Source organism: Sinohyriopsis cumingii, chromosome 15, assembly GCF_028554795.1.
Source record: "Sinohyriopsis cumingii isolate HCF-2022 chromosome 15, ASM2855479v2, whole genome shotgun sequence".
Classification (NCBI taxonomy): domain Eukaryota; kingdom Metazoa; phylum Mollusca; class Bivalvia; order Unionida; family Unionidae; genus Sinohyriopsis; species Sinohyriopsis cumingii.
Genome location: NC_142975.1, coordinates 141,315,546 through 141,417,589, shown reverse-complemented (window position 1 = coordinate 141,417,589; position 102,044 = coordinate 141,315,546). Strand labels below are relative to the sequence as shown.

Here is a 102,044-nt window from a genome sequence, read left to right as displayed (position 1 = left end):
TTGTTCACAACATACCTGCTAGTGATGACCGATAAGACCGGTAAATATTGCATCCCTAAAGTATCAAATGCCAATGTCAAGCTACAGTGTGGAGAAAAAAAAAAGTGTGGTGGAAAGCTAAAATGTTGAGCTTGAAAATGTGTGTGTGTGTGTGTGTGTTTTGGGATTTTTAACGTAGCTTAACAATTCGAGTAATGTCGCTACGATGTCTACAGTTTAGCAGTTTATAATAATGTCTAGCACCGAAGCATCATGCCGCAGACATATGGCATCATATCCCACACAGTCACCTTATCCTAACACCAGGCTGACCAGTCCTACACTAAACTCGTAATGCTGAGCGAAAAGCGAGGCTGCCTTTTGCTAGTAACAATTTTATGTATTTGGTATGGCTCGAACCCGTGACCTCCTGCATCTGAGGCAAACAATATAACCACTTAGGCCACCGGAGCGGTGACCTTTGAAATAGAACCACTATATTAATAACTACACGATAAAATCCATACAAAATAAAAACCATTACGGCCGCCCATGAACATTTTCGATTTTGAGATTTCAGTTGACTGAGGTTTTTGCAGATGTGAAAAATGTCTTTTCTACGTGCTCTTGTGACGAGAGAGAGACAGAGAGAGAGAGAGTAATTATGTGAAGAGCGAACATCAGTGTCTGTGTGTGTTTTAAAAGTACACAAAATTAAGAAAGTTGTTTTTAAAATGTAATTGAAAAAGGCGTGCAATTAATAAAGAATTTGGCTGAACAATACACGTTGCTACCGAAAATCATATCCTGTCGCAAATAAATACAAATACAGCTGCTCCACAAAGAAATAGTCCTTGTCACAAGAAACATCAAGTGCCCTTGAGACCTTTTCCGGATCTTTGTCTCACAGATCAGTCCACTACAATAATTGCTACTTGTAATTAATCTCAATCTGATTAAAACAGATCTCCATGGTCCTACGTGAAGACAGTGGAGATCCGAGTATTTGAGTGCATGTGTGTGATTTGGATTTTTAACATAGCTTTCAAAGAATTTCAGTCAGATCGCTATGATGTCTGCAGTGTGGCAGTTTATGGTTATATCTAGTACTGGGGCATCATGAAGGAACGTATCATCATGTCCCACCCAGTCACATTATCCTGACACCATGTTGACCAATCCTACACTAACCTCTTAATGCTAAGCACCTACCAAGGCAGTTGGGGCCTCGAGTGTCCGAGTGGTTTAAAGCGCTCACCGTTCCGGATCACTGCCATCTCACCTCTGTCTGCGTGGGTTCGAGTCCAAGGCTTGGCTAGCGTGGGTACGTGGGAAAGCCTGCCAGTAGCTTCTCATGGGTCAGTGGTTCTTCCCTGGGTTTTCCAGGGTTCTTCCTCCACCAGTTATACTGGCCGCCATGTATAGCCTATCTTGTGCTGAAAAATGGCGTTAAACCCTAGAACAACCACCAAAGCAGTTGATAGTACCATTTTTATGTCTTTGGTATGGCTAGGCCGGGTTTTGAACCCATGACCTCTCGCATACGAGGCGGATGCTCTAACCACTTGTGTCACTGGAGCGGTCCAGGTCTGATTTTAATCTGATTGTACTTAATCTGTTCCAACGTGTGTCAGGATTTTAGAAGTTATTTCCAAGTCTGAACCGAGTTTTGGGTTTGTTTTTCGTTGTTTTTGTTTCTTTTAATTTGAGATCGATCTTTGTTTCAGTATTCAGAGTTAATGGGTGTTGGTTTACTGGAAAATACAGGATATTAAAGAAGGAGAAATTCGGCACTAAAAAAAAAGTTGGTCTTGAGGGGATTTTGGTATACTGAGGCTTTGGTTTTGATTAATTTATATACTGATATCTAGTGCAAACACCCACCCCCACCCAAGTATCATCCCTTAATCTTAAAAGACCATGAAATTAGTGTTGAATGGAGAGCAAGAGGGAACACTTGATTGAGGCATATCTTACTTCAAAACAGACCCCTCCCCCTTGCTATCAAATGACATGTAAATGGTGCCCCAAGTGGCTGAGTGGTCAAAAGCGCTCACCGTTCTGGATCACTGCCATCTCACATCTGTCTGCGTGGGTTCTCGACTCAGGCTCGGCTAACCTGGGTACGTGAGAAAGCTTGCCAGTAGCTTCTTGTGGGTCAGTGGTTCTTCCCGGGGTTTTCCAGGGTTCTTCCTCCACCAGTTATACTGGCCGCCATGTATAGCCTATCTTGTGCTGAAAATGGCGTAAAAAACAACAATAATAACAACAGCAAAACACATAAATCTCAAATGGTTCAAAAGTTACCAAGGGAAAGATGACTGAAAATGAAAATATTGAGCTGTCACTGTAGCCTTTAAGACATTAACCTTACTGTGGAACAAGATTTACGTTTCAGTGATGATTTACAAGTATACCCAATTTCATTCATGAATCACGAATAGCTATAAAGTTATGAATCAGATGAGAAAGTGCAATGAAAAATATAAAATAAATTTGACCTTGACCCTCAAGATAGTTTCCAACAGTGTAGTATACAGCACACCTTCTATTGATGGTGTATAGGCGTGCCAAGTTTCATTCCATTTTGCAAACAGCTTAAATAGTGGAGGAAAAGTGTGATCAATGGAAATGTGCATATCACCTGCATATCTTCACAAAGAGATCCCCAAAATAACTTGAATTGGAATCTGCACCAAGGCACAAATGTGTGGAGTATTCCCTTGCATAAGGAAATGTTCAATGCATATCTCTTTTTTTCCCCATTAAAATATTTAATGAAAAATGTAAATCAAAAGCTAAAGATGTAACAAATTTATTTTGGTATATTTTATTGTAAAATATAACTTCGTCAATACATTGAAACCATGTAATTGCATGTCATTAGTCTGTATAATGCTCATTAATTCCAGAGGAACTGCAAGACAAAAAATTCACGGTGACATTTAACTAGTATTTGCAGCATGACATTGAAATTTATCCTAATATTCTTTCAAATTTCAATCAAGAAAACTGCCAATTTGCATTACAGCATGACTTGAAGCTGGTGTCTATATGATGCAGTGCTTCTCATAATACATACTGCATATCAAGTCACATCACTCTGCAGTAAAACGGCAATAAACTGAGCTAATAGCATGTTTAGTACATATCACTGGAGTATGAAATAAAGGTCACAGTGACTTAGCAGTAGCAATAATGTCAGAGCAAATGACCTAAATGAAAACCTGAAACCTCAGTGTTGATGGAAAGATTTGAGGGCAGACATCATCAAACTATATTCTGGAATGTTTTACAGTCTTGTCAAAAAGAAATGTATATGCCAAAAGATATAAATAATTGCGTACCTCTGATGAGTTTGTTCAAATCAACATCAATCTCTCAAAGGGATTGATGATCTATTAACTGAAAAGAATTTCTAGGAATTCAAGATAAGACCCTAACTATTTCACTGCTGAGACTGTTTATAATATTTAAACAGTAGCAAGATTTTCAAATTAGCCATTATACCGGCCATACTGGATGGAAGATTGGTACTATTTTCATTAGTACCAACCAGGCAGCATTAGAACATTTTAGATGAAAACCCTGTGAATATAACCATCCATTCAGGTGTAGCAATAACAAGATTTTCAAGATGGTCATATTGGTGGCTATATTGGATATTAGACCAAAAGAATTTTTATTAAATTCCAATTAGACACCACAATAAGTTTTCTGGTGAAAAATGAATGTCGATATGACCATACATTTAGGACAGGTAGTGATAACAAGAACTTCAAGACGGCTGCCATGGTAGCCATACTGGATATCAGGTTGGCACCATTTTTATTTTGGACAAACTAGACACCATATGAAGTCTCCTCATGAAAATCCAATGTCATACTGACCATCCAAGAGGGACTGCAATGACAAGATGCCCACTGTGGTGGTCATATTGAGGCTAGATCAGCATCATTTTTCATTGTGGACACACTAAGACATTATTAAAAGTTTTTTTTTAGTGAAAACCCCTAGTCAATAAGATTTTCCATTCTTTTTGAGGAATAGCAATAAAAATGATTTTCAAGATGGCTGCCATGGCGGTCATACTGCATTCAAGACTGACACAGTTTTTATTTAGGTAGGACTAAGCAGACTTCAAAAGAAATGAAAGGACTTTCAATCCAAGAAGAAAAGCAATAGCAAGGTTTTTCAAGAGAGACACCATGGCAGTCACATTGGAGTTGTAAGTAGCACTACTTTCCTTTAAGACTAACTAGACATTATATTAAGTCTTTTTGTGAAAACCCCATGCTCATATGACATTCTAACGAGGAACAAAAGCAGTAACAAGATTTTCATAATGGCTGCCATAGTGGCCATATTAGACAACAGATCCAAACCAATTTCAATTAGGACCAATGATATATACTAAAATGTATTTTAGTGAAACCCTATGTTGACATGAATATAGATGCATAAGTAAAATAGCAACAACAAGATATTAAAGATGGCCAAAGTGACAACATACTGGATGTCCAAGCAGCCAGATTTTCATTAGTATCAACTAGAGTTCATAAGAAGCCTCCTGGTGAAAACCCAATGTTATGACTTTCTGTTCAGAAGAAGCAGAGATTTTCAAGATCACTGCAGTGGTGGCCATACTTGACATTGGATCAACACCATTTTCATTTAGGACCAACAAAAGGTTTTTTTAGTGAAAACCACATGATTGTACAACTCTGGATGTCCAAGCAGCACCGTTTTATTTAGGGCCAGCTAGACAATGGGATGAATGTGTGTGTTACGTTTCATTCCAATCCTACAAGTAGTTTAGGATGAATAACATAAAAACTTGTACAATGGACAACAGGCCATCCCATAGAATCCTCTAGTCTACGACCATTAGAGCCAAAAAAGGAATAATTTTTAATTTAAATCATGCAACTATGGATGTGTCAATAATCTGTACTGATGTTAACCAACTAATTAAGAACAATAGTTACAGGTGCAACTTCTTACTTTTGAGTCTCCAAAGTGCTCAAGTTTCATAAAAGTCAGCAATTAACTATATATGGTGAATAACAATTTTTTCACGTGCGCTGGATCCAGCAAGAGATCACATGTGTCAGGGATTGTTTAAGATAAATACAATAAACTGACAACGAACAACGCGAAACTAGTATCTAGCTAGCCTGAGCACTTTTGACTGTTTAATGAGTCTTTTTCAAAGGCAAATACAAACATAGACAAGACAAACAAATAAAACAGAAAAAATGGTTATGTGTTTTTCTGTTTTATTTGTTTGTCTTGTCCATGTTTTGTATCTGCCTTTGAAAAAGACTCATTAAGGAGTCAAAAGTGCTCAGGCTAGCTAGATACTAGTTTTGCACTGTTCGTTGTCAGTTTATTGCATATATATATATCCACTAATTATGACCATTCACCTGACTTGCAATTCCTCTCTTAAAGGAACAGTACATGAAAATAACCAAAGAAATTATAGACTGCACATTTTCTTGGAAATATATATCTTGGAAATATATAAATAAATGTTATAAATAGAAAGTAAATACAGCTGCACCTTTTCTTGTTGAGATATAACAAACTGAAAATAAAAGCAAATTTTTCATATCCATCTGCAGTTTTTTTTTTTTTTACATAAACCAGCATTGCAATTCTATTTACTTAAATAACTACTATATGCACAAGCTGATAATTGCTCCTTAAGGTCCGATTAGTAGCATCAGACAAACTTCAATACATTCAGAAAATTGTGATTAATGACAATAGACATGCAAGAGATTAGATGTCATATTGCATCTTCACTAGCTAAGGTAACCCTATCTACACCTTAGTGGACCAATCAGATATTTCTGTACTTCAGGTATGTGAATTTCACTGGATGCAGTTGTAGGCCACCACAACCAATCAAAATAAAGTTGTTCAAATTTAAACATACAAAGTATTCTTTTGAAGTCAATTGCTGCACCATTTTTGGTCGATGTTCAATGCACCACTGTTACATGCTATATTGCTATATCAGAATCTTGGTTAGCAAAGATAGTCATATTGATGCTGATGTATTTGTAATAATGATTCAGTTCTCCAACAGTAAGCCACTATTTACTCTTTCAAGTAGCTGTAATTAAGGATAATTAACAGTTATGAATGTAATTACAAATTTAGGTTTACTGTATGAAAAATATGAAAAAAAAGCTGCAAGAACACAAAAATTCACTCATCTTTTACCCTCCCATAATCAAGATACTACTATCTAAAACTTCTAAACTTAAAAGTGCATAGTTTTTAAAAAAAATTGTGATAAATGGAGGGAAAAAAACTGAACCATTCTAATTTTATAAAGTTTTCACTTCATATAAAACTACAACACTATCCATATCAGATACATCATGAAAACATGCAACAAATGTCTTTCTGCACGATTATTATGTATAAAATCTGTGGAACTGCAAACTTAGAAAAAGCATCACATGAAACCATGGTCACACCAAATTAATCCTTACTTCTGCAGAATTTAAAGAAACAAAATAGAGAAATGTTGCAAAAAAATGACAGTTATAAAAATTTAAACTTTTTGAGGTGCATGATTGGCCTGTATGCTAATTTTTTGTTTTAAGTTTGCAATTTTCCTGCTAAATTTGGAATGAGGGTAATAGTATTTTCAAAGTGGTATCAAAAACAAATTAGAAATGTCGTTATGACATCATAGTTAAATGCAAATCTTAACCAGCATAAAATGTTTTATGTCTTGCATATTTCAGAAACAGTATTTACTGCTGAATGATTAAATAACTGAAATTTATTTTCATTTTTCTTTTCTCCCAATCTTGCTTATTATAGCACTAGGATTTCAAAAGAACATCAATTTAATGAGATTTATAACTTGTTGGAATTTATTTTCCTTTAAATGTCCAATTAAAATTTTCCTATCATCAAGCTTCTGTAAAAGACAAGTTAATCGCACTGTAAAAATATCTTTATTTGCCATATATTACGTTTTATTTCACAGCAATAAGTGTGTCAAAGCCTGTAATATTTGTATCTGTTGTACCATATATTATAAGTCAAGTCCAAAATGAATACACCCAGATCAGCCAATGCATTAGGGGTCCATGCAACTTACTGGGAGTAATCAGTAGTAATAAGTAATACTGACCTTGATGGCCAGCATATTATGCAACTGCAGATCAGGGTCTATGTTGTGTGCAGTTACACTCAAGTTGTAAGCAAGTACATACAGTATATTTGTTTTCATATAACACAGAGGTTAAACTGAAACACTAATTGACAAAATGTAACTCTTACTGAACATAATGTGAAGCCATTCTCCAATTATAAGCATCTTTGAAAGTGGTTAATCAAAAGCAACATTAACTGCATCACTGTACCATATAGAATTCAAAGTGTTTCCTAATATTCCAAAGTATGTGGAAGAATTCAAACAGAAAACTAAAAAAAAAAATATATATATATATATATATATATATATATATATATATATATATATATATATATATATATATGCATAACAACAATTTAGTCATTTCTAAAGACATGCTAATTCACACATCTATGCAATAATTTTCTCCTTAAAAGTACTTTTAGACATCCTGATGTTGGCAATAATTATTTACAGTGTAATTTCCCTAAAGTGAACACTATTGGGACAAAAAAAGTGTCTGATTTATGGAGGTGTCCAGTATAAAGAATTTTTATTAGCATTAGAACAGTCACATCAGGATCAAAATATATAGTCAGTTAGTAGAGAACAGATTACAGAGTGGTTGGTCTATTAAGTTTCACCATCCTACCTACAGTCAACCTTGCTTTTAAAATATTTGGGAGCAAACAAGTTTTTGGCCTAGTTTCAAACATTTCTGAGGAGAAAAAAACCCTCAAGTCCCATAAATATTTCTTTCCTTTCTACGATAAAAATCACCCAGAAAATGTCACATAGACAAATTACCTTGTCAATAACTTATCTGAGCCAGACACCTAGGTCTGCTTATTTATGCATACCCCCATAATAGTGTTAGAGTTACGCCAGAGTCAAGTTGTAAACTCTACTACCTCATTGGTAATGCATGTATATGGCCAATAGGCTAATTATTATAATGTACATTTTATGTCAGTAGTCACCACTCACAGTGAACATTGCTTGATGTAATTTGTAATTTTTTGTAATTTTTATTTATCAGGATGTTTCTGATACAGTAAACTGTCACTGTGAATGACAGCAAGGAAGAATAAAACACTGAAAATCAGTGCAACATGTGAAACTTTTTATGTTGTTGAATATTAAATAAAATTTCAAACTTAACGGACAAAAAGGTATTAATAAAAGTCCTCAATAGTTCGTGATATGTAAAGTTGACTTTGCATGTGCGTGTGTGTGCATGCATATATATATATATATATATATATATATATATATATATATATATATATATATATAAAGCACGATTGCTTACTTTTTAACAAGCCATAATTACAAATAATGTGCATACCATAACAATTTCAAGAGGTGTATAGTATGCTAGCTGTGGAAAGCACCTCACATAACCATGTACTTTCTGTTCAAAGTGCAGTGGTTCATCTAAGTGAAAATTTGTCAGAAATTTATTTATAGCTGTATTAAAAGATACAATTTCAGCAAAATGTTAAATAAATTATGGAAATCACTTTAGACAAGTTTCTAATCAAGTAACTTAAACCATCAGTTGGCTTACAACTGTTTGAGAATTAAAAATCTAAGTAAAATTAATTTAATGGCCTGCCCAAAATCTCAAATTGATTATACCACATAAATCTAGTACTATCTAAATCTTTCAAGAGATACCTGTACAAATTTATTTCCCATTGATCAAAAATTAAAATGTAATGTCACACTCAAATTTCAACTTCATTTTTAAAAAATCTCTGATCTCTGATAGGCTTTCATTATATAACAGACTAATCAGATTTCAGCATTTCAAATATTGTCTGAAGGTATGAACCGGACCCTGGACTTGTACAAATAACTATGAAGGTTTTAAGATATAACAAATTTCATTAACATGTGCAAAGATTTTGTATTTAACACTGAAATAAAATTACAGTACAAACACAATTTACTTCTACTCCGGATACGCATTTATACAAATATGTACAAATTCATCCATTTGTAAAAAAAATCATTAACAAAAGGAAATATAATTTATATAGCTACTAAAGCAATAGGCACACATAAGAATATTAACTGGTCTATACCTGCTTCTTACAAAGCTGAATTTCCATTAACCTAAGCTGCTTTCATTCCATTTAATCATAAAAGCTACTTAAATCTGAGAAATTATTCCACTTATAGCACTGTTTAATTTTCTTTATCCAAATTCAGGTTCTCCACTAACTATATTTCAGATTAACAGACCCACACCCAACTATGAGATCTGTAAATCAAGATCTGCCCACACATTAGGTGATGGCAGATCAAAGTCTGTACTGTTCACATCTGGGTATGTATTATATGCAGCTAAATTACAGTAAATAATATATATGATATTATTATACCGTAATATCATTTAAAATTATTTTCATTTATCTGACATTAGGGCTGATCTATTTCAATGTAAATAGTTTTCACTGATTTAACAATAGATGTGTTGCTCGAGTTAAAATGAATTGTACAAGAAATTAATGAAGAGTTGGTGGGTATAAGTCTAGTACTGTATTTATTAATGTCTAACTGAGAATGGGATAGACCCATATCTGCTACTGCATAATACATTGGCATATTATGGTGCTGTAGCATGACCTAAATGCAGGTATGGGTCTATGCCATTTGCTATTGATTGACTGTATGCTCTGCACTGGATAACTATAAGTAAAGTAAATATATAAAACCACTTTTTTATTTCTTTAGCAACGTGAGAAGTTTTTGCACTAGGACATCAATACAACACAACACAACACAGAGAATAAGGAAAATATTAACCTTTATACTTTTAATTATACCTTCACATAAATTTCACCCGATTTCGGTGTTTTTTATACATATAAAAAACTAGCCCATTTTGGCATTAGAGCTAATATGTTGGCCACCCTCATCACTGGAACTTTGATGTCCAGTTTATTGCTTTCTTGCTGACCTTTTATACTGTGTCTGTGAGTTCAATAATCTGAGAAGGTTTTGCAAAATATTTGAGGCAGATTCTGTATACTGTGTAAGTTACTGGTGAGGACCATTCTGTGTATTTATTCTCATAACATATTCAAGCTTTGCTAACTCAAATATCAAATTCATTTAAAATACTATGAGTCACTCAACTGCAACTTAAAGCCTTCTTTTCTCAGCAACTTCAAAAATGAAGAAAGAAAAGAAACAAAAAGCTGAAACAAAATCTCTATGGCTAAAAAGTAATTTAAGTTCAAAGTTTATTATTTCCAGGAATGTAGTTTTAATGTGTTGGGGGAAAATTTATTTGTTTAGTGTAATTACCCACCACCTCAAACCCAAAGTAAAGTGAAGCTAATAGTCACTAAATTTAAGGAAATTAAGATTTTAAGCTTTTCTGGCACTGTAACACATGATGGTGGTTTGGTGCAGAAACAACTGGAGTAAAGTACCTACGGCAGATACATTATGGCAGCCAATCTGGTCTGATCTGATGATAGGATTCAAACCTGCACCCATTTGGTTGTGAGTCCAGCACACTAACCATTAAGCCACCAGTGCTTCTTTGTAATATAATGAAAACTTCTTTTTTTATATAAGCAGTTCAGTGACAGAAGATAATAAATGTCATTAATTTTATTCACACATACAGAGTAAAACACCAACCGACCCTACAGAAATGGAGAGATAGCTCTGCTTATTCTATTACATATCCATTTCTTTAGAACTCAATTTTAATTCTGAAAAAATGTCAATGAAATGAGAAAAAGATATTCTGAAGAAGAAGAAAAAACTGAAATATGGTGAAAGTTTAGATATTAAGCAGAAAATTATATCTGCTCTACTAAGCTGGGCAAGCTCTTACCCAGTCAAATGATCGTGTTTTAATTAACATACAGCTTGTGATCTAATTGGTTAGTGGTCCACTGGGCTCTGTTATGCATCAGATGATTGACAGATGCCACTCTTGGCTGAGAGGTGAATTATCCGGATTCATTGCGAGACAACAATGATTTTGTCCAATAAATTGGTTGTCTTCACGAACAATTTTTTTAGCTGGGGTTTTAAATGTGTTGGGGAAAATGTTGCAAGTCTTGGACAAGTAAACAACCTTGATAATTCAATATCTGCATATCCAGTATTTTATAGCAAACAAAATAAAAAACAGGTTAATAATGAATAATGTAAGCTTGAAATTTGTTTATGCACATAATGTTTAGGAGAATAAACACATTGTTAAAAATGCACACATAATAAAAATCTATCATGATATGAATGTACAAGTATGGACACTTCTTCCATGTCAACAGTATATTACATATTTTCCCTTCAGGAATACATATAGTGCATTCATTATATCAATGCACAACGATCTAAAATTTTCTAGACACGGTCTATTGCACCTTATTGAAAGAGCAGGTTTGGTCCTCTGAGTGAAAATCATGCACATGACCAACAATAAGACCCAGATGACTAGGCTGTGAAAACCTACTTGTTGACATTTATCAGCTACGTATTGGCATTGTGAACATTGGTATTGTGAATCACTACACCAATAAATATGAAGATATCCAATTTTTAAAAAAAATGGAAGTGATGTGAAACAATAGTTTTAAGAATATAAACTATTATTTGCAGAGTTCAGTGGGAGGAGGTGAAAGGGATACAGTGATAACTCCAATAATCCAGACATTTTTAATTCCAACCAATTTGACCACATTAATGAGGAATCTATATTGAAAATTTGTTCCAAGAACAATTAATGAAATCAGTTTCCTGACAGTTTCTTTTGAATGCTGACACATTTTGTTTAACATAATTCATACCCAATGGGGTTTTTTTAAGCAAGAAACTCAGGATTCATAACTTTCATTTTTAAACTTTAATTAGAATGTAGTCAGAATCATAAAACCTGCCAGATCTTTTTAATTAAGTCCATCTCACAGCACGCCAAATTTAAATTTCACAGGTTTACATCAAGTACCATATCCAAGTTTGTGATTTTCACTTCAAGTTTCTTGCTAAAAATGTTCCAAGTACATGGGGTATGAAACTAATTAGTTTTACACTTTTATTACTGTCTAAATGTTAATTAAAAATGAACTGTGCAAATATGTTAAGTATGAATGTCTCGCTAAACAGGCTACTGGTTTCTTGCTCTTTATTGTCTATCTCAAAAGTTTATTCTTAAATACGAGGGGATGTAAAAAAAAAAAAAAAATCCTAAAAGAGAGTAATGCTCTACTGGCCTGAAAGAATTCCCAGGAATTTTGTCTCTAAATTAAATACCAAGTAGTGAAACTATCACTGATAGTCCTGATAAACTAGTACATATATCATATTTGGTAGAAATGTTGACATCAGATTTTCCTTTACAACCAATTTAAATACTGCTGGACGTGTTTAAGTGAAAATGGCCACTAAAAAGCCATGCTGAAGTCAGATAGAGGTAAACATATTTTCCATCAAGAAGCCGTGACAAACTGCAATACTATTTCAGTTAAAACCTTATGTCAGTACTGTTCAGAAGTAGCCAACTAAAATTTTCAGTATTTTCAAAATAGGTTTTTTTGGGAGGTTGGATCAGCTTCCTCTGAATATTGGAACTGCACAAAAAGTAGTTTTTTTAAAATAATGTTTGTATTGCCATCCATTTAGAAGTAGCTGTAATGAAATTTTTCACATTCTGGGAGATCACAATGGCATCATTTTCATTAGGACCAAATACGTAAGTTTTGTGTTGGTTTTAGCAGCACTTACAACACATTACCGTCTATAGCAAATAGGAAATATTTCCCAACTATGTGCAGTGAGAAGTGTTTCAATCCCCCCCCCACTGAAATGACCATCCCCATAAGAGATGTATTGACAAGATTTTCCAGACGGCCACCGTGACAATGACCATCATGATGGAGGTCTGATCAGTGCCATTTTAATTTTTGAACATTTAGTAATCATAAGAAATATTTTAGCCAAAACTACAATATTTTAAAATGGCTAACATGGTAGCCACAATGGGGGTCTATCTGGCACCATTTTCATTTAATCCCACCTAAATATCATAAGAACTCTGTCAGTGAAATCCCCATATTAATATGACCATCAGTTCAGGAGAAGTAGCTACAGATGTTTAAGATGGCTGCCATGGTCATCGTGTTGAAGGTCAGACTGGCACTGTTTTCATTTAGTAACAAACAAACATCAAAATAACTCTTTTATTGAAATGCCATGTTGATACAACCTGCCATTTAGGATTAGTAATTATAAGATTTTTAAGACGGCAACCATAGAGCTCATACTGGATGTTAGATTGGCACCATTTTCATTTAGGATCAACAAATAATAAGTCTTTTAGTGAAACCCCACGTTGACAAGACTGGGACTAACTAAACCTTGGGATGACTGTCTATTTTAAGTCCTTACAGTACTTTGGGAGGAGTAGCATTAACAAAACTTGGGTTAATGGATGGGTGGCCATCATGAAAGCTCTTTTACTCTTCGACCAGTAGAGCAATGAAGGAAGCAAACACAATGTGTTCACTACATAGTTTATACATTCCTTTTATCATTTTTACCGAGAACTAAAATGTGCAGATCTAAACTTAAATATGTATAATACAAAGTGGAATGGAAAACTATGTCCTGGAACAAAAACTTGGAATAAGTAAACAACACAAAATTGACACATTACTGGTATCTCTGTATCAGAAAATCATTCACAATCAAAATGTTAATCACATTTTAGAAACAAAAAATCTAGGACTATATTTAAATAATTTCTGGCATCATGTCAACTACATACAAAGATAATCTGATTAAAAGTATACATGTACTGTTAAGTGGCCAATGAATTATGCAATGATAGACAGATGAATATTTATATCCATCAAGGCACATGCAGTGCCAAGGGAAGGCACTATTCATACAACTCAGAATTAGCACAAATTTCAACAAGTTAGAGGAAGCATGTACAGTCAGACTTCAATTGTCGAGAGAGTAACTGGTATGACTTTCCAATAATACACTGCTTGAAACTCCGATTATCTATCTTACTGAAACTTATTATGTACTCCTAGGGTAGAATCAGTTTAAGTGATACAGCCTAAATTCTGTGATTTAAACTGCAAAATAACATGGACAAATTATATACAGAACACAAGTTTAACAAACAAGACATTTCATCTATGAAATGTACAAAACAAATATCTATCTTTAGCAGAGCCAGTCTGCTTTTGTTATGAATCATGAATAAAAGCTTGACACCACTGAAAAGGTCATAGATACTAACATTGTTTTGTTTATGCATATGCCTTAATCATTATCTGAACAAGGATAAAAGAGCTAGTGTTTCATTGTCAACTGTCGAAATTACATATCCAGATTTTGCTGACATTTTGCTACGAAATAAACATGACACTCCACAAAAAAACTAATTAACAAATTTATTTTTAATAATAAGTACATCTTACTACTTTATGACACATCAAGAAAATATACATGTTTTCTTTGCCTTTCATATTCTAATGTGTACTGATTCCATACCCTTAATGGCAGGTCACAGTGACCTTATTTCACTTCAATATAATAAAAATGTTACACAAAGACGATCATAAAAGCATGACTGACCATGTTTTGTTATGTAAGGAGATGTGGAGATTAAGACAGGGTTAACCAGTAGCTGACTTACTATGAATTCCCCACCATATGAACTCATGTATATTGGATCTAAGTGCAAACTGCATAAACCTAGATGTGCCACTGCATAATATGTCAACAGATCTGGGTCTATGCAGTATGTATGGCCTAAGTCTTTTTCAAAATTTCATTCAGTGAGGTAAGATCATAGATCTATCAGCTTTCAGAAAGCTGAAAGGTAACATCATTTGATAATTTTTCTCCTTTGCCTGCACTGCAACTTTCGCTATCAATGATATACATATTTGTTAAAAATCTGCCCTTGACCATGAACTACTTGAAAGGGAAAATCCGGGCTAAGGTATTATGTATACTCAACCGATAAAGTTTATTTGATGTATTACATATGCAATAATTTAAACATGACCCACCAATTTGGGAGAAATCAGTCTATAATATTACACTTTTCTATATATTTGATGCTCGTCATTTTCTCATAGAGGAAGATATATTTGTTATAAGTTATCTGCATTTCTGCTTAATACCATGTTAGTACTGTCAAGTCCATTTAACTCAACCCAATCAATGTGTGCGTGAGAGAGAGAGAGCAAGCACATGCACATACTAGTACTGCAAGGGTGTTGCTTGCTGCATTTTCAGTTGCAAATTAATGGCTGTTTGGTTTTGTAACATAACAAACAGGCTATAGAGAATGAGAAACTTTTGCACCAAATTTCATATAATTCGAATACCTATATGCATTAAAAAATATAAAGTAAGTTCTATCCTTGATTAATTAATCTGCTGAGCAGGTTTGTAAAATGCAATTCAACATCTTTGCTTAGAGAGCTAACTCACACAAACTTGTAAAACATATTAAAAGAAACAGCATTAAAAGTATTTGTATATTTTTTATGTATACATTTTTTGATATTTTTTAAAATCAGTCTTTGATATTTAAAGCATTTTACTTGAGAAAGGAGGATCTTGTATTTAAGAAGAATTAATATAATACTCATAAAAGATAGGAATTCCATGCATCCCTATGTTCCGTGTTAATAATTATGGAGTGCAAAAATTAAATACAAAAATACAGAAGCATCTGAGGAATGTATACTTGCAGAAACATGTAAATACCAAACATTATCATCAGAGTGATGTGCTGGTACAAAATTACTAGAAGAGAAATGAATTAATTCAATTCCTCTTGGTGAACCTATATAGAGTCAAACAGTGCTGCACTGTGACGGATTTAATTCAATTCTTCTTGACATACCTAGAAACAGTCAAATAGTACTGGGATGTGACAAGTAAATTTGAGCTTATATCTGATTAGCCACAATTTCAAAAACTGGTACAATAGCTTACAATACAAAGTGGAATACTATAGTAATAAAAAGTTTGAAGGCCGTATTTTCCCTTTAATTTACAACACACTGAGGAATAATATAGTGATATGTTTGAAGGCCTGATTTTCCCTCTAATTTACAATATAATGAGGAATATTACAGTGATAACAAGTTTGAAGCCCAGATTTTCTTTTTAATTTACAATACAATGAGGAATACTACAGTGATAACAAGTTTGAAGCCCAGATTTTCCCTTTAACTTTTAATGAACTTGAGTAAGCTGTGAATACTTTTTTTAAATTCATTCTTCAGCAGTCATGGACTTTAGACTGAAGCATTATGTACACACTTTTCATAACGACACAATACCATTTAATGAAAGAAAACAACCTATGCATAGTAGAAATACTATTCTTTTGGGTAGCTCAAATTTTGACCACTTCTCAAAACCAAATATTAATGCTGTAAAAGCATGATTTATGACACAAATAAATCTGAAATCAAATTTAATGTAGTATAGATAACAGAGGAAATATGTATTATCACAGTGCTCTTAACTTCTGTTATACTTGTACCAACGTATGGATTGAACATTCTCCATCCTTTCTTATGTGGGCAATACTGAAATAACAAAGGGTTTGTCTTGCATGTAACTTCTTTAAGTACGTATGAACTCTAGCAAAAGCATTGTCTCCAACATGATTGGGATACTAAAAATTCTGACAATTTTTCACATGTAACAAACAAACAAAATAAACACAAAAAAACAAAATATGCACACAATACAAGAATTACTTGCATTGTTTATCACAATAATAGTTACAGTATTTGCACCTATTCTGCTGTTCAAGCCAATATATCTCACAGTCTCACAGCCAGATCAAACTCTTGTAATAAAGCAAGTTGATCTAATTCAGGCAATAAAACTTTTTCAAAGCACAGCCAATCAACACCTTTTGCACTTCCACACTTGTGATTTTTAAGTCACACGGCATTATTCCTGGCCAAATCCTTCTGTCTCTTCTATAGCAAGTGTCAGCTTTTCCACCAACTGTTCATAACTTTTATATGGTGGCAAGTCAAGTCTGTTGAAACATGTGTGACTTCTTGGCAACCATGTTTCTTTTCCAACTTTTTCTACACAGAATCTCTGTGGCCCATTGCTCCCTGAAATAATACATGAAGGTGAAGAAAGACCTAAAACAGACATTATGCTGTGAATTCAACTGTTTTTGTGGGTATTAATTTTCATGGTTTTGTGAAAAACAAATTTTTGGTCAGTAATTAATTTCATTGTTTGAAAAAGGCATCATAGACTTTTTCAATGAAAAATCACTCATTGTTGTGTTTTTAAATTTGTATTAGGAGCAACCACAAAATCCACAAAAAAATTAATTCACAGAAATTTGTTTTCTTATTCATTGAACCCTCCTGAATTAAATGGCTGCGGCAGGGTAAAAGAGAACAGTTGTATAAAACAAAATAATCTTAACAGTCCCACCATTTTTACAAATTCCTGTAAATGAAATTTATATTAGCATAACATAAGTTTATTCTAAACATGAACCCCAAAATAGCTGACCTATGTTTTTTGGCATAAAATCTGATCATTAACCTGACAGAACATGTGTATGACAAAATTTTCTCATGATGACTACAGCAAATTTATGAAGAAATGTTATTCAACAAAATGTAAAAAAGCTCTAGTCCAATAGAAATATTTGATACACCTCCAAAATACTTTTTTAATTTTTCACAACTTTTTTTATATTTTGTAGAACTCAAAGTCTGTATTACCAGTGTTTCTGATTTTCAACAACTTTAACACAAAACTTAAATACTGCTGATGATACTGCATCTATAACTGGTGGTATATATTCAAGCATTTTATGGCATCTGTAACTGGTGGTATGTATTTCAGTATTTTATGGCATCTATAACTGGTGGTATGTATTTAAGTATTTTATGGCATCTGTAACTGGTGGTATGTATTTCAGTATTTTATGGCATCTATAACTGGTGGTATATATTCAAGCATTTTATGGCATCTGTAACTGGTGGTATGTATTTAAGTATTTTATGGCATCTATAACTGGTGGTATGTATTCATGCATTTTATGGCATCTATAACTGGTGCTATATATGTATTCAAGCATTTTATGGCATCTATAACTGGTGGTATGTATTTAAGTATTTTATGGCATCTATAACTGGTGGTATGTATTCATGCATTTTATGGCATCTGTAACTGGTGGTATGTATTTAAGTATTTTATGGCATCTATAACTGGTGGTATGTATTCATGCATTTTATGGCATCTGTAACTGGTGCTATATATGTATTCAAGCATTTTATGGCATCTGTAACTGGTGGTATGTATTTCAGTATTTTATGGCATCTATAACTGGTGGTATGTATTCATGCATTTTATGGCATCTGTAACTGGTGCTATATATGTATTCAAGCATTTTATGGCATCTATAACTGGTGGTATGTTTTTAAGTATTTTATGGCATCTATAATTGGTGGTATGTATTCATGCATTTTATGGCATCTGTAACTGGTGCTATATATGTATTCAAGCATTTTATGGCATCTGTAACTGGTGGTATGTATTTCAGTATTTTATGGCATCTATAACTGGTGGTATGTATTCAAGCATTTTATGGCATCTGTAACTGGTGGTATGTATTGAAGTATTTTATGGCATCTGTAACTGGTGGTATGTATTTCAGTATTTTATGGCATCTATAACTGGTGGTATATATTCAAGCATTTTATGGCATCTGTAACTGGTGGTATGTATTTAAGTATTTTATGGCATCTATAACTGGTGGTATGTATTCATGCATTTTATGGCATCTATAACTGGTGCTATATATGTATTCAAGCATTTTATGGCATCTATAACTGGTGGTATGTATTTAAGTATTTTATGGCATCTATAACTGGTGGTATGTATTCATGCATTTTATGGCATCTGTAACTGGTGGTATGTATTTAAGTATTTTATGGCATCTATAACTGGTGGTATGTATTCATGCATTTTATGGCATCTGTAACTGGTGCTATATATGTATTCAAGCATTTTATGGCATCTATAACTGGTGGTATGTATTTAAGTATTTTATGGCATCTATAATTGGTGGTATGTATTCATGCATTTTATGGCATCTGTAACTGGTGCTATATATGTATTCAAGCATTTTATGGCATCTGTAACTGGTGCTATATATGTATTCAAGCATTTTATGGCATCTGTAACTGATGGTACATATTCAAGCATTTTATGGCATCGGTGACTGATGCTATTTATATATTCAAGCATTTTATGGCATCTGTAACTGATGGTATATATGTATTCAAGCATTTTATGGCATCTCTGTAACTGGTGGTATATATGTATTCAAGTATTTTATGGCATCTGTAACTGGTGGCATGTATTCAAGCATTTTATGGCATCTGTAACTGGTGGTATATAATCAAGCATTTTATGGCATCTGTAACTGGTGGTATATGTTTTCAAGCATTTTATGGCATCTTTAATTGATGCTATACATGTATTCAAGCATTTTATGGCATATGTAACTGGTGGTATGTATTCAAGCATTTTATGGCATCTCTGCACAATAGTGGCTATATGGTGCTGACAAAAGATAAAGTTTGAAAATGATGCTCTTAAAACCCCAATACTACAATTACTTGCAAAAAGCTGTATATGCCAAATCACCCGAATAATACTGAATCTTGAAAGATACTGGACCCAACATCATTTAGTGCCTTTAAAACTAGATAATATAAATGATTCAACACATTATGAGCCATGTAATTTCACATTCAAACTGAGAAACATGGCCATTTTTTATTTTCATACGAATTAATCTGATGTTGATTGGCAACATCCATGGGTCAACTTATTTGAGTCAAAAACTGGAACACAAGATCTGATAATATCACTGTTGTAAATGGAAGAAATCAAGACTAAAGGTAGCTGCACCTGCAATTGTAGAGTATAGCTTTCATTTGCATTGAAAGTATTAGGTCTAATACCTTTCCATAGACATGGAAAACCATCAATGCTACACCACTGCATAAAGCAGGAACAAAAGAATATGTAAATAACTACAGACCCATCTCTATCCTTCCTTGTCTCTCCAGATTACTAGAAAAACAAGTACATGATTCTTTTCTCAACTATTTGAACACTTATGATCTTATTCATGATAATCAGTCTGGCTTTTGACAAAATCATTCCTGTAAAACTGCACTTGTATCTTTGATTGATAAATGGCTGAAAGCACTAGATCAAGGAGAAATGGTAGGCACTATTATGGTTGATTTTCGTAAAGCTTTGATCTTGTAGACCATGAAAATTTGCTTGAAAAACTAAAAATCTATCAATGCAGTGAAAACTCCCTAACTGATTTACTTTTTACTTAACAGATAGAATACAAAAAGTATCTTTAAATGGTTGACTTTCTCAAAGTAAAAATATTAAATGTGGAGTACCACAGGGCTCTATCCTTGGACCTCTGTTATTCATTAAGATTTACCTCTTAAAATTGGAACTTCAATTTCTTCCACTAACCTCTATGCAGATAATACTACACTGTCTGAGATGGGTAAAACCAAAACGGTACTTGAAAATAGTTTACAAGATGCTCTCAAAAGACTTCATATATGGTGCAAGGAAAACAGTATGATCATAAATACAGCAAAAACGAAAGCCCTACTAGTTACAATGCAACAAACACGAACAAGGCTAGATAGCGACAAACTCCTGGTTCTATTTGACAATGTGAGCCTTAATGAGACCTCTCATGATAAAATTCTTGGTGTATTCGTAGAAAACAATCTTACTTGGTCGATTTACATTAAACATGTTTCAAAAAAGGTTAATTCTTATCTCTGGCTACTAAGGAAAATCAAATCATAAATTCCTCTTCTGTATAGGGTCATCTTTTATAAAAGTTATATTCAGTCATATCTGTACTATTGTAATGTAATTTGGGGTAATACCTCTAATTCAAATACAACACTTTTAAGACTCCAAAAGAGGGTTTGCCATTTAATTCTAGATCACTGTACAGACGATTTCCAGGATGCAATGAATAATATAAAGACTTTAACAATACATAAAGAATATTTCTTAGAAAGGCAAAATTGATGTATAAAGTATTCAGAAAAGCCATTCCTGTCTATCTAAGCTATATCTTTCACCAAAAAAATGCTGATGGTACTCCAAATATAAGGTATATAAGAAGTAAAAATTACATGATGCCAAGGTCAAAGAAGGAATTGTTTAAAATGTTTTTAAATATACTGGTTCACTGGTATGGAACAACATTCCTACTGACATAAGGCAGGCTCTTAGCATTTCTTCGTTTCATAATCAATGTCTCAAATGGATGAAATCTTAAGACAACTGAACAGTTCTAGTACAAAAAATACCGACTGTTTTTCTGTAATTTTGCATAATTTTCACAGTTGAATTTTTCATTGCAGGATGATATTTTATATTTTATATATGTTTATGTGTTCACAGATGCCCGTGCATATGTTCCAGGCTTGATACTTTGATTTTTAAAATCACTTAATTATTTAGTGTCAAGCCAGATTCTTCACATTATGTTGTATATACTATATATATTGTACATAACAGACAGAAGGCCTCAAGGTAGATTAGTTCTGTAATTAATTAAGTTACCTTTTCTAAATAAAGTCTTTATTATTATTAATTATTAACACCACACTATGTATGATACAGTAGGTAAGCTTTATGTGATATTATTAGATTTCTTTGTTCTAATTATAAATAAACTGTATATGAAAAATAAGGAAAAATGTCAAGCATACTGTTTTTGATACATGTACAAAATTACTTAATTTCAAACTTCTCAGATCTGCTCAAAAATACTGGGCCTTCCTCTCTTCTTTCCCTCTCATCAATTTTTCCGCCATGTGCAAATGTTGTTGTTCTTAGATTTGTCACTAGCATAAAGTATCAAATGCATGAATTCACTACTTTCGGAGCAGTCCAGAAAAAGAATGGAATACTGAGTGACTTTGGCCACTGAATTAAAAGGTGGCACTTCTTAATTCTAAACTGAATATCTTAATATAATTTAAATAATGGTTAATATCAGATTGTTTTTTTTTAACGAATCATTTCCTTCCTCCAATCTTTAGTTAGATTAGAAGAATGGTGAAATTTACCCAAAAAAAACGACAGCAATCAGGATTTAAAAAAAATGAAAACATAAGGACAACAATAAAAAATACAAAAGGTAAAGATGTTAAAATTCTGTAAATTGTATACAAAGCAAAGCACACCAAATCCTTTAAGCATTTGGTCAAGTGCATTCCAGTAAAGTGGCTCCTATACCTAACAAGATGTTGCTGAAGTCTCTACAGCAGTAACCATTTCAACAGTTACTACTAAATCGCACCAAGCTTATACAGGTGACACAAAAACTACTACTCCCAACAAGAAACAAAAGTTTGAAGCTACATTAGTATTGTACTTGCTAGATTATAACAAGCCCAAACTATGGACAATAGTGATTCTCATATAATGTTCCTACTTACAGGACTTCTAAAAAAAACTTAATCCCTTACACATAGCTGCCAACCTTCCAGGCTCACAATTAGTGAAAATAGGGATAAAAATCGTGAATTTGGACATGAATTCGTGAAAAATACCATAACTCCATCCACTCTGACCACTCTGACCGTCAATACTACACTATATCAAGTTTGCAAAATAAAAATAAAACACTACATATATGCAGAAATTTTTAATTATCAAGACATGATACTGTGGCAGACTTGAACTTCCTCAACTGCTTGATTGTAAATTTGTTTTCTAAAGAGTTCCGACTTATTGCCTGCTGGTTGATCTTGGGGACTAAAATTGCTGACAAATTTTCTGCAGCTAAGGAGGCCCTAAAGTCTGTCTTACTTTTCCTCACTGAAGAAAATACTCTTTCGCTGTCTCTGTTGCTGTGAGTAATGCACAGGAGCTGCATCATTTCTGGTTCTTCCACAGGAAAATTTGGAAGCGATTTTCGAGTCTGGGAACATTTGTCAGAACAAATGTTTAGCATGGTCTCCGGCTGATAAAGGTAGATTGTGTTCGACAAGAAAACTCACAAATAATGCTTCAGCATTGGTAGCCTGCAAGTCTTCCGCAAATGGTTTAAAATATTCCAGAGCTGAAATCTGCGAATTCTTAATTTTCCCAACTTCTACGTGTTTTTTGCAACCGACATTCTTCCTCACATCGTTTCTGCGATGACACACTGAGTGCAAAAAGCATGAATGAATATCAATGTTTAATGGCAGAATGCACGGCCAATTTTTGATATATTCCAAATTAAACTTTTTGAGTAATACATTTCTTTTTCCTTGGTGGTGAAGACATTTTCAAAATCTTACATCCGAGGCTGAACGGTAACTCAAATCAGTGTTTTGACGCATGCGCCGAGCAAATTTCCGGTTAGGCCCCAGTTTCTATCTAAAGCATTTGTAAAACTACTCTTATACATATAGATTAAAAGAGGCTAAAATGCTTGATACCAGGCCAACGGTACTAATCTGCTGTAGATCTACTAATATCGTGACCAACAGTACCGGACCGTGTCGGCAAATGTGAATATCACGACTAGCGCTTAACAGGAAATCGGTTATTTTATTAAAGATTTAAAATAATTGAGGATTGGAAAATTTGTGAACTTTTGGCTTACAGCGTGAATCCGTAAATCGCTGAAAAAGTCGTGAAATTCACACCAAATTTGTGAGGGTTGGCAGCTATGCTTACAGTATGCTCAGCCTTTAAGATTATTGTTCTAATAGTTTCTGATGCATATGATCTGACCCTAAAAAATAAACATTGCCTTGAGAAGGAAGCAACTGTTATTTACCTATCAACTCAGCAAATCCACCAACTGGTAGCCTACATGTGCCTGTCACGAACTGGAGAAGACGTGTGCGCTTTTCATTGTCAATTTCTCTTATAAACTGAAAGCAAAAACAAACATCAGATTGAAGTATTTAAAATTTTATATCAAATTTTTATATTAGCATATTTTTATTCTGATAAATAATAAATTTTAAACAAAGAATTCAACACACATCAGCTTCCAACTAGTATGAGAGAAGTATAATTAAGATACCCTGCCTATGTATGGCTTTCAATAGCTTTAACGTACCAAACGTGTGTGTGTGTGTTTACATATATATATATATATATATATATATATATATATATATATATATATATATATATATATATATATATATATATATATCAATCAGGCCTCGAATTTAACACAAATTTCTTTGTAGCCAGAAGGACTAGTATATTGAGGAATTTACTAGTCCTGCCAAATCTTTACTAGTCCTGTTCACAAAACAATGTCACACAGCTTTCATGTATGTTTACCGATTCAATTTTAAAGTTTGAACAACCCCCAACAAAACTGGATGTTTTCTGTTTGTTTTTGCGAATTTCATACACCAGTTACACCACATAACATTCCTTTCCTCGTCATAATTCAGCCATTCCCTGTCTCTTGTCCATTTCTTCTGAAACTTCCATTACGCTTTTCCCTATCATAAGAATTATTCCTCATCATTCTCATTCAACTTTTGCTTTTTTTTCCGGTGGCTGAACACCTTCTATCAAATGCCACATTTTGCCTGTCTTATAAGGAGGCAATTGTGCCTTGTTTTGAAATACGATATGTTATAGTATAGCTGACATGAATTATTTAAAGCAAGAAAAGGGATGGCACAGTGTCCTTTATATAAGAAAGACAGAGCAAGAAACACGTTTCAAAACACGTGTCTTTGCCCCCTCCCACAATTAAATGGACTCTCCTAACAAAGACTTAACTTCAGTGGATGTTCTGCATGATCAAAGCAGCGGCTATTGTAAACACTGCTATAAAATATTAGCATCAGAAGATAGTGTTAGTTTCAGTTTGAAAAAGGTGTGTTCCCATCAAACGAAGCCATCTGACACTCGACGCATTGTATTTAACAACTCCAATTATGGTATCATAAGTCGTAAGTTTGGTAATTGTTCCAAATTAATCGAACCTCAATGTATTGTTGAAATTAATAATAAGGCAGAAAATTTTCAAATTTTAGATGCCCATGCTTAGAGATTTTAATTCCCAACAAATGTACGGCATTCTGCTTGGATATATCCACGTGTATTCAATTATTTGTTCATTCTTGTAAGGGAAAAATATAAAAACTATTCTTATCATCATAGAAAAAGTAGTTGTATGGAAAGGATGTGTCAATAACATAATTGTAATAAACTGATCTAATTCTTATAATTATTTCGATGGAAATGTAAAATATGTAGTTTCCTGTTTGTGACTGTTGGAGTGTCTGGGTAGTGAGCACAAAAAAAAACCTTAAACAAAAAAAATGTGCAAACTAATTTCTTTGAATAGTTTTTGCCGTGTTTTTTTGTGTGTTATAGCGCTTTGTAGTTTGTTACTGTGGTCGACTGAATAAAGTGTGATACCATGTCATTTGTTCAATTAATTCGTTATCAGATTAATTAGGATCAATTACCAAACTTCTGTTGTTTATGATGGGACCATAATTTGCACAGTTAAGTGAAATGCACAAATTCAAATGGATTCTTGTTATAGAAACGCACCTTTCCGAGGCAGAAATTGACTTCATCTTCTCATGCTAATATGTTAGGACTGTGTTTACAATGGCCACTGCTTTGATTCTACAGAACATCTGCTAAGTCAAGTCTTTATTAGGGAATGGCATAAACAAATGCTAACTATTGATAACTGAAACTTACTAGCCCATCGGACTATTAACATTATGAGAGTTACTAGTCCGACGGGAAATCTGCTAGCCTCGGGCTAGTGGATTACTGCTAATTTAGAGCCCTGTATATATATATATATATATAAGTGTGTGTGTGTGTGTGTGTGTCAGATCCAACTGAAAACAAAGACCTTGATCTACTAAGACATAATGCACTGGCAGATCTGAGTCTATTTTGTTTGTTCTAAAATCATGTCGTATCAAATTGGAAAGACCCTTTATGTGATGGCAGATCTAGGTTTATTCTGTTTCCAGTTGGACCTGATATATATGTGAGTAGAATAATGGCAGATTAATCTTGTCACAAAATCTGAATAGTGATGATGCCTACACTGATGTTGCCTAGAAGTCATACCTTTGTCACATATTTTTCAAATGTACTAACCTTCCACAGCCAGCCAATCTGTCTACTACTCCTCTGGTAGTGTCTGTAGATTGTATTCCTCTCCCAGTCATCCACATCAATTTCCTGCATTCCACACAACATCAACTGAAAAGGAAATGTCCAATCAATATCACAACTATAGAGAAAGAATAAGTGTACTGAAGGTACTTAGGCATAAAGGAATGTTCAGAACAAACAAGCCCCTGGAAAGGCCTGATGCTCCACTAGTTGAAAGGAATAATTTTTGGAATCACAGACAAGACTTTCTTTTAAACTGCTGACTATTGAAACTATATCTAATATTCTTAGGAAACTTCACCACAGCAAATGTGATAACAAAAATATGTTGTTACATGTCTAAGTTAACATGCTGAAATAATACCTGTAAATACAGGATATAACTCTCTGTCATGGCCAATGACCTTGAACCTGACATTATGGTTGGAAAATTATTCAACTTGTTTTGGACAATGCCAAGATATAACCCAGTACTAAGACTGACTAAATTTACTTATGAACAGTTCTCTTTATCAAAATAAAGAAACAACAAAAGAAGCAAGTTATTTAAGTGGTTTCATTCACACACACACACACACACACACACACACACAAACACACAGTGTGACCCCACTATAACATGACGGTGGGGTTCCACAGAACCCGAGCATGTTATGTGTTATGTATCAAACCATCTTAAAACCAAACAAGTCATTTAGCTGAGGAAAATGATGCAGGTACCCAAAAAGTGGCCAGGGTGTGTGTGTTCGTCATTTGATCTATATCCCGTTCTCGACAAACACGTGTCACTAAACAATTTCCTACAATATTCATTGTCACCAGTGCATGCTACATGTACATGTACTTAATCTGGCCTTGATATAGGTTAGCTGGAGACGGCCATCATCTTGCCAGGGCTACCCAGTTGACGAGGCCATTCATAAGGAAATGAAAACGTCAACAAATTAAATAGTTTAACAAACATCTTTGTCAGATGTCCTATCTTCAGTTAACTTGATGGCCAGATACCTATAGTTTCAAATGATTGGAAATTGCTTCTTATGTTGCATTGTTTGCAATCATAAGCATAAATGTTTTTCCTGCAAAAAGGAAACTTTCACTGCACAGTCACTTTGGAAAATGCAAAACTCCGTCTGATTTCACTGCTTTTATTTAAGTTTGGTCCTGACATCCTTTGATGAAAGGTGCTTTGCATTTACTGAAGACTGTAGTCGGTTTGCTTTTATGAACAGTGTATGTGTTATTGAAGTTGCCATAAAAGGTCAACTTAGGAGGTCCAAACAAATGACTATTTGTTATTGTTGCCTGAATATAAAATAAATGTAGAACACTGATTGAAACTTCTTTTCATTTGCTTATTATTTACATGGAACAACTGGTGCTTCAAAGGTTATCAATTTTGTTTGAAGTTTCAGCAAAACTACATTTTTCTGGGTACATTTATAAAATATAAGAATCAGCTGTTGTTTGGTTGACTGATCTATTTCTGTTCCTGCCATCAGAAGTTGGTTGATTGTAGCTAGTATGGTAACGTGACCATTTGAGTGTCTCACAGCATACAGTATTCAGGCATGATGTTAGCATAAGTAGATTATGATATAACACTGCACTGTTACATGGTTTACCAATATGAACAAAGGATTTGTTTCTGTAACAATATATTAAATTCCAGTGCATAATATATATTTTAGTGAAAATCCCAGGTCATTAACACCAATCATTCAGAAGTAGTGATAACAAAATTTTCAAGATCACTAGTATGATGGATACAGTTGATGTCAGTTCACCACCACTCTTATTATGGACCAATGAGACATCATTTGAAGTCTTCCAGTGAAAACTCCATGTAACATGACAATCAATTTTAAGGATAAGTATTGATAAGATTTTCAAGCTGGCCTCATATTAAATGTCAGATTGGCATTATTTTCTTTAGCACCAACTAGGCATTATAATAAGTCTTTGATTGAAAATTCCACCTCAATATGACCATCCATTCAGCAGTAGTGATAATATTTTCAAATTGGCTGTGGTAATGGCCTTAATAGATATAAGACTTGAACAATTTTACTTTAGGGCCAACCAGACATCAATGGAAATCCCATGTTGATAGGAGTTGCAAATAACAAAATATTCAAGATGGCCACAGTGTGGTCCTATGGAATCAAAGATTTTAATGAAGGCTGCTATGCATAAGGAATCAGGTCAAAATTAGTACTTCCAGTTCAGTACGAATGTAGTTCTAGTCCATTTGTAGAACATTTGTTTCTCTCTCATTTTGGTGGTGACAGAAGAGTTATATTTATGCATTTGTGGTAGGGATTTAAAGGTAGTTGTTTATTCTTGAGAATATGAGCTCAGGGTGTGGTGTTCCGTATTTTGGCGACAGTGCACAGTGAGTAATAAGACCTTAGTGATGATCTGAAAGTGAAATCTGTGTTCTGTTTACATGCTGCTCTGTTGACAGTCCAACTTCTCAAAAAAATGCAGGTCAACCTTTGTCAAGAACTTCACCGTGAAGTCATCTTTGAAGGTATTTTAGATTAAAATATGATTTGTATTAATTGTCACGCAGCAGAAAGGTCAGTATTGAGAATCAAATGCAGAGAACATATAGTAAAATTAATTGTGTTCTATGTCCATAAGCTGTCACAATGGATTCATTTTCATTTAGTATATATACAACATAATAAGTCCTTCAGTTTGTTCTGGTGCTCTGTGCCACAGTGTCACAAGTTACTTAGTGCCAAGGCAACTGGAATAAAGTGTATTGCCCAAGGGCATTGCAAGCTAGCTGAACCAGACTGGTATTATGGCAGAATTTGAACCCTCTCCCTTTTAGTCTCAAGCCCAACACCCTAACTATTGAGTCACCATACCAAAAACCCATGCTAATATATCTTTCTGTTTAAAAGGAAAGTTGGCAAGATTTTGTAAATGGCGATCTTTGATGTCAGATCAGCATCATTTCATTTAGGACCAACTAGATTTCATAAAAAGTCTTTTAATGAAAATCTTGTGTTGATGCAACCATGCGTTTCATGAGTAACAATAGCAAGATTTTTAAGATGGCTACTATGGCAGCCATACTGGATGTCCAAGTTGCACCATTTTCATTAAGAGCTAGCTAAATCTTGGGTAGAATGTGTGTGTAAAGTTTCACTGCAATCCTCCAAGCAGTTTAGAAGATGCAGTAGTGATAACAAATTTGTATTAAATGACTAACGAGAGAAGGATAGATGATGGACAACAGACCATCTCATAAACTCTTCAGGTCTATCACCAGTAGAACTAAAAACAAATATTGAAAAGCATGCAAACCCAATGTAGGTATTTATATTCATACCAATAAATTTTGCACATGCATAATTATTACAGCTTAAGATTAATGCAAATTCTAAGAAGGAAGAAGAATAAGAGTAAGTATTTAAATGGCTGCCTTGATTTAAGTAAGGCATAACCCCATTTTTTGGTGAAAAAATACAATATTATCTGCTTCCTTCTCTTTCTTCCACCTACCTCTAGCTCCCTCTCATCAAAGTACTGCAGCCACTGAAGGGGAACAACCTCATTGAAGCCCTCCAGGAAGGCCTTGGTCTGTTCCTCCACCCCTCGAGTGAACCGCCAATTTGTCATCAGACTAAAAAAGGATACAGATAAAGGTATATTTGAGGTCACCACTAATTTTTATGTCCATACAGTATGTACTTATGAACAGAAATTAGCATAAACTTCAGAAATGATTTAATATGCCAGATGCAGGTGATGTGCAACACATATCCATGCACTGGCCAGTCTCCCTGGTCAGTCATCATAATATAAAATCATACTGTTTATAATTATCAATATAAACAGTCTTAAATATATGCCCATAGAATTGTCATAGTCAAAAGCACTTGCAAAGTCTGCTTGCACTGTTTCTGCACTTATACATGAACAAGAGTTATAGCTCGAAACATAGTCCCAGGTACTACTACATTTTAACACAGATATGGATCTACTGCAATACTAATTACCATATATACTCACATATAAGATAAGCCCAACTGCAAACTGCAGTGACATAAATCTGCTATCACATAATGCACCAGGAGACCTGGGTCTGTGCAGTTTGTTAATAGCAATCAGCAGAACAAACAGCATAGACCCTGATCTGCAGGTGCATTATGCTAAGGCAGATCAGGATCTTTGTTGACTGTAGTAAGACACAACTTATAAGCAAGTATCAGCGTTATCAGCTACCCTGAAAATGAGTATGAAGTACACGATGAGGCAACCACACCTAAATGTCACTAGAAAGGGTCGTGTAAAAAAACAAATAAGCATTTTTCAAGATTCTGAAAAAATGTAATGGTTAAACAGTAAAGAGTACTACAACTATATCATATAATTTTTATAATTTTCTTGTGAAAGTTTCCAATTTATTGATGTCTAGAATTACATGTGTTTGGGAGCAACAAATAAATTAAGCCAAAATCTGAACCCAGAGAAAATCAAATCAAATAATTGTTTATTTCTAAATCCAATAAATTTACTTTTGTCTTCATGCAATATCTTAATTTATTTGCACACAAAGAAACCAAGCAAGTAAAGATACATCTTCGAGTTTGATAGTCATCAATGAAAAATGCATATTTTCACATTACTGCAACCTCTGTATATGGCACTGATTATCACCCAACTGTGACTAGTGCAGTTATGTAGTATCAAAAATTATCATGTAGGACCAATTTTCATGGTTTTCAATATTGCAATGAACCAAGAAGTTAAAGACCCAATGAAAAATTAGCCACATGTAATGATGACCCACTCCCACCCCTCATTTTCTTACCGTGTTTTGTTCCAAGATTTTAACAATGCTCCTAGTATTAGATAAGTAAAGATAGAGAGAAATAAGAAAAAGTATAAGGTTTTCAAACAACAGTAATACTGAAAATGTTATAAACAATTTTAAAAAAACTATCAGTAAATGAAAATTAAATTTAATATTTATTCAAATCAATCAAAATATTTGAGTCCTCCTGAAAGCTCATTTCGTATTATCCATGCATTTTAATCTTAAAGAACAACAAGCCTGCAAACTACTATCACTTCAAGTTTCAACCTATATTCTTATTGAAACACTACGTATATACACTAATTACAGTACAGTACTAAAGCTCACACTTTTCCAATTTTAGGACAAAGCCACTGCATCAAGATTATGTCTATCTATCAAATCTCATGGTACACACACATGCTTGTCAGCTAAATAATCCCCAAAAGGCAGAATTAAACAAGTCTAGCTTCTCAAAACTACTATTAGATCCAGTCTTTCACTAAATGTCACATGAGCTATCTATTCAATGTGAATTGGGTTGATTAATGAGGTTGCAAGGTTTACTTACACGGTGCACTGATCATCACCAGTAACACCTTCTTTTATTGTGATATACTTCACGACCTGTTTAGAATAACAGTTGTGAAAAATGTGACTTTAATTTCTTCTTTGTGCTCTTTATTTATTGTCAAGTCTAGTGTTTGAAGATGGTGTACACATGAAGCTAGCACAAACAAAGGAATGCTTACAATGTTTTTCATCCAGGCACTTTGGTGGCATTGGCTTCCTCTGATGTTCAGCGCTCTGACAAAACCACTGTGCAAGTGATTGATCTTGACAGATATTTTATTTGTGCTCACTGAGGTGGTAATAATGATGTATTGTTGCTGTCTGTGTCAGCTTCTACTGATGTTATTCACTCAGGCAAAGATACACTGTTCAGGTCTTTGCTTTATAAATATGGTATTATTTAAAACACTAAAGTGAGCATCTTTTGCATGAGCATAATTTTATTCTTCTGCATTCTTTATTTTGGCTTCTTGTTGAGATTAAACAACAAAATTATCTACCTATTATTATGCAAACTTTGACAGGCCAAACCATGAACCCAAGTACCCAAGAAGTACCCAAAGAAATTAATTTTTTAAAATACAAAACCACAAAAACTGAGCCTCTCAAAAATAAGTGATACAAACAACATTATTCTTAGTTGTACAATTATTGTTATACCCATGTATGTATTAGGGTGTTAATAGATAAATACATGGTACCCACACTTTTCTAAAGATAAATTTCCAGGGTTTTTCCAGAACAAAATTAATTTTTTCAAGGTTCACATATGACCATTACTGAAAGGAATTAAAGCACATTTTAGATGATAATACATGCATTTTCTAAATCTAAAGATGGTTCTCTTTCAAGACTCTCCACAACATCTAAGCCAGAAAAGATGATCACGTATAAAACCACAAAATGTATCAAACAAAACTAAGTTTGATAATATTCCTATAAACTGGCATGTAAAGTCATTTCAATGTACATAATAAAAATTCTAACTTTATTTTGCTGACCTGCATTATGTTGCCAAGTGGGAACAACATAATGAACAAACATTAGTTTTGTTTCCTTTCAAACATTCAATTCTATATATATGGATCTTATAGAAATTAAACATTTCCTATTACAGTGTAAAAAGACAATAAACACAAATTGGAATCTTGTCTTGTAACAAAGAGAGTTTAACCCTGAATTTATCTGTGCCAATAAAATCCCAAGCAAGATTTTTCAAACAACCAATCTCCTTAAGAAGCTCTGGTTAAAAATCCATCATTTAAGAAACATTTTCAAAAGGGTCGATTTAAATGTTGACAAAAGACCTTCAAAATTATATACTGTTGTATAAACAAGGACTGAATTTTCTGTAAAATCAACTTGTCTTCTTGTAATTCGTTAAACTGGTCCCCAAACCTGTATTGATACAGGGATTGAATAGTTTTTTAATATATAATACAAGGGAAGACAATTTCTCATTTCAGCTCTGAGATTCAACAATTTGGACTACAAATTTGGATTAAAACGAATAGCAGTCCGTTTTCTAATCCAGGTTTCCTCTGAATATTCCCACCCCATTTTTCATATTTGGATATTTCGGTTGGGGTGTGGGGTCATTGCAATTGCATATAAAAAATTTGGAACTTCCCACCACCGTGCAGTAGTGAAATATTGTAGTCGATTACCAGCAGACCTAGAAAATTTAAACTTATGTTATATCGACTTATACCTGCATGAAATGGATAGAAAATTGATTTATTTACCCACAAATGGCAAGTATTATAATCGTTATGTCTTTTTTCCCCTGACAGACTAGATAAAACTATGGCATTGATGAAACCTGACCCGGTACTCACCATTTGCATTACTAGTCCCTTCACAAATCTCAAACGATGACATCAGAAGTCCATTAGTCACATCATATCAACAACAAACTCCATTTTAATGTTGTGGTAGAGAAATTAAATTATACTGAATGAAAGTCAGATACTTTTTGCAAAAACCAGCAATCTGGCTAGTCTGATTTATCAAGTGGAGAGCACATGTCAACGTGGTAGTCCCGTGAATCAACAAAACTCCAGAAGTTGTCATCAGAATATATAACTATGGAAAACTTTGTGTTCTTTCATTTTTGTATTTTGATTACAACCAGCATACGACTTACATTTATTTTTTTTTTCTTTCTCTACAACATTTGAAAATGTGGGTTGCTAGATTTGTGTACTTATGCAACTAGAAATGCAAATCGGAAGTACCAGGTCAAATTTCATCCACTCCGATTTTAATACTCACAATTTCTGAGAAAATAAGTAATTTTCATTCCATTTCATGCATGTATCACTCGATCTAACAACGTTTAAAGTTTGCTAGGCCATCCAGTAAGCAGCTACGCTTGCCAACACGATGTTTGCCTCTTGTGATGCTAGAGTGGTTTTTATAGCTTCCACGTAAAGATAATTATGGATATCAAGCTGACTTTGACAACAAAAGTCTACCAGACGAATCTAATCCACTGAGCATTTGGATTGACTCAGCATATCTGTTTATTGCAAGCACCCAAATGATACATACTGCACCCTCTGAATATTCTGGTTAGAACTAGATAAATTTAACTCACGATAGTTTAGTTACGACTCAGTTACCTGATTGTTTCAGGCATCAAGTGGTGGCAGAAAATTCCCGGGGTTTTCCCAACTTGAATCAAAATTTGCGAATTTCCAGGACTTTTCACGGTCAGGAATTTTAAAAATCATTTCTCCCGACTTTTACCCCGATTTTCCGATAGCGTGGGAACCCGGTTAATATCATTTACAAACTATGTACAAACAATAAAGGGCTTGAAATCTGTGGTAGTCTGCTTGCCCAAGGACAGTAAATTTCCTATAAGACTAATAGTTTTTATAACTGTAATAGTCCGATGTCTACTAAAGTTTCAGCTGTCACCAGTCAGTAATTATTTATACTATCATATCTAATTTTTGAAAATTCAAATGATCTGATGATGTCCAAGTTCTCTCTGACCATGTAAATTTCTGAGATTCACTAGAGGATTAGAACAAACGAGAATCTTACAGATTATATTTCAAAATGAGGTTGTGTAAATATTTACCAGGTTGGTTAGATTTATATGGTAAAGTTGTATGTCAAAGAATATTAGTCTGAGTTTCCTTTGACCTTTGCTACTGCTTTTTGCAGATTTTGACATTAATGTTGGGGGTGTTAAATCAGAGAGCACTGACTATTGCAAAGTTGCATATTGGTGAAACCACATGGTGTAGGCATAGGGTAGCTGCTTACTACTGGGTCTAGAAAAATTAATCATCTTACATCAAGCCCATACCCAACATAAATGTCAGATTATCTAAAATGTGGCAGGAAAGTTCAGAGGAAATAAGGAATAAAAGACCGTAAACCAGACTTATGATTCTGTCAAACTGAAATTGCAGTATCATGGTCATTCAAATCCTTATTATGATTCACATTCTGTCTTTAAAGGAATAGCATCATGGAGATATTTATTTTGTTTAAAGGTCCATATCTGTTGTGAAAACCGACACAATGCCTATAATGCTGTAACTAGATATCTTTTCACCCTGATTTCACTGTAGCACAATGGGTACTATTTTAAATCATCTCTCTCTGAAGTTACAATTTGAAATGACCAGTGTGAAAGAGGTATTTGTCTTTTTCTCTTACTTTTTTCTGGATGATAAGGCTCTAAAATTTGGTTTACTGAGTCGTCCTTTTTTTGGTTAATTTCAGGAGAATCATTAACTGCTTTTCTTCTGAACTTGTGCTTGTAGTGACTATTTTTTTTAGTAATCTTAGTGGTTTTCTAAAGCAAAATTTGTACTTCTGAATTATGAATGATTGTGATATTTAAGAAATTGAAGTGCTAGATATGTCTGACATTGTTTTGTGGGAAGAACTAGTGAATGTTCAAAAAGACTAGTAATTTTCTCAATCAACTAGTCATTCTGGCAACAAGGAAATTGCAAAAATGGTACTAACAGCTGCCTCGCTTGGCGCTCAGCATTAAGAGGTTAGTGTTAGGACTGGTCGGTCCAGTGTCAGGATAATGTGACTGGGTGGAACATCATGCTACATGTCTGCGGCATGATGCCCCAGTGCTAGACATCACTATAAACTGCCACATTGCAGACATCGTAGCGATATGACTGAAAAATTGTTAAAGCTACGTTAAAAATCCAAATCACATCACATCACATCACAAGGAAATTGTTGTTAAATTCTAACTCTGCTATATCCTTTCATTAGTATGAATACAATATTATATCATGAAAACAGGGCCCACAACGACACTAATTACTACTAATATCCCAAAAATCCAATGAAAATTAAGAAATTAATCACCAGTGGCTATCTGTAATTATGTTTCTTTTCTTAAATCTGTTACATGTGTTACATTGTAAGAATTTAACAACACAGGAATATTTTCTAACCATATTTATGTAAAATGTCCACCAAGATCAGACTTTGCAATGCATTAGAGTAATGATTACTTTAAACAAAATATTTTCAAAAAAAAACAATAAAGTAGAATGAAACCAACACTTTTAACATATGATGAATTTAGACTGAATTGCATATTACAGACTTGCAAAATTACCAGCTATTACCTCCCTTTAAATAAGGGAAATAATTCAGATATCTAACAAAAAAATTCATTAATTTGTAAAATAAAATAGCATAGGTAACAAATTTTGAGCATGCAATTTAAACTATTACCTGAGGTTTAAATAGTTCAGTAGGAATGTAATTTAATTGATATTAGTGAGAGAGATACAAACTACTCAAAATCCAAAAATCTTTTTTTCTTATATGTAAATCTACTTCCCCCAAAAATTTCCCTCAATATATTAATTGGCTTATATAGAGTGTCTTGCACATCTTATGTAGTGCAACTTGAGAAACTTGTCCTTGAAGCTACAAACGAAGCCATGTGCCTCATATCATGCTTTAGGAAAGGTCCCCAGACCCCTGGGTAGAAAGTACCCTGACCTAAGGTCAGCCCCTTTACCCACAGTCTCCTCACAGCTGTGAAGTGTCATACACTGAGCAGGAGATGGGTAATGTATTGGTCAAAGCACAGTCATGCAAGTAATGTGTACAAACACATCAACAGAAAGGGGCCTAATCTCAGAATGCACAATTTTTTGGTTTACTTCTCCCCTATTCAAATAAAAGTGTTCTGCTGCACTTGTCATCGTGTATGACTTAAACAAACTTCCACATAAAACTCCAATCTTGTTGACAACACAAATGCCACGCAACAACACCCATTTCTCACTGCGCTAATGCAAAAAAGACTGCTTTCATTTTGCACAAAATATTAATAAACTGTTCCTGATAAATATTCTATTATTATATGCTCATTTTTTTTCCTCCATTAACTTTGCATTGTCAGAATCGTTCAGTATTTTATGATACTGAACTTGCGCACAACTTCATATTGCACTCATAAAGTAACTACTTTCTACTGTAAACAAACAATGGATGCAGTCACCAACACTTTTGGTTTGTAAACAAATCATGTACATGTACATAGTTGGCGGTTTACGTTTTAGTTGATTAAATTTGTTTCTGAATGAACTAAAGCAGTTGTTTCGGGGACTGCCACATACCAGCTGCTTCGCTACATTCTCTGTTAACATTTCTGATACCATGTTTTTAATTTAGGCAGGTGATAGATGCCAGATTTCATAAAATTGCTGGGTACCTACAAACAACATGCAAGCAACAAGGCATAAACTGTTTTCTTTAGCTGATAATAAGACTGGCAAAAATATACTTACAGTTTCACATCCTGAATTTCCTAAAAATGTACTTTCTTATTTCTGCAAATATGAATTACATTTGTCATATCATGGGTTCTCAAGCTTGATTACACAGTTCGAAAATGTACTGTAATTTCCACTATATTCCAAGTGCAATTACATCTTCCTTATTGCACTCAAAATGAAATAAACATTAAATTCCATAGCATCTTTTTGATAGTTGCAACTGAAAGACTTCAAAATTTTCCCACATTATGATTTCAAACATTCATAACAGAACAGAAATACACTTGCCGATGTCAACACATTTCTCCCTTGCTGCATCAATCCGATGTATTTCATGTAGAATTGTCACAGATAAATTCAGTTCATAATCAAAAAATTTTGTAGAATTGACAAAAATACCAAAATCTATTCTTTCCAGATCAAATGGAAAAGTTGTTGCAATGCACAGTCATAATATGATTCCAAATTTCAATTTTAAGTAGATCAAAACGCCATTTTCTTTCGAAAGTTATGTCTAGCATGTGACTAAGTTCAAATTTATCTGGGCGGAGTTATGTGTGCATTAATAATGTTGTTGTGTAATGATGAAACTGTGCTTGTGTATTTAGTTTGGAATATGACATACATTCAGATGCTTTGTTTCTTGTAGTGTATTTTGTTTATATAATTAAGCCTTAGGTAGAATAAGAAAATGAGCATATAATAAAAAGATTACTGCATTTGTATGAGAAAATATGAGCTCGTTTTGTAGGATGGATATACTGCACTTTCAAGCTTGTGTAGTATTTAATCCGAAAAACGCGTTCACATTTTCCCATACAAATGCAGTAACCTATAAATACTGTACTACTGTATTTTGGTGTATCCTACACGTCATATCCACCCATTTATGAATTATAAAATCCATTGCATTGTAATCACGTAGTTTACTTGCCTTATTACAAAATTAAATAATGCTTACAAACCTTGTTAGTTTTTGTTCCATAATTGCTTATGTTATTGAGAAATAAAATTACACTGGTTTGTCCTGATAAATTTGGAATTTATTTACTATCCTTTGCAAAATAAAAACTTGGTTCTTTGTCTTTATTCTCATCTTAAAATACAGTATTTTATAATTCTTTGTTACAATATAATGATTAATGTTTAACAGACTCCATGTGGTACTTTTTTAAGGTAATCAACTAAAGTTTTGAAGGGCCAAACATGATCATGCTTTATTGCCTTGGTAAATTCTAGCTTACAAGCTGAGATATATTTCAGGGATGTCACGATAATTCAAATAAGTATAAATATGGCACCACAATGTTCACATAGTATCTTGTGGTCCATGAATGAATCTAGTCAGATAAAATATCAACATGGTCTGTGTAAGAAACACGTACACTGTCAAAGATAGGTAAACCATCAATGCATATGCAGAACCACATATCAAAGAGTCACTGGGAGGGAGTTAACTAGCAACCAGGTTCAACTGTAGAAGTTAGAAGTTGAAGGCAATCTGAAGTGATGAAGGAATTTTCTAATTATTGCAGGTATATAGTGACAACATAAAGAGAGCATATGAACATATTTTGTGCAATTTTAGTGCCTTGTGGTTCATTTTTAGTGCCATTTTTTGAGAGAATAGCATGAATCTTGGAATAACATCCTAGGATAGACCATAGAGCAATGTGTTAATAAAATAGGAATATGCCACCATCCTCTCTTTTATTGTTCCTAAATGCAAAACTTAACAATGGATGGAGAGAGGGATGGACAAGCAAGGATAATACAATATGCCACTTCCTTATTTGTGATGGGGAAAAACAGACCAATTTGCAAAAACAGAAATACGACAATTGCTTGATACCCTCAAAAGTCTAATCTAGTCCCCTATTTTGTTTTTTATGTATAATCTAACAACGAACAACGCTAATATGTTTTTGCATAATTTGTCTGCAGATACTAGTCTAATCTGTTTGCTTGAAATCAACAAAAAGAACACAAAAGCATAGATTTTAATCTGCCAGTGAAGAATATTATGGTTGATATAAGCCATGCTGGCGCCCCGAGTGGCCGAGTGGTCTAAAGCGCTCTGTGTTACGGATCACTGCCATCTCACCTATGTCTGCGTGGGTTTGAGTCTAGGATTTGGCCAATGTGGGTTTGTGAGAAAGCTTGCCAGTAGCTTCTCGTGGGTCGGTGGTTCTTCCCGGGGTTTTCCCAGGTTCTTCCTCTACCATTAATACTGGCCGCCATGCATAGCCTATCGTATGCTGAAAAATGTCGTTAAACCCCACAACAACAACAAGCCATGCTGTTTGCTGCTGCATACTCATTACAAATGATAAAATGCCATCATCTAAAGTTTTGTATAAACAGACAAACAGTATGAAAGTCAGTCTTCAACTATAAAGATACCTGATGTATTCCTCTTTGTTTTCCTCTGTTACTCTAATCTCTGATCCTCCCTCTTTGAGATCATGAGGATCAATTTTGCCCAATACCTCAAAGTCAGCTGAAAAGTAAAGCTCAAGACCACATTCCTCAATGTTGTTTTCTCTGCAAAGAAAAGAAAAAATAAGACCCAAGAGTTACTGTGAACTCACTTTTATACCCGTGGACACCAATATGTGCATTTTGTGATTGCCACAAACCAAGAATATACCATATATATATTGAAAACCCCAAACTGATATGTCCATCCATACAAGAGGAGAGTGATAATAAGATCTGTTACTGTAATGACCATATCTGCTATCTGAGCTGCATCTTTTCATTTAGGGCCAGCTAAACCATAGGATGAATGTGTATGTAAAATTTCTTTGCAATCTTACAAGTAGTTTATGAGGAGCAATAATAACAAACTTGTGCTATAGATGGATGGATGACAGGCAACAGTAAAAATGAGAATTGCACAAAACTTGACAAAGATCAAACCTTCCAAATAAGGTGAAGATAAAATATAATGGTAAAGATGCCAAAATTCTGTAGAAAGTATATAAAATAAAAGATGAAGATAAAACAAGTAAAATCCTTAAAACATATGTTCAAATTTTGTTATATTAAAAAAAATTCATTAAAAAGTTCTATACTTTTTCTTGGTTTGTACATCATTATAAAGTTTCTTCACTGAATACATTTCAAATTAATTCTGTCTCACAGGAGGGAAGCTGATACACCCAAAAAGATTGTGTAATTGGATTCTTGAGAGCAGAATGAGACAACAACATTTACATTTATTTTGTACATTAGGTTGTCAAGTATCATGTGTTCCATAGACCTTGTTTGAGTACAATCCCTTTATTGAATGTGTTCAACTGTTAGGAAATACACTCCGGTCATGGCTCATCCATGCATGGGTCAAGAATGTGAGTCAAAAATACAATCAGCACACAACCACCACATCTCTGTGAGAGTTGTATATAACAAGGGATGCCTCTCTCCAGTTTGGATCAAAAACTGGCTACCACAATAGTAACAAGCAACTGTTGACTGATGCCTACCAAATAATGCTCAACAGAGACAAGGTTTTACCCTAAGTTTACTTTGCCTTTAGGGTAATGTAAACCTAAAGATTAATTGTTTTCAATTCAATATTTTTTTAAAAATGACTGTGACAACTTCTTTGATATTAAAGAACAGGACATTTCTTATGAAATTATTACCCAATCATATTAATATTTGGCAAATAATCCAGTCCTCCTTGAAAAATGAAAAAACCATGCATTTCTGTCAACCGTATTTCATGTAATTTTTTATACATGAAAAAATATTCATGTCAGAGTATGAAAAATTAAATTTAAAATAAATATCATTTTGTGGTTCTGACCATACACAAACAATAAAGGGATTGTACTTAAACAAGGTCTATGGAACACACGATACTAAACAAAACCTAATGTACAAAATAAACGTAAATTTTGTTGTCTCATTCTGCTCTCAAGAATCCAATTACAACAAAAATAAAAGTACAAAATAAGACTTTTGTTGTTATTAGTGAATGAGAGAGAGATGGCTGAAACAATGTCTCAGTGTGAAAGTGCATCTGCATTTTGAGCATACTTCTTTGTAGCTGTTATGGAGTAGTATGTTGGCAAACTGATTAAGATGGTAAGAACATGTATTATTTATGGGTATTGGTTATCGTTAAATTGTATGCAATGATATGAGTCCACACTGTCACAAAGTTAATTGCAACTTGTATTAATCAAGGCAATACGTAGTTATGTTTTTCATTTGGTATTATATGAAACATATTCTAAAAAAAAACCACTGTATTAGTAATCTGACATATCTGTAATGGACATAATTTTTTCTAAGCGGTTTGAAATGTGAACTTTTCTTCTTGATTCAAATAAAGAAAACATCAAAATATATTGTTAAAAAGTAATAAAAGGCTGAAATGAATTATAAATGGGGATTCTTTGATTTCTTAATCTCCTGTTTCATTATTTTATGCCTCAGTTACAAATAAACAATTCTCAGAAGTTATAATTGTTTTTTATTTGGGATTATATAAAAAATTTGCTCAGAAAAATCCATGGTAGTTTGAAATATTTCAAATGCACATGGGTACTTTTTCAAAGCCATTTGAAATGTGAACATCTCTTCTTCATTCAAGTAAAAAAACAATAAGTGGTAAAAAAACTAATAAATGAAATTATCAGTGACCTATCTGTGTGATTATAAATGGCGATTCTTTTATTTCTTAATCTCTTGTTTCATTATCTGATGTTTTAAGAACGTACTAAAATTTAATCACCCTTTACATCATACAATTGGCAAAACAATGTTTTCGTCATTGGATATATCTAAATTGTACCTCAGCATATTTCTGAAGCCCACTGAAATGGGAACCTTCCAAATTTTAAAACATTGATATAAGAAGTTAAAAAATAATTCAAAACAATAAAACAACCAAAAAACCCACCTTAAATCCATATGATCAAGATTATAAATTCTTATAAAGTTTTGTTAAAACAAAATGGTAATACTGTATTTTCGATTTGTTTTTGCAAACATAAATCTAATTAGTAGAACATTTAGGTACAATAATTTAAAGGATTTTCTGAAGTATACAAAGTGCTATGTATGAAAAAATATTATACATTTAAATAATTATTATTTTATAGCTATATTGTGTATGCATAATTAAAGGGTACAAAAAAATACAAGAAACATGGTATATATCGTATGGACAAAGGTAAATAACTCTCAAAAATAACCTGCTTTTGCCTCTCTGTGGTGGCAACCGGGATCCCATATGTATACTAGCTAAATCTTACAACAGGATGCAATTACTTCCCAGAACACGATGTGTTGTGTGCAAAACAGGATTTTCAGTAATATTAGAGAAGAAAAAAAACCCAGGAGATTCACCACCATTACATCTGTTTCTTAGCATGTAATCTGTATCAACAGGAAACGGCTGTGCTTAGAGCCCATGTAAAACCATCCCCAGGGCAGTTTATGTTTTCTAATTTCATGGTGTTTGTCTTTTGTAATCATGTCATTATATATGTTTTTTATGTTATAGGTGTTGTCTAATGTTGTAAAGCGCTTAGAGCTTCAAAAGATTAGGCGCAATACAAAGTCCTCATTATTATTATTATTATTATACCACAGATTATCAAAGAGACAATTAACAGTTCAGGTGATCACACATAAGCGCCCTCCATTTCAAATAATACTTAATGGGCTGAGGATGAAGCTATGTTAAATCCTTTTAAGAATGCTGTGGGTGAGCCCATTGGGTTAGTTTGCATAGATCACCTCTATTTCTTTAAAGTTTTAGGATAATCAAATCAATGCATGTTTAAGAACAAAATTTATTACCCAACAATGCCTTGAATGAGAATGCTAAAGTTATCTTTATAAAAGATTAGTTCATGATAAGCAGCAACATTTCTCTGAACCTGAATTTCACTTCATATATGAAATGCAAAACATGAATATTGTACTAGTCAAAACAGCATACTAGTGTGATTCATTTCTGAGTGTAAAATATCGAAATGCAGTTGTGATTCAGCAAAATTAAATTTATTTCTGCACACTGCAAGACTATACTGACATCAGTCATTTTGGAGTGTATGACATCTATTGACACAAAAACACCACCCACCACCTCACAGCAATGCAGTTGCAGAAAGGTCATTTTCTATGTTGAGAAAAATTCAACAAGATCTTCAGGAAAGTGGAACAAAAGTATCATCTAATCTCTAATGAGAGCAATGATGAACACAATTGACGCTTGCATTACTTTCATTACTCCTCCTCCCCAAACTATTAGAAAAATATTCACCTGTCCAATGAATTTTAAAAACAAACTTGTTATGTTTGTTATTTTATGTCTGCTTGTGTGTGTATGTGTATAGCAATGTCACTGGACAATACTAACTCTACCAACTGTTTTTTGTCTGTAAGTGTATTAAATGCTTCAAAGAAAACATATATGGTATTTTCTTTTTTTATATCAGATTTGAATTTCCAGTAATTTTCTATACGCTTAAATGAAAAGATAATTTATTTTCAATTGGACGATGTCACTTGTTTTGGTCATGCACACTAAACCACATCTGGACCTCAAAACACACTTTCTGAGTCTTCAAGCCACCTCCCAAAGTCTGGGGATATGGCAGGTATGGCACACACACATTTACAGGGAAGAGTGGATGGGGAGGATTGATAGTAATGTGAATGGGTAAATATTCTTGGAGAAACATAATTTACGAAAATGTAATTTCTCAGTCAAATACATAACACGATCACATTAACATTAGCCGAATAAGCAATAGGAGAGAAAGAAATGCACAAACATGTAATCTCAGTCCACATCACCCAGTAGAAGCATGATGACTGCTCTACTGAAAGGACAAACTTGTAATGCAAAGGCAGCACAACTGAAGATTATACATTTAAAATTGTGTGATAAATATCCCTGTGATGTCCCATATCAGGCTAACACGTTAACTGTAGATGTTTTGTGGGCAAATCCAGTGAAAGGTTAGAGACCATGCCCAAACAAAATGTGTTGATTTGTTAGATATGATGGAAGTCTGTATTTCTACACATATGACATGTTAACAAATCAAGTAAACTATTGTATCTTAGCTGCAGTGTACTTCCAGTATTTAACAAGGTCAACCAGCAGGGCCAACAGTGATAAGCAGTATTTTCAAGGTGGTCAGCAGTATACTGAAGGAGAGAAATATACAATGCAGGAAGCTGGGTAAAGACTTACTTGATCCACATCAGAGAGCTGTAGAATTCAGAATCAATCGACTCCAGATCTTTTATCACAAGTTTCTTGCTCAGCATTTTTTTGTAGAATGGTAGAGTAAAACCACTGTCAATAAATTTACCATGATACAAAGCCTGTAAAACAAAAATCAAAGTAATCAAGATCACATGAATACATAAGATTAATAATAATAATAATAATAATAATAATAATGATAATAATAATAATTTCATGCCAGTCCATGAATCTGAGGATCTTCCAAGAGAAATAATTTTGATAATTCACTGGAGTGACAATGAAAAACTATGACCAAGATATTTAATCTCCCATGTTGTCACTCACTTGTTCTAATGGTAAGCATGGCCGCAAGTCATGCACGAGTGCCAGGTTTAAATCCCACTACATCCTTAATCTAATTTTTTTCAAATTTGCTTTAGTTTATGTACTGTTATACTTGCATTAGGAATGAGAATTATGCCACTACTGACATTTTCTGTGCATAAAACACAGCAGAACATAAACTGTAAACATATAATAATCTACTACTTCAATCTGTTATGCAATTTAGCTAGCCAATATGTTTGAGCATGGGGACCCCGAGTGGCCGAGTGGTCTAAAGCGCTCACCGTTTCGGATCACTGCCATCTCATGAATACTAGATCTGTGTTTGTAAAATATTTATATTCCTACTGCAAAACAAAAAGCTCCAAGAAGCTCCAAAACCAAGAAAAAATTAGAATAATTGCTATTATGGCCTGAAAATCTAAACAGGTCATATAAATGTACAAACAAAATTCAATCTGTGTACCTCAAATTGTTTTTGTTTAACTGTGCTAACAAGATCATGGTCTAAAGGTCAAAGTGAACTAATTTGAAAATGGTATACAAAACTGACAAATGTATTAAAAGACTTGAAATTTATAATTAGGTCTGCTGCAACGTTATAAATACGTCTATGAAATATTATTTGCTTACATCAATTTTTGCTTAACTGTGTAAACAAGAATTTGTTGTTTTTTTAAAACAATGTCAAATATTTAAGAAAATGTGTAAGAAATGCCCAACTTAGTGCCCTGACTTGAAAGTTTAAAAAGTTCATCTATGCATGGATGTAAACAAGCCTTTTCAATTTAATGTGTGTAGCTTGAGTGGTTTTCAAGCAATTTTGATAACAATCTCTTGGGATTGATATAATAGGATGGACTAGCAATGGGGGCATAAAAACTACAGTACTGCAAGTTCTTTTGGTACATATATAACCAACTCAGTTATTATATGCTATTAAACAATTCATTGTACAAGTTCTTTTGGTATAGATGTAACCTACTCAATTATATGCTATTATACAATTCACTGTACAAGTTGTTTTGGTATAGATATAACCTACTCAATTTTTATATGCTATTATTCAATTCACTGTCCAAGTTATTCTGGTATAGTACTATATTTGGTATCGATCATATTTTTATCTCTTTGTTTGGCAAACAAAATGCAAATGACTTTTGATTAGGGTAAGTAATTACTTTTCAATCAATATATTTAAGATGTCATCAAATATGCAGCTACAGTTATAGTTTAAATACAGTTATACTTCATGTACCTACCATGGCAATAAACCTTCCTATAAACCTGAAGTAGTGCAAATGTTCTGGGTTGATGCTGGAACCAGGATTGATCTGAAGGCTGTAGTTACTATTGCTGGCATACTCAAATAAACAGTACATTGGATTCAGCACATCATGAGACAAATGGAAGAACCATTCTCTGTAAACCATCAAATAAAGTTTATTTTCAGCATTTATAGCACAGATGATTGGCATATAGCAAGCTAATTCACAACTATATGCCCATGTGGGTCTGAAATCACTCACTACATTTGCCATATAGCCAATTACAACAGCAGCTGGGCAAATATTCTGGGTAAGAAGGATGCTTTCATTAGAAACTTATCAAATTCTGTTGAATGAATATGTTATGAAAATAAGAAAAATAAAATTGATACTGTAAAAGGATGAAATAGGACATGAGTGAAATATAAAATAAAAAATGTAAAATCAATCTAAATGAAACATTTATCTTTCTTTCATGCGTATACACCTGTCCCTTGATACCTTGTGCATAGCATGGTCCAAAAATATAAACTGTTGCATAACTGTCAGACCTATGAAAAATGTAGAAAGGGTGGACATCAATAGTGAAACATGGGGGTGGGTGGGGGTGTAAGTGGTTGAACACTTGAATAATAACTGTGCTGGAAATATTTATCAATAAACAGCCTTTTTCTACTTACCCTCTGCTTTGCTGCATATACTACCTTTATTTTCAACATATTCAGTCTCTGCAAGATTGTTTCTAATGATACTCAAAATGGTTTCAACACACATCATGTGTACCAGCTAAAAAACTATTACAATGCTGCTTTTTGCATGTGAATGTGAATACAATCTACTGTAGATTCTGAAAACAAGATTTCTTTATTTTTGAAAATAAAAATTATTTAGAAACAGTACAATATTGAAAATGAATCAAAAAATTCCCCATTATATTAGTAAAAGATTTCATACCTGGCCACACCTCCATAATCTAGACCCTCCTCTCCTTTGAATATTATATATAACCTCCGCCGCAAGTCAAATGGCTGGAGCCTCATTATCTACAAAAATAATAAAAGAAACAATACACATATGGAAATAATCACATTGCTATTTTAACATTTTTGAATCCCTAAAACCCAATGTTTGAACAAAATATGTTTCTTCAATAAAACTTACATGTACCTGATTATAATAACATCCTTTACCTCACAAATCAAGCTCTTGCTTAACAACATCTTTTGGAGCATTTCAGCAATAAAAGTGCTTAAATGTATATGCTTGCTAGAGGGACTGGAAACAATCCCATCATTCATCAGTTACTACTGGAGTGGTAGTGTAAGCTCTTCCTGGAATGTAACTGCATGGAAGGCTTTGGAGGAAGTATTCATATTATCATTGGGTATTACTGAAGAAACATCTTTACTCCAAATATTGGTTTATTCTTCGAATACATTACAAGATTTTAATACATTATAAGAATAGGAATTAAAACATCTCTTCCCCAAGAGTAGGCCCTGGCTCTGGTCTACTAACATCAATGAAGAAGCTTCAAGTCTCATGCAAGATATAGCTTAGGAACACCACTGGCCAATGAATGGATGCAGGTTTTAAAATTGTTTTGGTTGCTCCAGCAAATCCAGCATCATGATGAATCTGCCAAGTGATCTAAGAAGTTTCTTGTTGTGTGGCTAATATAGGTCCCACAAAGTACAAATTAAGCTTTATGGGATGAAAAATTCTGACAGCAGTTTGGTGGTGACTGGGCCTAAACCTAATACACCAATATATGCATAAGATATTCATCTGGTTTTATGTCCACACCCATGAAAGAGTCCATCTGGGGAACCAGATGAGTGACCAGGGCTGACAGAAATAAAAATTTGTCACTTGGTTCATCAAGTCACCATTGCATATCTATAACGACAGTGAAAAACGACCAAGTCAAGTAATGAACTGATTTCAAACTGTATACTAAGTAATTATCACTACTGAACATGGGAGTTGTCCATATGGTGCCAGTTAGCTTCATATATTCTGAAAAAGACAACTTATGAGCAAAATCTTTGCATCTACAATGACAGAGCAAAATTCAGTAAGAAAATGGATGGAGTATGACCATTCATTCAGAAGTAGTGATAAAAAATATTTTCAAGCTGGCCACTGTGGCAGCCATATCAGACCTCAGATAAAACACCATTTTCATTTAGGACCAACCAGACATCACAAGCTTTTCTGTAAAAACTCCATGTCAATATGACTTTCCATTCAGGAGTAGCAATAAAAAGATTTTCTTGATGGCTGCTGTGGTGGCCAGTTTGGGCACCAGATTGGCAACATTTTCATTAAGAACCAAGTAGACATCATAAGAAGTCTTTTAGTAAAAACCTCATGATGATATGACCATATATTGAGGAGGAGCATCAATCAGATTTTTAAGACTGCCATTATGTGGTGGCCATATTGGATGCCAGATCAGCACCAAGTTGTTTTAGGAGCAGCTGGACATCATAATAAATCTTTTGGTGAAAACTCCACGTCTGTTAATATAACTTTCTGTACATGAGGAGTTGCAATAAGATTTTCAAGATGGATGCCCATCCATTAGGGAGGTGTGGTGATAACAAGATTTTCAAAATGGATGTCATAGCAAACATACAGGACACAAGATCTGTGATAACTACATTTTCAAGATGGTTACTGCGCCCAATCCAAGTAGTTTCTTTAGAGTAGGGATAACAAACTTGTGCAACTGGACAGATGGTGGACAATGAACAGACCATCCCATGAGCTCTTCTGGTCAATGACCAGTAGGACTAAAAATTACTGCTGTAGTTAAATATTTGTTTTTTTTATAACAAAAAGTAAACTTAACATGCAAGACATGTATTAAAAAAATAAACAAATAGAGCTAACAAACACCAATGTGAACACTTTACCTGATTAAATGAATCTTCAAACATGCCTTCTCTGGAAATGGTTATTTTGACATGGCCTGGTAAGGAATTGGAGGAACATAGATATCTAAACTGTCCAAGCTTCCATCTAAAACTTCTTTCATACTGAACTGGGACTCCATACTGACCCTTGGGACTGAAAAATTTTAAAAAGATATTGTTTTCAGGCACAGGACTACTGAGGCAAAGAATAAAATGTATTACCATTAAGCTTATTAGTCCTTGAGCATAACATATACAAGCCAATTACTTCAACAGCAAACTGACCTGGGATTTAATGTTTTGTTCTCAAATCATCTTTTTGTTTAAAAATTAAATTCTAATTATGTCCTGATCAAGAACTTTCTTTCCTTTTCATTCTGACTTACCTAAGTTTAGGAACTCCTTCAAGCAAACAAATAGAAATTCTCACAAAATTTAATGCAAGTTAAGGTAAAAGAAAAATGATCTTTTTCTTACAACAGATTAAACATAACTTAAATGAAAATTCAATGCACAATTTCTCACCTAAAAATAAGCCTGAGAGAGAGAGAGAGAGAGAGAGAGAAAGGGAGAGAGAGATTCATGAGATTCAACCACTCTCAACCCATACCCCTTTGATGGGCCCCCTCTGGGATCCTGGAATGTTGTAGCTTTTGAGTTGTGATCAACAAAGTAACGTATACCATCTGCCGTGTATCTCATTTCCCAGCCCTCAGGTAGTGGATCCTCTTGTATTATCCTTAGAAAACAAAACAAAAGATCATGTAAATGTCCATATGTCAACCACCATTTTTTTTAAAAAATCAGTTGACAGTAAACAGCAAAACTCTGGTCAGATAGTGGGAAAAAGTCTAAAAATAAAAAATATGTCCATTACAAGCTTTGTGATACAAGATGAACAAGTCTGACTACCCTAAATTGACTTCCCAGCTGTAATCCTTAGGGTGACACAGTCAAACCTGGTTTAAGCATCACCTCCATTAAGCTATCACCTGCCTTAAACAGACAGTTTTGTTAAGATACCTTAAAACAAATGAAAGTACACAAACCTTTTTAGGAAGCCACCTGTCATAAAAGGCCACAAATTTGTCCTCCTAAAGAAGACTGCTTACGATGGATATGACATTTTCTCAAACTCCCCCAAAACTGTATGCATTTGTTCATTGTTCTTGCACAAATGAAAGTGCAATCTCATATCATATAAGAAAGTCCAACCTCATAAACCACGTAATCATATACAACTTTTTCCTTCTACATCCTGGGAATAAAATCAAATAAAACATTCTAACCAAAATATCACCAAGTTTGATTTAGTTTCACCTGAAGCTGTTGTTTTCAAACCCTACTGATAAAATAATTTCAAATATTGAACATATATGTGGATGGGGCAATAGCTTGCTTAGATTAAAGACTATATACCCCACCCCTTTCATCTTCACTATGGATAGGAAGTAAGAATAGATTTTAACCCTGTAATGTTGTATACAGAATGAACATCAGCATGTACTCTCTGATAATATTTACCAGGGCCCCAAGTGGCAGAGTGGTCTAAAGCGCTCTCCGTTACGGATCACTGCCATCTCACCTCTGTCTGCGTGGGTTCGAGTCTCGGATTCAGCCAATGTGGGTATGTGAGAAAGCTTGCCAGTAGCTTCTTGTGGGTCAGTGGTTCTTTCCGGGGTTTCCTCCACCATTAATACTGGCCGCCATGTATAGCCTATCGTGTGCTGAAAAGTGGCGGTAAACCCTACAACAACAACAACAAACATAATACTTACCTGATCACATTATAGTATCATAAATTTCTCTGCTACCTCTGAATCCAGCCCTCCTGGAATGATGACAAACGTCTTTCTGTCTTTATATTATAGAGACAAAGGTAAGTTTTTACTGAACCTAAAAGAGTGGGTGGGATTATATGTAATGTGATCATGTATTATCAGAGAAACTTAATTTAGTACTAAATCTGCTTTCTTCATCAAATTACCTAATCTCATTACATTACATTCTCTATCACCAAGTAGGAGCATGATATCTCTACTAAAAGGATCAATGTCTGTTTATGTTAGTTTAGCACAATAAGAGAAAATTTGTTTATACACTTGCACAGGACATCACTGTGAGATTTTGCATTTGATTATTGTCTCATGATTTAAGTTTCACAGGTGAACCCAGCGAAAGGCAAATTCAGTGAATGGCAAATTCATACTTGGGTCTTTTGTACTGCTTTCAAGAATGTGAGTGGTTACTGTGCAGCATCGATTAGTCCAACAAGATTCAGTTCTTCCTAAGTGAGACCATGTCACACAAATAGAAGCTTGAGAAGACAGACTGGGCATGCCAGTCAGCTCACTCTGCTGATGTCCCTAATTCAGACATTATGTTCAAGGCCAGGGAACTGCTCATATTTATCTGCCTTATTGTACCTGATCGTACAAGTTAAGAGTACACTGATTTAATAACTCCCTTTGCCCATGCAGCTAGTATTTGCGGGTTTTATGTCTTGCATTCCTGCCTTCAGCTGTAAGAATATTCTTTTACAGTTGATGCAGATATTGTTTGTGCATCATGGAAAACATCTGAGAGTATGTACAGGATCCTGCTTTAATTGATCAAAGTGAGGGATCAATTATTGTTGGTTAACTAGTGACAGCAACATGTTCTTTGGAAGAAATCAGATTGTGTCATTTAGAACCACGAAATTATCAGAATGGAACCGCATATAGTTCAGATCAACAGATACTGTATGTAGTTCACTCATTCTACATTTTGAAGTTAAGCATTATCATAAATCGCAAGTCATGTACAACTGCTGCTCCAGTAAGAGAAGACAGACTTAAACAAGTTTGGCTATACTAGAAGCCTGGAGAGATTCAATTTGGGAATAATGTGAGTTATCAGGCCTGGATATGTCAAAATTTGGACCAGAAGTCGGAAATATCCTTGTTGTGGCCAAAATCATCTTTTCCATGAAGTCTGAACATGTCTGAGATTATGTCACAATATCCCTTGATTGTGACTGGGCAGTGCTCAAAGAAAAAAAAAGACAGACACAGGCTTTGGACTAGCGACTTTAAAAAAAAAATCACAAACCCTGACAATACTTCCAAACGTCCTTACTCCAATTCCTATATGCCCCAGACTTCCACTTTATTTTTTGTTACACAACACTGCAATACTACACCTCAAACATAAATTTAATAGGGTTGAAGGTAATGCATGTGTCATGAATGTTCATCACTACACTCACCAGGGACTGGATGGTACTGGTATTCAAACTTCTCAGCTCGATTCTCTAAGCAAATCCTAGTACATGTAAAAACTAAGTTGTTCTGGACAACCATAATGATAGCATTGTCAAAGCTGTATCTGATGCTAAACTTATTGAAAAACAAATATACATTACATGGGACTTACCATTTCATTGGGGGTAAGTGGCAGGGGTAATATTTTAAAATATAATGGGGTCTTCACATGAAATACAGCAGTAATAAATGCCTCCGTCCAAAACGTGTGGTAACGCTTTACCAACATAAATGAATTCTGCAAACACGAGTGTGTGCTTGTTACTGTCTTTCAATCAATCTATTTCATGACTAAAATCATCCTGAAAATCATGGGTCAATTAATAGTTAGTATTTTAACAAGATTAACATAACAAATAATAATAATAATGAGAACTAATATGAATGTTTAATCCATCTTTTTGAATAGGCAGTACACCTATTTTGACAGACATCATACATATAGGAATGATGCATGTCAATATGTTGTTTGCATTATGTGCAAAGAATTAAATCCCACCCCCTTTTCTGCTGGCATGCTTCACAAAGTAAAACTATGTCAACCAGGAGTGGAATTCTGGAATTTATTTTTGCTGGGCACTGCTTGCTTTGCTCATAGCCAATTGTTTCCAACATCACCTTCAAAAATGAATACATCTGAATACTATTCTGACAATTGAAATAATCAGGCTTTTCATTTTATATAAGAAGTAAAATCCCACTTTTAAGAAAAAGCTGCCACTGTTTACAAACTTGCCAATAATCTTTAATACAGACAGCTTAAACATTCCCATTCAAGACATTGATATGTAATAACGTTTGTTTTCCTACATGCATGTAGCATTTCTTTGACTTACCTATATTGGGTTGTTCCACTTCATGATCTTACCTATGCAAATTAGCATAATGGGCTCACTCAATGCAGTCTTCAAGACATCTCACTAGCTATTGCCAGCCAATTAAGTAATATGTGAAATGGTGGTTTGTACCTGACCTCTTTGCCTTTTAATTGCCCCTATTTAAACTGCTCAAAGGATAGTTTTACATCAGCTCCAATCATGAATGTTTACCATTTATACAGGCTACATGTAACAGGCATATACTTAAGTGGTGTTTTTTACAATTAATTTTCAAAGATTACTGCAAAAAATTGTGTTTTTCAAAACAGGAGAGTATTAGGGGTTTGGGAATACAAAATTGTTATTTTTTTCATGACTTGCCATAATACAATCTAATATAAATTAGATCTACACTACAAGTAGGATAGTGGAGACCTGATTTTAATCAGATTACACTATGTTATGACATGCATGTCAGTAGCTTGAATATACATGCTTGCATTTCATCAGCAGCATGATTTTGCTAAAAAAAAATTTTTTAAACAAGCCCAACAGGTACCTCACAATTCAGGAAGGCCCAAAGCAAAATTAGAAGTACCCTGGGCATCAGGCTATCGAATGTCTGAGCACTGTAGGGGCTAACTTCTTGTCTTTATATGAAATGAGAAAAAAGTTTGCTGTCAGGAAATGGGTGCCAAGGATGGTGTGACATCAATAATGTGACACCAGTCATTGACAACACAAAATTTCCCCTCGTATGTCCTCAAAGTGGAGGATCTTCAGTGGTTACACACCTCCACATGACTGAAACTCCAGACTCCTTTTTTGATCAAATATCCCTGAAAGTAACCAGCAGTGGAGGTTTTTCTTTGGACGTGGGTGGATTAGTGGCAGTCTTGACTGCCTGAGAGGAGTTAAGCTCACTATACCTCACAGAGGCATAGCTATGATATTTTGCGCCCGGGGACGAACTATAAAATTGGCGCCCCAGCCCCCTCCCTGTTTAATCACATTTTTGAATATTACCCTTGTTTACTTATTATAATGTAACGTTGTAAGCCTCATTTTGGCGCCCCTTTACCTTGGCGCCCGGGGACATATGTACCCCCCTGCCCCCCCAGCTACGCCTCTGATACCTCATCTGGGTGCATCTGTTGCTAAATTGAGTAGATTGATCCAGAATGTTTGATCTTAGTGGGTAAACCAGCCTGTGCCACTCATTTGTTAATTATCATCATAATGAAAACAAATGGATCGAAGGTGTATGCCCACATTACCCTCTAGCTGATTAAAAGAGCAGGTATGGAACATGCCTCTGGGTTTGGTGCAAAATAAAAAATAAATGTCAAGCATTAGTCAGCCCCAAATGGCAAAGACCTGATGAAAGGAGGGACAATTATGTAAAAGCAGTTGTCTTCCCTTGATAGTGAGTTAGCCAGATCATTGTGCTGATTAGGAATGTGTCGCACTTGAATATTAACCAACAATGGGAGTACCCATGAAGGTATTCCTTTACCATGATGCTAAGGTCTGGTTATTCCTCAAATACAGAGATGTGTTACTACAACCAAACTGTCTGACACTATCAGAACTGTTTCCATGGATATGTTCCACCCACATGTGGAAGGCACTCAGAATGGCTTTCATTTCCAAGAGGTTGATATGAACAGCCTTCTCTAGAAGCGTCCACATACCAGTCACTGAACATCACAAGTCCAGTAGTAAACTAGCCTTGTATAAGGTCTTGCTCTGCACTGAGAAGGCCAAGGAGAAACTTCCTTACCTAAATGATGTCATTTGATGCTTTCTTTGATGCACAAGCTATACTTTTAATGCTGCATGAAAGATATGAAGTATATATGGAATAATAGTTTCATATCTACATGGACAAAATGTTGATAAGGGACAAGGTCTGACTTCTCTACAATGATTATCCACCCTAAATTGCGAATGAGAAAAGACTGTTCATGCTGTGAACCAAAATCCAAGCTTACCAAATGGTTTTATAGTATGTCAGCCAGGAATGCTGTCTTCTACATAGAAGAAGTTCTGAACTGGTATATGACTTGGTCTAATGTCTTACTTAAGGTCCAACTTCACCATCTTGGTTGATACTTTCTACCACATAAATGATTCTCTTTTGGAGGAAGATGTCAGGTTGATGCATGTTAAGGTTTCCTATACCCAGCTGGATAAAATGTTGAGACAGGACAATATTCAACTTCTCTACAGTGATTATCCACTAAACAATGAGGGAGATAAGGTTGCTTATGTTCAGAACCAAAATCAAATCTTAATGTTTTTGTGGTGCTTTGTGCAGGAACATTGCTGTCTCTGCATCAAACATCCTGAACTCATGAAGACCCAAATACTTAGGTAGGGGCTGTATGAACTGACATCTGAAAGTATGCATCAGACATGTCAAGACTTGTGTATTTGTTGCATCTCAAATGGTGTTGGACTTTGCAATCAGAAATATTCTGGAGTAAAAGCCCTGTGTGTGTTGTTTTCAACTTTTCTATTTATAAGAATATTTTCTTGTGTAAAAACATCCCCTTCATGGGATTGCTTGGGAGTTCCTCCATGAAGTAATGCTGGTTTGCCATGAATTTCATAGGAATGGTCGGTCTGGTTTATCAGTCGGACCGGTTGGTTAGTAGTCAGAATGGCATACCAAGGACAGTACATGTCTTGCAGTCCAGCTGGCTGGTACGTTTTGATTGGTACGAAGCATCTGTCCATACCATATTGGTTAAACTGCAGATCTTCATATCTGGCTTGTTTTCTTAAGAATTTCAAGCATGGACTGGGTAAATGATTGCCCTCTTGGGAGGGGGCAAATTTGACTGCAAACCTTCATACATCATAAGCATGGTGATATTGATTGCAAGCCTTCACACCACATGGGCATGGTCCCATGTGTTTGTCAAAACTCATGCTTCAGTGGCAGGGTCCTAAGCTTATCCCCAGTGGGATTAAAATATATAAATGTCATTTCTAGTCATCAACATATCAACAACAAAGCCTTTATAATTATATCAATATGTGATTTGACTTCACAGATACAGTATGATCTGGCAGTTTTTTTTATCAGCATGAGTGGGTGGAGAGTAGAGCTGTGTATCACAAACTATTCTGTACTTACAGGTTATTGCATTTGTATGGGAAAATATGAACAAGTTTTTCGGATGGAATACTGCACAACCTTGGGAGTGCAATATATTCATCCGACAACAAGTTCATATTTTCCCATACAAATGCAGTAACCTTTTTATTATATGCTCATTTTCATATTCTACCTAATGCTTAATTATATTAACAAAATACACTACAAGAAACAAAGTAACTGAATGTATGCCATATTCAAAACTAAATACACACATGCAGTTTCATCATTACACAACATTATTACTGTGCACATAACTCTGCCCAGATAAATTTGAACTTAGTCGCGTGCTAGACATAACTTTCGAAGAAAATGATGTGTCTAGTTAAAATTGAAATTTGGAGTCATATTGTGACTGAACGTGCATTGCAACAACTTTTTCATTTGATCTGGAATGAACAGATTTTGATATTTTTGTCAATTCTACAAAATTTTGTGATTTTGGACTAGATTTATATGTGACAATTCCACATGAAATACATCAGATTAAAGAAGCGAAGGAGAAGCGTGTTGACATCTGCAAATGTGTTTCTGTTTCTGTCACTGAATGTCTGAAATCATAATGTGGAAAAAATATGAAGTCTTTCAATTGCAGTTACCAAAACAATTTCATGCTTAGGAGCAGGGACCTGAATTTTTTTAAAGAGCAAAATTCTGTCTATCAAAAGCTGGAAAACATCTTGCTCTGATTTATGGCAAAATAACAGCACATTACATCCATGATATTATTTATAAAAAAATAATAATCTTTAGTTTTAGGAAATAAAATATACCAGCTCGAAAGAAAATCACCCCTCCACCATTATCAAATATTATATCAATTTGCTATGCATATGGTAACAATTTTATACATTGTACTATAAAAACTTAAACTAGAGTGGGGTGAATAAGCTTATATGTTTGAGGACACAGTGAAAAAAACAGGAAGTAATGACACTAAGGACAAAATTTATACCAAGTCATACCAAAGACTTACCAAAATGGTACTAAGAGCTGCCTCGCTTGGCGCTCAGCATTAAGAGGTTAGTGTTAGGAATGGTTGGCCTGGTGTCAGGATAATGTGACTGGGTGGGACATCATGCTACATGTCTGTGACATGATGCCCCAGTGCTAGGCATCACTATAAACTGCCATACTGCAGACATCATAGCGATAAGACTGAACAATTGTTAAAGCTATGTTAAAAATCCAAATTACACACACACCTACTTGCAGAAACTACCAAAGTAAAGGTACAGTAAAAATGTACCATGGTACATGCCACCAGTAAAATTACCAGAGTAAACTGAAATATCATGCATCTAAAGTGAAGAGGGTATTTCAACATCACCCACACACTAATCAACAGTTCTACTGTTTTCACAGATACAGATTGTTCTGGTGCAGTTTCTGCATATGCATAGGGGGTGGAGAGGGAACATGAGTATCCCCCAGGAGACTGATCAACGATTCAGACATTAAGTGTATGTTAAAAGTCCTGCTATGATGTTTTTCGAGTGCTTATTTTTGTATAACTTGTGCTGCTTTTTAAAAACATTGGACCAAGTATTTCCAACTAAAGTGCAAACACATTACATGCGTAGACATATCATGTCTAGAATTGCTAAGCCAATAACATGACAATAGCAATACTTGCAAAATTTTGATTAAATTCACCGAAATGTTGTCTGCATCATATAAAACAACATTTTGATTTACTATACCACTGAAAATAAAAGACGGATTATGAAATTTAAGTACAAGATTAAATGGATTTTTTGGAGGATGTCTTTAGAACATGAAAGCAAAAGTGAAAACTCTACATCTTGGTATAATGGTAACCACATAGCAGGTATAAAGGGGGAGTTAACTTGTGCGAGTTGTTTCCCTTTGTCTATATACTGTGCAAGCACAAAGACGTTCTTGTCTTTCAGGGAGGGCTAGATTCAGAGGTAGCAGTGAAAGTTATCCTGATGAAATGTGATCAGGTAGTTTATTCGATAAAGAAACTGTAGAAAAACAAAAGTGCTGAAACACGACAAAAGCTTTAAGTAGCCTATGACTTACCCTTGAGTTCGTGGGTCCTCCCACTGTGTCGTTCTGTTCCTGTGATTCACAAAATACACTCTTCCATTAGCATCCACTCTCTTTTCTACAAAACAGAGCAATGCAAAAGTATTATCTCAAAGTGGTAACTACAGTAAAAACAAGACAACCTATTTTGTCAAGGCTGCTTTTTTTTCTTTTGCAAGAAAAGACATATAAAGGAAAGCAAAAACATTAACACTGAGGTCAATTTTGGTTCTGGATGGATGTACCTACATGAACATGGATGCCATGCTTCTGCTAAGGCCCAAGTCAACAATTACTTTCGGCACAACTCCTCAACAAACACAGCTTAGTACTGTTAGCCCAATAAAATTAAGATAATCTGGCAGCTGGGTTACATGTTATGGCTTCAAGTTTCAATCAACAGTTTCTACTGAATGTTTTTGTTTTGCTAGCAAAGCATGAGATACCTGCAGTAGATACTGTTTTTGAGAAAACTATCTTATCATTATTTCATCACTCTTTCAAGAAATAACAAGAACTTCAGATACTGATACCAGTACCTTTTATGAAAATGACAATCTTTTGTGTACACAGAATCATATTTATTCTGGGGCATAAAGTAATAAATGTTCACTGTTCCATGCAGTGTTCACACATACCCCATCCTTCAGGAAGTGTCCCTAGGCTATCATTTTCTGGCTGAACAGCCATATTTGGATACAGGTATCTATTCTGGAGGGCCTCCATAGCTGTGGCTGTTGTGCGGTTATTCCGCCAATCCTGCCAACTGTGCCAATTATTTACCAGATCTGTGCTGGGACGTTGCCAGGTGGTTGTTCGGGTGTTGTGATCCACATAGTACACTCGACCTCTTGGATCCACTCTTCGTTCCCATCTGAAACGTTAGAAAAGTCACTTGTTAGTCATTAAGTCATATTTCTATTGGAAAAGTTTGTTCATTAATAGTTTTTTTTAACCTTTCTCTTTCTTCAAAAGTGCTAGTAGAATAGGTAGAAATAACAGGGTGTAATTGATTATAATAAAGATTAAAATATGAAGAAAAAGTATCAATAATAGTGTGTAATGGATTATAATAGAGATTAAAATATGTAGAATAGGTATAAATAATAGGGTGTAATGGATTATAATGAAGATTAAAATATAAATTTAAACATGTTTCTTCTCTTTTTTCTTCAGAGTAGTAATAACAGTGGCAGAAGAAATGGTTTTTATAGTGTACAAAGAAGATATTCTAACACAATTAAACATACCCTGGGGGTAAAGGCTGTGGTCTCTCCCATGTGGTAGTCTTTGTGTTATGATCCACATAGTAATAACGCCCTTGTGCATCTTTTCTTGCCTCCCATCTGTAACAATGCAACTTTTTTTAAAAAATGTACATCAAAACCTTGCTACAACATCCTCTGTTATAACATGAATTTGAATTAAAAAAGATATTGCATGGCTCCAAAGTTTTTATAACACTGCATCTATTCCTCCTGACTATTTTAAGAGTTAATGAATCAGCCTATATGTGGAAACATATTCAATACAATAACTTAACTTTTCAAAATAAGCTATGTATGGGTGAACTGTTGTATGAAAGGTAGGTTTGAAACCATAAACCAATTTAATTGTATTGCTGTCAACAAGGATACTACTGTATGTAAATGGGGAGACTTCAAGGAGTCAGATTTTGAATGTGGGCACATACAACAAAATTATTTCTCAAATCAGCTGCAAAGTCATTTTCATAGTTTTAAAAGTTTCCTCTTGGACAGATCATGCACAGCATGTAAGCACAGTTTGCAGGTATAAAGGTACAGTGATTTGCCAAAATATTAATATCACAGACAATGGAAATTGAAAAGTTATACATGCCCTACATCTAATAATTACAAAGTTCTTTCGACAAAGTAAAATGTGATTGATTCATTTTTCTGCCATTCACAAAAGACTTTTTTTTTGTCTAAACACTTTCTCTTTACCAATATAAAGATGTTTCTATTTGTGAATATTCATTTAAAATATGTCAAAGGTCACACTTTCATGTTGTTAGCCTCCTATTTTTAAATGATGTCACCTCCTAAAAAGTTGATAATTGTATGTAATTGTTAATCTAGGCCAATGATTCATTTTTGTGTTTCTCTTCAATTAATTGTGAGCAACTGTTGCACAATCTGGACAAATAATTACTCACTAATACTTGCTCAATCAAGTGGAATACACATGCATGTACCATGTTGTTAAAGTAAGTTTACTACCCAATTGACAGAGCAACTAAATTAGGAACCTAAGTAATTGCAAATCACTTAAGTTAATCTCACAGTAAAATGTTATAGCAACTATCTGGCACCATTTTTTAGAACAAGAGGCACAAGGAGTCCTGATGTCTCTCACATGATAAAACCAGTTTTAAAGGTGTATGTAGCAACAAGGCAGGTGGTACCTTGTGTTGAAATTGGTTGCTTCATTTTTAATGACAGTTTCAGCACTTTAGTTGACTATGTCAAGCTGTGGAAATGCGAGCTATGTGCCTTCCCAAGGACATAGAAGCAACCAATTTGGTCTGGCTAGGAAGATTATTCAACTTACAACCCTTATGTTCCATTATTCAAGACTAAGATTGTATGCACTGAATACAAACACATCATGAACTATTCACTATCGATCCACTGCTATGGATACAACAAGATTGCATGGAAAATACACATTTAGTATTTTGTGCCAATTTTTTTCACACATCTCTTCCAATATGCATAAATTTAAATTGGTAACTGTGTCAAAGAAGCTTGAAGTTTGCACACAACTATACAAATGTAATAATTTTTTGAAGTTTACTGACTTGTCTTAATATTATATGAGATATTACAAAGCACCTGTTATTCTATAGACGCCAATCATCATTTATAATGAGATTTCCATGTACTGCTGAAGGAAATTCTTCATAATGAATTTGACATATAGATCTTTGTTTCAAACTTGTTATTTTCCTTCTTTCTGTGTGCTTCTATGCATTTAAAGAATCTTTCAGCACAAATCAATGTAATTAGAAAGTTCTAACAAGTTCAGGGACAGCATGTTGAGCCTACAATCAAAGAAGTGATGTAAAGTGTGTGACTTTGACACCAAAGTGAAAAGACTAAACATGTTGCAAAATGAATTATCTTAGCCATATAATGAATCATCCAAATCATGAACATTATCCATCAAAAGGTTTAGTAAATACAAGCAAATGAACCAAAAGATTAATGCAAATTTTCAATGACTAACCTGGACTACATGGTCAAAGGATTGATTGAGTGTCACAGAATGAATTGTCTTAGTTTCATGATAACTAATACCAAGCATGGTGAGAAACTGTCAAGAACAGGTTAGCAAAATGGATCACCTTTAACCGAAACCTTAGTGCCATAATCTTAATTTTCCACGACTGTGACACTGATCCCAACATCAAACAGGCGAATGAGTGTGTTGCACAATAAATGTCCTATCTTCATAATGATTACTGCCAAGAATGATAATCAATCAAGGGGTTGTTGAAATATATGTTCAAGACTAATTTTAATCAAACCTGAAATTGTTGACAGTGATGCTGGCAGTGGAAAATCTCACTATCTCTAGCATGGGCTCCATAACCAGCAAAAGTTTACTCAATCCACTGGATTGGTAATTTCTACTTCTAATGTATGAAGATACATTAAAATTAAGATCCTCGACATATATGCTTCATACTGAAGCCAATATAGAGTTACCTTATATGAAAGTGCATTTCAAAGAATTCCTAATATGGTCACAAAATAAAAGTTGGCAACTAAAACTAGGATTCCACATGGAAGACTATATGGCTGAGTGGATTTTAGAAACCTTGAAACTATAGTTAAAGCAAATAAGCAAAGGAGTCTCTTGTAATTAAGCAATTCAAAATTAAATTATTCTAAAATTAATGTTTTTCAATGAAATGGACACTGTTTACTGGTTGTGGAATCTGATTTATCATTATGAATAATAATGATTTCACTGTGTATATGCAATTTTAATTTTGAGTTCTGATTTTAAGAGCCAAGGATATTCCTTTCAGGATTTTAGTAATTACTGAAATTACAAAGTATCAAATTTCTTTCAAGACAAGATGTAAACATTAATGTTATACCTCACAAAATTATCATATACACGAAGGTAAGTTTTCTATTCATCAGAGGTTGCACATTTATCTGATTTAAAGCAAGCGCCTAGACAAGAGTTTATGAAGTCTCCTCTCATCTAACCATTCCCCCAGCTTATGTTATGACTCCACTAAATGTACACAAACTATGGTCCATCACTCACTTTTTATACCACCTATGCCAGTACCAAATTGTCCATTGCTAACTTTTTATACTATCTATGCCAGTACCAAACTGTCCATCACTCACTTTTTATACTACCTATGCCAGTAGCAAATTGTCCATCACTCATTTTTTATACTACCTATGCCAGTACCAAATTGTCCATCGCTAACTTTTTATACTATCTATGCCAGTACCAAACTGTCCATCACTCACTTTTTATACTACCTATGCCAGTAGCAAATTGTCCATCACTCACTTTTTATACTACCTATGCCAGTACCAAATTGTCCAGCACTATGATGTGCTACTTACGTTAACACCTTATAGATTGTGCAAAATTCTAAGTATCAAAGTTCATTTCTAAGCAACTTGCTTATGATGCATGTACTAATGTTGGCTGACATACCTTGATTTAGTTGAGATTTATGCTCCAGAAATGAAAATTTGTATGAACAGACTGATTCATGTAAGGATATAACTCTATCACCATAATATATCAGAGGAATATAAAAGTTGAACAATTCCAGGTATTAGATACACCAGAAAAAAAACTTTAACAGGTATTCTTTTCAATAACACATCACTAAATGTCATTCTCTTTTTGTTATTTAATTGCTTTCTGCTGTTCTTTTTTTGTTGTTGCTGCTTTTAACACTGTACTATTTAAATTTTTTATCACTGGAAGATTTTTGCTTTAATTTTACCCAGCTGGTAGTGGCTCAGTGTTAAGGGGGGCGTTAGGGGGATTTGGCTGAGGCATCTGTTGTGGTGGTGCTGAAGCTGCACTTGGTGTCTCTGATCCTGAATTAGCTGCCGCTGTAACAACAGCCGGAACTGTGCCGTTTGGCAGAGGAACAGCGGGGCTTGCTCCTGCAAGAAAAAAGAGGCATTGCTTGTGAAAGTATAATGAAAATCAGCCCTACCTCTTCTGTGATCTACTTCAAGGACTATAATCATTCATGTTGAGTCAAATCTTGGTAATATCACTTAGAACTGAAAATGAGATCTTAATGGATTGTGTATTTTATGAACCATGTGGGTCAACAAGACCTGATCTCAATGATCTCCAATGTCCATATCTTTGCAGGTAATGTTTTGCATATTTTGTAACAATTCCTTTATCACCAGCCATCAAAATACATGAATTAATAACAACTGCATTCACCAGAAATTTACAGATCAAATTTTTGGACAGGGTCTAAGTCACCCAGAAAGAAGGGGTTACCAGTGTGATTAGGGCAAGATTGTTTCGAACAAAAGAGGTTTACAATCAGTGTCATTGTTCAAGCACATAATCCCTAACTTACGCTTTGAACGCAGTTTTAGGAATACATAAGAACTTAATTACTTAAACTTACACATTCTTAATATAAATGTGTGTGGTGGTAACTTTTAGAAACCGAAAAGAGTACAAATTAAATCTTGGGAAGAAATGTCAAAGGGGACTAATGGCCCTTATGAAAAAATACCAGGTATGAATAGTCCAATGATTGCTGAAGACAATGCTTGCAGAGTGCTTAGAAAATTTGTTAGTCCCTTATGGTACTATTTCCCAATACTGCCCACACACACATAAGGACATTTCTTTTTTCCTCAAGACAAATGAAAATCTCAACTAACAATCTTGTTAAATTATATGCATCAATGAAGTCAGATGAATGACATCACAGGTTGTGTCTGAAGTTACCTAGCACAAGTGAAGAGACCTAGCCAGTCCTAGATGAAAACTGGCATAAATAATATGTGGGGTATGGAAAAACATGTTATCTACTAACCTGTTTGATTAGTGTTCGAAGAGGGTGGTGTGCTTTGTGTGCTGGATGCTCCACGGTTGTTTGGCCTATTTGGTGGGGGCGGAGCTGCACGACCATGACCTGAAGTTCCACTGTGACGAGATGTTCGAGTAGCAGCTTTTGCCCCTGCTACTTGTCCTGTGAAAAATAACCCTTATGAATTCACCAGTTTATACAGATTACCAGTTTTTGTGGGTTTCACAGCTGCTACAAAAACATAATGGTTGGCATGCAGCTTAACATCATGTTTTAATTTTTCATGACAAAATAATTCAAAAATATTCTTTCTTTTACAAAATAATTGTATTTGTCACAAATTAATTCTGAATATCACAAAGAAAATAATATTTATGATCCTTTATTCACAAGTTTAATATGTGTCACACGGTAGCCAAATATGATCTAAGGGAAAAGATATTCTGATAAATCCAACTTTTGGAAAAAATTCAGATTGAAAAACAAATTTCATTATATCTTCAGTTATCTGCAAGCGTATCTCAATGTGTTAAGTACACATATTTCTTTGAAAGACTGCAAATCATCCTCAGATTTTCAGGAATGCATGTGTTTTATACTTGAATTTTATGTAATTTCTCAAGCCGACTAAATATTTTATCATTTGTTGAGTGTTTTATGTTCAATGGCCCTATCGGATAAATCTCTTGCCCAGGTGTTTCAGCTGACATATAGTTTTCATGCTTATTATATCATATGTGTAACTAGTAAATTGTAGCATACATGCCATCCCCTGGCAAGGAAAAAGTGTAATCCTAGTGGACAAAAATAGTAATCTGAGCAGGAAAAATAGAGTAATCCACATATAACATAATAAAAATTCAATGAGCATATGTACAAAATGATTTTTTTTTATCCCTTTGGGCTTTTCACATCAATTACTGCTTCAAGTTTTCGTATATAACAATTTGAGCTTTAAAAAGCAACAGACTCTCATATTGCATTTCAAAACACTTTGTACTAGCTGAGACTATAAATGTTTTGCACACCAGTAGAGCACTAAGTGCTGGGTTATTACAGAGATTGGATCTAAATTCAGTTTTACTTTTGTTAACAATGCTGAACAATCTCCCACTAGTCAGCATTAGAATGGTAAAGAACCAATATTCCTTTCATAACCTGACAAAGAAGAGAAAATTTATCTCTTCCAGTTATTGGGTCTTTTAGCTGGCAAGTAAGATTTAAAAAACTCTGTCCCCATGAACTACATTGTCGGGTAGAGTGCCAACTTGATTCTTCAGAGTTCTCCTCCTAATTTATCAGCAGCTTTTCCTGCAGCATGGTACATCATATGACAGAGACAACCTGATATGAACAATGATGGAGACATTTTTCAAAATATAATATGCAACTCCTTTATGAATTCCAGTCATCACTAATGCCGCATCAGCTGAACGACCCATACAGTTCTGCCAACTTATGTTTATTCAAAGCCATTATGAAGCAAAAATAAAAATTGTTTTTTTGAGTGTAATCTACTGTTAATTCTGGTAATGAAAGAAGAGCACTCTGACTTTGTCTTTTTTGTTGTCAAAGTCTCTTACACAGACTGGGTACAACTTTTTGTCGTCATAATCACTACTCCTGTCTGTTGCAATACTAAACAGCCCAATTTTCATGACTTTTGCAATTTTAAGTGAAATATATTCTGCTAAATACCTAACAATATTAGATGAATTTGTTCTTGCACGTGCATATTTCTGCAACTTTGGAATCAGGAAACATCTGTTTGAACAAATGACCAATTTGGTCTTCTACCACAAAGGGTAGTCCGTGTTCTTCTAAGAACTTGGTACATAAAGCCTCAGCATTTACAAAATTCGTGTCCACAATTTAGTTCTGCTGTAAAAAAGGAAGTTACCTTAGTACTGGCATTAGTAAAACGAAGTAACTCAAGGTTTCTTTGTTTTACCACCATGACCAATATTAAAATCCTTATCACACACCCTGCAAGGGGCGTGAAGCTGCCATAGAATGGAACACTGTAATATGTTGTTCATGTATTCATCTCTGAATTGATTTTTCATCTTTTCTAATCCAAATGTGAAATTATTTGTAAAACATTTTTGCTCTAACACACACATCGACTAGAATAAATCCGATTTGACTTCTGGCGCCAAATACATACAGACTCTTTTGTATCAGATATCAATTTGAACAAAGAATCTGCGAGCAAAGATTACAAGTTAGAAAACCAGTCTGTTCTCTCCTAACTAAGCCATACAGCTGCTATAAATAGAAACCGAGGTCAAAAGTTTCAAAATAGAACCAGCCTATTTCTTGGAAATAGGGCAACTGCTACAAATAGAAAACAATACTGTTAGAAAAGTGCATGTAAGTCAACGGACTAGCATACTTTTATGTCATAGTTACATAGAAGCTGTCTTTTCTAGAATATGATCTGTGAGATTAATGGGATATTAATAAGAATGAGAAAGCAAATTATTAATTTTTTTTTAGGGGGATATAGCGAAAACACATAATCCAAATACATTCACATGTAAGGCGTAATTCAGTGAAAAAAGCGTAATGATTACACCAACAGCGTAATGGTTGGCATATATATTGTAGGCTTCAGTGTCAGCACTTATTTTTATCAGCATGTTCTCTTACATGCCTTTTACAGGGTGTTATCTATAGTGTAAGCTGAATCATACCACTTAAATTTTTAAATTACAACTTATACAGCAAATAAAATTCACAAAGCCTATTCATCTAACATAAATTACTGAACATTTAATTTGGGAAAGGGTGTAGGGTCTGCAACTTTCTTTAGAGCCAAGAGATTTTATTTATTTCAATTAATATTTTCAAATAATACAATGGACATAATAAGGTCTTAGTCTGCTATCAAATCACAGCAAGATATTTTTTCATCTGTTGACAAATGGGTGTTTTGAAGAGAGAAAAAACCTCCCAAGAAACTGCCCCAAAACATGAAATTGTTGGTCACTAATGTAATTTTGCTATCTGTGGCACATGTTGTAAATTCAGAAATATGATAAAGCAAAAGTTTTCATGGTACCTGGGTCTAATATTGGACATTAGAACCGTACCAATTTCATTAAGGATCAACTAGACATTATAAGAATTCTTTTAGTGAAACTACTTATTGATATGTTCATGCATTATGACTTTCCTTTCCGGAGTAGCAATTACAAGATTTTCAAGAGCTGCTGTTGTTGTTGTTAGGTTTTAACGCCATTTTTCAGCACAAGATAGGCTATACATGGCAGCCAGTATAACTGGTGGAGGAAGAACCCTGGAAAACCCCAGAAAGAACCACTGACCCACGAGAAGCTACTGGCAGGCTTTCTCATGTACTCAAGATGGCTGCTATGTTGGCTATATTCGCAGAATTTTCATTTTGGATCAACTAGACATTAAAAAATCTTTTGGTGAAAACTCCATGTTGATATGACCAACTTTTTGAGGAATAGTAGTCACAGGATTTTTATGACTGCTGCAGCTGTGGTGGCCATACTAGAAAAAAGATTTACACCATTTTCATTTGGAACCATCAAGATATCGTAAGAAATCTTTCAGTGAAAACCCGATGTTGATATGACCATACATTCAGATGAAGTAGAAATGAAAACATTTTCAAGATGGCTGCTGTGGTGGCCATATTGGATGTCCAAGCAACATAATTTTTCATTTAAGAACAAACAGACCATGGGATGAATGTGCATGTAAAGTCTAATGGCAATCCAACAAGTAGTTTAGAAGTGATAACAAACTTGTGCTAACAGGCAGATGGACAACAAACAACAGATGAAAGATAAAAGACAAAATATCATCCCATAATCTCTTTGCGAGCAGTAGCGCTACAAAAGCATTAAAGAAAAGATAAAATTTTGCAACATTTAGTAAAAAAACAAATAAACCCCAAAACAACCTAAAACTACACAATTAAATGAAATAATCTTTATTATTGTACAAATACCTGGCATATAAATGACTGTCACTGAACATTTAAACCTGAGAGATAAAACTAGTTTGTGTCCTTACCATTAGCTTGATGGTTAGTGGTCTTCTTGGGAAACTTGGCTAGGTTTACAGTCATTCCATCTAGGGTAACGACTAGATCTCCAGTCTTTCCCTTTCCATCAGCAGCAAGTGTGTAAGTCTTTCTGTAGTTGCTACCTGCAAATAAAGTGGGTAAAACTTTTGTAAATGAACATTGGTTTCCATTTTACTGCAATACTAAAACAAAGAAGACAGTACCAAATTTGAGGCTATTTCCCTTTCTTAATTCAATGAAAATAGATAGGACATATAAACCTAGGTCCGTGAGCCTAAAAGTTTTGTTCTCAACTCCCTGGTCTAGGACCAGCAAGACCTGAAGGAGCCATATTGGTCAGGTCCACATATAAAAGAAGGAAAAATATAAAAAATTAATGCAAATTCCAAATCCAGACTACTTTATTACTCATTCAATCATATAAATATTTTACTAAGCCTAACATTTTAAAATTTTCAAATCACATGACCATGCCTTTTATTGGTGGATTCTCTTTGAATCTCAGTGCTATAGTTAACTAAAACATCAAGTCCAAAAGATTTCAATATCAGATAAAAAATATCAAAACACAAAAATAAACTAAAACAATTAGCCATACAAAACTCGTTCATTGAAACAGATGGAAAAACAACCTATAAAGTCAGTTTATATACAGTCAGTAGCCCCCAAAGTAACAATTCACTTGGCAGATAGTCAAGTTTCCTCTGACCTTTCACACCCTATTTTATATATTTTGACATTTTTGTTGTCAAATATCTAAAATGGAGTCATTAAGGTCAGAGAAACTCAGACTAATTGGCAGATTGCTTAACCTCAGATGAACATTACTTTAGCCCTCAGAATGTACATGTCAAATGCTGTATTTTGTCAGAAGAAAGTAGTCAGTGTGCAATGGTCTCACCAGGATAGGAATCAACTAGTTCTGGTCCCTATGACATGGTGATTAATCTTGCTGTGCACTCAGCTTTGTAAATGCTCAGGCAATCAGGTCTTGAAGATTGAGAGGGGTATGCTTTATTTATAAGCAATAACCTTTCTGGTACAAGTAATATGTTCTTTGCTTGTTTCATGTGCTATAAATGGGTCAGTTATGAAACTGGGTGTGCCTTTGAATAAGGCCCCTGAATGATTGGCTTACTCTAGGTACGATGTACGTGCTGAAGAAAACATAAATGGCCCCTTTTTATCATACTCAATAATTAGCCAAGCTTTCTTTTTCCAATGATCCTGGAAAGTCCAAATAAATTTATTTTTTCAATTAAATTTCCGTCCTTTTTGGACCTAGGACACCCGAAGCCCTTCAGTGCAACACATCTTGTATCATACAAATTTCCTTGATTTTTGCCTTCGGCTGATAAATCCATAAATAAACAATCTCAAAGCATTGAGAACATATGGCAAGCCAATACTACTGATACCAAGTTTCAGCATTGGTCAAAAACACAAATGTTTGATTGATGAAGATCAAGCTTAGCAGCAGAGGGGGCGAATCGGACATTTTGTCCAATCGTTATTTGGCTTAATTATTACTTTCTGCACTCAACGATCTAGTGTCGTCAGCGCCTGGTAAAAAAAAAACGACGACGTCGTTGGGGGATCGTCGCGTCGTCATTTGGTTTAATTAACACCTTCTGCGCGCCGATCCCCAGTGTCGTCAGCGTCCGGTAAGCACATCGACGACCGCGTCGATGTCATCGCCCCCTCTGCTGCTAAGTGGTTATTTACAATGATCTTACAAACAGAGTGATCACTAACTCCTCCTCCTGTAGATCAATTAGGTTATTTGACTGATCGGTGAGTTTAAAATTAATTCTCGTTAAAAACCGATCATGGCATCGCATATAGACCGGATTAATCGGATTCTCAACGATTAAAAATCCCGGAGGGGCTGTTGGTGAAAATGAATAAAGGATATATCCCTGTTGAGCTTGATTTGATTGATTGGTATCTACCTGGTAACTCCCTTCGATAACATCACACACTAGATTGATTGCTATCACCGATGCGATATTTACGTTGTATGGAGCAATATGCCTACCATCATCCCCGTTATCGTGTCTGAGGATATAATTTGATGGACCGATAAAATCATTAAGAGACTTTCTTAGTTCTGGCGTGTTGTATCTTGGAAACTTAAAATCGGGTAAATCGGCTTCTGCGATATTATACTCGGTTAGGAATTTTTGTTTATTATCAATTCTGCTAGTGGATATTACCCCGATGATTCTTTCATTGATATATTCCATGTCTAATATAAGTTGATTTAACACCTCAACGTGTTTTTGTGCTTTTGTTTCCCGTAGCTGTTCTAGTTGTGATTGGTAAATACGATTAATCTCGATAAAAAACCTATCGATATCATTTAAATTAACTTCGACCTCGACGACCGATCCAGGAGTTTTCTCGTACCTAAAATACCAATACATGGTATTCCTGTCTTGAAATGTAAACCAGTCGGGGGGTGACGAGTTTTTCATAACAAACAAAACATCTCGATAATTGGGATTAATCTCATGATACGATTGTTTGCCCTCGGGGTTTTCATAAGGTGGATTCTTAGGCCATCCTAGTATGGTTCTTATTGAACTGTTATAAATATCAACCATATACCCCGGTGTGCTTATTTCAATCGTCGACGATAACGTCGGTTCATGAACCGTAATAGCGATTTTTGATTCCTTTCCTGTGATCGATTTTATCCTGCGTTGAAATTCTTTATTGATTTGTTCTATTTGGTATGACCCAGTTGGTATTGTAACCTCCTCCCAGTTTGGGGTTCCATCGGGTTTATTTTTCCGTGCAAAAACCAGCGAGTTATTAGGTTGTTGTCCGTTAAATGCGTCCGCTCGAATATTAGGCCAACTGTGATATACTCGCAATTTTGCCAGCGCTATTTCCTTCACTGGAACCGGTGATGGAAAGTTTACACTGAATTCGGGTTTCGTTGATGTTATCGATATCATATTTGTTTGTACCGGAGTGGTGTTCTCCGCGATCCGCTGAAGTAATTGAAACCCTTCGGGGTTCAGTGACATTATTATTATTTGTTGTCTTTAGTGTTTAATATTAATAACCAGAGCCCATTGAGGTGGTTCCGGCTTCCAGTTGAAAATCCTCGATTTTTGACATCGCGGAGCTATACAACTGGACCATCGTGGAGAATTCAACATCGGATACGAACAAATTATCAATCGATAACGAGATCAACCCGGATAATTTCGAGTATGCGTCGGATACTATTTGATGTTTTACTGTATACTCGTTGAGTTTTTTCTGAAAACATGATGATATCTTTTTAGTGATTGCGTTGGCGACTCCAGCAACTGTTGTCATTGCGGAGACAGCGATTGGAACAGCGATCGGGGCTATCGTGGTTACCGTGGATAAAATAACACCGGTACCGGCTATTATACCCGACACCGAGTACACGACCGCGTCGATGGCGGTTATTTTACGACGGTATTTTTTTATTTTTACACGGTATTGTTCGGAAAGCGTTTTCAAGTTCGCGGAAAATTCTTTTGCGGTATCGAATCGATATTGATGTGACGTCGGTGATACCTCTGATTCAATTTCCTTGGTGGTCATTTTTATTTTAAAAGAGCTAGTGTTTTTAATTACTTAGATCCACTACAAATTCCGCATACCATGTGATGTTTGCCCTAAATAGACTGCTATCAACGGCTTTAATTATAAACCGTTCGATTGTATCCTTGTCGATGATTGTTGATATTGTATTGTTAAACCCGGATGAACTCGGCGATGATATACTGAACTGCATCGCCGAAATCAATGTCAATCGATAAATGCCCTTAACAATTGCGGTGACATCTATTGCATTACGCGTAGGAGTCCAATCGAATGATCCGTATTGAACCGTGTATACGCCACTGCCGATGATCCCATGAGGTGTTTTCATTTTTTCGAGTTGCTCTGTCATTCTAGGTAGTTTGTCCTTAATCGCTTCAACATCAGTTTTGATTGTTTTTATTTCCCCTCCATACGCGTCTACATTTTTTTTGTTCGCTTCAATATTAGTTTCGAGTTGCTCTGTTATTCTCGGTAGTCCGTCTTTAATCGCTTCAACATCAGTTTTGATTATTTCTATTCTACGCAAATTCGCGTCTATATTATTCTTGTTCGTTGCAACATTAGTTTTGATTGTTTCTATTTCCCGTGTATTCTCGGTCATACTTTTTTTGTTCGCTGCAACATCAAGTTTGATTGTTCCTATTTCATATGTATGTACGTCTATACCTTTTTTGTTCGCTGCAACATCAGTTTTGATTAATCCTATTCCCCGCCAATACGCGTCTACATTTTTTTTGTTCGCTTCGACATCAGTTTTGATTGTTCCTATTTCCTGTGTATGCGCGTCCACACCCTTTTTGTTCGCTTCAATATCAGTTTTGATTGTTCCTATTTCCTGTGTATGCGTGTCCATATTATTTATGATCGTTGTAACATCAGTTTTGATTGTTTCTATTTTCCGTCCATGCGAGTCTACATTATTTATGATCGTTGCAACATTAGCGCCGATTATTTCTATTTCCCGTTCATGCGCGTCTACACTCCTTTTGTTTGTTGCAACATCAGTTTTGATTGTTTTTATTTCCTGTCCATACGCAGTGATATCATTTATAGTTATTGTGATTTCATCCGGTTTGGCATTTTTTTTACCAAGGAATTTATCAAAGTTGTCATCGATCCTGTTAACATTTTTTCGTAACGAGGTAAATTGGCCCGACAGCGTCGTAAACTCCAAAATAGTATTTTTTATTGTTGCAAGATTCGGTTCGGTTACCGTCGGGGTTCCAAAAAAACTAGCGGTAGTGAGTTGTATATCGGTGACAGATTTTTTCACCTCGGCGACAGATTTTTTCACCTGCGCGTCAAGTTCGGTCACCGATCTATCTAACCTTGTAAAACCGTCCTGGACTAATGTTACCCTATCCGTCACCGCTGATATATGTCCACCCGGTTTGAGTCGTCCGTCGCTGGTATACAGCGCGATAGTGTCCTCGGCGGCATCACGCTGTCGTATTAAAACGTCATTCAGTGACACATTACCGGATTTCAATTTACCCTGGCGGTCTTGAAATACAACTATTTCGCCCGGGTCAACACTTGTTAGATTCAACATATCAGCGATTTCATCCTCAATTAGTTTTTTTATGTCGGCGGCGGCCGTTTCCGTGTATTCTTTCAGCGCCGAAACCGGTCGTCCCCAGATATCAATCATTATTATTGTAAATGTTATTCTCTAAAATCCGTTGAGCTTCTACGACCCCACTAGTGTATTCGTTTACAACCACATGAGGTGGTTTTCGCGATGATGAAATCGCCGCGAGTACGTTCAATACCTCACGGCCACATATCGGTGGGTCACTCAATTGCTGTGTTGGCAGCGTGGAATAAAAAACCCGGGTTGAACACGCCGGGGCTGAACACGCTCGGATATACCGCATGAACTCTTTCGGCGGGGCTAACCCGTATGAATCAAAATAGACGATTGCACGCGGATCAATCGCGTACGCAACCCAATGAGTTCCCGCTCCGGAGGATCCATCGAGGTTAATTATGCCTGTTTCAGTATTCCTTGGGGCCGCCGGTAATTGATCCCTCATAAAAACACCTCTGAAGTTTTTTATCGCTAACGCGTTTGCGGCGTCTATTAAATCAAAATTAGACATTGGAGTCATAGACTCAGGAGTCATTGACTCCCGAGTTAATAAACGGTTCCCGGTAGTCTTAGACCCTTTCCCGAATACCATGAATACGGGGTTCCCGGTAGTCTTAGACCCTTTCCGGCCACGGGTCGTTTTTTTTTGTAGCCTTTCCCGGTTGCCTTCTTTAATGCCATTCCCGCCGCGGTACCAACGGCCCCCAACGCCGCCGCCTTAGCCACTGCTGGTGCGGCCGCGGCAATCAACGCTGGAATCGCAGCTAACAGCGGAAATATCCCACCGGTCCTTTCCATGTTTTTAATTGCTGCGGCGGAAAAATCTATTTGAACACCCTTTTTATTCTTCATCGCATCATTGAAATGTTTTATTTGACGCGCCGTCAACGATATCTTATGATTACCACCTGCCATCTGTGACGGCTTCAGCGTTATTGTGGTTCCGCATTGTTTAGCCGACTTTGATCGTAATTTCTTGACTTGACCATCAGTCAACTCTACACTGACGACACTATACGACATTTTATTGTAAACGCGTTTGTGTTTTCAATTACATGTTTTCCACTGGTGCATCAACGATTCTCATTCGTCCACCAACGCCTTCCAACAGCATTGATTTATCGCTGAGAATGACAGCAACCGCTCTATAATTAACACCACCCGGGGCTATACGAGCTCGGAAGTGTATATCAACGACGGATTGTCTCGTTAAATCAAGATGTTCCAACGAAAAGTAATAAATCGGATACAGGTTTTTAAAATCAAGTTGTGATATTTGCAAACCAGTGTCGACGTTTTGATCACGACCCATATATGACAGCAATCGATGATACACACGTGCGATATGGTTATCACCGTAATTAAGCTGTATATCCTCGGATGGTTCCTGTTGTCCGTTTATTCTCAGCGAAACATCCCTGACTCCTAATTGATCAAATATCATATGGCTGTGTTCTTGACTACCCAATCGTTCCCTATTCTGCAGCGCTATGAATATATGACGCGGGGCTGAAACACCCTGTTTTGACGCCAGGTGCCATGTAAACGTATCGGCGACGTTATCCTCTTTAGCATCAGTTGTTACCGCTAGCCAACTCAACAACGATTTTCCTCCCTGTTCCATAAATGCTAACAATCGTGCTTCCGTGGTAACTGATGGAGTCAGCACCGGCATCCACAATGCCATTTTAGTTAAAATGACTTTACCGGCAGCGACGCCAGCAGCATGCCATATTGCATTGTTATCATCGCCCCTTCGCGTCAGCGCGATTGTATGCTTAGCCCCATAGACAACTTTTCTGACATTTCTGCAGAATCCAAATATGTGATGGAGTGGAATCGCGCATGAAAACTGTCGGCGTGGTCCTTGCAACATTCCTACTCGTGCTGCGAATCCTAGATTGTAATCATTGTTGGTGCTTTTTATAATATTGAAATTAGCGCCTGGTCTTGCTCTGCGGTCTGGATTGGCTGCTTCAGCCTGTGGGTCAACTGCGGTATCTCTTTCCGCCAGCACGTTAACGTACTGAAGATGGTCAGCGTTATTAGTGGTGTCCTTCGAAAACATCATAGATGGGCCCGCCGATCTTGTATAATCATCCGAGTATCTCGCCAACCCAATTATCGTTGTTGCAACATCAACCTCGCGTTCTATTGATTCAATTTCTCGCCCGTCAATAAGATATCTGGCGCTCTCAAATAACGCCATGATACCGTTGTTGACGAAGCCAACTCGAACACGATGGTCATCTGCGTATGGTGCATTATCGGCGGCATTTGTCACGAGTTCTCCCTCGATTTCGATAAACGCTTCACACGGCAAAAAATATTTACTGGTATCTTGGACTTGAAGTTCAATTCGCGATCGTAGGTCGGGTTGCGCTGCATAATAAGAATAAAATTGATAATCACGGACAGAATCATCCCTGCGCACTGGGGCGTCCATATCAAACGCGGGATCAGCGGTTCGCGCAAACATTCTATTATTTATCATGTTGATGTTTTCAATTGAAATCCATCAACGTCGTTTTCGTCGTAAATTCTTTGAATTTAAACCACTCCCCGCTATCGCGTTCATGAGCGCGTTGGTTGCCGCATCGGCGGATGGCGAAGTCGTCGCCAACGACTCTAATTTTTCTTCCACGGCGTTATTTATTACTTTACTGACATTTGCAGGCATCACTGTCGTTGATGGCATTACCGGTGGTTTCTGTTTTTTTCTCTTGGATTTCACCAACGACATTAGTTTGTCTCGTGCGGCAGAAAACGCCCTTCCGGCAACATCTCCAATGGCACTAATACCCTTATCACGAATAACATCAATAGCCTTCATTCCTAATTGTTTGGCTAACGGCGCTACTTTTGGAGCCATTCTTGTAAATAACCCCGCAATGGTGCTACCGAGACCATCTCCATAGTACGCGCGGTAAATAGGCAATCGCGAGTTTACCACGTAGACGAGTACTGGTTTATCATGGTTGTAGTGTATGATCATCCTTATTAAAAACACCAGTTTTCCAATTAATCATCCACGAGCTCGTCTATGAGCGTTCGATATGCATTAATGTCCATAATACCGCCTGCAAATAACCGCTTGCAAATATCAGCGGCCTCATTGATTATTTCCGGAGAGTTATTTCCGGCTCGTTTTCCTCCGATTAGTACCTCTAGCCGTGATATATCACTGAGAACACTATTAGGGCAGGTAACGCCGTAGGATTCTTTACCAACAGGGTATCCTTTTCCTTTTTTTGGTGTTATACTCTTAACTTCCTTGTGGAATGCATCGTAATCGGATTTACTACGATGTGGTAATGCATCTTTATGTTTACTCGCTAAATACACTATTCTTGCCCAGTCCTTTAACGACTTTATATTTTTCTCGTAACCGCTATTGATATGCTTCTTATCTCGTGTGCTCTTAGCAAAATTGTTGGCAGTAAAATTAATTAATTCTTCCCTGCTGCTGAAGCCTCTAATTTCATCTATTGTGCTCTTCTTGAGTACAATACGGGGTATATTCCCCTCTTTTTCTTCCGGTATTTCTTCTTCCGGTGTTTCTTCGGGTATTTCTTCTTCTGGTTCTTTCGCAGCAGCGCCTAGTTCTTCCTCGTCGGCCATTGTAACATAAGGTTCTTGTGGTTCCATCACAGCGAGTGGTGGCAGCCTCCGTGTTGTAGCAGCCGCTATTTTTGCAGGAAGTGTTTCTAAAGACCTTTTTGTTTGTTCGGTCTGAGCCGCTATCTTTTCAAGCGCACCAAGAACGGGTACAGTTGCCGCCGTAACATCTTTGGTCGCTTTAGTTACCGGGGCAAAGAGTTGTTCGCTTCCAACAGTAAAATCGGTTTGTAGTTGCTGCCGCGTTTGAAGTTGTTCTCGGACCCTGTCTCGTAACGGTATGAACTTTCTAAGCGCTGCTAGCCGCTCTCTGGCTAGCCGAGTAGTAAGTGATTCGCCTACCATTATTGCAATTGCGAAGCAATTTCTAATTTCTCGCCGGAGTTTTCGTCTATGATCCTTCTAATGTTTTTGATCTTACTAGAAATCTCCCGGCGTCGTTCATAAACACGTCCGAGTTTTTTTCGTATTATTTCAACGGCGGTAAATAGTCCAATGAATGCATTTGCGTCATTGTGGTACAAGTTTTCATTGATCGTATGTTGTAATCGTTTTATAAAAAAATACTCGCGGGCCAGGGTAAAACGCCCCCGTTTCGATTGTTCGTTAATAATTTCATAATCGGATAATATTTTTTCACTGTCGAGACCATCAGATAATTCAATTCCTTGATTTTTTAATTTTGAAATCTCGGTTAATATATTATTGATGTCTTCGATATTCATTATTCTTATAAAACATCTTGTTTTTAAATAAAAAAAAAATGAAACCCCCGTGTATCAATTCCGAGGTGTTCATACTTTGTTTTCTTCCGGAACGGACAATTTATTGTCAGCGCCGGTGGCCTTGTCAGCGCCATAGGCGCCGGTGACTTCGTCACTCGCTGATATTTACATATGAAAATCGAATTCTGTGTCCGGTCCTTTTTGAGATCGCTGTTTGATATACTCGTTCTGCAACAAATCGTACTGAGGCCCTACAAATGTCGAAATATTTTCCTGCCGCATGCATGGAGTGAAATGTTTTTTCCTCGTGCGTTGATGTATTAAACGATTTGACACCTCTTGCTTGAATTGAACACTTACCAGTTTGGCCTTTTTTAATATTTTCGCTCTGAGAGATAGCTTGCAGATTACACAGTCTGTTATCTTGACAATTAGAATTAATGTGATCAATAACGAGGCCATCTTTGATCAATCCGTTAAACGCTTCATATACCACCCTGTGAACAAAATACGTCTTCTTTCCAGCACTAAATTGCAAATACCCCCGATTATTCACGGTACCAACCGGCTTCTTCAGTTTGCGGTTTCTAACAATGCCGTCGCGAGATGCCTCGTAACTGACGAGCACAGGATGCGGCTGAAATTCTTGGTCCATTTGTATAATAATACTATTTGTCTAATTTATTATTTGGTTTAATTATAAATCTTTCAACGTAGTCTTGGGGGGTTTTGATGACGAAGTCTGCGGTAGGGTCAATGACGGCGTTTTTAATTCGCTTGTCATAATAGCGTTTTAGTTCCCTGTATCGCTTTCCGCCACAATTAATACATAACTGTGATTTTCCTCTTACACCGACGTGGCAAACCAAGCACGGGAGAGGGCCAAGAGAACCATTACGAACGCTTTGTAAATGGTATCCGCAGAATTCACCTCTACATGATTTATTGCACGGGGTTGTCGACCCAATCATCAACCATTTGCAGTGATTCATTATACTATATTCTTTCATTTAAATACTTGTTTTAATTATATGGATGAGTTTGAGAGATTGGCAGCAATTAAGCCCCGGAAAAATATTAAATTCAATCTCGATAGAGTCCTCAAGGACACACCAAAAGCGTTAATAAACGATAGAACCCTGTTGAATAAAATACGTGATTGTATTAATGAATTCAAACGTGATGGTGCATCTCATAGTTGGTCAACATTTCGAATTGATGGTGTTGTTGATGCTACCATGAACAACAACCGCGCAGCAACGATAGTATCACAACTTGACGGTAAAAGATATTTCTTCAGAGTAAAATTCATTGTCCGGGTGAAATCAGGCGATTGGATCATACGTGATAAATTTGAACCGGTTCTCAGCGACAAGAAAACAGTCATTGTTAGCCGCGACTCCAAGCCGGGGTTGTTAACCGGAATTGACAGACCATACTATGAACGAGCGTATCCTGAAACAGCAGTTGTTTATGGAATATACCCGTTAAATAAGAAACCTGATATCGGAAAACTGAAACCGATGAAACAGTCAACCGGGATAAATTGTGTAGCAGAACGAATAATAGAGCATTTTACAAATGCGTGTCGAGGAAACAAATTGACTGATTTACGACGTAGCAAAATCAACCAGTGGGAACTAACCGTAAAAGAGCGTGGAGCGACCATCAGCGACATAGCGAGATTAGAAACGTCGTTGAGATTTCCAATAACCGTTACAACGATAACCGGTGAAGTATTATACGAATCGAAGTATAAATCGAAGGGAGCCCCAATCAAAATTATCGATCATAACGAACACGCATGGACGCCCGTGATCACAATATTTCCACGGGATAGAACAGTAAAGTATATACCCGAAGAATTCCTGGGAGAACAATTCTCCAAGGATGGTTTTCTCGCGGAGAGGAAACTATTTGATGCTATTGCCTGCTTGTGTAAAAACGACCCTGTATCAGTGTGGTTACTTCGCAGCGCTGAAAACGATGCGGATACCTTTGATCAGTTTGTAAGACCAAACGGCGAATTATATCGCACTGAAGCATTTCACAACAGGATGAAAAAAACCGCCATGGAATTTGAAGAGCATGATGAACAACTGCTAACAAATTGTTTTACGATTCCATCGGTTGTAGCTCATGTTGCAGCAAGGAAAAATGCGTGGAGACCAACGCGCAGGGAATTTTTACCAGATGTACAATCCAGTTGTTTGGAATACTATCACGGTGGACTATGGAACACTGAATACAACCGCGACGCTATGATCTCGGTTGATATGGTTGCCTGTTATCCAGCGAGTTTTCTCGGGTATGGATCCGCCGCTGAGTATTTCAAACGATTTGGACACCCCAGTCATGAAATGACTCGTGTTGCTATTAATGGACCACTGCCTGATTTTGATTTAACCGGATTCGCTCGCATAGTATCATTTGAATTCGCGGCAGGACTCCATCGCTGTTGCTATATTTGGATCGGTAGACACATGGCTGAAAAGAAGTGGCTGCCAATAGCGCTGCTACGGTATATGATTGATTGTAGCATGCTAGTTTCGTTGATTGTCAGTGACGCGATTATATCATACCGGGCACAGACTGAAGTCTGGTTACCAGAACCGGAGCGTCTAGATAGCATAATTGACGAATCCAGAAAACACATTGATGCCGACGAGGAATATATCATCGAATGGTCCAGGAGGATATTCAACCAACGAAACCACGAGGCAAAAGATCTCGGTAGAAGAATAATTGGTAAGTTTACACAAGGTGGAAAAAACTGCGATTACAAACGATATTGCTCACGGCTGATTATAGATGACGCAGAATATGATTTCGTAATCAAGGACGCAGTGGCGAAAAATAGATACGTGAACTGCAAAACAGCTTTCTTGTCCAATGGAACGAGGTTGGGTACAGTTGTTACCTACAGCGATGGAGACAGCCCGGCGTATCCACATTTGAGGGCGTCTATGCTGGGATATGCCGCTATCAATTTATTCTCGATGATAAATAGATTCCCCGATACCGCGGTTAGAGTAGCCGTTGATTCGTTTTATATAGACGTAGCGTATAAGGGAAACGTAGCCGAGTTTACTAGTCCGGACGAGAGTTGGGGTACATGGAGAATTAAAGAAGAAATACGACGCGATTATTCCCCGTCAGCAAATGTCATCGTTGAGAACAATTACCTACGCGGTAATAATTTATCAGAATGGTCTAATGCACCATCGTGTTCTGATCCAATTTGTAGACACAAAACAGTTTATTTAAGCGGCTGTGGCGGGTCAGGAAAGACGACTCGGGCAATTGAATTATTTCGAACGCGGGCAAGTATAATCGTGCTTACACCGACCCATAGACTAGCGCGAGAGATAAAACAACGAAATGTTGACGCCGTTACTTATCACAGCTTTTTTCGATACAGCGGCGGTGAGTGGACTCCTGATCGAATGGGTGAAAAATTTATTCCCGACATTATCATCTGGGATGAGATATGTACTGTTTCGTTAGATACTTTACAAATGTTTCTTGAGTGGTTGCTGCGCGCGAATACAGCAGTAATCATGTGTGGGGACCATGGCCAACCACCACCATTTGTCGGCGAGGGTCCACATGATTGGTTAAAGGGTTTTGTGGACTATTATGAAGAAACCGATACTGATTACCGAGCACTTGATGAACAACTGCGCGAGGTTAAAAAACTAATCAGATTACAGCCGGATAGAATTCAATGTGAAATAATCCGCGAGGTGATTCCGGAAACGCCGTTAAATGAATTCTGGGAAACATGGAGACCAAACGATTTAATTGTAGCGAGCAGAAAGATAGTCAGAGACACACTTCAGCGGAAGTTGTTTACGTTGCATAAGGAAAAGTTTCCAACGCGTCCAGTGCCGTTATGTTATAGACCCGCGGACACACGGCGGCAGAACATTGAAGTTGAAATTCCAGGCCGGACAGAAAAACAAATTCTCGTGCTGAATGATATCGTGCTCGTTGATATCAGCGTCGTCGAGGACGCGCTACGTGCTGATAAATCCCCGTGGACGCTAGGATACGCAACAACAATACATTCCTCGCAGGGACTAACCATCACGGACACAATTGTTTGGATAGTTGATAATCGCATCGAATGGTCGAATCTAGTCTATCTTGCAGTGTCCAGAGTACGAAGGATAAATCAGCTTCGAAGAATTGTTATTGACGAAGCCAGTGACGGAGTCACTGACGAAGCCGGCGACAAAGTCACCATCGATGCAAGCGTCATTGATAGAAAACTCTCGGGTTACCGCCAACAGGATAAAAAAAAACAGCGGCGTTTTGATATTGATGCCGAATTAATAATCTCGCTACGACAACAACAGAATAATCACTGCGCGAGTTGCAATTGTATAATGAGTTGGCGTTATTCGGATAAAGACACTCGCCAATTTACCGTGGATAGGATCGATAACAGTCTCGGTCATGTCAAAAACAATGTGAGGTTGACCTGTCTTGAGTGTAATAGACGCAACGGCGCTAGTTAAGACCACGCGGGGGTAATTGAGTATCGTTAGGTATCACTTGTAGTTGCTCGCGTGTAAATCCGCGCTGAGGAGCAATTGAATCCAGTCTGTAGATCGGTGGTCTACCAGTTGATCGTGTTATCGTTGATATGTTATGTGTGGTAACACTCCAAATAGGATCGGTAGCCCTTTTTTTACCGCCTTCAAGCTCTCCTGGTTCATATAGATATCTAACAGTGACATCACCAAGAATCGGCTTAGAAACGCTATTTATTTTTAATTTTCCGGGTATATACTCGTATTTAATCGCGTCGCTGGGCTTCATGTTGATTACTCGGGTAATCTCGTTATTTAACGCTGCAATTACACCTGGCAACCTTTTAACCCATTCACGAGATCGTTTTTCTTGGATGAATTCCTTCGCGTATTGATATCCAAATAACCGTTCAGCGAGAGTCCGATTGAATCGTTCAACAATTGCCTGATCACGATGTAGCGCAGTATGACCTCGTCGTATCGCGACGCTATGATGTTTCAGCGTTGATAAAACAGCGCCGCGAAATTCACTACCAGGATCAACTTGTAATAGATTTGGCCAGCGCAGAGGACCTCTTCGATAAATCCGCTCAAACGCATCGGCTACTTCAGTTGCTGACTTTGTTTTCAATGGTTCCGCTTGTTTGTATCGACTCGCAACATCAACTACGGTTAGCGCGTATTTGTAACCGTTGTCATGCGGCAGAAATAGTATATCAGCCTGATGAACTTCATTAGGTACGCTGACATCAAAGCGCGAGAAGTTGATTTGTTTAGGCGGTGGTAGATAGATTTGCCATATAGCCTGTTTGGATAACCAATTAGCCGCAGTGGTCTTTGTTACCTTTGCAGCGCTTGCAAGCTTACCAATTGCGGCCTTCCCCTTCCAGTATCCTCTCGGAGAATAATAGATGGAATCCATCGTTTTTCTTGGATGATTGTTATTAATTACCAGCGCCAATCATTAATTTACCTTTCATAGCCGATTTTACCAACCATGAGGCCAATTTTTCTTTGACGGATTTATCAGGAATAGCATTTAGCGCGTGAATTAATTTTACATCCGCGATATGACGCTGTTGCAGATCGCTACTTTTGTAAGCAACATCATGAGCATGACACGCCTTATCGATAGCGTTTATTGGATACTCACCGGGTTTGGGCTGATTTTGATCATCGAGTCTAATATCTAATCGTGTTCCGGGGCCACAGTAGTTATATCCTGGGAGGTGTTTTTCTCCTGGATACTTTGCCCACGGTGTTCCGGGGAGTTTTGCCAATTTGGCTGCGATGTCACCTCCTCGCTTTTTTTTAAAACATCTCCGGGTCTAATAGAAATAAATCTAAATTTCTTTGTACCGCATTGTACACACTTACCAGTAAGCGCCGATCTGTTATTTCTTGTCGTAACGGTTGTCATATCATTTGTGCCAGTACGCACTCTACACTTCACACAATATAGATCCATAATTTATGTATAGAGATATGAATATAATTGATTTTTCGGCGACTAAAACAAGAGAACCAGTTAAGCATGTTGCAGCGTTACCAAACTCGATCCGGATGATTATCATCGGACCATCTGGATCCGGCAAGACGCAATTGTTACTCAATTTAATAATGAGATGGATGAAGTGGGATAAGTTGTATTTGGTTGCTCCTAGCGTAGATGATCAACGATGCTACGAGGTGTTGAAAGATTTCAACGAGAATGCATCAGCGATCGCTAAAAAAAATGTCATCGAGTTTATTACAGATATCAATGATGCACCGGGTATTGATGATATTGATGGCGACGTTAACAATCTAGTCGTGTACGATGATGTTATGTTAGACAATCAAAAAAACCCAGCTAGGATATTTTCCAGAGGCAGGCATAAAAACACTGACGTGATATATGTCACTCAACGATACACTCAGATTCCAAAAGTAATTAGAGACAACTGTAATATTCTTGCTGTGTTCAACGGCGTTGATACACACACGCTACGAAATATTTGGCAGACATGGTGCGGCGGTGACATGGACTTTAATGGTTTTCGAAACTTTTTTAGTCATGCTCAGTCGACCCCACATGGATTTGTAACGATAAATTTACATGATCCTCGGACACGATATCGTATCGGACTTGACCAAATATTCGGTTAGTTGTAAATAATTTTCATTGTAAATAACCACTTAGCAGCAGAGGGGGCGATGACATCGACGCGGTCGTCGATGTGCTTACCGGACGCTGACGACACTGGGGATCGACGCGCAGAAGGTGTTAATTAAACCAAATGACGACGCGACGATCCCCCAACGACGTCGTCGTTTTTTTTTTACCAGGCGCTGACGACACTAGATCGTTGAGTGCAGAAAGTAATAATTAAGCCAAATAACGATTGGACAAAATGTCCGATTCGCCCCCTCTGCTGCTAGCTTAGACTGGTGACCAGCACATAATATGTAAAATATGCAGAATTTCAGGAGAATTTTAATCAACCAACATCCCATTATCGAGTGACATTCGCTTGCATTAGTGCACTTTTATGACTCTTTTCTGATGTTTCAAGGATTAAAAAACATGTGTTCTTCAATGTATAAGAAAAAACAAGAAACATTAAAAGGTCAGATGGTCTAGTACTGGCTACAAAAGACTGGTCTGTGGCTAAAAGAAATCAGTCTAAGACCTCTGACTACAACAATTTTCAGGCCCTCTGATCTAAAGTACACAAATTTTGTACTGAGATTGGTTTGAAAACATCATGATACCTTTTGACAATCTTGAGAAAGAAGTGGAGGTGAATAATCTATTCAGTCTTGCTAAAAAAAACAAAAGCAGGAATTCGGTATTACAATGCAGTTTTGGCTGTTACCATAAGCAACAGCATCAGTAAAATGCATGATACTTACATTTCCCCTGATTCTCTTCAAGAAGTGGATAAAGGTCAACACTCAATTGTCCTAACAGAGTGTTGTTACGTACTGTATTCTGGCTCAGAACTTTGAATTCTAAGTGGGAGTAGGGAGTCACCAGCCTGAAATAAAAGTTTTAAACACTGAAGGACTGTTTGAATTGGGCAATTTGTACATTAAATGACTACCATGACTATGATGCATATAAAGTACAGTATCCAGACCAGTGTTCTCCTTGAAGATTAGCTTTAACAATTTGTCAGTCATATCGTTACGATGTTTGAAGTGTGAAAGCTTATAGTGATGTCTAGTACTGGGACATCATGCTGCAGACATGTAACATGATGTCCCACCCAGTCACATTATCCTGACACCAGGCTGACCAGTCCTAAAACTAACCTCTTAATGCTGAGCGCCAATCAAGGCAACTGCAAGTATCATTTTTATAAGTCTTTGGTATGACTCTTCTGGGGTTCGAACCAGCGACCTCCCAAATTCAAAGAGAGGTCCTCTCCCTGAAGAAACATCAGTTCAAGACACATGGACTGGCTAACTTATGGGTCAAAATGGATAACTCAGTCAAATTTTCATGGGAAAAGGTGCAAAATAACAGTAAAATTTTGTAAAAATAGAAGTGTGTGTATGGAATATGAATGCCACACCAGTGCCTGGAAACTGCAACAACACAAAACAAACTGGATAGATATAGGGGCAAAAAAGGGTAACATCATATACTTTTACCACATACATGGTGTGATTTACAATGAAGGTACAAACCAGAGCTAGGTGTTCTTATATTAAGGTCCAAACCCTAATCTATTCAGATATAATATGTCTACACACCTTATCAAATAGAAATGACACACACAAGTCAATATTGGAGAAAATCTTAATTTATCATGCTTTTTTTTAAAGAACATCAAGTGGAGATTAAAAAGCAGTTTTTTGGGTGAAATTTACTGCAGGCAAAATGCTGAAATTAATGAAGAACTACACTGTCAAAAATTAAAGACATCATTACCTCCCTTGACTAAGGCATGGTTTGGTGTTATGTTTAACATCATAGTAGAAAAAGCCTACCAGCAACTAATGTAGAAATGTATCAACTGCATGGTCATATGAAGTAAATGTTATGTTTATTTTGCAGAATACATTCACAAATTGTGATCAGAAACTGAAAAAGGATACTGTTTTTCTTAAACATGAACATTATGTGGTTCAGGTGAATATTAATATATTAATCCATACAAAATAATGTTATAATATGAAGAAAGATGCTGAAAATAGGAATCTATTGTCAAACTGGAAAGTATGAAGAAGAGAATTCCAATTAGAATAGTAAGAAGAATACCTTTTATATATGGGTATGGTGCTAATATATGTATAAAGCTATCTAGTTTAATAATCCTGACATTGACAGTGAAAACAAAATGTCACCAAATCAGTGAAGCGCAAAAAATAGGTATGTGACCTATTTATTATGACAAGGATGTAGTACACATTACCTATTATTATGACAAGGCTGTAGTGCATCAGGATTCCTGACCATGAGCTAAATGCAAAAACCTGTCTAAAATTTGAAATGTTTGTTACTGTGACATTCTGTTGACCAGTTGACAGTTTTCACTTGCTAGTTTTAAATTTTTTGTTGCTATAGTGATAATCTAAATTGCAAGCTGGAGTCTATAAACTTATGAATAACAGTACATCTGTTCTATTTGTCAAGGTGCATCCCAGAAACAAGTTTCATGATTCCAGGAATAACAGCATGTATACAGAGTGCAAATGAGAATTCGATCTGATATTCTAATGGCACCAAAACCACAATTAAGCCCATTTCTTCATTCTAATTGCAGATTATTCAAGCCATCTCTGAAACTGTTGCAAATCTCCAACATACTAAACTTGGTAACAAACTGTTTTCTTATGTTTGCATTCAATATGTTCACAAGATACCTGTCTTTTAATGGAAACCCATTCACTACGATTATCCATTCAGGAATAGTCATACCAATATTTTTAAGAGGATATCAGGTGGCCAAACCCCATGGCATGTGCTTGCCATCCAATCAGGATAAATAATAACAATATTTGGAGGTCAGATCACAACCATTTTCATTTGATAACATCACAAGTCTTGAACTATATATTCAAGTGGAGTAGTGACAAGAATTTCAAGCTGGCTGCAATGGTGACAATAATGGATGTCAGATCAGCAGCACTTTCATTTAGGACCAATTAGACTTCAGAAAAGCACTATGTTGATATGACCATACATGGCAGCCATATTGGGACTCCAAGGGCATGTCTGATGGGCACAATTATCAGTTACACTCAACTAGACATGATTTGAAGTCTTTTCATGACAACTTCAATGTTAATATGGCCATCTGTTCAGGAGGAGTTGAGAAATTTTCAAGATAGATGCAATGGTGGCCTTATTGAATGTTAGATAAGTACCATTTTCATTTAGGACCAACTAGGCATTGCAGGAAGACTTCAAGTAAAGTTCATATAAAGAAATGAGCATCTTTTCATGAGTAGCTATAACAAATTTTAAAGATGGCCATCAAGGTGACTATGTTAAATGTCAGCTTGACACCATTTTCATTTAACACATTAACCCCTGGAGGTTTTTGTCATTTTCACCTGAAATTCAAGTAGGAAACATTTCTGAATACATCCTAATACATCAACTTCCAGGTGATTTTCAAATAACCTAATGCCTATTTGTGTTAGAAACATCGTTTTTCATTGGATATCTGGCTCGCGCATGAGCAGAAGGGTAAAAGTTGCAGTTCTTTTTTTTTTTTGCTTAACTCATTTGGCCCCAGATGTGTTTGTCATTTTCTCCTGAAATGTGAGTAGGAAAGACATTTTGGGGGCTATTTCTGAATACATTGGCTTTCAACAGATTTTCCAAGAGACGAATGCCAAGTTGTATTAGAAACATCATTTTCCATAGGTTATTTTGCCTGTGCATGAGCAGAAAGGTAAAAGTTGGAGTTCTTTTTTTTTACCTTCTTTTTTTTCTTTTCTTAATGGACCCACATTAGGGGAGAGGATAAGTGGAACAACAGGTTCTGCTACATTAAACATCGACATCCAGAGCTTTCAATAAGAAAACCTGAGAAATTAGCTGCTGCATGAGCAAGAATACTGAATACTACAGATGTATCTATATTTCAAAGAGTTTCCAGGAATCATCAACACATTAAACATTCACAACACACCAGGGTCAATTTGGAATTGTACCCATACTGCAATTGTGGTTAACAAGTTTAATCGATCAATGAAGTTAAATTGGTTGCTACATGGAAATTTTCTTTTAAATTTACCTATACTTAGCAAAACAAGCAATATTTCTTTTGTATTGCGTTTGGGTGTCTGATAGTACCAGATATGTATCTGAGTAAATCTAGTAGTGATACCTGATGTGTATCAGAGTAAATAGCAATGATACGAGATGTGTATCTGAGTAAATCTAGCATGACATGTATATGAGTAAGTCAAGCAACAATGCCAGATGTGCATCTGAGTAAATCTAGCAGTGATATCAGATGTGTATCTGAGTAAATCTAGCAGTGATACCAAGTAGTAAATCTAGCATGACATGTATCTGAATAAATCAGGCAATGATACCAGATGTGTATCTCAGTAAATCAAGCGGAGATATCTGATAAAGCAATTTTAGTTGTACATGTCAGAGAATAGAAATAATGATAAACACTGTAATACTTGACTGTGTTTCATCCAAGTTACACAATCCATAACAACTTAAGAAACCAAAAGTAGGCAAGCACACTCAAATGCATCTTCTTTACCCAATGGTTGATGTTCCACCCCATTCCCTGAAATGGTGAAATTAATTCAAAGTTAGAGCTAGACTTGTTTTGCTTTATACAACATCACTGCAGCACACCCCTGACTACCTCTGCTTACTAGACACTGCAAACCCATGACTACCTCTGCTTACCACTCTGCACACCCGACTACCTCTGCTTACCAGACTCTGCACACCCCTGACTACCTCTGCTTACCATACACTGCACACCCCTGACTACCTCTGCTTATCAGACTGCTGCACACCCCTGCCTACCTCTGTTTATCAGACTGCTGCACACCCCTGACTACCTCTGCACACCCCTGACTACCTCTGTTTATCAGACTGCTGCACACCCCTGACTACCTCTGCTTACCAGACTGCTGCACACCCCTGACTATCTCTGCACACCCCTGACTACCTCTGTTTATCAGACTGCTGCACACCCCTGACTACCTCTGCTTACCAGACTGCTGCACACCCCTGACTACCTCTGCTTACCAGACTGCTGCACACCCCTGACTACCTCTGCTTACCAGAATCTGCACACCCATGACTACCTCTGCTTACCAGACACTGTACACCCCTGACTACCTCTGCTTATCAGACTCTGCACACCCCTGACTACCTCTGCTTACCAGACTCTGACTCAGAGGATTATCACACAATATCTGTTATAGACAGTATGTTTTCCATTCTTATAAATGCAAAAGGGCAAAGTTTGTTTTAAAAAATCTGTAAAAATATCATGATAATTGAAAATCTGACCTCTGTCCTCCTTTTTGGGACTCAAATAGATAGGCCCAATAATCATAACCCTCTTGTAGGGTAACCTATGCACCAAGACTGGTGAATTTCCACTTAATGGTTTTGGTGGGTAAGTGGCTACAAATAAATGGATGACAAGACAGATGAATGGTATCATAATGTCCATGACACTTTTTTAAAAAGTGGGAGGGATTATAATCCTGTGGCTCTAGTTGTGAAATATTCATTAATGTTTTACAATATGTCCATCACAAAATGTTACTATCATAAGTTTTCACTATTAGCAAAATTTACCATGTAAACACCAACCAAATAATCCCAACAATGTAAAGCTTTGGGATCATGGTGGAAATTTATTAGAGATGATGATGTTACTATCATATAGTTACACATTAACAGACACAAAAGAGTAATAAATAACTATAGACTCTTACACAGTAAAGTGTTCATCCCATTTTGGAGTAACAGTCTTTTTACAAACTTCAGTTTTTCTAGGTGGCTGCCCATCAACACTCAGTTCAAGGAAAGGATCTGGCTTGGAGGAAAATAGTCCTCCAGTATTTGTTAACTTGGCTGATGCAACTGGAACACAAAAAATGTTTAGAAAAAACATTTTCTAGACAAAAGCAATAATTTCATTAAATTTATAAAAATGTGATTAAAAATCAACTTTTATTGTCTTCACATTGTAAAAGCTTTTACAGCTTTTGATTAAATGTTCCTCACAGCTCTTGCTGCAGTATATATAAATAAATACATTAATAATAATAATAATAATAATAATAATAATAATAATAATAATAATGATAATAACTTTCCTTGAGAAGGCAAAAGAAAAAACTGAGGGACTTAAACATGGCTGCAGTTAAAACCATGCTGGTTGTCCATTTTCATTTAGGGCCAACTAAACCATGGAATGATTGTGTGTGCAAAGTTTTACAGCATTTTTCCAGGAGGCTTAAGAAGATTTGTTATAACAAACTTGTGCCAGAGGACAACAGACCAGCAGAGCCAATAAAACTGTTCACTCACAAGATGTGCATAGTCTGAGTCCTGATTTTTCTGGGGTTTTTTTTTACATAAAAAAAGCCTAATGTTTATAAGCTACATAATCTTTAAACGCTGACTGTCCAACTTTCTAGTCAAAACAGTCCTGTCTCCAATCTGGGTCATCCTCATCACTGTCAATGGTAAAGCCTACTTCCTGCAGATAGGAATCTATGTTTTTGTTTCTATCACCTCAAAAGTACTGGAGGATTTCAGTATCAACCTTACATTAAACAGTACATTAAATAGTGGGGCAGTCCACATCAATAGTGCTAAGCATTTCCATAGCACAGCTTTGGTCCTTTTCAACAACATAACGTATCACCAGAATTAGGTTGATTTAAAACATCCAATTTATCTTTCAAAGAACAAGCTTTACTTTTGCTGGATGTCTACACTGAAAGTTTAATGTTTTCTTTACTATTTATTCAAGTGATTTAAGTGAATAGTGTTGTATTAATTAACTCATAAATACAGGTAATACTATATTCTATCTTAAATCTAACATATCCCACAAAAAACACTCAATTGTATTAATGGATTCCATTTGGGGTTAAATGGCAAACTGATGAAGATGGTAATGAGATTCAGGAGAGTGCTTGAACTGATAATTTGGATTGGACAACCGCCAAGTGTAAGAAAGTATGTGATGCCTGGCTTAGTGTTTGGAATAAGATCTTTCCTTGGATTTACAAAATTTAACCACATTCTGATGGACAAACAAGAGCTACATGTCAGTAATAAAAAGAATGCATAAATTAAACTCAGAGGCAATCAATAGTTCTTCTAATCTGCAAAGTTCACAATTTCTAGGAGGGGATAGCAACTTTTACTGGTGGGACTCTAATTTTTACAAAAATGGGAGTCTTGGACTCCTAGTTTTAAAATCCTAGCAAGAACTCTGCTAACAACCATGAGTTCTGAAACTTTGCTGCACATTTTGGTTTCTTTTTGTCGGTAAATCTAACTATGCATCTGACAATGAAATAGTGTTCTCAGTTTCACAAGAAACTCCACTACCTGCTTCATTCTCCCACTTACTTTCCACTTGCCACATTACCACCACCTCTAACCTGACACTGAAAATCATCAGCAATTTTACATCCTGCTATGGTTGATTTTACATTACAGAAATGGACCAAAGTTTGTGCATGTGTATATGAAAGGAAAGGCTATCAATAGCAGAACCTTTCTAGGAAACATGTTTCGGTTATAAATAATTAGCGAGATTTTCAAGCACCCTATAGTATTAATGTACAGCTGCAGACTTTGGAATGGAAGAGGGATGGTGATAAAAAAGAATATCCTTACTTTTGAACTTATTTTTAATTCCTTATTTGTTCAATTTATCATAACAGAAATACAATTTGCATACTGCTGCACAGAGTACATTTTTATATGTGTGACTGAACTAATTTGCAAAAGTTCTCATTCATGACTGCTTTCCAAGAGTGCAACATTTTACAAATTTTGGTGTGAATCATGAAATTGCATGCCCTGGGAGCATGGGTAATTTAGCACGGCTGTAGCTCATCTGATTAAAATATCCGACATTGATTACAACAGTGACCCATTAGATATATAGGTAATTTAGCACTGCTGTTGTTTGTCAGGTTTACAATATCTGACACTGATGATTGTGACGCATTAGAGACATAGGTAATTTAGCACTGCTTATGGCTTGTCAGGATTAAAATATTTGACATTGATTACAATAGTGACTCATTAGAAACATGGGCAATTTAGCACTGCTATAGTTCATCTGGATAAAAATATCTGACACTGATTACAATAGTGACTCATCAGAGATATGGGCAATTTAGCACTACTGTAGCTCATCTGACTAAAATATCTGACATTGATTACAATAGTGACTCATTAGATATATGGGTAATTTAGCACTGCTTATAGCTTGTCAGGTTTACAATATCTGACACTGATAATAGCGACTCATTAGAGACATGTAATTTAGCACTGCTTATCGCTTGTCAGGATTAAAATATTTGACAATGATTACAATAGTGACTCATTAGAGATTTCGACAATTTAGCATGCTATAGTTCATCTGGATAAAAATATCTGACATTGATTACAATAGTGACTCATTAGAGATATGGACAATTTAGCACTGCTGTAGCTCATTTGATTAAAATATCCAACATTGATTACAATAGTAACTCATTAGAGATATGGGTAATTTAGCACTGCTTATAGCTTGTCAAGTTTACAATATCTAACACTGAATGATGATAGTGACTCATCAGAGATATAGGTAATTTAGCACTGCTTATTGTTTGTCAGGATTAAAATATTTGACAATGATTACAATAGTGACTCATTAGACATATGGATGTGTGTGTGATTTGGAATTTTAACATAGCTTTAACAATTTTTCAGTCATATCGCTACGATGTTTGCAATGTGGCAGTTTATAGTGATGTCTAGCACTGGGGCATCATGCATCTCACCCAGTCACATTATCCTGACACCATGCTGACTAGTCCTAACACTAACCTGTTAATGCTGAGCACCAAGCAAGGCAGCTGTTAGTACCATTTTTTGAAGTCTCTGGTATGACTTGGACACTCTAACCACTAGGCCACCGGAGTGGTAGACATATGGGTAATTTAACACTGCTGTTGTTTGCCAGGATTACACTATCTGACACTGATTACAAAAAAAGTTCATTAGAGGCAGGTAATTTAGCACTGCTTATAGCTTGTCATGTTTACAATATCTGACACTGACTGATGATAGTGACGCATTAGAGACATAGGTAAATTAGCACTACTTATCGCTTGTCAGGATTAAAATATCTGACACAGTGGGTAATGAAAGCCAAATGCTGCTGTAAAGGCACTGGTGATGTCCAAATCAGTTATTTTAATTTTGATGTAAATTTTCCAGCTGATGGATGTTCAAAGTTTTTTTTAAAAATTATTATTTTGATCCCTTTGGTCATGGGTACATAACATTACAGTGTTACATCTGGAATAATGTTATAATGAGTACAAGAGTAGCTATTAAAATAATGAATCATCTGATCTTTTACTTTACCTGTAACCTGAAGCTGAAAAAATTGGGCACCACTCCCTCCTGATGCTGAGGTGGCTTCTCCCATGTTCAAAAACCATATAACTGGGGCCTAAAAATTGAATGGAATAAAATATAAACAATATTGCAATATATTCACAATGCCCTTAATGGTTCATCAAGAAGATATCTGTACAACACACAAAATCTTTTGTTCAATGATTAAGCATGATTTTATTATTTTGGTATCACAGGTTGTCTCTCATAAAATGTCATAGGGTTATACAATCATTAAGTGCACTCTGAATATGGTCTCACACTAGCAATCTTTCAAGATAGGTATAATTGTATTATATGAACCTTCTAAAAACTGTGGTTTGAAGTTTGTCAAAATTTTAGCTAGTGTCATTAGACGCTTGGCAATTTGATTTCCACAGTACCAGCTACGAAATTCAAACTCATCAATATATTCACCAAATTGTTGCAAATTTTTATTGCATTTTCCACAAACCACATAAAACTCTATATTTATCATATGATTTTGGAAAATGTACTCCGAATGAAGTGTTACTACCTCCACTACAGCAATAGTTCATCCTCAACATGGCCGAAACAAATAATGTTTCCAGTTTATTACTTCTCTACAATTCCCGAACAATAGTCCAATGAAGTCAAACCAGGATCACAGATCATAAGGCTCACCCACTTATCTGTCTGATGATAGCTATTGGTATTCCAAAGTCTGTTCTTATTGTTTAATATGGTCCATACAGAGGTAATGAAGTCTGCTTCTATAAGATTGTACTGGTTGGAAATTATAAGGGTGTTTTGGTGTCCAGTGTTGCAATGCACAGAAATACAAGTAGGACATTTACTGCAGAGACAATCAGAATAAAGTGCTTTGCCCTGGGACACACTAGGCTAGTCAACTTATGCTGATTCGATGGTAGGAGCAGAGCTCTCACCCACTAAGTCACACATATGGCATGTTAACCACTAAATCATCATGGCCTGTACCTTAAAATAAGAGGACTACAAATAGTACACAACATGCCAGTATCTATTATTTTATCTGGAACATGTTGTCTAAACTATGTCAAACAATGCTTACGAGACATGGCAATGACCAAAAAGGCACACAAGTATTGCCCCATCTTTGATCAACAAGTCTTGAAAAATATGATAGCCTAATGCCAAGCACTCCTCTAATTTCAGATCATGTCCCTACTGGATTCTAAGTGGTTGTCAGGTTTATTGAAATAAAAAATCTAAATTTGCCTGAGCACTGACCAATGAATGAAACCATATCTGGACTTGTCACAAAGTTATAAAAATCCATGTCTTTGGCAAAGGTAGTCAGAAACACCTTGGGTCGCAAGGTAAATAACATGGACAGGAAATGAGAAAGAGGTACTTTTAGGTCAAACCAGGCAAGAGAAATAAGAGTTCAAGATCACAAAATATATTTTAAATGTGCAAAATGTTCCATATAATAAAAACACTGCAACACCTACAGTTTACAAAATTTAACTTATTAGTAGCTCTGGTAAACATGATTATAAAAAAAAATTGCACATCAAGCTAATGGACCTGCCCCTTAAAGGAATGATGTGCAATCTGTTCACATATATACCTCTGCCTCCCCATACATCTCACCCCTACCCTGGGCCAACAAGGGGGAGGGGCAACACTTTTTGATTTTATAAATGAAAACTTTTGTTTGAACAAGAACTAGGAAAGGCCCAGGTGTTTCTTGCCCCAGGGGTCATAATCGCTCTATACAGCCCTGGGCTCTACCAGGTTATGGAGCTGAATCTATAGTAAAATCAGACACAACTTTTCCGAAAATGGTTTCAAGTACAATGATTTGTCGACAGATGACCATAATATTCACTAAAAACTGCAACAAGAGTTGCATTTACAAAATTCTGCATCCAGAAGTAACATAGAATGGGCAGTAACTCTAAAAATATGATGGGAGCATAAAGATTTGTAAACTTGATGATCTTTTGTCCTTGTGTTTTGAGGACCATGATCACGCTCCTAAAATTGCTTCCAGGAGAGCAATCCATCACTCCCCAATCTTATTGCTCAAAACAAATATTTCCAGATGTCTTTCTGAGCAACTTCTCAATTTCTGTCTCAGATTTCATGGAAGATGCCTTTTGCAAATACTGATATTTTTACAGGTTCTGCCATTTTGATATATGATACTATGTGCCATAAACAATGATGTGCCATAAATGAAGATGTAAATATATAAGAGTGAATAACTCCCCTCAAGACTACCAAGAGTGCTGTGTGCTGCTCTCCTGCATTTTACAAAACACATGCCCTGATCTTCAGATAATGAGAAAATGACCATAATATGTACCTGGTATCATATAAATCCATCAACAATTATACCTGAAGGGACTGATGCTCTACTGGGAAAAAAGAATTTCCAGGAATTCAGGTAAGACCTTTTCTTTCTTTAAAATGTTATGTGTCAAACCATCTCTAACTTTCTCAACAATAACAAGATTTTTTAATTAGCTGCTGTGGAGGACATATTGGATGTCAGATTGGCACCATTTTCATTTACAACTTGGGTCATCAAAGAGAATGGAAGAATGAATCTTAACATAGTACCTGATACTTATTACATAATTAAAATTACAACCGAAAAACTACATTTTAATGGCAGTAATACACTATCATTATTGCCTTGCTGAATTTGCCAGTTTGGTTGAAGCTAATGGCCTCAAATAACTGGTAAAAAATGATACACAGTAGGACCTGTCTTGAAAGACCACCCCTCTGCCAAAAAAATAATGGTCTCTCAAGTCAGCTCTCACAACAGGTTCTAACACTATATAATCAATAAATCTGTGCAAGGAGATTCTGGTCTCTCAAAACAGGCAGTCTCTCATAGCAGTGGTCTCTCAAGACAGGTTTTACTATACTTTCATGGTATTTGTTTTTGTAATCATTTAGAAGAGCAGTTTCAGTACTGTTGCAAGGGCGATATGCAGATTGTACACTGCTAAAAAGACTCTGAATTCAGATGAGATACAAGCTGGGATAGAACAACCTTTTCTATGAGATACAAGCTGGGATAGAACAACCTTTTCTAAGATTTTTTATATGAATATGAGATTAGAAACTGGACAGTAGTTATTTAGATTGTTATAGTCTAGTGCTGGTTTCTTCAGCAAAGGCTTTACAATGGCAGTTTTGAAAAATGATGGAAATTCCCCAGATGAGAGAGAGGTATTAATAACATCAGTTAGTGAAAGCAATATTGGATCTAAGCACTCAAGCAGCAGTGATGTTGGAATTGGATCAAGTTCACATGACTTTGGTGCACTCTTCATCAGAATTGTACGTACGAAATCCATAGAGACAGGTTCAAATGCTGCTAATGGTTGCCATTCAAATTCTGTATCCCAACTGTATGGTGATGAGTCAATTGAAATTGTGGTGTCAAGCTTATCTCTAATGGTTTGTACTTTGTCATGGAATAAATTTGCAAACATGTCTAGAAGGTGTAGATTTGTTCCTTGACATTAGATTGTTAGTAATCTTGAAGAGCTCTTTGCAGCTGGAACTTTCCATTATCTTAGTAGTGTAGTGGGCCAATTTCACTGCAGGGACTATATTTGTGACATTCTTCTTAGTGGCTTCATAGATTTGCTTATGAATAGTGAGTCTGGTGGAAATCCAAAGCTTCTCAGCTTTACAGCGCTCTCTTTTAGCAGCGTGAAGCTGGTCCCTAACACTGCTATACCATGGAGAAAACTTTTGAATTGACACTCTGTACATGGTAGCTGGGGCATGTTTGTCAAGCAATGAACGCAGGCAGTTATCGAGTTGTTCTGTGGTAGGAGGTAAGCAAGTTGTTAGGTTTGCTTTGATGTCATGCATTAGTTTGGTTCTATTTATCATACAGAGGTTTCTCTAAGTAGCAGATGAAGGTGTAGGGTTAGGGACTGATACATCAAGATGGCATATAATGTAGAGGTGATCTGATGGAAGGTCATGGGATACCAGGGAGGACCATAGAATGTTATCATCAGGTCTATGAAGAATAAAGTCTATAATGTGACCATGTTTATGGGTGGGTTGGTTAAGTGACTGTTTGAGGTTAAAACATTAATGGAATCAATGAGTTTGATGTATTTGGGTTTCCGGGACAGTCAAAGTTGAAATCTGCAAGAATAATCAGGTTGCGACCTATCAAATTTCCACACTCCAGGAGATTCGGAAACTGCTCCAAAAAGAGAGATTCAGTCAACTTGTTTTTTCTACTAGGACGAGGGTGGTATAGGCAGAAAAAATGGACTGACCTTTGTTCCAGTGTGAGTGTGGTTTGGACTAGTTCAAACAATGTGTGGTCAAAACTGAATGTTGTGGTGTGGTTAAGATGTTTGATCATGAGTTCTTTGTGATGACAGCAATTCCACCTCTGCGAGAGTTATGGTGGAACGTCTTGATGGAGTAACCAGTGGGTGTTAGATCCACACACTTGGGCTCATTGCCTGATTTGTTAGCCATGTTTCTACCAGGAAAAAGACGTCAATATTCTGGTCGTTGATAAAATTAACTATTTCTGTGTGCTCTTCCGGTGGTCCTACTGACTGGCCATTGAATAATGCAATACGCAGAGGTATCTCTTAGATAGATGGCACAAAGGTTGATAAATTAATAGGGATTTGAATTAGGTTATCTAAATTAACAGTCGAATTGTTTTTAAATTGTTGAGCCAAAATAAGGGAGATAACTGGAATTCTTCTTTCTGTTCTATGCTGGCCAGCTTTGAAATGACGTTTCTTTTTTCGCTTCTGTTTACATTGAGGTAATGATGAATGTAGTCCCAGTTCGTTTAGTCTAGAGCGCAATATAATGACGAGAGCCAAGGAGTGATCATTTAAAGCAATTAATGAGGGTCTATCATAGCATAAATGAGTTGACTTGTGAATATCATGTGATGGCGGTTTGTTCAAAAACAGTGGAGCAAGACAGCTGAGAAAAAGTCTAATTGTTCTCATTTCCAAAACAAGGAAAAGAAGAAACACATACGAATTGAACAGCCAATACATAATGAACACAATAATGTAGATGAAGACAGGTAATAAGCACAAATATCATGAAAATGGCACTAAAAAACAGAACAGCTGCTTCAAGTCGGTTAAGCAATAGCGGCCATCTTCAATACAGAAAAGACATCAGGGGAAGTAAAGTCTGGCAAAAACATTATAATTTTACTTTGTATAAAAGTGACGTTATTGGTTGCCAGTTGTGTGATATTCCTAAAAATTTGACTTTCATTACACTGTTAGTCAAGATCTAAACACGTTATTCAGCACCGGTAGTTGGGCAGTAAGTCCCAGCATCACCCCCCCGAACAAAAAGATTGTTGGATGTGTCTTACCTAGTACGAGTTTCTTCTGAGCCTTGTCACCCCATTTTTGATATTTGAACATTTATGTTGGGATCTAGGGTCAGAGTCCATTCCCTGTTGAAAAGTTGGAATTCACCAACACTATTTGGTGTTGACATATGGTACTTGCATGAAATCAATAGAAATACTATTTATTTTCTCAAAAATCATGAGCATAGCATTAGTCATGTCTTTGATCCACTGACATACAAGACGAAAGTACATCGTTGTTCAAATTTGACCTGGATCTGGCCATTTGCATTCCAAGTCACATGACTATACAAATCTCGCAACCTACATGTCATTGACATCAGAGGTCATATAGGCATGTGATATTGAAAATAAACAAATTTCCAAAGTTGTTGTACTCAGAATCTGGACGATATATATGTCACATAATGTTTGTAAATGAATATAATACACACTTATTTCTCAACATATTTGACCAGAAACCTGTCTCTATTGCAGCAGGGTGGAGGAAACCATTTTCAAGAAGTACCGAGTATGTGTCAGCAATACTTTTGTTGGTGTCACGTGACTATGACACTGACATATGCACTCTGCACAGTGAATCTGGTTTTCTTCAAATTGCTGCGACATTTACAGTTCTTCAGTTGTTGTTTTCACAAATATTTTGAGAATTTTATATTTTTTCATTTTTCTGTAAAAATTATGTGACTTTCATTTATATGTTCAATTTGTTTTCCTACAGCAACACCAGAAATGGTGTATTGTTGATATCACATGACTGTCTGACCTCTGATGTCTCTGACATGTAAGTTGTGCGAGTTGTTTAGTCACAGGACTAGGAATGCAAATGGCCAGATCCAGGTCAAATTTCAGCAATGATGCACTTTTGTCTCATCTGTCAGCAGATTAAAGATATAACAAATGCTATTATCGCAACTTCTGAGAAAATAAATGAAATTACTATCAATTTCATGCATTTACTTTTTGATGAAAGGTCGTTCAAGTTTTCTGGGCTGGCTAGTAAGCGGCTACCCTATGCCGACACCATATGGTGTCAGCGAATTACAACTTTTCGATAGGGAATGCACTCTGACCCAATACCTCAACATAAATGTCCAAATATCAAAAACGGGGTAACAAGTGTATGAGGAAACTCGGACTATGTCTTACGTTGTAGGGCTAGCTGTCAAGTGTGTGAGATATTCCTGAAAGTTTGACTACTCATTCCGATATCAACCGACATCGGAGCACACTATAAAAGGCCGTTATTTGGGTAGTAAGACATATCACTAAAACAAAAACATGTGTTATGTCTTACATTGTTGGACTAGTACGTGCCACCCCCAGTGATCAGCTGTATATATTTACATACTGTTTCACGTTTTAACCTTCTGGTAAAGGAGATCCGTTAAGAGTAAGACTCCATAAAACTGTTTTTGATAATGTTTTAACGAAATGCCCCTGTCACATCAATTTAGTCTGATGTTGGCGTTGTTCCTGTTCAGAAGGCAACGATTCCGGACTTCTGTAATCAGTAAATAAACCGTATATAAAGCGACACTATTTCTGTACTCTTCACTTTTTGATTTGTACAGAGCATTGTCAATTGCTTCAATATATAAATGAATGCATGAGGTTCAAACCTTTAGTTCTGGAACGAAGCGGTTTTCTGTCTAAATCCTTAACAGTAAAATCCACTGTCAAATGTTTTGGGCCACCATCATACCTGTGATCACGTGACAATCTAGACGTAATAAAATACACTCAGGGTTAACTGTGCGATATAGGTGAAGAAAAAGAAAACAAAGCTTAGATTTGTAATCAGAAAGCGCGACTTCTGTTTTGTGGGGTAAAAAGAGGAAAGCATAAAAAAATTAAATTTATGCGATAGTCATGATAGTCATGTACCATTACTATAATATTAATCAAAAATGTCATAGTTAACCTCCAAACTAAGGAAGACCAGTCTAAGCAGGTCTCGTGACAAGGTGACAATCTATAGTTTCGTATTTTTACATAGGTTTGTAAAGAAAACGAATTTTTCAGGTTCCCCTCTCTGATTATGCTGGCTAATTTAAAATAACTTGATATTTTAGGTTTTCTGAAAAGAAATTTTAATTTCTTTTATCCTGGTATATGATTGTTGAATGTCAATCTGGTTTTAGCCATCATCATCATCATCATGAATCCATAAAAGCCTTGGGGAGGTGGCACCAT

The 102,044-nt window shown here is 35.8% G+C and overlaps 1 protein-coding gene and 1 non-coding gene across 2 annotated transcripts; one reads left to right on the top strand and one right to left on the bottom strand.

Annotated features, from left to right (window-relative positions):
• Positions 1-2,778: 2,778 nt before the first annotated feature.
• LOC149782929 (E3 ubiquitin-protein ligase Su(dx)-like) lies at positions 2,779-101,564 on the bottom strand. Its single transcript, XM_089934486.1, has 20 exons — positions 101,471-101,564; positions 94,460-94,547; positions 90,790-90,937; positions 85,762-85,886; positions 68,791-68,925; positions 64,747-64,902; positions 63,676-63,841; positions 59,912-60,007; positions 59,300-59,535; positions 58,656-58,740; positions 49,931-50,059; positions 49,321-49,474; positions 47,354-47,442; positions 46,394-46,553; positions 44,790-44,923; positions 39,968-40,108; positions 29,909-30,029; positions 26,372-26,476; positions 24,045-24,141; positions 2,779-17,289 (listed from the first exon to the last, which is right to left on the bottom strand). Exons 2-20 carry the CDS (start codon positions 94,521-94,523, stop codon positions 17,117-17,119), a joined length of 2,514 nt encoding a protein of 837 aa, XP_089790612.1. The 5' UTR covers positions 94,524-94,547; positions 101,471-101,564; the 3' UTR covers positions 2,779-17,116.
• On the top strand, positions 36,680-36,930 carry LOC149782930 (RNase MRP). The gene has a single exon (XR_016414850.1).
• Positions 101,565-102,044: the final 480 nt, after the last annotated feature.

Bases quoted from the DNA above. Each gene is read 5' to 3' on its own strand.
- LOC149782929 (XM_089934486.1), bottom strand. From the start codon at position 94,523: ATGGGAGAAGCCACCTCAGCATCAGGAGGGAGTGGTGCCCAATTTTTT. The intron at 85,887-90,789 runs GTAAGAGTCTAT...CTTTTATTTCAG, and splicing joins TGGGATGAACACTTTACTGT to GCTGGTGACTCCCTACTCCC. The intron at 58,741-59,299 runs GTATGTGTGAAC...TCTGTTTTGTAG, and splicing joins GACACTTCCTGAAGGATGGG to AAAAGAGAGTGGATGCTAAT.